General features: G+C 44.3%; 6 protein-coding genes across 11 annotated transcripts in view; 4 read left to right on the top strand and 2 right to left on the bottom strand.

Annotated features, from left to right (window-relative positions):
- The window catches only part of LOC307072329 (phospholipid-transporting ATPase IH-like), a gene marked incomplete at both ends in the record, with an annotated part of 34303 nt that extends 70 nt beyond the window's left edge, over nt 1-34233 (top strand). The window contains 33 exon segments of the mRNA XM_079731586.1: nt 10393-10515; nt 10790-10879; nt 11180-11260; nt 12637-12744; nt 14993-15121; nt 16110-16213; nt 16329-16379; nt 16706-16770; nt 16881-16962; nt 17806-17956; nt 18404-18445; nt 18447-18602; nt 19173-19178; nt 19180-19200; nt 19202-19247; nt 19250-19347; nt 20493-20659; nt 21158-21229; nt 22194-22267; nt 22438-22541; nt 22915-23096; nt 24512-24745; nt 25231-25396; nt 25568-25670; nt 26169-26314; nt 26689-26748; nt 26919-27046; nt 27435-27570; nt 28273-28296; nt 29793-29858; nt 30198-30301; nt 30547-30712; nt 33955-34233. Of these exon segments, the coding sequence (XP_079587712.1) occupies nt 10393-10515; nt 10790-10879; nt 11180-11260; nt 12637-12744; nt 14993-15121; nt 16110-16213; nt 16329-16379; nt 16706-16770; nt 16881-16962; nt 17806-17956; nt 18404-18445; nt 18447-18602; nt 19173-19178; nt 19180-19200; nt 19202-19247; nt 19250-19347; nt 20493-20659; nt 21158-21229; nt 22194-22267; nt 22438-22541; nt 22915-23096; nt 24512-24745; nt 25231-25396; nt 25568-25670; nt 26169-26314; nt 26689-26748; nt 26919-27046; nt 27435-27570; nt 28273-28296; nt 29793-29858; nt 30198-30301; nt 30547-30712; nt 33955-34233 (3564 nt within the window).
- Nucleotides 34234-47046: 12813 nt separating this feature from the next.
- On the top strand, nt 47047-78377 carry mcf2lb (mcf.2 cell line derived transforming sequence-like b; the record flags this gene model as incomplete). The annotated part of the gene is made up of 32 exons (XM_079733197.1): nt 47047-47584; nt 54553-54636; nt 56170-56284; nt 60081-60171; nt 64975-65094; nt 65801-65917; nt 66165-66314; nt 66603-66727; nt 67214-67328; nt 67427-67546; nt 67940-68131; nt 68646-68837; nt 69477-69636; nt 70058-70125; nt 70227-70312; nt 70425-70491; nt 70592-70707; nt 70957-71026; nt 71129-71221; nt 71542-71634; nt 71731-71856; nt 72529-72750; nt 72870-72962; nt 73145-73223; nt 73422-73485; nt 73789-74000; nt 74131-74190; nt 74401-74478; nt 76060-76169; nt 76292-76404; nt 76619-76722; nt 77262-78377. The coding sequence occupies 32 exons, from the start codon at nt 47047-47049 to the stop codon at nt 77312-77314; spliced, it is 4026 nt and encodes a 1341-aa protein (XP_079589323.1). The 3' UTR covers nt 77315-78377.
- Nucleotides 78378-79015: 638 nt separating this feature from the next.
- phf11 (PHD finger protein 11) lies at nt 79016-91440 on the top strand. Of its 3 annotated transcripts, XM_079731288.1 has the most exons (19): nt 79016-79265; nt 79859-79948; nt 80176-80313; nt 81572-81676; nt 82778-82908; nt 83743-83777; nt 83867-83928; nt 85417-85451; nt 87380-87417; nt 87625-87662; nt 87769-87791; nt 88374-88461; nt 88563-88585; nt 88676-88710; nt 88792-88862; nt 88944-89013; nt 89159-90418; nt 90606-90677; nt 91254-91440. In XM_079731288.1, the coding sequence occupies exons 3-19, from the start codon at nt 80191-80193 to the stop codon at nt 91328-91330; spliced, it is 2286 nt and encodes a 761-aa protein (XP_079587414.1). In that variant the 5' UTR covers nt 79016-79265; nt 79859-79948; nt 80176-80190; the 3' UTR covers nt 91331-91440. The 3 variants fall into 3 exon arrangements, with proteins under 3 accessions (XP_079587414.1, XP_079587415.1, XP_079587413.1); XM_079731289.1 differs by having other exon boundaries at nt 79016-79948; nt 89165-90418; XM_079731287.1 differs by lacking the exons at nt 79016-79265; nt 79859-79948 and having other exon boundaries at nt 80105-80313.
- Nucleotides 91441-99135: 7695 nt separating this feature from the next.
- Nucleotides 99136-113437, bottom strand: kpna3 (karyopherin alpha 3 (importin alpha 4)). Of its 2 annotated transcripts, none has more exons than XR_013811738.1 (17): nt 113303-113437; nt 110999-111043; nt 107544-107633; nt 107262-107291; nt 107076-107128; nt 106890-106985; nt 106041-106126; nt 105790-105876; nt 105522-105691; nt 104550-104594; nt 104269-104400; nt 103779-103907; nt 103340-103444; nt 102729-102800; nt 101906-102102; nt 101046-101140; nt 99136-100945 (listed from the first exon to the last, which is right to left on the bottom strand). XR_013811738.1 is itself a non-coding variant. In XM_079733440.1 (17 exons), the coding sequence occupies exons 1-17, from the start codon at nt 113369-113371 to the stop codon at nt 100850-100852; spliced, it is 1563 nt and encodes a 520-aa protein (XP_079589566.1). In that variant the 5' UTR covers nt 113372-113437; the 3' UTR covers nt 99136-100849. The 2 variants fall into 2 exon arrangements, 1 of the variants encoding a protein (XP_079589566.1); XM_079733440.1 differs by having other exon boundaries at nt 101906-102068.
- Nucleotides 113438-113715: 278 nt separating this feature from the next.
- spryd7b (SPRY domain containing 7b) lies at nt 113716-116865 on the bottom strand. The gene is made up of 5 exons (XM_079733899.1): nt 116736-116865; nt 116193-116309; nt 115850-116016; nt 115389-115491; nt 113716-114894 (listed from the first exon to the last, which is right to left on the bottom strand). Exons 1-5 carry the CDS (start codon nt 116839-116841, stop codon nt 114797-114799), a joined length of 591 nt encoding a protein of 196 aa, XP_079590025.1. The 5' UTR covers nt 116842-116865; the 3' UTR covers nt 113716-114796.
- A 728-nt stretch (nt 116866-117593) lies between these two features.
- Nucleotides 117594-119786, top strand: trim13 (tripartite motif containing 13). Of its 3 annotated transcripts, none has more exons than XM_079731181.1 (2): nt 117594-117621; nt 118228-119786. In XM_079731181.1, the coding sequence occupies exon 2, from the start codon at nt 118234-118236 to the stop codon at nt 119437-119439; it is 1206 nt and encodes a 401-aa protein (XP_079587307.1). In that variant the 5' UTR covers nt 117594-117621; nt 118228-118233; the 3' UTR covers nt 119440-119786. The 3 variants fall into 3 exon arrangements, with proteins under 3 accessions (XP_079587307.1, XP_079587309.1, XP_079587308.1); XM_079731183.1 differs by lacking the exon at nt 117594-117621 and adding an exon at nt 117770-118066; XM_079731182.1 differs by lacking the exon at nt 117594-117621 and adding an exon at nt 117770-118127.
- The last annotated feature ends 24393 nt before the right edge of the window (nt 119787-144179 follow it).

Raw genomic sequence — 144179 nt, 5'->3', positions numbered from 1 at the left:
TAATCTGCGTCTTCTTCCAGTCCAACTCATGTCTGTTCATGTCATCATGTTGGTCTTTTGATTGTCCATCTCCGTCCTCTCATTAGATAGAATAATGTTTACAAATCAACATAATCTGTTTTGTTGAAATCCGGCACGACTGAATAGGCCGGTATGAAACGGTCGTTTTATAGATTAGTGTTAATATTTGACAAGCCATTTACCTTTTACATACTGCAAATCCAGATGCAGTCAAGGGTGTTTCATGCATGGACAGACCTCTGCACTTATAAAAACCTGAATTGTTAACGTTAGGTCAAGACCTGTTTTTATATTTTTCCCGAAAAAAACTTATTTAGCCTATCATATACACATTATGTAGGCCAAGTAAACAACATGTGTATATGGCACAGGAACGGAGATAAGCACAAACCATACATGTAGCATTAGCTAGGCAGAACATAGCCCTCACAACATGTTGACATCTTCAATAACTCACTCACTATCAAGATGCATAGGAATCGATCGCACCACCTCCTTTACTCTAATCAATGATCTTGGTTGCGGTAGCCACTAGTTCAGCATCGTTGGTGGTTTGTGTGTGTGTTTGAAAAAAGAATAAAGAAAGAAAGTCTCCCCTTGCCATCAACACAACAGCCTGTGATTGTGAGCCAGGATAGGAGGCAGCTGGCTAGTGGGCGGTTGTAGCACAGAAAATGACCAAGTAGAAAGCGGGCCTGTCTCTCATTGGACCTGCATAGCTCATCAGATGAGACTTGTGGCACTTGTACACATGTACCACGTATACTCTGCAATCTCTGACCTGACCCAAGCCCTGGAGCAGGTGATGTTCAAAATAATTGCTTGTGTGTGTGTGTGTGTGTGTGTGTGTGTGTGTGTGTGTGTGTGTGTATAACACATATACTCATAGGGGAGTATACACACATACATGTGTCTGTAACACTGTGTGTGTGTGTGTGTGTGTTCTTCAGTGTACATGTTTCTGCATGTGCTTGCCCATTTGTATGTATAGCACATTTAATCATAGGGGAGTATTCACACATACACATGTGTGTAACTTAGTGTAGGTCCAATTGGTACAGTTCAGTATGAGAATGTGTGTGCGTATGTGTGTGGGCGTGTGCATGTGTGTTTGTTTAACACATTTACTCAAAGGAAGTATATACACACGTGTGTCCATAACATTGTGTAGGATCTATTTGTATTGTTCAATGTGAGTAAGAGAGAGTGACTATGGAAGTGTGTGTGTGCACGTGCCCCAGTGTATGTGTGTGTGTGTGTGTGTGTGTGTTTGCATGGGAGTTTGTTGGTGCTCGTGTGCCAGTACACACTGTATGTATGTGTTTTTGTGTGCGCACGTGCCCCGTGTTTGTGTGTTTGTGTGTGCGCACGTGCCCCTGTGTGTTTGTGTATGCGCGCATGACTGTGTCTGTGTGTGTGTATGTGTATGTGCGGACGTGACCCTGTGTGTGTGTGTGTGTGTGTGTGTGTGTGTGTGTGTGTGTGCGGACATCTCTCTGTGTGCACCACAAGGCGAGGGGGGGAGGGGGTTCTGGGGCCATGAAGGATGAAGCCACAGTGGCTACTGTCAGGGGAAATCAGACACACTCGTGAGGCGTGGAGGAAGAGGAAGAATGTGAGGAGGAGGAAGAGGGCTGGGGCGGATTGACCTCTTCCCTCACCCGACCATCACCCCAGCCCACCATTGTCACTTTGCATTGGGACCGGCAATAGGCAGACAAGTGCACATTAATAAAATATCGATGAGGAAATTGCAAGACATGGATATGTGTGTTTGTGTTTGCGTTAAGCATTTGACTGGGCTCACAACTTTGCAGTCTCAGACGGCATGCCTGTCCACACGAGCACACACTGCCGATCAATATATTTACTTAGAAAATCTCTAGAGGATATTAGCGTGATGTGTTATAATTAAGCAGCGCTGTTTATAGATTATCTAGTGAGCCTGCGTTCACGGTTCCTTGTTAACAGGTTTTCTTGTCAAATTATAATTTTAATGTGGCAGTGTGATCCTAGCATACGTGATTATGGAATATTATGAACTGCTTTAGTTGTGTATCATATTAGTATAATAGTTGCATGGTTTAATAATAATAGTATATAATTGTAGTAGTTTAGTACTAGCAGTCATTTGGTTGTTTATGTGAGCCTCTGTACTTGGCCATGGACATATGCTTGTGTGTGTGTGTGTGTGTGTGTGTGTGGGTGAGTCAGGGTGTGTAAGGGAGTGTAATTATTTCCGTGACACTGAGTGTTTGTGTGACTGTGTGCGCAAACACACACATGTTCGTGCCGTAAGCTGGCTGTTGAAGTCCTCTGATAATAGGAGTGGTGTGTGATCGCTCGGACTGGCACTTAGCCGGACGTCCAAGGAAAGACGACATGAGGTCATTAGCTCTCCAAGGCGGATTGCTGCACGGATGAATGTGTCCCATATATAACATGCCGGGGACCACTCAACGTTCAACGGTGCACCCTGGTATCTTCAAAGCATAGCATCGACTTTGTTCTTAATGCGGCTGGCATTAAAAACATTTTACCAGGGGACCAAGATTGGACATTTTTTAATTCCAGGCGCCAGCCTCAGTGTTGCGGCCCTGGTTGAAATGTGTAAAGGGTAATAGACTCTGCCCAACGATCTGCCACTGGGAAAGCATTGATTTGATGGAAAGTAACTGGCGATAAAAATAAGTATAATCATAAAGTATATGCTAGCAACCATCACACATGTCAGCAGCCCCAGCTGGTGACAACATTCCAACATAACAAGACATCGTAACAAACACAACATAATGTGGTCCCGGAGTAAACCTCTCTATGTATACACACACACACACACACACACACACACACACACACACACACACACACACACACACACACACACACACACACAGACACAGACACACACACACACCAAAAAAAACACCAAAAGCTTTGGGGGCCGGGATAGTATAGCGGCTAGATTGTGTTCCTCCCAGGGTAAAATCTCAGAGTTCAACACCCCTGAATGACCTACGGTCTTCCTGTAGGAATCGCTGAGACAAATGCCCCCTTACTCTTTATTCATTTTTAAGATAATAAAGCATACAGGGCTAAAAAGTGGGTAGTTGAATGCCCGTAGGTAGGTTCCAACCCTGTTGTTCTGAAGGGAGTTTAGGCTGTTATGAGGGGCTGGCTTCTGGCTGCGTGTGTGAGATCCCTGCGAGCTCTACAGCTTTAAGGGGGCTTGGAATGGGAGCCCTCGGCCTCGCTGGCTTGCTAAAGGCCACATTAGAGTGTGATGCTACCCAAGGCTAAGGTCAGCCTACTGCAGTAGAGGCTATCTCCTTACGTAGGTGTCAAGAACACTCTGGGCTTTGTGTTTGTGTAGAGCTCTGCCCAGCGGCTCGTAGGCTTGTGGTCTGAGGCGAGGCCAGGCTGGGTGTGTATCTGAGAAATGAGCCTGTGTAAATCTGATACTACTGGAATGTGTGTATTTCTGACTACATTTCTGAGCCACACACACACACACACACACACACACACACACACACACACACACACACACACACACACACACACACACACACACACACGTATACAGTTAAGTCAGAAATATACTCTGCAATGTGTGCTGCGTGTGTGTGTATCTGTGTGTGTGTGTGTGTGTTTGGAAAGATGAGAGAGCAGTAATGATGGGGGAAGATTTAATATCAAAACATTTGGATGCCTCTCGATTCAAATTTCAAAGACGTGTCTTTTCATTTATTTATTTATATTCCCAGGAGCAGATTAAGTTAGCGGCAGTAAAAAGAGGAAAGGAGACTGAGGTAGCGCAGCTGGATTATGGACTTATGTAACGGTTAGATCACATCAAGGAGAGTGGTGAAGTGAGGAAATGGGAAGTAAAAGAATGCATATTTCTTTGTGGGGGGGGGGTTTAATCCTCCTGTCTGCCTGACTTTTTTGGTCTATTGCCGGAACAGCAAATTATTTTATATGTGACTTTACAGGTCAAGATAAATCCAAGGAAAACACCACTACTCTTATACCAGTGCTATAATTATCTGTATCTATCTTGGTGAAACTCATTAGGAAATGGACCAATGACCTTTCCTTTTAGTTGTATTGAAAGAAGATTAGATCAATAGTCGCTAGATATCTTTATTGACACACCTTATTTGGTTCGTTTTCCTTTCCTGGTATTGTTGTGTGCTTCGGCTTTCAAGGCTGTCCTTTTGCATGTGTTTTGATGAACATAGTGTCTTTAAATCAGGAGGCCCTGATTGGGATGATGACAACCAGATTTCGCTTTATTCAAAAAGGTAAAAAGAAATGCCACAAAAGGTGCATTAAGTGACAATTTGTATCATTACCCATGCTACATGTTAGCTCCTCTTTCTTGTGCATGTTTCTATATGCTGGTTGCTGCGGTGACTAATGGTGTATGAGTGTCGTTGTGTGTGTGTTTTAGCCCGTGACGATAATCAAGGTCTCTTGGTTTCTTTTTATCCGGAACGCTCAAAGACGGTTACATCCACTGGCTCAATGAACTAGGTGGCTCATCATCTCATTAGTTTTTAATAAATAAGAGACGTGTTAGTGATCAGATGTGTGTGTGTTTGTGTGTGTTGGTGTGTGCATGGAGGCATATCATGACCATAATGTTTCGATATAAAAATGAAATAGCTTTTAAAATTCCAAACATTATGGCTGTGATTTTCTTTGCACTTTGCATAATGTATGTGTGTTTGTGTATGTGTAAGTGTGTTTGTGTGTGTGTGTGTGTGTGTGTGTGTGTGTGTGTGTGTGTGTGTGTGTGTGTGTGTGTGTGTGTGTGTGTGCGTGTGCACTCACAACAGTAGTAATAGTAGTAGTAGTGTAATGTCATCAGATTTAGTCGGTAGCCTTTCAAAATAAAAGCGTCATACCCCAAGGCAGGGATCGGTGCGGCGCCGGTGTGCAACGCGTCATCGGTGCATTGTGTGACTGTGCCCCCTCCCTCCTTCCCTGTTGAGTTAACAAGGGCAGTTCATTAAGGCGCTCGCTCAGTCAGGGGAATTCAATCTGGGACCTAATGAGGGATACCTGCTTAACATGGTCTGTGGCGCCACAGGCCAGCGCTGCGTTGGGAGGAGGAAGGGGAACAGGCGAGGCTGCTGCTTAATCAGGTCACTTAATGGTGGATGCCTTTATTATCCCTGGCTGTGCTTCAGGGGAGGCGGGAGGCTGGTGCTGGTGGAGATGTTGGTGATGGTGGAGGGTTTAAGGGGATGGCAGATTGCTTCATGGTGAATGGATCTTGAAAGAGCAGGGTTTCATTTGGAGATGAAGAGTTTGAGGTTGGTTGGTGATGAGATGCCCTTAAAATGATAGCAGGATGAGAATATGATGTATGATGTATAATTTTTTCTGTCATGCCATCCTTTAAATGTCTAAAGAGGACGATTTAATATAAATTACATACATTTTTCCATATCGCAGCAGACAATATAAATTATGGTGCCTTTTATCAGTTCTGCAGTACATTAAAAGTATTTTTAGATAGTATATGGTGTCCGGGCCATAAAGATTAATTCATGAATCTGTATTGGCACACTGATCCCGAGAGCAGCACTTCCACGGGGGATGAGGAGAGTTTCCTTTAAGCCTGAGAAGATGAACCACTGACTGGTTGCTTAAAATGAAGTGTACTGTGGAGCGTTACTGTGATGAGGAAGCACTCTCTCTAATCCTGGCCAATAAAGTGTCTGACCTCCACACACACACACACACACACACACACACACACACACACACACACACACACACACACACACACACACACACACACACACACACACACACACAGGCATAGACACACACACACGCACATGCATGCACGTGCACACACGCAAGCACGAAGGCACACACACACACACACACACACACACACACACACACACACACACTTTAGATCTTAGATATTATATCCCTTCTGGGATCTAATCAATTCGTCAAAACGTGTCCAGTTGTGGCGAGCGGTCGGTGATCCAATGCTCCCCCTCGATGATGACGATGAAGATGATACTAACAGCCGTGTTATAGCCCTGGGACCGTTTGAACACAAAGGAGCAACAGGACCCTGAACCGGCCAAGCAGAGGGAAGGAGTGGCTGATTATAACAGCGGGCAAGAGGGCTGATACGGATCTAGGCAGATTAATGAATAGATAGATACACATCACAAAACTCTCTCTCTCACCCTCGCTCTATTTCTATCCCCCTGTCTCAATCTATTCCGCCCTCTTGTTCTATGTCTTTATTTCTCTCTCTCTCTCGTTTTAGTTCTCTTTCTTTCTCAGCTTTTTCTATCTCTCATTCTATTTCTCGTTCTATTTCTCTCTCGTTCTATTTCACCCTTTTTCTCTACCTCTGTCTCTCGCTCTCTTGCTCTCTTTTTCTGTGTCCTTCCTTCACGCTTAGACTGGCAGAGTGAGACACTACCTCGTCCAGGAGGTTTAAGCATCCTATAAAAAGATTCCTTTGTTTCTTCCTTCTTCCCTTATCCACTTCCTAATTATCAAAGCAGGTTAACCCTCTGTAATCACGCCCCCTGATTCCTTTTCAGATGAAGTAAGGTAGGCAGAGAAGGACGTAGGAAATTAGAGCAAAGGAGATGAGGCTGTAGGATTAGAAATCGGGCTGCTCGATTATGGAAAATATTTTGAGATTTTGGTCAATATTGAAATCAAGATTATTCAAACGATTATTTTTGAGTTTGAAAACATGATGTATTTATTCAGCATGTCTCTCCCAAAAACACTTTGTAATCGAGAACTTTGAAATTTCGCCTTAAAAAATTACACAAAATAGTCTAAAAGAAAATATTCAAATAAAACAGATATGTATCCAGCTGCACTTTCTATAAAACATAAAAGAAAAAACGGAAAATCGATTATATTAGTTTTTTGATCGTTTGACGCTAAAATCGAAATCGAGAGTGAAATTCGATTATCGCCCAGCCCTAATTAGAAGGTAGTACAGCTAGGTGTGAGTGTGTGAGGTCATATGGTGTCTTGTGTGGATGTGGATGCGGTGAGGCAGGTGGGTAGGAGAAACGGGTTTGATTTGGGAATAGCTTTATGGACCCACACTCGTTTACATTCTCACCATTCAGCCTGCACGCAATGTTTATACACTGCTCGTGAAGCACCCATGAAAGCTCACTCACACACACACACACACACACACACACACACAGGTTGTAGCAGGTGCTTCTCCATTTTGGTCCTACACTTTTCACGATGCATTCACCTCACACAAACCACTCTACAACATTATCCCTCCAACCACTTCTCTTATTTTTATATTAATGTATCTATATATATCTCGCCTGCAACACCGCATTTATTCTTGACTTTTATTATCACACGGGTTAGACTGACCTACTAACCCACCAGGTGCACACACAGCCGTGAACTGTCACACACACACACACACACCCACACACACACACACCCAAACACACACACACACACACACACACACACACACACACATACGCACCCTGGCTTATTGCGTGGTGTACAGAGTTGTTCTGGCAGCGTCGCCCATATCGCCTTTAGGTGAGCCGTGTTGGTGAGCAGATGGATCTCCCTGTCAACATGCCCTCTATTACGGGGACTATGTTTGGAGACCGTTCCCCCCCTGCCCCTCACCCCCCGCTGGGACCAGGCCGCTTGACGTCCCCGGCCTCTTCTGCAGATCCCGGGCTTAACCTTCCCCCAGGGTCTCCGGTTGGCCTAGAAGCCCGACACTTTACTCCTGACTCATTTTCTGCTTGAATGAACTTTTAATCCCTAAATTCATGGCTCAAGTGAGCGCTCATGCTATACCGCTTGCCCTCTGTATTGTTGTTGTTCATCTTTTTTCATCGGCCGAGATGTATTTATTGTTGTTACTTTCCCTTACTCGTTCATTTTCTGCCTCCACACTGCTTTTCTCCTATCTTTCATTTCCCAGTGCATTAATCACTTGCTGGCTCTTGTGTCCTGTCCCCACCCCCCTGCATGGGGCCACAGTAGAGGGCCTGATGACTATTTTTACCTGTCTGTCTTAAGGCCTTTTATCGACCGAACTCTCCCTCTCTGGCAAGACTACCGCTACTTTAGTGAAAATAGGAAAATGATGGTGGTTATGAATTCCACACAGCTTTGCCAGTTTTGCGGGTAGGGGGTTGATATTGTGTGTGCCACTGCCAGTGCTGGGAATCTATGCCACAGATACATAAAGCCGCCAACATCTTTACTTTAATCTTAATGAAAAGTGTTGAGCACAGCTTGAATTGAAAAAAAGAATTAAATTAAAACAGGTTTCTTTTTATATCACATGGTGTTTAACTGGCATGCTATTAAAACCTTTCTGGACCATGTCCCCAAATCGCTTCAAAAACAGATATATTATGAGTTGATATTATGTGGTAATGTCTCTTCCAAACCAAGCACCGAATAAAGGGCTTGGAGTGTCCGCAATAAGCAGCTCACCACTGGCTGTGTAATGATGGACGATGAATGATGTGTGGCTGACCGACAAATGGTGGATTCAGTGGAATGGAAAAAAAAAAAAGCTCCGTAACCAGGAGGCCAAGACCTGGGGCTATAGACCTCACGGAGGTGACGTCAAGCAAAACCCACAAGAAAAAGATATCCGAGACGAGAGTCATCGGAACCTCTCATTTTGCATTTCATATGCATCGCCTCCCTCTCAAGATTGTATTGCCTATGCATTCTCATGGTACATCGCACTATGGTGGACGAGCGGTTATCAGCACGGCGGGGAAGAGCAGTCCCTTTGGATGTGCTAGAAGTGAAAAGAAGTGCTTTGTCAGGGAGCGGGACGCCTGCTGCCAGGGGGTCACTCCAGCGCCGCCCACTCATGCCAATGCATTAAAAACAATGCTCCCGGCTGAATGGAAACCAACCACTGTCCTTTTCTTCCCTTCACCAGCGGTGTCTCTCCCTCGGAGTCCCACACCTGCTATTATGTCTAATGAACAGTGTGTTCTGAATACCGCCCCGTAGTAACCTCCTGGAGAGCACTCTCACCGCACGCACGCACGCACGCACGCACGCACGCACGCACGCACACACGCACGCATACACACAGGCTCATACTCTGGTCGTGCAGCGCTCTGTGGCAGTTTCCCAGTAGCGGGGTTTTAATCACGTTACAATGCGACTGGCCACTGTGAATGATTCGCATACCATGATGCACTGAGCTGCCCTTATCCGGGGGTGGGGGCAAAATAGGCCTACATGTGTTGCTGCATTTGAATTGGGTTAGGTGGTGTACTAGTTGGAAGAAGTAAAACTAGGACTAGTAGGACTCAGGATTCCGGCCTGCCTGCGTGGACTTGTTTCTGTTTGTACCGAGCTGGCTAAGCTAAGCCAGTGGCTAGCTGAGCCAAACGGCTAATGCATGCAGGAAGGCCGTCTTTGGGTATCAATTTAGGCATGAGGATGAGGATGATGTCTTCTATGTTGTCATTGAGCCACAGAGCCGGTGGTGTAATGGTCGTAGGGTCAGGGGACGGACGGAATGGCCCTCCTCCACTTTCTTACCCCCCTTCCTGCACCACTCTTCAACAGAAGGGAGTCAGTGATGCTGTGTCAGGAATGGGGGTTGAACGCCGGTCCCAGAGGATTTCCTTCCTTCAGAATTGACCTTGTTATTATTGCTTTAATTTTGATTGGCAGATTATTGACCAAAAAACGATGTTTGAGATGACTGAGTTATTTGTTCACAATGTACTATATGAGGAAGCTATATATGTCCTTTGTCCATATTTAAATACATAAGGGTTGTATGTGTCCAAGGTCTTGTTTCAGACCATTGGCGTCTAGATGTCAATAAAATGCATGGTCCAATTTAAGTTCCCCCACTTTAAAAAAACAAACACTGGCAACACCTACAGCAGGAAATCATATGAGCCATGCACAAGCAAACAAACCATGCCAGTCACTTTACTCGTCCTGACTCAAAATGTGAAGATACGACTATTCCAGTGACTTCTTGTCATGTCATTAAAATAACAGCTTGGCTTGCTGTCGATAGCTCACATCATCATCATCATCATCATCATCCCTAACGTCATCGTTATGTGTAATGGTAGGGTCTATATATACCTTGAAGATCACTGCTCCAGTAATCGCTTCATACCCGATGGAGGTCATTGCGCAAATCATATTTAATTGGCTAAGAGAAGAATGGAAGGAACACTAACAGCTCTTGAATTCTTGTCGGGTTCTGTGTGTATATATATATATATATATATATATATATATATATATATATATATATATATGTATGTGTATATATATGAAAACATGAATTCTCTTTGTCTCTCTCAGTGTGCGGGGGAGGAGAACTGGTTGGACAGTCGGACGGTGTACATCGGACAGAAAGAGCCCCCACCGGGAGTGGAGGCATACATCCCTCAGCGTTACCCTGACAACCGCATCGTCTCTTCCAAGGTGAGAGAGTTGCACGCTACACCGACAGTTATAAATGCCATTGCCATCACACGTTCGTAGGCTGTATGTTGGGTTTGTTGTGATGTCTCTATGATGACTTACACAAACACGTATCCAGCGTCCAGTCTTATGCTTATTCCTGTCCTGTGTTATGAGCTACAATGTTTAAACGCGTTGACCTCTGTTCCTCGAGAACATTGGCTATTACAGTGTAACAGTTGTTTTACAGTCGACCGTTATTCCCTCTCTCACTCGCTCCCCCTTCTCTCATCAGTACACCTTCTGGAACTTCATTCCCAAGAACCTGTTTGAACAGTTCAGAAGAATCGCAAACTTCTACTTCCTGGTCATCTTCCTGGTCCAGGTGAGAGTTCCATCGCTGTAGAGCAGCACCACCCTTTGGTTTTTATTCATAGTGACATCAAGTACCGTATTTCTGAACAGGATGGGTTTTACATAATTACCAATGACTACAAGAACCAGACTGCATTGCATGGTTTTCCTGCGGAGCACTTCCTCTTGCATCTTCGTGTAGTTTGTCAAAGTGATTGATCCTTATCTCTCCTGTGTGTGATGCTCTCTCTCTCTCTCATGCTGTGTCTCTCGCTCTCTCTCTCTCTTGCTCTCTCCCTCTGTCGCTTGCTCTCTCTCTCCCCATGTGCAGCTTATAATCGACACGCCCACCAGCCCGGTAACCAGCGGCCTGCCGCTCTTCTTCGTCATCACTGTCACCGCCATTAAACAGGTGGGACATGCAGGGCAACACACACACACACACACACACACACACACACACACACACACACACACACACACACACACACACACACACACACACACACACACAAGCACACAGACACACACTAAACTCTGCTATGCTATGCATGACATTAGTGCCTCATGGGGGGGGGGGAAATAAACGTCTATTAAATAGTGTTATGTCAATACCAGCTGCTTTCAGACCCCAAGCTTATAATTACACAAAGACACGCATGAATGCCAAAACATGCGTACACACACACCTGCACACACACACATGCATGCACACACACACACACATACACACACACACACACTGACAAATGCGCGCGGCCATGCAAGGGACCGAAGCGTACCGCCCGTACTCACTGGGAAGGCACGCTATTGAATATGTCTGCCGATGTGAGAACATGATAATGAATGGACTCCTCTGTTAATGGCTCTCGCTGAGTGCCCCCTCTTCCTCGCCCCCCCCCTATCCCACGACCCCCATCACCACTCCACCTCCGCGAGGTAGGCTGTCCCCCCCTCCGCTGTGTCCCGGCACAGAGGGGGTGGGTCGCCAGGGTGTGTGCTGATAGATGGCTCTCTGGATGGTAGACCGAGCGTAGTGGGGGTCTTTATTGGTTGCATAAATTGCTGAAACGTGACGCTCTGGCTCAAACTCCTGGAAAAGGGGTCGCCTTAGCTATGGAAAAACAACACTAATGAATAACCTCCTATGACAGTTTTCTCGCTCTCTCTTTCTCTCGCTCTCACTCTCTCTCTACACACACACACACACATCACGCGTTGCTCCGTCACAAAGCACTGGCCTCGTTTCTCTCTGCACAATAATCTAAATATTCCCCCTCTCCTCCTCCTCCCTCTCCTCTCCTCTCCCTCTCCCTCATCTCCTTTCTCCTTCTTCCCTCTCCCCCTCCTTTTTTCTCTCCGTCCTGTCTTATCCAACTCCTGCAACTCTCCCCATCCACTTCTCTCCTGAATCTCTTCCCTCACTCCTCTCATCCTCCTTCTCCTCACCTGTCCTCTCCTTCCTCTCCTCTCCCACCTCTCCTCTCCTTTCCTCCCTCTCTTCCCTCTAAATCTCCTCTCCTGTCCTCTCTCGCTTCCCTCCCCTCCTCTCCTCTCTTCTCCTGTCCTCTCCTCCCCTCTCCTATCCTGTCCTGTCCTCTCTGCTCCTCTCCTCTACTTTCCTCTCCTCTCCTGCTCTTCCTCGTTCTTCCCATCCTCCCCTGTCCTGTCCTGTCCTGTCCTCCCCTCCCCTCTCCTCTACTCTCCTATCCTGTCCTCCCTTGTCCTGTCCTGTCCTCTCCTCCCCTCCCCTCCTCTCCTGGGTCCCTGTGTCCCTGTGCCTGGTAGGGCTATGAGGACTGGCTCCGGCACAAGGCGGACTGCTCCATCAACGAGTGTCCGGTGGATGTGGTGCAGCAGGGGAAGGCGGCCAGGACGCAGAGTCACAAGCTGCGGGTAAGCATGGCCTCATTAGAGACACACACACACACACACACACACACACACACACACACACACACACACACACACACACACACACACACACACACACACACACACACACACACACACACCGCCACCCATCGCCTCAGGCCACGACTCAGCATTACTGTACAGCTCTCTCTATCGCTCACACTCGCTCTCTCTCTCTCCCTTGCTTTCTATCTATCTCCGTCGCTCTCTCTCTCTCTCCCTTTGACGCTCTCTTGCTCTTTCTCTATCCCCCTCTCTTTATCACAATCTCTCATTACAGTAAGTATGAGAGTGTGTTTTCTTGCATTCCTTCTATTCTGTTCTCCCCCCATCCCCCAACACACACACACCCTCCCACTTGAAGTAGTCCTTTGTAGGGCGATCAAGACCGATGTGTTCCATTAGAGTTCAGCACAAACAGTCAGAGTAGTTGCTGTACCACCCTTCTCCTGGCCACTTCCACCGGCGCATCGCCAGTGTAGAGGCAGCCACCTTCATGCCATTTCTAATCAAGAAAATGAACACAGCATCCCCCTAAGAAAGGCCTACCATTCAACTCCCCTTCCCCCAGGTCATGCCATCCTCTCCGTCAGCTGAGCTACAGCTGCCCTGTAAAGCCCAACATATGTCACTCTGATGTGCAAGGCTCAGTTTTTCTGTGCACAAATTAAAGGTCACATCATACAGGGCTACAGGGATGTTTTGACTCCCGGCCAAAGGTTGTGGGTTTGAAACCTTACAGTCATCACGATAATCCCTGGCGTTTTATGTCATGCTTTTCAATGCACCAAACGTGTTTTATGTCTGTGTGTAGGTGTGTGTGGATGTGCATTAAACCTAGTGCCATGGCAGTGAATGAGGTGTGATACAGGAGTGTTTGCAGCCTATTTGTAGTCACCCTTTCAGGTATAGGATTCTGAACCTTGTCTCTGGTGGTTAATGACATGCATCTAATGAAATAATGTGGATCAAATACAGGCTGCTGAATACCTAAATAAGGAAAAATACTAGGATTGCGAAATACTATTTTCTACACATTCATAGCATCTGATGTGACAAGCGACTATGAGCAGTCGTAGATTTTCATTTACAGCTGTTAATGGTTTATTATAAATTGGGTCAGCCTATCCATTAAAAGGGCACACAGTTATCCCCATTCAGAGTGATCTGCAACAGGTCGCAGGGCAGCGTGAAACAAGGCTTCGGCAGCAACAGCCCAATCCCAAAGGTTAGGGACCATGGCCATTCCCGTTTCCGTAGCAACAACGTGGAACTTCTCTCTCTCTCTCTCTCTCTCTCTCTCTCTCCCGATGAGCCTCTAGTCCCATCTTTATTTACATTTCAATTCCTCTCGTCTTTTAGTATTTTCCTCTCTTTAACTCTCAACGTTTGCGGCAGGTCTCGCACTTCCTCAGATCGAACTGAGGGGATTAGAGCGTGAGCCGTGGGATGGGAATAATAATGATGAATACATTAATCATGGAAAAATCTAGAAGCGCGTTTCTGTTTGCACGTGTGTGATGTGCACGGTCGCCGTGGAGACTGTGGATTTATTGTCAGTTTAATCCTCTCCGCTCGCATAATCCGTTATGCAACCGTTCGGTCCCTCCAGGAGGGGGGGGGGGAGGAGAGAGAGAGAGAGAGAGAGAGAGAGAGAGAGAGAGAGAGAGAGAGAGAGAGAGAGAGAGAGAGAGAGAGAGAGAGAGAGAGAGAGAGAGAGAGAGAGAGAGAGAGAGAGAGAGAGGTGTGGCCTTGAAGCCTCATCTGTGTGTTCCTCCGCCGTCTCACTGCCACTCAGTCATCATTTATCAATGACACTAAAGGTGTGATTACTTGGGAAACATTGAACGCATTGAATCCATCCCGCTACATAGTATTCCCATGGGGGGAACGGGGGGATCCAGTTTCGTTGTCCGGCCTCGTGGCACGTTGCCGTGGAGATGACTCTTGGACTTGAAATCATCAGCATTGACCGGGTACGCCAAACAACGTAACGTGCAAACCAATACATTTGCAGTTACATCCAAAAGGACGGAATGTTTCAGGCAGTTGGGTTTGTGTGCTTTTTTTAAGCTTGTTGTAAGTGAGAACACAACACGAGACCAAGTGAGGTGTCTCACAAGGTGTCTTAACGCGTCCCAAGTGAACACACCTCAAGCAGCAGCCCCTCAAATATCTGTGTGTGTGTGTTTGTGTTGGCTTGCGGTGGTGTGCGTTGCCACGGCGACAGGTGGGCGACGTGGTGGTGGTGAAGGAAGATGAGACATTCCCGTGCGACCTGGTCCTGCTGTCGTCCAGCCGTGAGGACGGCACCTGCTACGTCACCACGGCCAGCCTCGACGGGGAGTCTAGTCACAAGGTGAGGGACACACAGACTCACCATCACAAGCACTCAAACTCACACACACAGACTTACACAAGCACGCACACACGTACGTGTATGTGTGTGTGTGTGTGCGTCACATCATCATCATCATAAGCCTCTATTTTAAGGCGCAAAAACACAGTTGGATTTAAAATTTGTGCCAACTCGTCTGTTTCTCCGTGTGTACAGGTCTGACATGTCCACTTGGGTGAACACACACACACACACACACACACACACACACACACACACACACACACACCTAAAAGAGAGCAGGAGTCAAGCCTGCTCTCTTGGGTGAACACACACACACTCACACACACCTAAAAGAGAGCAGGAGTCATGCCTGTGCCCACATCCTCATAATCCCCATGGGGGTAGGGGGGCCGGGGAATAGTTCCATGAGTCACCCTTCCCTGTCACACCAATCTACCACCAGCATCGCACCGCAGCGCAGCGACTATAACCGCCCTGATTGGCTCGTGTGAGGTGACATTTTTCTTTTGATCTGTACCGTGACTCTCTTGCTTTCGCTCTCTCTATTGCTGTCTCTATATCTCTCTCTGTCTCTATCTCCAAATCTATCGCTCGCTCTCACTCTCTATTTTCAATCTCTCTCCAGTGGCGGTTCTACGTCCAGTTACGCCCCGGGCAAGACTTCCTCCAAGCGGGGGGGGGGGGGGGGGGGTGGGGGGTTGACTTCAGTGGGGGTTTCATTCCGTCTCTGCACGGCACCTTCTCAACGAGCACGTGTGCGCCTGCAGCCAGAGAGGCCGCCAATATACCAATTCCCCACACAATGTTATGTACTTCATAGAAAACCACTTCGCGGCACGTTTTTATTTTTTACTGCTCGTGGCGCCCCCCATGTGATTTGGCGCCCCCCACAAATATGCCGCCCCGGGCGGCTGCCTGGTTCGCCCGTGCCTAAAACCGCCACTGTCTCTCTCCCTCCCTACCTCTCTCTACCGCCCTCTTACAGACCTACTACGCTGTACCGGACACCAATGCCTTCAGAACGGACCGGGAGGTGGAGTCGTTACACGCCACCATCGAATGTGAACAGCCCCAGCCTGACCTCTACAAGTGAGTGCCACACATACGTCCGCGTGTTCAGGTGCGGGTATTGGTAGCATGTTATCGCCTTTGTTCTTCGCTTTCTTCCATTTGATTCGAGCATGTGCCGTTTCTCTGTGAACAGATTTGTGGGACGCATCAACGTCTACAAGGACACAGAAGAGCCTGTGGCTAGGTAGGAGTGATTTTCTCCTTTTTGTCCTTTTATTTTAGTTTTCGCTGACCGTGCAAACTGTTCGTCCTGGATTAATTAAAGGGAGAAGAGGAGGGGAGGAGGGCAATTCCACAGCATGGATTTTGATCTGCCCTGCGTCGAGGACGGGGTGGAAGATGCCCTCTTCCTCTCTGTTTGGCTCACGGTGGGGTTATGAGTGACCCACTGCTGGTCTGGGTCAACGCATGTACTCGAAAATAAGCCCTGATTGCTCTGAAACGCACATTTTATTCAACGCTTTTCCCTCCTCTCTCCTCCTCCCTCTACATCTGTCTTCTCCTCTGCAGACCACTCGGATCGGAGAACCTGCTCCTCAGAGGAGCCACATTGAAGAACACACACCACATATACGGTACTAACACTCTGCCCACCCTCCCTTAAATCTCTTGTGAGTGTTAGTGTTGACGTTGTCATGGTAACTTATTGTCTCTCTCTCTCTCTCTCTCTCTCTTCACCATACAGCTGTCGCCATTTACACTGGCATGGAGACCAAGATGGCGCTCAATTACCAGTCCAAGTCACAGAAGCGCTCAGCTGTGGAAAAGTATGATTATCTCCACATACAGAGCTGTCATTCTGAACCCTGGTAGATTTAGTGCTGCCAATTGTATGGGTAGCCCCTAGTTACCCACAACATGAGCAGTCCTTGGCTTTCATTTTGCCTCATCCAATCTGGATGGTCAGGCAAGAACAACTGTGGACTTATCATCGCCTCATATATGATATTACATGCAAATAATCAATTGGCTTATCAGGGTTTCACACAGCTCTCCATAAACTGTACACAGCGCCTCGCATATAGACACTGATTACAAATTTAAAACACGATTGCGTTACAGTGTAGGCTATAATAAATGGTGTCTCTCGATCTGCCTCATTCTCTCTCTCTCTCTCTCTCTCTCTCTCTCTCTCGCTCTCTCGCTCTCTCGCTCTCTCTCTCTCTCTCCTACCTTTCTTTTTTCTCTCTCCTACCTCTCTCTCTCTTCTACCTATCTCACCTTACTCTTTCTCTCTCCCTCCCTACCTCTCTCTATCTCTCTCTCTCCTACCACTCTCTCCTCCTTCTCTCTCTCTCCTACCACTCCCTCTCCTCCTTCTCTCTCTCTCCCCCCTCCCTCTCTCCTACCTCTCTCTCTCCCCTCTCTCTCTCTCTCCCCTCCCTCTCTCTCTCCCCTCCCTCTCTCTCTCCTACCTCTCTCTCTCCCCTCCCTCTCTCTCTCCTACCTCTCTCTCTCCCCTCCCTCTCTCTCTCCTACCTCTCTCTCTCCCCTCCCTACCTCTCTCCTACCACTCCCTCTCCTTCTTCTCTCTCTCTCTCTCCCCTCCCTCTCTCTCTCCTAACTCTCTCTCCCCTCCCTCTCTCTCTCCTACCTCTCTCTCTCTCCAGGTCGATGAATGCCTTCCTCATAGTGTACCTGTGCATCCTGATCAGCAAGGCGGTCATCAACACGGTTCTAAAGTACGCGTGGCAGTGGTCCCCCGACCGGGACGAGCCCTGGTACAACCACCGCACCGAGAACGAGCGCCAGCGACCCGTGGTACGTCCCTAAAACAACGACAAAATATCCCACCATATTCGCTGTGTTGTTCCCCCAAAATAGTGATAGTAGTGGTTTTTCATAGTGATGCCAAAGTGGGGAATTGATCATTATGCTGTAATTGTGTGTATATTGTGTGTATATAGAAATAAAATACATGTAATATACACAAGACAAGTCAATTTTGTTAATATATACTCAACCACAGTTACAGTCTCAAAGGGCTTCGCATCCAACATTTGATGACGTATCAAGTCGAAAATAGTTACACCTGTCCTATTAAATAAATACTTCACACATTTTACACTCTCTCTCTCTCTCTCTCTCTCTCTCTCTCTCTCTCTCTCTCTCTCTCTCTCTCTCTCTCTCTCTCTCTCTCTCTCTCTCTCTCCCTCTCCCTCTCCTCTCTCTCTCCCCCTCCCCACCTCCCTCCCTCCCTCCCTCCAGGTGATCCGGGCATTCACTGACTTCCTGGCGTTCATGGTGCTCCTTCAACTACATCATACCTGTGTCCATGTACGTCACTGTGGAGATGCAGAAGTTCCTGGGCTCCTACTTCATCACCTGGGACGAGGAGATGTTCGACGAGGAGCTGGGCGAGGGCGCGCAGGTCAACACCTCGGACCTCAACGAGGAGCTGGGACAGGTCCGCACGCACACATGCTCACACGCACCGGCACACACACACACACACACACACACCTTATAATAGGAGGAGTTAAGCCTAACAAGGTCCAAGCCTGCAAAACAGCCCACATAGACACACATCTACACGTACACAATACAGGTACACATACATAAAATACACACACATCTGTACATACATGCATACATCTAAACATACATACATTCATTCATCTAGAAATACACACCTACATCTACACATTTATACAGACAGCTACACATGCATACATACATTTACACGTACATACACACATCTACATACATTTATCCATCTACAAATACATACATACTGCTAGACATACATACATCCATACATTTAAACATACATACAGCTACACATACATACATATACATTTACGAATACAGGAGCAAGACTAACTATGGGTCTATGGGTAGACCCATGAGGGTCTATGGATCTATGGGTCCCCCCACAATAAGTCAATAAATAAAGCAGACCCCCACACATACACATTGTAAACGCTGCTCAACCGCTGCAATCCTTAATCCCCAAATCCCACCACCTCCGCCCCAGGTGGAGGTATGTGTTCACTGACAAGACGGGGCACCCTGACGGAGAACAACATGGAGTTCATCGAGTGCTGCGTGGATGCAACGTCTACGTCCCCCACGCCATCCTGCAATGGCAGATCCTCAGCGCCGCCTCCAGCATCGACATGATTGACTCCTCGCCGGGCGGATACCGGAGGGTCAGTGTGTGTGTGTGTGTGTGTGTGTGTGTGTGTGTGTGTGTGTGTGTGTGTGTCTGTGTGTGTGTGTGTGTGTGTCCTCATGTCTGTGTGCGAGTGCGAGTGTTACCAGCTTGTGTGCATGTGTGTGCGTGAGCGCAAGTGCGAGTGTTATTACGTGTGTGTGTGTGTGTCCACCAGTCTTGTAGTCGGTAGTAGGTTCATTAAGTGCAATTCTAGGTTAATGTGATCATCTCAAGTGGCAGCCATGAACGTCTGTTTGTGAAGCTCAGGTGGAACAGACGAGCCTGTACTCCCTCTCGTGGCCTGTAGGTGGTCTCTGGTGGTTGGATGCAGAGTGACCCGCAAACATTCTAAGCAAAGAGGAATAAAAGCATATAAGCAAATAGCAATTTCTAGGATCTCAGTGGCAAAGTAATTTTCATATTATGTGTTTCCCAAAGTCCTGGTGGAAATTGATATTCTATTAATTTGAATATAAGTGTGTTTTGGCCACAGACTAGTACCAGGCGGCCATCAATTTCGGTCTCTCTGTGCGAAATATTGATCATTTGTGCTGCTGGTTGCAAAAATCTGAAGAAAATGGAAGACAAGTGAAGGCAAATCTATCTCCTTAAAATGTGGGGGTAGTAAACCAAAGGATGATGTCACAGATGCTCCCACCATTTATTTAATCCATCTATGGATCCTTTCTAATTAAGTTTTTCTCTCTTGTGTGTGCTTGTGTGTGTGTGTGTGTGTGTGTGTGTGTGTGTGTGTGTGTGTGTGAGTGTGAGTGTTTGTGCCTGTGTGTGTGTGTGTTTGTATCCTGGTGTGTGTGTGTGTGTGTCCTGGTGTTTATGAGTGTCATGTTGTGTGTGTGTGTGTGTTCTGGTGAGTGTGTCATGGTGTGTGCGTGTCCTGGTGTGTGTGTGTGTGTCCTGGTGTGTATGTGTGTGTGTGTCCTGGTGTGTGTGTCCTGGTGTGTGTCTGTGTGTGTCCTGGTGTGTGTGTGTGTGTGTGTGTGTGTGTTTGTGTGTGTGTGTGTCCTGGTGTGTGTGCCCTTGTGTGTGTGTGTCCTGGTGTGTGTGAGTGTGTCCTGGTGTGTGCGTGTCCTGGTGTGTGTGTGTGTGTGTGTGTGTGTGTGTGTGTCCTGGTGAGTGCAGGAGCATGAGGACCTGTTCTTCCGGGCGCTGTGTCTTTGCCACACGGTGCAGGTGAAGGAGGAGGAGACGGTGGACGGTATCAAGAGGGGCTTCCATCAGGGCCGGCCCACCTCCTTCTACATCTCCTCCTCCCCCGACGAGGTGGCGCTGGTGGAGGGCATGAAGAGGTGACCAGGACACCGCCACCACCCAGACCAACATTTTACCACACAGAAGGCTGTTATTGTTATCTCATCTTTTATACATAACCTTTATTTACATGTCATTGGTTTAAGCCTTTTTAAAGCCTCAATGCGATGGAGATTTACCTTGGCATGAAGCAACATAAAACATTTAACAAGGTTACAACAGAAAACGGACAGAAAACAGAAACACTCATTTAGTCCAGTGATTACTAATGCTCTTGAGCTCCACATCATTCAGGGTTGATACGAGTTGACAACAGGACATGAAGTCAGTAAATTCCAAGGTGCTCTGTAGATTGTTCCAAACAGAAGGGGCTGCAAACCAAAATACATTTTCTCGCCCGATTCTCACTATAAACAAATAGAATATGTATTGTTCTTAGGCAAACTTTTTTGTCTCTTATGTCCAATCTCTCTCTCTCTCTCTCTCTCTCTCTCTCGCTCTTTCTCTTTTTTTTTTCTCTCTCTCTCTCTCTCTAGGTTGGGGTATACCTATTTGCGATTGAAGGACAACTACATGGAGATTCTAAACAAAGACGATGAGATCGAGAGGTGGGGAATGTTGTCTTTGTAGAATTTTTCTCCTACAATGTATTAAAAGGGAAATGACAAAAGTGATGAAGTCGTATTCTACCGATTTTCCTGCTAAGTGCAACCCTATGCATTACACGGTTCAGAGCAATATCGGGTTACTTTTTAAGACGCTACTTCATTACCATATCAAATATTGCAGTCTGAGGAAAGAAAGAAAATGTTGAAAGTGGATGTTGTTTTACTTCATTGTGTATTGAACTTCCCTTGTATTGTCGATCCAAGGGAAGTGACTCAGTAAATACACACACACACACACACACGTTCTAACTCAGTGACATGTCAATGGAAGAGCTATTTTGAGAATCATAAAAGCCAAAGAGGCGTCTGGCAGCCATGACCACAACACGGCTCAGTCAGGCAGGGATACAGTTGCCAATACTACTTTACAGTTGTGTGTGTGTCAGACAAACATGCAGAAGTCTGTGTCAGTGGTGTGCTTGACCTCTATTGCAGTCAAATTAGTAGTTAGGAGATTCTTCAAAACAAACAAAGTACAGAGAAAGTCATTACATCGGGGCCATGAAATCAGAATCAAAGTTTAACATTAGGATGGACTATTTCGCCGAGGGGAAAGCACAATATTAAATGTTCTTCTCAAAGAAGTCAAGCGACAATAGTGACATGAAAAGACTGTGGTTGTGGAATGTGACCATGCTCCCCTTCAAAGGAATAGCATTGAATTGCAATGCATATTTCTATTCAGCGTATCGACTGGTAATGGCTTACCAAGCTCAGACCGCTCTCGCGTTATTTATTTATTAAGTAAGAATCTCTTGGGGCTTGGTCATCAAATGCTTGAGAATGCTCTGAAGGAGTTCTGTTTATGTTTTGAATATATTTGTGTGTCCTCATGACTCAGTGTTTCAGAAGGCAAAGGGTCTTTGGAACCATCTCCAGATTTGTATCTCTCTCTAACCCTCAGGTTTGAGCTCCTCCACGTCCTGAACTTTGATTCTGTCCGGAGGAGAATGAGCGTCATCGTCAAGTCAAGTTCTGGTATGAGAACACAAATACAACCCACCAAAACAATCAGAATATGTATTACTACAGCATACACAAATTGGTACTAAATCTCATGAATCGGGTGATCAAACATATTTCATCGTAATGGTTCCTTGTATACACTGACATTGTTCTGGTGGTTCCCTGGATCTGCGACCCTTCAGGAGAGTACCTGTTATTCTGCAAGGGTGCCGATTCCTCCATCTTCCCCCGAGTGGTGTCGGGGAAAGTGGAGCAGGTGAAAGCCCGCGTGGAGCAGAACGCCGTGGTGAGTGCCAGCACCATGTTCCAGATTAATTTGCATGATGTGACACCCCCTTGCTTTACGTCGGTTGACGGCCGGTGACGTATGAGCTAAGCACGCTTCAGCAAGGGATTCAGTCTCTGATCCTCTGGATATTCAACCAAGATTGGACTTAGCGTACACTCCCTCTCGAGGGGGCTTTGGAAAATGGTAGTCCACATCGATCGTTAAACCTTTCCTGCATGTTCAGACAAAGAAAACATCTGTTTTTGCATCGCGATTTCACAACCGTCTCAATTAGTCCTTTTGAGGAGACTCAATAAGCTGTGTTAAACAAGGCCGTATCCTGTATCTCCGATCCTCGCCAATCCCCATCTGCGTCTCCGCGATAACACAGGAGGGCCTGCGGACGCTGTGCGTGGCCTTCCGGCGGCTCTCACCGGACGACTACCAGGAGGCCTGCCTGCTCCTGACCCAAGCCAAGCTGGCCCTGCAGGACAGGGAGCAGCAGCTGGCCCAGGCCTACGACGCCATTGAGAGGGACTTTGTGCTGCTGGGCGCCACGGCAGTGGAGGACAGGTCTGCTGCCACTGTTGTTGTGATTGTGTTATAGTTGTCTCTGTCTAAACCTCTATTGCACCAAACGTTGTACAAGTCCCACATTGGTTCGGGATCTCTCTTGTAGCAGCTTAAAGTGGGGGCAATATAATTTGTAGATATCATAGTATCTTGATTTGACAGTATAATTGAAACGCTCGTACCGACAGACTGTGGACTCAAATGCACGACTCAATACACAGGGCAGGTAGTATTACAAAGGGTCGTTACTTGAAGCAAGGGGATCACAAGGGAAGAAGTGCCGTGCCACTGGAGACACAGGTACAAAGACGAGCTGGCACAGCGAGCGGGGGAAACAAAGGTTAGACACAGAGGGAGGATGACTGGACACAGGTGGAACTAATTGGGCCGGGGCAGGTGGTCACACGGGAGGAAGTCAACATGAGGGCAGGAAGTGAGGAAGTCAACATGAGGGCAGGAAGTGAGGAAGTCTGAAATGAGACAAGAGGTGAGTAACATAACAAAATAAAACAGGAAATAACACCAAGAACTGGAAAACATAAACAACTCATGTGACAATAATAACAGAATGAGCTTCAATAAATCAAAAGCGGGCAATTCATCCACAATGGAAAACCATCGGGCTACCAAAGGCTGGGCTTCTGCTGTTATTGTTTAAGGCTATTTCTGACATCTCAGACCTTCTACCGTCTGTTGTAGTAGTTGCGTTAAGATGGAGGCCAGTGGGGAGGTAAAAACTGGGATGAAAACACAGGCAACAGCCAACGCCAGCTCTATCTCGTCTAGTGTAACTAGGACATGGACATCAGCAGGTGTTCCCAACAGCAAGGACCGCAATACTCCAGTGAAGGCCCTGGTACGATTGGGAGAGGGAGACGGAGAATGAGAGGGAAAGGGAGAGGGGGGGAAGGGGGGCAGGGAAAGGGGGAAGGGAGAGGAATACGGCATAGCGTCATGGCGACAGATTGCAGGGGGACTAAATGAGTCACACAGCCATGACTAAACGATTGATACGGGATTCGCTCTCAGCTCACGACTCCTCTCCAACATTTGTTCTCTTAAAAATATATATACAATTCCATGTGTCCCTGTGACGCAAACAGTGCAAGCACGGATGACTGATCAAAGTGCGAGCACTTAAATGTTTTCCTAATCACAATGTCCCCTAACTGTTCAATCAAAGGTATCTGAACGCTTCATGTTGCGTCAGTTGGAAGAGGGTCGATGTGGGGTGGGGAGAGAGGGGGGGATATGTATGGATGAGTTATCACCTGGATTGGAAGGTGGGGTTGGTGATAGCCGATTGATTGGTGGATTGATCGTTTCCTTAACCCCGGGTTGACCGGCACCTCCGCTAATTAAGTCCTGTTGATTTGTAACGGACGACGTGACCCAACCTTCCTCGCCCCCACCAGGCTCCAGGAGAAGGCGGCCGACACCATCGAGTCCCTCCACAAGGCGGGCATGAAGGTGTGGGTGCTGACGGGGGACAAGATGGAGACGGCGGCGGCCACGTGCTACGCCAGCAAGCTGTTCCGTCGCAGCACGCAGATCCTGGAGCTCACCAAGAAGCGCACGGAGGAGCAGAGCCTGCACGACGTCATGTTCGAGCTGAGCCACACCGTGCTGCGGCAGCGCTCCATGTCGGGGTGGGTGGAGGTCGTGTGATTGTGTGTGTGTGTGTGTGTGTGTGTGTGTGTGTGTGGGGGGGGGGGGGGGGGGGGGGGGGGGGTTTACATGTGTGTGTGTTTCTGTAAGCACATGTGTGTGTTTATGCACTGGAACCGGCTGCGTTATTAAAGCGCACAATTACATATTTGTGTGGCTCCTGTGCAGATGTTTCATGTTACGTAATGATTTATGACATTGCAATGGTGATGTGACCGGACATTTCAATATGGTGCCCATGTGGTTTGTGTGTGTGTGTGTGTGTGTGTGCGTGTCCTAGTCGTTTACTTGAGTGAAGGCACTGTTTTAAATTTACAGAATAAATCCCACATTTGCATTTGCATCGCAATTGAATACAGATCATCTACATATTGGGATTCCAATACAAGTTTTATACAATTTGTGTGTGTGTGTGTGTGTGTATGTGTGTGTGTATGTGTGTGTGTGCGGACACGTTGGTGTGCAGGTTGTCGGTGGACTGCCTCGACTTCGGCCTCATTATCGACGGGGCCACTCTGACGGCCGTCCTGAAGTCCGGCCCGGAGGGTAACTACCGGGAGGTCTTCCTGGAGGTCTGCCGCAACTGTAGCGCCGTGCTGTGCTGTCGCATGGCCCCCCTGCAGAAAGCACAGGTGAACACAAAACCACTGCGTCATCACAAAGTGGTTGCAGCTTCATCCTAGATAAAAAAAAAGAAACAAGGGAAGGTTAAGGGAGGAGAATGAAAAGCTGCTGTGTTTAACCAGCGATCGTCTTTGCCCACATATTGAGGTGGATATTTTTATACATTTTTCTCTCTGTAGATTGTGAAGCTAATCAAGGCTTCCAAAGAGCATCCCATAACCCTGGCCATCGGCGACGGAGCCAACGATGTCAGCATGATCCTGGAAGCCCATGTGGGCATAGGTGAGCTCATGTCAAGCGTGTTCCGGTATGGAAACTTGTTCCTCTTCCCAATAGGGAATGCCATGACAGCGTGATATCCGTTTCAGATAAATGTGTTCATCTGGGGAGAGAGAGACTTCTGATCGAGGGATGTGTTACTTCCTGCTACGTATTTTGGAAATCGCTTTTGAATTTTTTTTATCAAAGATATTCTCCTTGTCTTTGTTGTTGATGTTCTTCTCATGGTCCTATTCTTCTCACTCCATGGACTGTTACCTGGCGTACACAGCCCATCGGAGGTAAGAGAACGGAAATTGCGTTGCGGTAGGCTGGGATAACTCTACAATTCATGAGCTTCAGTCTAGCCTGGATGCTGAGGTGGAGCATTGGCTGTGTTTTGATTGGGTGAAAAGGTCAAAACAGCAGTATTCATGTTGTGATGGCATACCTCGATGCTATCACAACCACATCACCGTAACATTATTTATAATTGTTTAATGATCCTGATCCCCTCCCTAGGAATCATGGGTAAAGAGGGACGGCAGGCAGCGAGGAACAGCGACTACGCCATCCCCAAGTTCAAGCACCTGAAGAAGATGCTGCTAGTGCACGGCCACTATTACTACATCCGCATTGCCGAGCTGGTGCAGTACTTCTTCTACAAGGTATTCCAACCAAGGGTATCTCGCTGGGAAAACACACTCTACCGTAGTTTTCCCAGCGAGATACTGACTTCCAGCAGCGCCCGGTTTTCAGGAGTTTAAAGCGTTCCCGTAGATTAGTGGATTGGGTCAATCCCTGCCACAACGTTTCTGAAACAGGACTGAGTAGCTTCCGTGTGGGAGGCGACCAGCTAAAACCCTGCCAATGATTCACTCTTCCCTATTCCTGGCCGGCCTGCGCTTCCTGCAGCCCACTTGCTGAGCCGTTTGAGCGCCATCGCGACGTTAACACACATGTGTAGATGGAGGTGATCTTTGGACCTTTCTGAGTCTACAAAGCTCACCGGCTCTCTGCCTCGCTGTGTTTTCCTCCGCAGAACGTATGCTTCATCTTCCCCCAGTTCCTCTTCCAGTTCTTCTGTGGCTTCTCCCAGCAGGTAACTAATCTGAGTGCTGATGCAACCATGTGCTCAGTGTGTGTGTGTGTGTGTGTGTGTGTGTGTGTGTGTGTGTGTGGGGCAGTTTCATTTTCTTATGAAAATTATTTAGAAAATATGAATTTGGAGATTCTGACTTGTTGATCCTCGTCTTGTTTGTCCCTCTGCAGCCTCTGTACGACACGGCGTACCTGACACTGTACAACATCAGCTTCACCTCACTACCAATCCTCCTGTACAGCCTCGTGGAGCAGCACGTCTCCATGGATACGCTCAGGAGGGACCCGTCTTTGTACAAGTGCGTCTGGAGGAGATCATAGTAGCGGGTTTTGATTGTTCTTGTTACATGTTTTACAGCTTTAGCCGTTAGCACACCTTATGCCCAAAATCAGTTCAACGATCTGCTGACCTCTACAGATTCATTTTTCGGCACTTCTTGCACTTTCAAGAATTTGTAACTAGTCCAATCTTCTGCAGATGATTGCATTGAGTTCATGATTTTGATTCTGATTCAAAAATAATACGGTAGGTTCAGAAACCGACACCGCGTTGAGTAACAAGCCGGCCTTCAATGGTTTTCTTCGGTCTCGGTCTGACAAAATAAAATAATATTTTTACGTATACTGCCAATTGTTATACTTGGCGGTTGATTGCAATTCCAAACCTTCTGTTCCCTTCTCTCTCAGAGACATCACGAAGAACTCTCTCCTGCGATGGCCGGTCTTCCTGTACTGGACCTGCCTGGGCGTTTTCGATGCTGTCGTCTTCTTCTTCGGTGCCTACTTCCTGTTCGACAACACCACCTTCACCAGCAACGGCCAGGTGAGCCTGTTATCACCAGCAGGACCTATCGTAGTTCGGGGGGTAGGGCTGTCCGCTGGAGATCAGCTATGTGGTTGGGTGGGCTGTGGTGTGTTTGAGGAACCCCCCCCCACCCCCCTCCCCCAGGGATGTTGTGAGAGGGTGGTTAACACAAACTGACAGATCAAGAAACTCATCCATCTCCATTGGATCTTCTCATGAGGGTGGCGTGAGGTGTATTGAGACCACTTTGTGGTCACGTTGTCTTCATTATGTGCCACAAGAACATTCTGGTTTTGTTTTAATTCCCTTGTGGAGGGGCTCTCTGTAAAAAGATCCACATTGGACTTCCATTCATTTTGACAACGCAGTAGCATCTTTTCTTTCTTCCGTATCGTTACTTTCTTGTGGTCACACCAAATGATTTTGATTGCCGTTTGGTCTTTTTTTTTAAGTTGATACATCCTGAAGTTCATTTTATTTACCCGTTGTCCTGAATCTTTTTCTCTTTCTTCTCCCCCCCCTCCCTCTTTCTTCCTCCTTTCTTTCTCTCTCTCTTTCTCTCTCTCTCTCCCCTATGCTTTCTCTCTCTCTCTCCCCTATGCTCTCTCTCTCTCTCTCTCTCTCTCTCTCTCTCTCTCTCTCTCTCTCCCCTATGCTTTCTCTCTCTCTCTCTCCCCTATGCTTTCCCTCTCTTTGTTTTGCTTCTCTTGTCTTCCTCAGCTCATGACCACCAACACACAGATGGTAAGACTCTCTCTCTCTTCCTCCCCCTCCCAGCTCTCTCTTTTTCTCTCTTTCTCTTTTCACGCTCTTTGAGTTCCTGTCATCCCGTTCTCAATCCTTTACGCTCCACCATCTCATCCCCCCTCCCCCGCACCCCCCCAAACCATTGAAACAATTCCTCACTCCAAGTCATCCTCACCGCCATGCACTGTCATCCCGGTGTGTAGTGTCCTAGACTGTGTAGTGCCTTCTCCAGCCATCCATTGTTCACCGAACCTTTTCCCTTCAAACCCTCTGAGACTGCACAGTCCTCCCCACTGCACTAACACACTGCTATACCTATATATGCTAGTGCTAACCCCACGCCGACCACATCACCACACTGCCTCTGTGCTGTTGTAGTATGTAGTAGCGTAGACCTTAAGTTTGACATCTGTTTTTTGTGTGTGTGTGTGTGTGGGTGTCTGCCTGTGAGTGTGTGTGTCTTTGTGTATGTTTGCGAGCGTGTCTGCGAGTTTGTGTGTGTGTGTGTGTGTGTCTGTGTGTCTTGTGTGCGACTGGTCACAAGTTTTTCTGCACGTGTGTATTGGTATGTGTGTGTGTGTGCGCGTGCGTGTGCGTGTTTCTGTCAGCCTGTATTTGTGGCATGACGTACTGCAAGGTCTTATATTAATCATGCTTTTACCATCTGCAACTGTGGCAGGTAGAATGACATGTCTACCTGCCGTTGGTTGTGACAATGAAACACGCAGAACACAATGGACATGGGAGACCACAGGGAGAGAGAACGAGAGTGGGGTCTGACAGTTAATCAACCGCCAGTAGTCATTGGCATTTTTGCTAGGTCACACACGTGACATTGACGAATCCAACCATTGGAATTCAGCGGTTTGTCAGTAGCCGTCTGTCATTACCAGTGCAGTGTATCTTCTCCTGTGTCTCTTATCCTAACCTATCAATATTGTTCATGGACCGAGTCTGACAAAGAGGAAAGCTCACGCATCGACAGCCAGTAGCTTGCTGTTAAATATATTCCCCCCCGTTTCTCCCCTTGTGTGCACTTTCTATCCATTTATCAATCTGTCTACCTATCTCTCTGTCCTGTATCTATGCCCGCTATTAATTCATTCCGCCTGTTCATCCCTGATTGCCTGTTTTGAGAAAAAAATCTATAATTAGATGATTATGAAAAAAAAATCCCACCATGCGCAGGAAATATATGGATCTTTTATAAAAAAAGAAAAGAAAAAAGCATTTTACAAAGTGAAACAAGAGAAAATTAGTTGTGGGCTTTGTGCAGGTGGTGGGAGGTGATGACCTCCTCTTGTACTTGGAGGTTGTAGTTTAAATGCAGTGGAGGCGGTTTGCCATCCACAGATGGAGGTGTGCGTGTGAGTGCCTGTGCGTGTGTTTGCCCGTGTGTGTGTTAGCCCGTGCGTTTGAGTGCCTGTGCGTGTGTTTGCCCGTGCGTGCCTTTTAGAGTACTGACCATCTGTTCTACTTTGTACCCCATGCAGATGTTTGGCAACTGGACCTTCGGCACCCTCGTCTTCACTGTTCTGGTCTTCACCGTGACAATAAAGGTGTGTGTGTGTGTGTGTGTGTGTGTGTGTGTGTGCGCAACATCCTCAGACCCCTGGCTTGCACAACCCACAAATCTTTTGCGTGAGTGAGTCTGGTTTATTTATGCGTGTGTGTGTGTGTGTATATATGCGTGCATAGCCCTTTTTCATGCACACAGAAGCTCCAAGGCAAAACACGCTAACATGTGTCTGACATAATTGATTGACTGCACCGGCTGCTCAGTTTGCGAGGCTGTGAAGCCCGGAGCCACAGTCACCGAGTCCGTTGACAGGTGGGGGGGTGGGGGGGGGGGGGTTGACGGGGGGGTGTTTACTCTATATGTATCCTTTGTGTTACAGCTTGCCTTGGACACGCACCACTGGACATGGATCAATCACTTTGTCATCTGGGGGTCGCTGCTCTTCTACGTGATCTTCTCGCTGCTATGGGGGGGAATCATTTGGTAGGCCACACACACACCCACACACACACACACACACACACACACCGCCTCCGATTAATTCGTGAATGAATGGCTTAATATGAACTCATGCTCGAATACGCCATCCCATGGTTGGATTGACATGTTACGATGTTGTGCGTCAGCTTCAGTGCTTCTGCGTCGGCGACAGCCGTTAGAATGGATGAATGGACCCCCGCTCACACCATGCTGCTCTACTTCAACCCTCCGTCCCCTTCCTCCTGCAGGCCCTTCCTCAACTACCAGAGGATGTACTACGTGTTCATGCAGATGCTGTCCAGCGGCCCCGCCTGGCTCAGCATCATCCTGCTCATCACCATCAGCCTGCTGCCAGACATCATCAAGAAGGTGCTGTGCCGAGCCATGTGTCCCACGCCCACCGAACGCGCACAGGTAAGACTGCACACACTCACACACATACAGATACACACGCACAGAGACACACACGCATGGAGGCTGCAACCCCTACTAAAATATAATCTCCTAAGAGAAATAATGTACAAAGACCGTTTTTGTTTTGTCACTTTGCCACAGCCATTAACCAACAGGTCTTAACACAGTAAAGAAGCTTATCAGTGTTTCTCGTTTTTATTTGTGGTTTGCTGACTATAAGTTGTAATATTGACGCAACTTTCGACTGAATGTGTAACATTTTTAACGTTGTTTTTACCGTTTTCAATAACAATATTTGCTGGGCAAGCATGTGCTCATATGATGAAATGACTAACTGTTTAGATCCTGGGTCACTTCCTTTCTATTGTCACTTCCTGTGTCCATATTTAGCTTTCTATAATCTGCTTCCTGTGACGAAGGTGGGGAAAACTGTAAGGTCTGACAGATGTTTTTCCTGCTGTTCTTTCTCACTTTCTCCCTCTCTCTCTCCCTCTCCCCCACTGCTGCACCTGAATGGATCCTCACTTTCTCCCTCCACCCCCACCACCTTTGCTCTCTTCTCCTCCTCATGATGGCGACCATCTGTCTTTTTCCTTTCATCTCTCTGCCAACTGCACCCCTCCTCATCCTTTGTTGTGCCACCTTCTACACTTGGTGTGTTTGTGTTTGTGTGTGTTCTGTCTGTGTGTCTTGGTGTGTGTCTTGGTGTGTGTGTGTGTGTGTGTGTCTTGGTGTGTGTCTGTGTGTGTGTGTTGTCTGTGTGTGTCTGTGTTTGTGTGTGTGTGTGTCTTGATACATGCGTGTGTGTTCTGTCTGTGTGTCTTGGTGTGTGTGTGTGTGTGTCTTGGTGTGTGTATTGGTGTGTGTCTGTGTGTGTGTGTTGTCTGTGTGTGTCTGTGTTTGTGTGTGTGTGTGTGTGTGTGTGTGTGTCTTGATACATGTGTGTGTGTGTTCTGTCTGTGTGTCTTGGTGTGTGTGTGTTCTGTCTGTGTGTCTTGGTGTGTGTATTGGTGTGTGTCTGTGTGTGTGTGTTGTCTGTGTGTGTCTGTGTTTGTGTGTGTGTGTGTCTTGATACATGTGTGTGTGTTCTGTCTGTGTGTCTGGTGTGTGTGTGTGTGTGTCTTGGTGTGTGTATTGGTGTGTGTGTGTGTGTGTGTGTCTGTGTGTGTTTGTGTGTGTGTGTGTGTGTGTGTCTTGATACATGTGTGTGTGTTCTGGGGGTTGCAATGGCAGTCGAATCGCCCGTGCCTTACAGTGGAGCCCTCCAGCATCTTCATGCTTTCTCAGTCCTCAAGCAGAATGAGTTTCTGATTTGCCCACAAAGACAAAAGAGAGGAGGAGGCGGAGGAAAAGGACGAGGTGATAAATCTCACATGAGTTTTGTTTTGTGTCCTTCTTTATGCATGGTGTCTTGTGTCGATGAGGCCAACTGGGTAACACCTCACCCCCTTGCGTCACCTCGCTGTCTTCCGCCATGTCATGCTAACCCCCGGTATAGTGCTACCAACAGCATTGTTGCTGGTGTCTGTCACCACTAACCTTATTCAGCATGCATTCATACAGGTCTATTTTTTGCATGATCATATTTTTGCATGTTGTTGTCGTCATTGTTGTGTCACATGTGAGTTGGTGAACCAGGTTCTGTACCACAAAAGAGTATTGAAGAAAACGTTTCATTCCTGGAATATGCACATCAATAATATGAAATTTGTTCTTTGATTGCTTGTAGCTGTGGATTTCCAAGCTTTATTCGAGAATAGAAAGTCAAATGTGTCGTTTTTTTCTCGTCATCAGTATAGTGGTAGACAGTCCCAGATAAACAAGACATGCCCTTTGGAATATAGTGATGCTATAAATCTAAATCATTGTGCGGTTGTGCTCTGAACACTTTTCACCTTCCTGTGTGTTCACTGTTGCCTATCACAGTGGTAAAGCCTCCTCCAGGCAGAGAACCATGACATCTTGCTTACTATTATCCACTGAAGGTAAGGCTGTGGGAGGCCCCAGAGGTCTGCGTGATCCCTGATCCAGCAGGCGGAGAGAGGCTCCCGCCCTGCCATGCAGAGGGAGGGAGGGAGGGAGGCGTTGGTGGTGGTGGTGGTGGTGGTAGAGCTGCGCCCCGCCTCTCTCCTACTTTAACCCCCCCCCCTCTCCCCGCCCCCAGGCAGGATAGCGTCACCATGGTAACAGCCCTCAGGGAAATGGGGTTGAGGGGGGAGGGGTCGTAGCGTCGCTTCCAGCCTGCTCTGCATGGGGTCCGGCTGGCACGCTGGGACCCGGGCCGTTGAGGTGAAGAATGGGGCCGAGCCTCATCTGGCTATACCCCGACATGTCTGGCTTCGGGGCTGGAGACCCCCCGACTCTGGGGAATTGCTTTGCTTGTTATTGCATGTGGCATGCAGGAGTATAACTTTCTGAGCCCCTCAAAAACAAGCCAAAACGTGAGATCCTGAAAACTGAAATTCTGCATTTTAAGGAAAATCGTTATTTAATGTGCTCTAGAAAATATAGAAGCATCTTTTTGCAATGCATTTGCTTAACACTTTTGGTACGCATTTGTACCAAAAGTGCATTTGCTTTACGCTTTTTTTATGCAAGGCTTAAAAATATATTTTCTTTCTCTATATTGAGTATTACTGCACAGTGCACTCTATTAACTGCCATGTAAAGGGGCTTTCAGTACAGGCTTGTCTGAACATACCAGGTGGTGCTTTCATTGTAAGTGCTGTCATTGCAGAATTGTAAATTATGGTCTTTCAGGGCATGCTTTCCTGCTTATCAGGATTACTAGCTGTCCGTTCGCTTCAGAACTGATGCCACAAACCTCGGTAATTTAAATAAAATACAAAGCTGCATTGGTACCAAAATCAATCTCTGGACAAAATATGTAGTTCTTATGCAACACTGACGCCAGCTAGTGTTGGAACAAGGAACGGTAGGGAGGAATCCTGTTATAAGCATGACTCGAGCAAACACAAGTGTAGCTTTCAGATGGTAGGACTTTAAGTTGACTGTTCATGTGAAACCAGGGCTGTAGATTCACCTTCTGAACGTACCTCTCTGTGCATCCAGCCCGTCTTCTCGTCCTATTCATATGCGCCGCCATATGGCGCTTTCCACCATTTTGTTGTTGTACTTTGGTGTTGCTTTGTGTTCCCTTTTGTCACACCCAGAGGTTCACAATAACTTACTCTCTCTCTCTCTTGCTCGCTCTCTCTCTCTCTTTCACTGGACCTCCACAGGGCACTGAGAAGTTGACCCGGGGCCCGGCCGACTCAACCCCGCTCCCCTCTCATTACCGCTTACTGAAGGGCCACGGCACCGACTCCTCCCGAATCCACCTCGGAGTCCCGGAAACGTCGGCGCTGGGAATGTCTGAGCCCCTCCCTCAGAAACTGCTCCTGGGCCAGCGGCCCAAGGGAGGAGGGCCCGACCTCTGCACCGCCGTCGGCCCCTGCGTCCTCCGTCTCTCGGGGGCCGGATTCGCATACTATGCCCCGGGACCCGAGACCTCAGTGTAAATGCAAAAAAAACAAACAATGACGTACACACTCGAATACACACACATATACCGGTGAGACATGGCGTCCATGCGTTCGGACGCAAGCTTCTCATCAACGTCTCTGAGATGTCCGATTTGGGATCCGAGTTTTCAAGGTCTTTTTTTTTATTTTCACCCCAGAGTATAAATAGATATACCCGGAAAACTGCAATACAACACATAAGCCACACTCCGTGCCCGCACATGGAAGGCGAAAAGCACGGAACGTCCCTACCCACATGGAGCTCAACATGTGCATTATCTGGCCAACGTTTGCTTGGCCGTCCCTTTAGAGACGAGGGCCCTGGCCTCCCATTCTCACACACTCACACCATCCGGCAACACCTCCATTTGGGTCCAACCCCTGTTGGTATGTTCCTGTTCCTCGTCCAGCTATCTATTCTACGTGAAGTTACTTGAAAGCAGCTGCTGTTTCGAGAGGACCGAGGGGGAACCATCCAGTGAATATCTGTGGTTCATCCATATCAATGTGTCAACGGCTAGGCCCATGTCTTCTTCCCTTTTACCTCCTTTTCGATTGTCCTGACCCCCTGTCTACTTCACTTTAACCATTTTTGACCATTACAAATATTTACGTCTGTGGTCCGGCCAAGTAGGAGTAGCATCCAGGGGTCTGCCCCGTCGTTGTGTGAGTGTTTGTGGGAGAGAGAGAGAGTGTGTGCGTGTGTGTGTGTGTGTGTGTGTGTGTGTGTGTGTGTGTGTGTGTGTGTGTGTGTGTGTGTGTGTGTGTGTGTGTGTGTGTGTGTGTGTATTTGCAGGTGTCCCTCTGGGTACCTGTATACTGTATGATTGTGCTGTTGTTGACACACCTTTGCCTTACAGTTACCCCACAGCAGCAGGCTAGGTGCCAAAGGAGACAGAGTTGGAGGTGTCAAAGAAGCCTTACATAACCCATCATCAGCTCAGTAGGGAACAAGCTGTGAAGAGAGGGATGTACAAGTTCTCTAACCATCCTGCCTTAACTCAAAGAGGCCCATTTATTTTCAATAGAATTAATATCTACTCTTCTATTCGTTGACCACTTTTGCAAGTCGAGCATCGATGATTGTGTATGCCGATCACCCAGTGATGTATATTCAGCTACGCGATGTCCCTTTTTCTCTTTTTCGTCCATGCTTTTTGTTGTTGTCGTCTCTTATTAAGCCCATCTCTGTTTGCTCACATTATCTGCCTGCGTAGGCTGCTGGATCTGTGTGTTGCATGCGGCTCATCTATTCTTCCCCTCGCTGTTCCCCTGCCTCACGCTTGCAGGCGTCATTCATCACCAACTGTATCACCATGACACCCCCCCCCCCATCTCCCCACCCCCCCTTTCCAATAACAATGAGAACGTATAATGCTCAATGTTGCCTCCCTGTGGCCATTTAGGATTACTGCAGTCGTGTGTTAATGCTCATGGGGCGCATGCTGGAGGGAAGCTCCTTTTGGCCGTTTATGTCAAGGCTGACAGAGTTGCTACGTGGATGTCCGGAATGACTTGAAGTCATTTGTTGCATTGTGCTTAAACCTGTCACTTGGTTGTTTGTGTATGCTTGCTGCTGTATGCTGCAAATGTTGGATGTTGGTTCCCCTAAGAATGCTTATGTCAAGCTCCTCGTATTAGGAGGGGCTTTCTCTATACTGAATTGCTCGTTCCGTTTCTTGTTTCCTTTTTTTCTATACACTGTTATAATAACTGTTATAATAATGTAACGGTTACTGATGATGTCTGGACGTTCCATTATAATATGGAGTAAGGGTGGGAGGGGGGGGTGGATATTGAAGGAGGATGGGAGGCTTGAATCAGCGGCGTCACAATCAACTCTCAGAAGAAGAAGAAGAAGAAAGAATGTGGAACTGATGTGTCCATAGTGTCCTCCAGCCTAAGATTGTAGCTTGTAGACGACGCTCTTTTCTACATTTCTAGCATTAAGAGTCCTTTTCGGCCAAAGCTTGTCTGTCTGTCTCAATGAGTAGAGAGAGAGAGAGAGACAGAATGTCTGACTCTGAACCCTCTCTTTATGTGTGTGTGTGTGTGTGTGTGTGTGTGTGTGTGTGTGTGTGTGTGTGTGTGTGTGTGTGTGTGTGTTTCTCACAACGTTAGCCCCGCAGTCAAGAAACATCAAGCCAGCTGCAAAACCATGTACTTAGATAGATTGTCTGCCGCTCCCATTTTGTTTGTGTTTCCTTTCTGCAAATACTACTGTTCTAGGGTTCAGAGGTCAGGACTCGATTTTCCGTTGGTTTCTGTTTTTCCACTCGACCTGACACAACCTATGACCTCAGAGGTTAGCCAGAGAGAGAGAAAGAGCGAGAGGGAAATTGGTGCTTGTTATGCAGTGTTTCACCTCACTATGGCGTTACGGCCATACCGTACTGTACACCCCTGAGGTGGCATGTCACAGAACAAAAGCCCACTACAACCATGTTGTAAGGTCTATTTTTAATACCGCAGAGCAATGGTGGAACTCAGATCACTCAAAGACCATATAGATCTATCTGTATAGATATTATTTTTCATCGTTATTTTTTTAATCATTGTCCCAACTCACAACACTCTGTCATGTTTTGTCCAAGGCGTAACTGTTGCCTCAATCAGTTCGTCCTCTTGTGTTATTTATGTTGGCCACGGTTGTGAATACTTATTTTGCACACTTCTGTATCCTGGAGATAAGACTATTTTTAACACTATTTATTTAGAATATGTATTTCAAGTTTGTATCCAAAACGAGAACAAAATACATCCAATGAGAATAACTCAATAGTTCTACACGCACTTTGTTTTATGAAATGGATTAGTTTATCCCCTAAAAGTTATATACATATAGATATATAAAAAGAAGGCCTAATGTTCACATATTGGGGTTTATATAAGTGTTCACTTTGTCCTCACAGGTTATTTTTCTAAGAATAGTAGTAGTGGGCTAAAACAAATTTACGTGTGACCAAATTGACTAGGAATGAACTGTCTCGATAGGCGTCAGATATCGTCCAATAGGTTTTAATTGCACCAGCCTTCTTCTGCTTACTGGAATGTCAAACAGCTTTTTTAAGCCCATCAGCGCAACCGCGGCAGGTGCTCGTGACGTCACCTGCTGAGCTCAGCGAGCGCGTTGGATGGCTGTGCTCTCAGTCGCAGCGTAGAGCGAACTGCATCCCATACCTTCAGTACAGCACTGTTTGTATTACTAAACAGGTTTTGACAACTTTTTTTGTATGGAAATTTTAAAATTATGTTAATCTGTTGACTTTTTCCTGTCAGCATATCTGTAGCGAATGAGGGCAAAACACTGTATTGTCATTCTGCCTGTACTAAGGAAGCAAAATAATAAAAATCAATAAAAAAGATAAGTCTTGGGTTCTCTCCATATAATTGTCTCAATTGTAATGGTTCAACAGTTGCCTAATTCAAATTAGATTATATTGTAAATAAAACTGTACTTGTCTTTACGTGTCCAATATGTTGATATTCTCTTTTGTTATTATTTACTGTGGCAAACCGTAGGCTTATTCATGATACAAATTATGTTTTTGGATCATGGGTATGAATAATCAAAATATTTAAATCAGACATTAGTATTTTGCATTGGGTCAATCATTCACTGACATATAACGTAATCTCATTAGTCCTCCCTGTTACATTTTCTTTATTATTTAATGGCTATAATACCATACATTTGTTTACACATTTCTAATCCTAACCAAACAATATCTCCGAAAAATCCTAACCAAACAATATCTCCGAATTTGAACGCGCGAGGCTTCAAATCAATAGTAGCATATTCAAGATGGACGCCTCTGAAGAGACTGGAGCAGAAGGCTCACAACAAGAAGGTGTGTGATCCGAATTACCACAGAAATGATGACCCAACATTCTGGACATGGGTGAACATGAAATGTTGTGTTTATAACATTTTTAACAAAGTTACAATATGCTTAAATTTCACGATGGACTTTTATGCTAGCAACGGTCCAAATAAACTTTTGCTTCGCAAAGAAGTCAGCAATTTAAATCCAAACGGTCCTATATAAAGGAACCACAATTTTAACCAGCCAATTGTCATTCAGTTGCAGTCAATTTTCATTCAGTTTCATTCTGACCATGATAATATTTCCATTTCTACTTGGCGTTTCAAGGATAGTTATGTGGGAGTTCAAACCTCAATCGTCTCTCATGTCTCTGCCTCACTTGTCACCTTTTCTTGAAGGAACATCATCTCAAGCGTTTTCATTTCTGTTAGGCACTAATCGTTGGCCTCGCTATTTTCAGAATAATCAAAGTCTGTTTTTGAGATTTTTTCCTTTGCCATTTTTGGCCCATAATTTTCTGCGTTCTGACTATACTCAATGGAGACATGAGCATTGGGATCAAAATCCTTTATTGAAAAAGCCATTCAACAGTTCAGGCTGGGCACGGCTATCATCCTTTTCTGCTAGAGCTGAACCAATTAATTATTGACCTTGTTCCGCTCTATTTGAGTGCCCATTACCTCTCTCTTTCCAGAAAGTTATTGATAGTCGGTAAAAGAAAGATCATATCTCCCTGTTTGGCAAGTCTTATCCAGTTGATTTGATGCATCCACTCGATTCAATTACCTCCATTGTTGTTCGTCACTATGTTATGTGGAGAACCCATACCTGTGGGTTCCTTAGCTAACAACAACAACAACAACAACAACAACAACAACAACAGCAACAAAGAAGCGCTTTGTGAAAGTCAAAAGGTGTAGAAGCAATGTCAGATGTATCAGAACAGATTACAGACGAATTACATCACACATTGCAATGCACACACGGCATTGATAAAAAAAAATGACAGTGTGAATTTTATGATGTTCCTTTATGGTCTATATAGTTTGGAAGATGCCCAGAAAATTGTAGTCTTTGAATAAATACATCATGAACATCTGAACAACAATTCTGACTGTGTGTTAAAATACAACACAAGGTTTTGAAGTTTGCATTTTTGCTCTCTATTTTACCAACAAACCAAAAATTATCTTGTATGTGTGAAAGGCTTCCCAGGCATCTAAACACTTTCTGATGCTTATCTCCTGATTTCGGAATGTGAGCATCTACTGGACAGGCTATATGTGTCATACCTATTCTCCACACTAGAGGTCACTGTTGGATAAAAGCTGCACTGGCATCGATGCAAAAATAGCTACCTAATGAATTCCCCTCCCTTTCCGTCTCTCTACATGTCTGCATCATCATAGATTCACAGTGGCCGATTGTGCATGTGAATGTGTGCGAGCCGTCAGCGATTTTTGCTCCTCCCTCACCACCCATCCGCACGCTCCCCCCCCCCCGCCCCCTGCTCGCCAGCCGTCTACTGCTCCGCATCCCTCTCTTCAGATGACCCGTCAGCGGCAGCCATAGTTCTCCTCCCCTCGTCTCGTTCGCAGCATCCTTTCCATCCTTCGCATCCCATCATCGCCCTGGCAACACCTCCCCTCAGTAGGACATTCCCACAATCACTGTCTGGAGCCAGCAAGAAGAAACGGCAGGTTCACAGCCTGCTTTCCTCTCATCAACCTGGGGTCGTATACCTAGCAGACCACCCCCTGCTCCCCAGCCTCTTTCTCCAGCTCCGTCACGTCAGTCCACTGTCCCTCTTCTAGAACTCGGTTGCAAGTAAGCAGGCAAGCTGTCTCTTCTTCCCGCTAAGGCATCTGCTGGCTGCTGGACAGCTGGTCTTCCGCTGGCCCTTTGGAGGATGTTCCTATGGATGAACACGGAGGAGATGGCCCTGGGGGAGCTGCTGGAGAGTCTGAGGACCGTCAGCAAGAGCATAGGTGGGTGACGACAATACACTGACTAAGTGTTATTGCTTTAACCTATATTATTCGATTCCGCAGAGAAAATGGGGTATTGCACAGTGATGTCATGCATAGCTGCTGAGTTCAAGCACTCGGATCTGCATGGTGACAGTGACAGGAACACGCATTATATTTCATGCCATGCAAAACATTTCACCATGTTCAGTCAATTCTATGCAGATTATATGCTTTAGCCTTTATTGGGTAAATAAATGACATGTTGGCCATGAGAGAAATTAGTTGTAACATCATTGGCCAGTTGATCTATGATATTCCACAGTCGATTTATTGTTACATTTTATGATTGTATTTTATCAAGTAGGATGTCTTATGCATTGATATCAATGAGATCCACACCTTATTCACTGACAGTGCCATGTTCACACCTCTGTGTCATGTTTGGACCATTGCTGCAATATTTGTTATTTACTGGAGAGAGTACAGCAAATCATTTTAGATACATTTGATCTAGGAATATTTAGGATTTAGGCATTTAGGGTGGGATGCCCATTGCCTACAGAGAAACTTGGCACATTAGGGATTTAACCGTCTGTTTTGGCTAGTTCTGTAGTTTCCCTGGAAGAGATATCACAATGGTGATCTCAAACAGACTGTCAATGGCAGTTTCCTCTGGGTTAAGTGAAAAGATTTTTAACATATTCAGTTAATTGACACATGTTATTTTATGTATTTGTTTCTTATTCTTGGATTAACACATCTTAAATCTGCATTGTGTGATATGTTACTTGGAAATCAAAATCCAAACATGACATGATACTGACTCAGAGCTCTTCCCACAGTTCTTCCACATTGTAGTTTGCTTTTGGTTGACATTCAAGGTTAAACCCTTACGTGTGATACCGTGCCATTTAGTATTTAAAATAACTTTTTATTTTTAATCCCCAATAATCTAATTCCGATACTCAGAATTGCTTTCCCAATTTTTCTCTTATCCACTTATAGAGGAATTCTTTATCCACTTAATACTCACACACAGATGCTGTAGCAGGCTCTCACACACACACGCACACACACACACAAACACACACACACACACACACACACACACACACACACACACACACACACACACACACACACACACACAAACACATATACACACACACAAAAGACTGGCGTACACACACAAACAAAAGTGTTGCCTCGTATGTATTTGAAACTCGTCGATATATAGTGAGGTCAGTGATGCAAATAGGGTTGAGTCAGCGTCGTGTAAAAATAAAAGCTGTTGAATGGCACGCTCTTTCTGAGCTAGAAGTCCAATGTCAAAGACCCCACAGACCCCCTTGCCTTTAGTTCCTATGCTCTTAATCATAATGTTTGGTGTAGCAGCTGTCGCTACACCTGTCAAAATGTTCAACTGGACGTTGAACCTTTCAATTTTCTTGACAAAGTAACAGCAACTAAAAAAAAAAAGAAGCTTCAAAGCTACACTATGTAACTTTTCTAATATGCCTATCTACCCCATTTAAAGATAGCTGAACTACAAAGATGCTTGAGAATAAAATACACGCATCCATCCAGGGATTTTTTCTCCATAATTTTTTGATTTTGTTCCACTGTTGCCTGACAGTGATTCTCGGCTGAAAAACGTTTAGCTATAACTGTAGCTACAACTCAAGCCGCCAGAGACTGCTATTGGGAAAACAGGCTTAGTGTAGGTTTAAAATAATGTTGTCTCTGTAATTCACTCACATTTCAAAGTGCTAAACATACAATGTCACACGTTTGGTTGCACACCATTGTGAAGGTGAGATACAGAGACAAAAATTTGCCTAGGCATTTAAAGGCCACTCCGGAAGGGAAGTTCTGTTCAACGTTGATCCTAGGTGACAAGAAATGTAGCACTACAGGAGAGGGTTGAAAAGAGTGAGGAAGAGAGAGAGAGTTTTGGGGAATTCAGAGCCAGGGAGGTATGCTATAAAGGGATTTAAGATGGTTTAATCTGAAGAACTACATGTACTTCCAACTTTTTTAAACAAGCCTTTTAGGATGAATACTAAAATCAATTAGAAAGCACATGAAACAGGTATACTTTTTTTTGTCATTGATTTTAAATATATATTTTGTATGTTTTAACATTATCTTTGTTGTTATTTTTACATTTCAGATGATATTGCATAATATTGTTTTTCTTTTTTGTATGTGCAGTACTGAAGCATTAAATGGATGCAATCTGCAGGGTAAATGCATTGCATTAGTTTGGCTCTGGTGAACTCTGGTCTCCTTCTGACCTACTTCCTGTCATATCAAAGTGACATGTTCAGTTAGAGAGATCACAGCAGCATGCATGGACTTCTTCATGTGCCCAGCAGAGACCCGCTAGCCAAATTAATAATATTAGTATAACATTATTAAAATTGCCTTGTTCACCAGGAGTCAGATGTCCGCTTTAAGCCTGTGAGCTTTAGCCACAATGACCAGAAGGCCTATGGTAGTCCTTTTATTTGCCTATGGACCCACACGAATGCTATTCCAGCCCATCCCAGCCTCAATAAGAACCAGTTCAGATGTCTCAGGGTGGTTAAGCAGTAAAGCATACGAGTGTTATCTGGTGATGATGGTGAACAGGAAACTGTTTTTTAACCAAGCAGGTGTCCAGATCTATTCTGAGGACATGGCTCGCTATATGGAGAGCATGTGTGAAGCCCGATTGGGTGAAGGTTAGTCTAAGCCCCCAGCCAGTCAGCTGAGGACCAGGACGAATTAAAAGTGTGGTCATTCGAGTGCCTTTTTGCTTTGCTAGCGTTCGAGCTGCATCTTGATGTCATTCTTGTGTCCTTGAATCCGATGCTTCATGGTCTTGTGTCTCATGTTAAGCCTCCATCTCCACCAGCCTATTTGCATCTCCACAACAGGAATGTAATCCAAACCAGTCATTGTTACTGCAGTACTATGATCACAGACCGGTGGTTTTGCTCTGTTTTAAATATGGTTTTATTTGCGCTCTCTATGTACACTCCCAGATGGCAAATGTTGTTCTTCCCAGAATTGTCTGGAATGGGTTATTAGTGGGTTATAAGTGTTTGTATGTGTGTGTGTGTGTGTGTGTGTGTGTGTGTGTGTCTGGTGTGTGTGTGTGTGTGTGTGTGTGTGTGTGTGTGCGCGTGTGTGTGTGTGTGTGTATTTGCGTGTGTGTGCGCACACACGTGGGATCCATACAAGCATGAAGGTGACGATTTGATAAACATCTGTGGACGTAGCTGCCAATGAGGAAGTTGAGAGCTCCTGTCAAGGCAGCGTCATGCTAACATGATTAACCAGTGACGAAGGAAAAGTGGATGGGGAGGAGGGGGAGACCAGGGGGAGGGATAGAGATGGAGACCGCAGTCCCTCATCAGTATGTGAGAGAGAACAGCTCTGCTCTCCGCTCTATTCTAAGCCTGCACCATGCAAGTAGGATATTGGCAGCTCGAACAGCACAACACCGCCACAATGGTCCACACACACATACACAGCACACAGACACAGCGTGGCTAGCAAGCAGCCTCCTGCTTGTGGTTGCTGCTCGGTGCTACATTTAACCTACATTATCTGCAGTATTTTCTTGGTCATTTACCTGCAGCTATCCACAGTCTACAGCCATATAGTGTTGTTGTTTTTGAAGGTTGTTGTCATTATCTTTTGACCTTGCTCTTTAAAATACCCAATGCATTTACTGCCTGTGCAATGGTGAGAGAATAGTAGATGGTCAAAGAAAAGGAAAAAAAGGCAGATTAGTGTGGGCGCATCCCGATATAATTAACCCAAGCAGCAGAAGGGGATTTGCTCAACCCCCTGTTTTACCCCTCCTCCTTCCTCTCTCACACACACCCCCTGTCCTCCCCCCCTCTCGCTTGCTCTCTCTTGCTCTATCTCTCTCTCTCGCTGTCTCTCTCTCTCTCTTGCTCTCTTCCTAGCAGTGCATATGCTGCTCTGGTGTGGCACCAATGCGCAGCAGCATTGAGTAGTGCATGCGGTGGGGAGTGTGTACCACTGTGTCTGCGTCCGTGTCTGCCAGTGCATAGCCAGGACTGCCTCACCTCTAGCTAGCGCAGCGAGCACGTTGTCACCGGGGCTTGTGCTGGAGTGGGGCTCAGGCTTTCTCTCTCTGCGTGATTTCGCTCTGCCTGCAATTGGAACACTGTAGCGTTCTCCTTCCAATGCTTCCTGTGGAGGCATTCACCTCCACCTCCTCCAACCACCAGGCTCATCTAGCCCAGAGACCCTGGCTCGCTGCCCAAGCAGGAGCTACACATGCATGAGGAGGATTCTATGCTGGACTCTGATGAGCCACTACACTTACTCAGGAGCCTCTGACTGTGTGAAGTGGAGTGCTGCAGAACCGGTGGTGGGTGGTCTGGGGACTGAATGAGCCAGAGTATAGCATTTCATTTTCTGTGTTAATTGCGCGCGACCAGGAGACTTCGGGCTGATGTCGCTGAATGACTTTCTTCGCGATGGTGGTGAGGCACCGTACCGGATGATGAACCGGCTTAGCCAGCTGATTCAGAACCTGGACATCACTGGGCTGGCCCCTACGTTTCCTTTCAGCCCGTCCAGCCGAAAGAACTCCTGGAGAGAATGGGAAGGTAAGATTGATGCACTGTGTTGCAGGTGCATTCTCATTTGTGTGTGGGTTGGGGTTTTGGCTAGGTTTTCTTGCTGGAGCTCCTTAGGGCAGTGAGTCAAGATAATCACACACAGACCCTTTCCTGTGGGCACCCCCTGCACTGCTTACTGGGGGAGTGTCTATGTGAACGCACAAATATGTGTGTCGCTTTCTCTCTCATTTCTGTGGGCTTTTGTGCACAAGCACAACTGCACCAATAGAGTGAAGCAGCCTCTGGGGGAGCAGTACAAAACTGGACAGTTTGTTCAGTTACCAGCTAAGTTTCAGACTGAACAGACCGAAACTCTAGAGGTAGACAGACTGTCTATCTCTATAACACAAACATTTCAGCAATCCGTTTTTTTCTCTCCTAGTTTATTTATCTTTCGCTGCATACTGGGATTCCAGCCGTACCAGCAGCAGAAGGGGTGCGGTGGAGGGAGTGATGGTGATTTGTGATAAGAGTCAGACATTTTTGATGTCAAACTGGTACTTTGAAACAGTTTGAGGAGGACCACCAGGCGAATCACTATGTTCTCGAGGAAGCGCAAGAGCATCGCGTCTAAGCGGGAGAGCGTGGCGTTGATGCCCCTCGTGCCGCTGAAGCCCAGTGAGTCTAAACATTCTGAAAACATGTTTCTTTCTACTTGATGTTTGGTTGTCACATTAGCCATTCATCTGTCCTTTGGATTATGTAGGTATGCGTTATTTAATTATAAGTGACCACTTGAGTTTTAGGAGCGTCTGCAGGCTGTGGACATAGCCAGAGAGGGTGATGACTCCCCTCCTACCAACTCTGCTAAAGTCATTAGCCATAAGGTCAATGCATTCAATGTTCAGACTGCTGTTTTGATAGTTTTCTTGTTTTGCGGAGAGTAAGGAAAAACATCAACCTTATTTTTCAGCTTTTTTTGAATTTTTCTTACTTTGGTAAAACTTATCAAGTTTAGAAGCGAACATTTGTTTTATAGCACCTTTTTTCAGCAGGATCTGTCAGTGTTGCTGTACGTAATCAATCCTGCATGCAGGGGTTGCCAACAATGCACACACTTTCTCTAAATCCCCTTTGTCATGATAATCCTGAACCACGGCCTCCATTGGCTCGAAGGAAACTATGAATCAGTGGTTTACATTGAATGGACACTGTACGTCGGTGGACTGTATGCTTTCTAAATCATCCCTCTGTATTTCCTCCATTAGACACTGTGTTAATCAGTGTCCCGCCCCCACACCCCTGTTTTTATGTGAATTTGGGGCGTTCCTTGAGCCAATGGCCGTAGTATTTAGCTTTCAAGGTTTACAACCCTGATAACACCGTGCTCCTGATCCCATAAAACAGTGCACATGCATGCCCCAGCAGGTGTGTTCACTCTGTCACATCTGAACCCAAGTATAGCTATATATAGAGTCACGTGCATGCCTTAGGACACAGACACTACCACACACTTGTCTTGCCTAGTTGGCAACTATTGGACACAACAGTCGCACAACGGAATACACTAAATGTCTTTTATCGGCTTTTATTGGTTTTTATCAATTGAAATTAACTCACAAAAGAACAGTGTCCATCTCATAGGCCAAATCAGAATTAGGTCATTTTAAGAGGATTCCTAAGAATGGAGTCTTTGAGTGGTGTAAACAAGAACAGCAGCTTTGAATTGATGCAGTCCATGAATGGTCAAATGGTGATTCAGAGCGCGAAAAGACAGAATGGGTTCTTTGTTCAGAGCCACCAGATCAGCTGAGATAAGGCCAATTTGGACTCAAGCCTCCGTTGACTTAGGTAAATGAGCGCGGGTAGAATGGACTGCGTTGTTCGCACGCCTACCGAGCTACTGAATCAAAAAACACAGAAAATATAATACCTGAAGCTGCGCAGTGCACAAATACATCCCGAAAATGACGACCGAATCAGCTGGACGCTCAAGTTAAGTGAGGCAGTTACAAAAACAGAATAGAAGGCAACATGCAAAGCTCTTACTGTCAATGACACACCGGGCACTCAAAGAGCTAGATAGGCTTCGAGAGATTAGAGAGTCAAAAGTGGGAGGATGTCCTATTGACTTGGGAGGGTTCAGGTGATCGCTCTCCCGAGAGGGGAAAGGGTATTTGGCCTGACAGGAACAGTGGGTGTGGTCTTGGTCCACAAGCTTTTGTTTATTGGGGAAGGTAACACGGAGTTGTAAGAGGAAGCCCTCAGTCCTAGAGTTGCTACAGGCTATAGCGCACCTGCAGTCAGACACATAGCCTTAGAGACCGACTGGGGGTTAGATCCTGTGTGTGTTGTGGGTGTGTGTGTTAATGGGCAGATGAGGTGAAAGATCGAGGCAGAATGCCTCGGAGATAGTTCAGGAACTGCATGGATCAGATCTTCACGGAGACGAGCAGCGGAACAGACAGGGCTTTGGAAGGCAGTGGAAGTAGGGTAGTGAGCGGGATGGGAGGGGAGGAGATGAGAGGTTCTTCAGGTGAGTCGACTGAGGAGGAGGAGGAGGAGGTGGAGGAGGTAGTGGCCTTGGATCAGAGGGGCTCTGAGCTGGGCTTTAGGTTGTACATGAGGGACGAAGTGGAGAGGAGTTCAGAAGCAAACGTAGAGTCCGACCCACGGCTGGGCAGAAGGGCAATGACCCTTCCAGCGGGGCCACGCAGGAAACCGCCGCAAACGCTCGGCGAGGAACAGATAGAGCAAAAACTTTGGGGGGGAGGCCAGGCAGAGGAAGAGGAAGGTGAGAGGACGGGGACGAAGGAGGGCGCAGTAGTGAGGCAAGGGGAGACAACAGAGAGAGCGCTGGAGGTGTGCTTGAGTCCCATCGAGAAAAGCAAAGGCTATGTGCGAATCTCTCTGGATGAGGTCGAAAGATACTACAGGTTTTCCCGCTGCTGCCATTGGCTGAACCGTAAGTGTCTCATATCCATCTAACATGAGTTAGTTTAGCGTTGAAGACATTCTGTTTTGGTCATGTCTCTATGTGTGTACATCATTATATCACCTCACGTGCACACACCGACCTTAATCCGTATGATGTCACACCTGCGCCATGTTATTCATTGGCAACTGATTATTGTTATCTTTACCCATTTGGCTCCATGCCTACTGCAGGACACATCCAGTCTTGCTTTTCTGCTGCTAATCTGAAGGACAGTATTAACATACTGCTTCTGGAACCTACTGAATCTATCCCTATCAGTGTAGTTGAAAGGCCAGATATTTAACTGCATAGAGGCTCAAACCTGATGCCAAAAAAGATTTGGCAAAATATTGTATTTGTTTTGGATATATGATTATACAAGGTTGAAGATATCAACCTTGCCTGTGAAGTATTTAACGTTGCTGTGTGGGGTCTATGAAATGAGCAGGACGGAATTGGTGAGTGGGATTTCTATTGAATTAAACCACCTCCCACTCCCTCCTTACCTTTAATCCATCCTTATTCTGTTATTCACAGAGCCCATCCTCAGTAATTTACCTAATCTCCCCCCATCGGTTTTTTTAAATTATGGTTCATCTCCTTATTTCCCTCCATGTTTCTCCTTTAAAGGATTTCCTTGCCAAAGGACCTTCATGGGAGACTTATTACCATCCTCACATCTGACCTTAAACTGGTTACTGCACATTGCCCTCTTTGAACCTCATCTGAAGCCCTGCCACCCCCTGTCTTCTCATCTGATATTTATGTAAAGGGTTGACCACCCACGGCCCAGCACTCTGCATCATCCTCCGTACTCTTCCTCTGGCTGTGGGACACACACACACACACACACACACACACACACACACACACACACACACACACACACACACACACACACACATACACACACACACACAAACATAGGCCCCGAGGTCACTGTTTCATTCTGTCTCCATCTGTAATTTAGTGTCAGCCGGTTATTTTGGGGGTCGAATGCAACATCCCGCGCCAAAGCGAGATTTTGCTCCTAATCTGTGTCACTAGAAGCATCGGTCTGCGTGTGTGTGTGTATGTGTGTGTGTGTGTGTGTGTGTGTGGGTGAGTGACCAACTAACGTTTGACTCCTTACCTACAAATGTTTGCGTAGGTGGCCGCTAATTCCTGTGAAGCTCTTTAAAGCCAATTAGTGCACGATCAACCAGGTGGTACATGTTTACCTCAGCATATTATTACAAGCGTGGTTTTTCTTGTGTTTCTTGTGTACGAAATTCCAAATCAGTCCTCTGCTAAATATTTTTTTATTTTATTCACCCACTCGCACACTCTCACACACATACACACAGTAGATAATAGTGACAACAGTGATACTTGGCATCCAGGAAACTGAGAAACTGGGTGAAGGAAGTCGAGTTTCGCTGTCTGTCTTTTTGTTTCGCAGACGACAAGCGACACTTTAGTCCACTCCTAGTCGGAGGGCCAGAGCCCGGGGGCAGAAATGTAAAAGTATAACACTGTGTGAAACTGGGCAGAGGAGGGGGAAAACAACAGAACAAGTGCGGCGCAGTTCTAAGTATAGATGAGTAGAGAGTGGGAAACGTTGAAACGAATGATGCCATTGAAAGTGGGCAACTTGTTGTTCAGCATTGTAACAAGGGCTTCCCTCTGGGTAATTCCCAGTTCATGTAACCTCAGAAGCTGAAGCAGGAGGTGGGGATGAGTGATTGGGGGAGTGGGGGTTTGGCGGTTGGCGGGTTTGGATGTGATATGTGTGGGAGTAGCTGGGGGATAAGGTGAGGCTGTTTGAGGCTGGGCGGGGCAGTGGGAACCGTTAAGTGTTCCTCTGTGTGTGTGTACGTGTGTGTGTGTGTGTGTGTGTGTGTGTGTGTGAGAAGACTTGAGGCCTAATGGAGAGCGTGTGAGAGCCTGGGAGCGCTGCACGAGCGACCGAGAGGTTTGGACCATTGAGTCCAGCTGAAGGAAACAGTCGGCCTTTACTGACACAGCCTTAACAACAGCGACAGACACGTCCATTTATCCAGCGTGAGTTCTACACGCTTTCCTTCTGTTGAAGGGGGGTTGACGGTTTGACCCCAACAAATGCCCATGATCCTTTTCTATTTTGGGGGGTCTTTCTTCATGTTTGAAAACAATGATACAATATAAGAGAGAAACTGAGTCTCAAATAACAGGAGTGATCGGTCAGTTTTCTGTTTCTAATCACTGTGTGGTAGGTGCAGCTGTTGCTGGCCACTGTTGAGTATCATATACCAGAGCTTTACAGAAAACAAACCCTAGCTGTGCTATTCTTCATACTGTCAACTCTATGTGTTTTTGATTTTCAGGTTGAAACAATTGCACATACATCATATTGCGTTGCAGTAGTTATACTGTAGCATTCAGAGGAGTGTTTTAGACTGCGCCTGTTCTTTTTTCTAGTACTTGACTTAAACCCACTGGGACCTTGTGCCATGTGGATAAAGTTCCTGATGGAGTAATAGCGTTGTTTAAGGTTGAGGTTGAAGTAATACGAAACAAAGAAGTGGAGTGAGCTGCGTGGTCCTGACTGGTGGTGATCTGTTGATTTCAGGGTTGATTGGCATTGCCATCGCACCTCGGTATCAAGGTTGGTTGGTGCAGCCGTGTGTCCGTGGGCGTGTGTGTGTGTGTGCGCGAGTGGTCAGGGTGGATTAGGTTAATCCATGCCATGCGTTCAGAGGTCTCCTGCTGTCACGCTAGGATTTCCACCACCTGCTGCTGCTAGCAGAAACATATGTGTGTCTGTGTCTGGGTGTTATAAACTTAGCACAGGCATGTGTTTTCAATTATTAGTGATGATGACATAGCACTCATTTTAGCCTAGGGCCCAGTGTTTTCTAACTTATTGGATGGAGGGCCAGAACATAAGTAGAGGCAGAAGCTCAAATGGTAGTTTGGCAGTTTGGTCACACCTGAATTCTGAAGATTTGTTCCTGTTCAGTGGGGAAAGTTGCTACTTCGTTGCATTTTTCATTTGGCGTGTCGGTTGACGTTTACACAGGACTTTGTCAAGCAGACCAAACAATGTCAACACAAGTCAGGCTGTTGAACTTTTGTCATTTGTAAACAGAATCCAAAGTAAACTCAAAACGCTTCCTTGTCAAGGGCAATATTAATGGAGCAACCACAACTTTGCGGCCTTGGGTTTTCTCCCTACAAGTTCAAATTTATAAGCAAACAAACAGTATGAGCACCTGACAAAAGAGCACGTTGTTGAGTGTGTGATTGCACTACCTGATTGCAAGACTTTTTAAAGACTTGTGAGCAGGCTTTTATTAAGTGTGTGGGTGGGTTGTTGTGTGGTGATGAAAACGACAATGGTATTATGATTCATTTACTTTGACAATTGTTTTGCTTTGAATGAATATGATGAACTTATTAATTATTCAGTACCTGAATATTTTCAAACATATTTAGACTAGCCTACTCGAATAAAACATAAACCAAACAAAAGCAGACCAGGAACAAGAGAGAGAGAGAGAGAGAACTACTAAACTTTTAGTAGTTTAAGTGCCCTGGGGCTGTCATCTGATAAGCTTGTCAAACAAAGAGGCCTTGAGGTTTGTTTGAACTGCAAAGAGGAGAGGAGGGCTGAACAGGTGAAACCAACCCGGGAAAAGGTTCCCTTCTCCAGATGGAACGCTCAGCGCACTCAAATGACTCCAATACTTAGCCTGATGAGATAGATGATTTGGATGAGAAGAAGTATTGGTAGAGATTCACCGTAAGGATACCGGAGGAAGGGTGGCCGGGGGCTGGTGCTGACGGGAATGAAGCCAACCCTGACAGACTTGACTCGTGTGAATTTACTCAGAATACAAAGCCTACTACACAAGGCCTGGAGTCCCTGCGCCGTACAGGTACCTGCTAGACTATGGGTAAAACTCTTCTGAGAACATGGAATATTTCATGTTTCAATCTGTATTTCATTCATTGTTACATTTCAGTTTGACAGTATTATGAGATATATTATTTTCACAATTTGCAGACATGATTGTAGTGTACAGCTTGATTAAGGTTTTGTTGTTTGTAGATTAACACCTTTTCTTAAAGTCTATGGACCCAGGCTTTAGAGCAGGGGTTGGCAACCCTTGGCACGTGTGCCACCACTGGCACGTGGCAGCATAATCATTGGCACACTTGAGGAAATTTTTTTTTTTTTTTTTTTTTTTATTGTCAAAAAATGTCACCGCACAATGCGGCAGCATAATCATTACTACCGTCTTTTTCTGCACTTTATTCTGTTTTGGGCATTTTCTCCCAGTGCAAATATGTTTAAGTGAGTTACTGAAAGCTGTGTTCTGAAATGGGATCAATTAATAGTATGTAGCCTAAACCTATGTTGTGAGTAATAGAGAAGAAAATATTTTAAACATTGTTGCAAGTGGCCTGTATGCATCACCTTCACATGATTTTTGCAAAGCTGTACATGTCTTAAAGATATGATGTGGATGGTTCCAACATTCTCATATATTCTCGTTTTTTACGTTTCTCACATTGCAAATATGTTTTTGAATGAGTTTCTGAAAGTGGTGTTTTAAGATAGGACATATGTAATAATAATTTGTAATCCCATGTTGCAAATATATCAACAAAGAAAATATTATACAACTCCAGGTCTTCTGGAAATGTTTTTGGTCGCTGTGTCATAATTAAGCTTAATATTTAATATATTGTTGCTTAAGGCACACTCATAACGAAAAAATTTCAAACTGGCACTGCATGTTGAAAAGGTTGCTGACCCCTGCTTTAGAGTATGGATCCAGTGGAAAGGGACTCTTATGAGTTAGACAGACTCTGAACTGTCTGAATTGACGCAGCTGTTTAGGTTCCAGACTAGCATCCGCCATATGTGTGTGTTGACTCAGTGTTAACACACTCACAAAGCTCTGAAATGTCCACATTTTCCGCCAGACCAGGAACCCACAATACATCGCCGTTTGACATTAAGGTGGTATTAGTTGATCCGCAGCAATGGTGCCCATGTCCTGAATTACCAGCCATTGCCTTATTTGTCTAACGCCAGTGAGAAATGACACTGCAGTTTGTTGATGCGAGTGGCTGTGACTCAGCTTTTTTCTGCTTTCACACGCCACTGTGTCACTCACAGCTCTCTAGCTCAAGAGATGCCGACCTTGGACCGAACCAAGCAAACTGAAACCTGAAAATAGTAAGAAGTAGTCACTGCTTAAGGTCGTACACTGTCTTTAGGACCGAGAAGTGGCCCTAATATGTAAGTAATTCCTTAATGTAGGCCTATCCGTATTATAATATTAGTGTAACACAAAAGTATATCTTGAAAATACGTCATAGACGATATCATAGAGCTGAAGTGTAGTACAAGGGTTTGAGGACTCAAAAATATACACAAAGCTTCATACATCAGAGATCTTACGATGTAATGCTGTTCTGTGTGTGGCTTCATCCTGGGTCTGATTCAAGGCGATTTTGTTGTCTTTCTGTTAGGGCATCCATTGCACTCCTAACCATCCCTGGAAGAAGGGATCTCTCCCTATGTGTTTCTTACCTAGGTTTCTTCCTTGAGTTGTCCTTGGTCTTTAGAGGGATGGCTAAGGTTAGGGGAGTGGCAGTCCCTTTGAGACTATAAATGTGATTACTAAGGGCTTTACAAATACAATGGACTTTGACTTCACGTCATGGTGTGGGGAGAAAAATGTTGAAACCTTGAGAAGGAACAGTTATGGGGATCCCTCTTCCAGCATGGAGTGCAATATGTGGCTGTGTGGCAGACATTATGAACGATGTATGAGGCAGAGGGTAATTTGATAGCTACTACACAACCCCACTATGTCTACAGAAGTGCTGCATCGATCTGTTTATGCTGCTCTGGTGTTTGCTTCCCCAGTTGTGGACTTTGGCCCGTCGTTGTGCTGTATCATGTTAAATTGGTTTTATATTGCCCTCCATATAAATTTAAATACCCTGAAACAATGTATTGCCGTCGCACTCTGTGGTGAAACGCCTCTTAATCTTGATCAGAAGACTGAGGGAACATAAGTATGAATTCTAAGCTGATTGGTTTGTAATGCAAGGATTTGTCGCGTGCATCAGTATAATTATTGTCTATTCTAATGTTTGAGGCTGTAAGTATATTACAACAGATCCATTAGACAAATAATTCTGTTGAGTAGCATAAACCATATGCAAACAAATAACACTCCCTTCTTCTGTACCGGCTCATCTCTACTTTTCATTCCTTACTCGCCTCGGGGATGGGACCTCCGATTATTTTAATCTGTTTAACACAGAGTGGGGTATGGAAAATCGCTGGGCCTGGTTGCCAGGGTTTATGTAGCCCGCAACAGCCAACGTCCCAAATGCCAGTGTATGCGGTTGCTACGTGCTGGCAGGGGCAAAGGGGGCATTCAACACTATGGGCAGTGGTATCAAAGCAACACCATTAAAAACTATATGGTGCAAAGGTATTTAGCAACAGCTAATTATGATACAATAAATGAGTTAAAACACTTTGGTCCATTGGTATCCAAGCAACACTGTTAAAATACTATGTACCAGTGGTATCCAAGCAACACTGTTAAAATACTATGGACCAGTGGTATCCAAGCAACACTGTTAAAATACTATGGTATCCAAGCAACAATGTTAAAACACTATGGACCGGTGGTAACCAAGTAACAGTGTTAAAACCTATGGGCTGGTGGTAACCAAGCAACTGGTTCCCTCTGGACCAGTGGTATTGAACACTGGTACAACACTATGGGCCATCGGTATACAAGCAACACAGTATCAACCAGGAGTATCCAAGGGAGAAAGGGAAAGATCACTGTGATATTGATTTGAGTAAAGGAACCAGTACGTCTAGGATGTCTAACGACACAAATGTCCTTGAACATCCAGTGGAAATGTTAACGTGTGTTTCTATTGCTCTGTTCCAGATGAGATCATGCAGCAGGAGTGCAGCCCTCTCGGTGCTGCTGACATCACCCCTGACCTCAGGAAGCAGTTTGCCTTCCTTTCAGGTGACACTTCCTGTCCTGTCCGCCTTTGTCTTGTTATCTGCCCTGTAAGCCTTTCTCCTCTCTGCTTGTCTTTCTTGTCTGACTGTTTGATTATTCTCTGTTTTTGTGTGTGTGTGTGTGTGTGTGTGTGTGTGTGTGTGTGTGTGTGTATGTGTGTGTGTGTGTGTTAAGTTATAGTTTGGCATTCAAATCTTCCATTGTCCCATTTCCATCTAAAATGGAGTGCATCCTGTTCATCCCCGTAGGCCTATTTGTGGTGTATGTCTAGAGAATACAGTTGCTTCTCCGTTTTTGATCTACCTGCTTGAAAATCTACTGTTCATCTACTGTTCTACCAGTTTATCTCACTTTACTGGCAGTGAATAATAATTTTTCTTCTTAAAAGAATGAAGCATTTAATTGCCCACTATGTGTAGAATTAGATTTACATATACCTTTAGGGAATTCCCAGACACTTTTATCCAAAGCGACTTACAATGAGTCAATTTCTCAGAAGAAAGAGAAACACTATATCGCTGTCTCTGTAAAGATATTTATAGAAACAAGTGCCAAGCACTTACAATTGCTAGGTTAACCCATTCCCTGTAAACAACAAAGATAGCAAGGATAAGACGAAGGATATATGTCCTACCAGGATACAAAGCATATATTTATAGCATTAACCCATTTAACCCGATGGTGATTAAGGACAAACAATTCTATATCTAAATTAAACTGGAAATATTTCCATGGCAAGCCTTTCATGCCTGTGTTTCACTTTCACTCAATATTTTCATACTCAGTTTAATGCTCAAAATGTCAGCAAACTGAAACAAATATGTATGGAGAAGCAATGAAAGCACGTTAATCCCAGACAAGTCTGCAGAGAGAGCTCTAAGCAGATGATCAAACCATGACCGTGCACTTGCTGTTGCTATAGCGATGAGAGGGAAGAAAAAGAAATGCGGATTGATATTCCAATCGCATGGGCTGACGGAGCAGCTGCTCGATCTCTGAGGATCGAGACTGTGTGTGTGTTTGTGTGTGTACACATTGTATGTAAGTTATAAAAAGCAAGAGGAAAGGGAAAAGCTATCAAGCGAGGAAATATTGCAGGGTTTGATGGGTCAGCTCTCTTTAATGTTTAAACCACCACTGCAGACATTCTCTCTCTCTCTCTCTCTCTCTCTCTCTCTCTCTCTCTCTCTCTCTCTCTCTCCCTCTCTCTCTCTCCTATTTTTATAGAGCTGGTACTAAAAACACCAGTGCCCCCATGTGATGTACTGTGTAAATAGCAGTTTGGGTGTCACTTGTAATGACTGTGTCCTGTTAATAAAGAGTAGAGAGAGGAAAATGGCTAAAAAATATCTTTTATAACACGGAATGTAATCTCTAAATCCAGAGATTAGCAACCTTTGGAATATTAGTACAAGGTTTTACAGGGCGATAGCACTCAAATTTTTTGTATCATCACCATCATACATTTTCTAAACCACTTTTATTTTGATATGTAAACCTTATAATTCTCCTTCCTTTCCAACATCCAATTCAAAGGGGGCAGAGGACAAAATGGCAGCCCCATCATCGTGTTCCCAGAATTCCCTGCTTTCGGAGAGATCTTGGAAACAGAGTTTCACAATGTGCTTACCTACTTGACCAGTGTACCCAGGTAAGATCATCCACAAGACACACACACACACACACACACACACACACACACACACACACACACACACACACACACACACACACACACACACACACACACACACACACACACACAAACTTGCTTCATCAGCAAAACATTCTATAATAATTTCAATACCAGCTGCTTTCAAGTCCCACGGTATTTATTCTGCACACACACACACACGCACGCACGCACGCACGCACGCACGCACGCACGCACGCACACACACACAGACAGTTGCAGGGTTGAGAGTATTTCCAAAGAACCGACTTACTATTGACTAAGCACATTTTAATCAAATGCGTATTTGCGGTACTGCAGTGACAGTGTGAGGGGCTGGCCAATAGGTGGCAGTACTATCATACAGTGCTTTGGTATCGCTGAGCCCATACATTTAGGTTCACACAGTTCAAACGGAGAGATTGAACTATCAATTCATTACATAGAGACCCCCCCTCCCCCACCCTACGGACACCAGAGAGAGTGCTGGGCGACAAGAGGAGGGGGGGCAGGGACTCCGGAGAGGACTTTTTTAATTAACAGTCCTCCCCCCCTGACTGTTATCATACTCCTGCAGACGGCCTCTGCAGACAGACTAGACCAGGCGTTGGAGGAAGGGAAAGGACACACACAATGCACACACTTCCCAATCGCCCTCACACCTTAGTTCCTACCTCCTCCATCCACTTCATGTTTTTGTTACTGAGCCAGCCAGCTACTCCCCCTCCCCTCCGGCCCCTTGTTTCCGTACCGTGTCTGCAGCTGCAAACACTGTTCAAAAATAGAAAGCGCTGCGTTTCGGACTGTTTCGGCCTCAATAATGCATGCAGACGGTTCTGCTGCTCACTGCTTATTTGAATGTGCGTGTGTGTGAGTGTGTGCTTTAGGAAGTAAGAAGGATAGGAGAGGAAGGGAGAGAGAGAGCATCTTTGCGTTGAATGGGTTAGCTCAGTGTCCTCTTTGTTCATAGGTTTAAATGTTTCTATTTATACACATGCAAGTCAAATTTCCTTATTGAAGAGAATCCCCCATTTGGGATCACGTTGAAAATATTTTAGTTTTCCTGTTTCATGTTTCTACTGTCCGCTGGGAAAGAAGAAATGAATGAAAAGCTAAATGGTGCGCCGTTTTAATTCCAACAGAGGAAGGAGATATTCCGTGCATCCAAGCAGAAAACAGCTTTCCACAGTAGAACAACCTTGCAATAATCACCCCCCAAGCCCTTAATAATGGGTTATGATCCCCCCCTTGATGAGGCTACAGCGAAAACGTCCCCTCCCGCTGAAGTCCCGTTGTGGGCCCACAGCAGTGGGGTGGCTGTGAGGCTGACCGGCTCATACGGAAGGTGACCCTCCCAGCAGGTGTCTGACCCTTTGTTGGCCCAGCTGGGGGCCACTCACCAACAGATGCTCACTGATACCTGAGGGAGCCCCAACCCTGGCACAATTTCCAACATCTGTGTGATATGACCTTCAGGCTCAAAGCACAGGCAAACGTGAAGAAAATAAAGAAAATACTGGGACTTGATAAGAATAGATGACATCCATGGACACAACCCCATATTAACATGGTATTGTGCCTATGATTGAATTTACTGGTGGCTTTTTAATTGATTTTTTTTATCCTGAGCAGCATCATGTTAGCAGAGGAGGGGTTTGTGTGTGAGTGTGTGTGTACGTGCGTGTGTGTGTTTGCGTGCATGTATGTGTACTTGTGTGTCACGCCACCAGTACTTCTGCATATGCATTCATGCAGCAAATATCCTTCATCCCTACTTTGCCATTAGGCAAATCCCTGCCCACAGCCAGCAGGGCATCCACACTGTACGCCCAGAAATCCAATTATTTAGACGACCCTCCAAGCGGCCGCTCCTCCCAAAACCAACCGAGGGGAATATCCAATGAATATTAAAATGGATGTTATTAGACATGTACCTCCTTATTTAGCCATTCACCCATGATAAAAGTGATCCACGCTAATGAGAACCAGACCTAGAAACTCCCACTGTCACAGGGTCTTTGTGTCTTCGTGGGTCCTCGTGGGACAATATCTGATATATTCGGGTGGGTTTGGTATGATTATTCAATTATTTGTTTTGAATACATTTACAGTGGAGCCTTTTCCCACTCTAAAAACATGGCATGCTCACGTCAGCTCATCCATTATTCAGCAGCAGGCACGTGGGATGCACGTCTTTGTCATGTGGGCATCAGCAGTGGTTAACTCAGATGGACATATGGAGGTCTTACACTCAACCTCAGACTCGTTTGTTGTCATGAGACCACCCCCCAGCCCACCCCCACCCCTCCTTATTTTAGTGGGTGTATTAGGGAGATTGGCTCTTGTCCCCTTCATCCTCTCCTCCCTCCTCTGTGTCCAACACAACACACACCCAAAGCCCTGCAGTGCATTTCCTCTGAATGCATGCGACTGGACGGCGAGACCAGGGGAGGGACAACGATGACAGGGAAGGGAGGGAACGAACAGAAACGTAGAATGGTGTGCAGTGAAATGAAACCAGTGGTACTGTTGACATTAGAGACAGTGAGCGGGGCGGTGCGTCCAAAAGAAACGCAGTCCTCCTCATAAAGAAGAGCCATCTTCCTCAGAGCCACTGCCGTTTTCCTTTTTATTCCCCTTTTTTTTGTGCCTGTCTCCTCCCTCTTCCCGCCTCCCTCCCGGTCTACAAGATGTGCTGATTGGCCAACAGGGCTGCAAAACCCCCCCTCCCCCCCAGCAGCTATAGCCAGTGTCTGGCTGGTGGCATAGCACCTTCTGGCGCCTCATTGGCTTGCTGCTGCCTACAGTGCAGCAGAGGAGGGGAGCTGGTTCAAGGCGCTAGGCTCCCTCTCGTCAGCGGGGTACAACACGCTGAGATTTCATCCGGGCTGCCTGTGTTTATCATTTTTCCCCTTTTTCTCCATTGTTGTCTCAACCACCGGACCGTTCTCCTTCCACGTATTTTTTCCCCTCTGGCGTTTTTGCCTGGTGCCCCCCTGCTATGAGTGCACCTCCTGCTTGGAATAACCGCGTCGCCCCTCGGCTCATCTGAGGGAACACACAGACGTCAAGGATTACGATCTGCGTCTTTTCTGCGCGGAGGCTTTTCTGTGTTGTTGCGCCGCTGAGGTGAGACGCTGGTGTATGGCGGCGTGTCCGCGGGGAGCCATCATGTTTTAATGTATGAGGAGTGGGTCCATAGAGGAGGGAGAAGAGGAACGACATGTGGGACAGTATTGACTAACACCCCCCCAGACCTCCAACCTGCTGTTTGTCACCGGGAAGGGGGGGGAGTGGGATGGGTTGGTGGTTGTGGGGGCGCTGGTGTGTGTGTGTGTGTATGCGGTGGGGGGCTGGTCTCTGCTTGTCAAGGAGGCTTGTCTAGGAGCAGACAAGCCCCATCTTAATTGTGTCAGTTTTACACCACAGCATTTGTAATGAGTACCTAATTAACGTGTACCACTAGACTAAAGGTGGGCATGTCCGGTTTAATGTGTAACCATTTGGTTGACCTTTACATTTGCACAGAAACGGCTCATGCATGTACTGTTTTTTTTTTCATGTCGCATTCTGTATTTTGCTCTTTTGGTTGCCCAAGCAGGGACCGACATTTCATTTTTTTATATGACCTGTAAAAAAAACTGCCGACCATGCAATACTTTTTATATGTAACCCTGAATTATCTTCAATAAAATGGATCTTCCATCTACACCTGGTGGCAGGTGTTGATGCCGGACTCTGTGCCCCAGTGTAAACCTGCCCCTCTCTCTTCCAGTCTCTCGGCCACAGGGGTGGGCTTCGTTCTGGTCATCGACCGCCGGCAGGACCGATGGGCGGCCGTCAAGGGGACCCTGCTTCGGATCGCAGTGAGTTTCATCTTGTGGTGTTTTATGTTGCTGGACATGTTTGTTTGTCCCCCCCCCCCCCCCCCCCCCCGGTCCTTGTATGGACTGCAGGCTTTATGGTTTATGTGTACGCAGCCTATATGCAGGATGTCAAATCAATCATTCAAATCAAATGTGTTGACAGAGCACATTTATAAATAACCTGCGTCGACCTCATGCCGTACACGTTTATGCTAGCAGATTGCAGCAAACAAACAAACAAACACAGAATACACATACAAAGGCAGAGCACACCGTTTAAATGCTATTGTCTTTGAGACAAGTTTTAATTATGTGGATTGAAGGACATTCCTGGCTCACTCTGGGCCTTTGTGCGTTGACGATGCACGACAGTAAGTATGATCGTCCTGTGTACAGAAAAGGCAATGACTCTGTGTGACCTTATTTGACAGTGTTACCATTTGATAAACAAAAAAATAGATTATGCTCGATTCAATGAAACCCCATTCACAAAACTGGTTGAAAAAACACCTTAATTACAACGTAGGAAGGACCAGTGAGTTGACTTGATGGTGTAGGAGCTGTACATAAATTCCAACCCCATTGTTTGGGATTTGGGGTCTTTCTTTACGTTTCTCTCTGTTTATGTTGTGGTGGGTGACAGAGAAACATCTTTCAAGTGCTGAAAGAGGTTGGATGGATTCTGCGAGCAGCAGAAGGGCTTGTTAGTATTAATGGTGTGACCGGCCCCCTCCCTACACCCCCCACCCATTCATGTACACCTCCCTTCCACCCAAGCCCGCCATGTGTTTCCATCACCCGGGGGGGAGAAATAAAGCAGTGGCTGCCAGGAATACAGGGGAGGGGACTGTGCTTTGCTCTGGCATGGCTCGTGCATTGTGTGCAAGGCCCCATGAATGTGACAAGGAGACGCCTTGGATGTGATTGCTTGATTCATGACTTCATCGTCATTATCATCATTGTTAACATGTTGTCACCACGACGACAAGGAATTGAAAAAAGATGGCTACTTGCAAAACATGGGTGCGTACAAGAGAAAAAAATGGCGTGAGAGAAGGGGAGAGAGAGTTAGTAAGAAACAGATAGAGAATGATGCAGCAAGATGGAGAGACACTAAGAGATAGAGTAGGGCTTAGCATCTCAGAAAAAAGGAAAGATAAAATGTGTGTTTACTTCTGATGCATTAAGGGAAGGAAAGACAAAAAGACAGACAGAAGGAGTGTGTGTGTGTGTGTGTGTGTGTGTGTGTGTGTGTGTGTGTGTGTGTGTGTGTGTGTGTGTGTGTGTGTGTGTGTGTGTGTGTGTGTGTGTGTGTGTGTACAATACATATCTAAGGATGTAAATATTGCTGGCCATAAGGGGTGTGCCTGTCCTCCTGTCGTTGTGTAATGCTGTGTCTTGCCTAGTAACCTACTTTGAGCAGCAGAGCAATTCATACTCTCATCATTCAGTAATCAGCTGTGGAAGCCAGGGGCTCACTTCAAGCAGCACACACACACACACACACACACACACACACACACACACAAAGTATGTAGAGGTAAACCCCTATCTCCCTCCTTCCCTCCTCTACCGCCATCCGCACTCCATCTCCTATGCTCCTTTTAGTGGGATTCACGCGTTGGTGTTCGTCTTTAAATGCACCATCATCAGCCCGCTTTCCCCCTTCCAATTCACCTCTGTATCTCCTTTGAGTTTCTGAAAAAGAAATGGGTGGCAAGGAAGATTCACTGTAATTGACTTACCCTCATTGTCTCTCTCTCCCCCCCCCCCATCTCTCTTTCTCTTTCTCTCTCTCTCTCTAATATACACCTGCTTGTTCTTGCTTACCCCCCTCCCAGCTGGCTGTGTGCCAACAGGCTTATCTGATTGAATGGGGGAGGGCTGAAAAGGGGGTGGGTGGGTGAGCTCGGGGTCTCCCCCTCAACGCACCAGAGGTTTGCACAGCATATTGCGCTTTTGCGCTAAGGCACTAAACAATATTAGTTCATTATATTGTCCCCATTAGAAGGTTGTGATATTGCTATGCAGACATTGCTATGCATCCTTCAAGCCACATAAACATTCAATTTACACGCACACACACACACGCACGCACGCACGCACACACACACACACACACACACACACACACACACACACACACTCAGCGTTTCTTCATTCAGCAGCACGTCTGCTCTGTTTTGATGACTACACCATGGTAACGTGTTGTAAGTGTGGTGCCTACCAGTGTGTTGTTTTTTTCTTCATTTCACAACACAACAAAAACAGATAAACAATAAACTAGAGTTCCCATGGTTTTCCCTAGCCGCCAGTATGGATGGGTTGGTTTACGTTTTACACCAATGGTGAGCCAATGGTGACCAATGGTTTTAAACCATTGGTCAAGAGGTATATTGGTGAGGTGTAGGGGGTCTGAAGTGGATCTGCTGTTTTACTGTCTGTAGATCAGCAGACGCATCCTGACTGCGCACGATAACCCTCCAGTGTTTACATTACAAAGTGCATGCGTGGGTAAGCAGACACCAAAGCGATATGTTGGAAACACTAAATTGTTCGATTGTAAAAGCAGTGCATACATACATACATATGTGTATGAAAAAAACACCCATCAAAATACTAATATAAAACAAGAAAAAACATACACACACATACACAAAAACACAGATATTATCCACTACAGCTATAGTGGAGAAAAGGAACAAAAGAAGAACCGTTTGAAGCTTCAAAGAGGGGAGAGGGAGAGGTGACCCCCGAACCCCCAGGGGACAAGGGGAGGCCCCGTGCCCCTCTTTCAGTTGAATGGAGCTTTATTAATCCCACAGAGCCCTGCCGGTGGTTTCATCCACACCGATGACTGGGGGCTAGTGAACGCCGGCACGTGTTGAGCATCAGCACCCATCTGGGCTCGGAAAACCATTGTGGTCAGCCAATAGGATGATAGATGACCACTCAGGAGGTCAGCCCATAGTCAGGGAAAGCAATACGCAGTGCACACACTTTTACAAGTGTGAATCCATACTTGTGTGTGTGTGTCTGTGTATATATGTAAACAAGTGTGAATGCATGCTTATGTGCGTGTGTGTAAATAATAACAGATTGATGTGCAATGACGATTGTTCCCTGCAAGCTGTGGCTCTTGTGCCGTCTGATGTGAGAGATTAACCGATTCAGTCTGATTGCGAGGGCTAGTTTTAAGGTAAGAAGGGGACGGCCCCGTGGGTCGGTTTGGTGGTGGTAGCATCTCTTTGACAGACAGCGGATGGGGAGGGTCCTCATTAAAGGCCTGTAGCGTTAGCGTCAGTCAGGCAGTCCCCAGATACTCTCACCGCACATTATACAGCCCACTCCCCCTCCAGTCCGTCTGAGGGTGTGTGTGTGTGTGCGTGCACGTGGTGTGTATGAGGGTGTGTGCGTCTTCTGTTCATCCATCAAGGGCTTTGTGATGATGATAAAAAAGACAGTTCTGGGTGTGTGTGTGTGTGTGTGTTTGCATGCGTGTGTGTGTTAAAAAAGGGTGTGGGAGTTAAAAAGAGAGAGAGACAGAGAGCGAGAAAAGAACTGTGTCTGAGAGCGGTTCACAGTGTCTCCTGTTATCAAAGAACAAAGCCTGGGTGAAGCGTGACCGCTGAAGCCCACCGGCGGTCCACACATCCACGGCTGAGTGGCTTGGGGCCCCGGGCCCTCTCGTCCACATCCGTCCGTGGTGGTTAACCGTCAGCAAAAAAAACATTCCACAACATTCAGTTCAACTTCGCTTTCATTTCGATACTTGTAACTTCCTACAATTAAACCAGCTAGATGTTTTCGCCGCGTTCAATAGACCTCATAAAATATCATTATTATCTCCAATACCAGTGGTGCAGAAAGGTTTAGTTTTATCATCCGTTCAGCAGTGGAAACGTTGAATTGATCCCTTAAGTTCCCTTAATAGCCCCATATCCCGAGTGGTGGCCTGCTCGTTAATGAGGTGCTCATGTCTTTTCTGCCGAGGACGGCATTCCTCAACTGCCTAGGTGGGGGGGAGGGATGTAATCAGCACAGGTCATTAGCTAATTATGCCAGCATTAACAACAACTGCAGTGCTCCAGCATAGCGTATCCCTTGTGACCTACGTCCTAGCAAATTCCTAGCCATCAACGTCTTATACTTTAAACTGTTATACTTATTATTCTTATATGCATCCATCCATTGCAGTTGTTCTGTTCAATATCAAAGTCAATCTATATAAGGTTTCCTGTTAGCAGCCTCTAGTGGCTTGGGTTGTAGCTACAGTTAAAGCCATATCATTTTGAGATGGCAGTAACTGTTTTCTAAGGGGGCGGGGTCAGGCAAAAATGAACCAGAATAAAATGATAGATGAAGAGAAAAGTTACACTGTGCAGGTTTAAGGCTGAGATCAAAGCATGCGGCCGGTTTAATGGTTTCATGTCTTGTAGTTTTGAGACGCATGTCAATTGATTTGATAGCGTGTTCAACCGCCGATCCTACAAAACAAACCTCAAGGCTGGGGCCCATCTAAGTGGTATAAGTGCCAGCTGTGCACGATGAAGACTGATGTTGTGATTCTGCTCCTTGTAAAGGCGTCTTGGGAGGGCAGGGCGGCTGATGCAGTCATCATTTTTCATTTGCTTGACAGAATCGCATCTCAGATCAGAATTAAGAGAATGTCACAGCCCAAGGACACGTCGTGATGGGGGATGAGAGAGAGAGAGAGAGAGAGAGCGCTCCTAGGACATTCTCTGCCTCTGCTGGTGTTTGCGATGCAGTGTGCCTCCTCTGACCTTCATCTCTCCTGCCCAGGGCTCCTTCCCAGGGAACCTCCAGCTGGTTCTGGTTCTGAGGCCCACCACTCTGCTGCAGCGCACGCTCTCCGACATCCTCTTCAAGTTCAACAAGGATGAGTTCAAGATGAAGGTGCCGGTAGGTGGAGAGCTACGTCCCAGAAGCAGCAGTAGTTCTGCTACTCATGTTTACTATTAGTAATTTAGCAGATGCTTTTACCCAAAGCAACTCACGGTGAATTCAGATACCTGCCATTAAGGAGCGGGTAGGGGTTGAGTGTCTTGCTCAGGGATGGGGATCAAACCCAGAACCTCTAGGCTGGGAGTCGAACCCCCTACCCACTATACTATCTTACCCCCTCCAGTAGTTATAAATAGGGCTGGGCGTTTAATCGAATTTTGATCGCGATTTCGATTTTAGCGTCAAACGATCACAAAATTCACATAATGTTTTATAGAAAGGGCAGAACAGCTGGATACATATGTGTTTATCATTTTAGATTGGAACATTTTCTTTTTGACCATTTTGTGTATTTTTTTAAGGCGAAATTTCAAAGTTCTCAGTTACAAAAAAAGAATTCGGAGAGACATGCTGAATAAATACAACATGTTTTTAAGCTCAAAAAGAATTGTTTGAATAATCGTGATTTCAATATTGACCGAAATAATCGTGATTAGGATTTTTCCCATAATCGAGCAGCCCTAGTTATAACTGCAGCAGTAGTAATAACTGTAGCAGTAGTTATAGTATCATGAGAAGTAGAAGCACTTGTAGTAGCAGTAACCGCAGCAGAAAGGATTGGATGTGTGTGTTTATATGTTGCGTGTGTCGTGCTCCTCTGCAGGTGATCATGCTGAGCTCTGTGACGGAGCTCCACTCCTACATAGAGCGCAGTCAGCTGACCCAGGAGCTGGGGGGAACCCAGGAGTACTGCCACGAGAAGTGGATCTCTCACCGCACCGTGAGTCCAACCTCTCTGCATATGTCCAACTTGTTTAAGTCATTTGAAAAAACCGCCTGGTAGTACATTTTACATTCAGGACATCAGAACCAGCTAGCATGCCAATGGTACGTCACCATACGTGTGTATTTAATGTCATTTGCCATTTTGTGTGTGTGTGTGTGTGTGTGTGTGTGTGTGTGTGTGTGTGTGTGTGTTTGTGTGTGTGTGCGTGCGGTGTGTGTGTGTGTCGCCGTCACCGCATCAGGCCATCGAGGGCTTTGCGCTGATGGTGAAGAAGACGGCTCAGAGCCTGCAGGTGTTTGGCACGGAGCTGGCTGAGACGGAGCTCCCGGGCGACATCCAGGCCACTGCCAGCCTGCTGGGGACCCACACCAGCAAGAAGGACCACATGAAGGTGACCATACCCTGCCCTCTCTGTCTCCCTCTCGCTGCCGCTCACTCACCCATGTACCTTCAACAGACTTGGCTGTGTTCGCATAGGCTGTTGAAACTGGGTCATTTCGACAGAGTGCAATATAGCAACTGAGATGTGTGAGAAGTTACTTTAATGTCACAAGGAGCTCCATACCATTGCCAATTAGTTCGTAACGCACACACACAAGAAAGGGTGTTTTTGACGTGTGTGTGTGTGTGTGTGTGTGTGTGTGTGTGTGTGTGTGTGTGTGTGTGTGTGCGCGCTCAGGGGGATATGCTGGTGGCACTGGCCCAGGGCAGCAGGCTGCTGGAGAGCATCAATGAGCCAGTGGTCCGAGACCCGGACCACAACATGAACCAGGACGAACTAGAGAACCTCGCTACTGTGCAGAGGTCAGCTCGCAAGCCCAACACTGCAGCCAATATGCACACAGAGTGCGAATTTTGTTTCATAATTGTAGTGTGACCCAACAATATTTAGATTGCTTGAATTTCATATTTTTCTCGATTTATTCATACATTTTTACATGTTAGTTAATATTTACTCCAAACTCTAATGTTGATACTAATGAATATCACACAGTTGCCTCCTTATATCCAATAATTCATTTTTAAAGATTTACATTTCGTACATTTGTGACAGTTATTGATCGGCATTCATTGGCATTCAACCGGGTCCTACCATCTCGGTTAAATGGAATGGAAATGGAATCGCATGTTCATGTCAGACTGAAGTTACTAGACCAATTTTTTTGCCTCATCGGTTTTGTACCCCATTACTGCTGCCTTCTGGTTCCTCTCTCCCTCTCCCCCCAAGCATCCTCTGTATCCCTCCCTTGTTGTTGTGTTCATCTCTCTCCATCTCTCGGCTCTTGTCAGGCTGCTATCACAGTTGGACGAGACCGAGCGGGCGTTCGATCAGTTTTGGGCGCGGCACCAAACAAAACTGACCCAATGTCTTCAGCTGCGCCACTTTGAGCACGATTACAAAGAGGTTAGTCTGAGGCCGTGGACCGCTCTGTAGACAGTGAGACCTCTTCTGTAGACTCTCATTCAACCCTCACACTACTGATGTTGTTGTTGTCTGTTTAGGTGATGGCCCAGATCGACCAGGTGTCTGAGAAGCTGGGAACGTTCTCCGAAGTGGGCATCAGCCCTGCGCACGCCGACCACATCTTCCGTGACCTGACAAACTATGAGGGAAAAGTCTGTGTGAGTGATACAGACCACTACATTTAATATAGTGGCACGCTGGCGCAGTGGTCAGCACCGCTGCCTCACTGCAAACAGGTCCTGGGTTCAAACTCCGCTGTATAGTGTTTGTATGTTCTCTCCGTGTTCATGTGACTTCCACTTGGGGCTCCAGTTTCGCCTATCACTAAAAGAAGTACACACACGTCTACAAGACCTGGGTTAAAAGTAGAAGACTAATTTCGCCCAATGGGGACAGTAAAATGTATATTCTATGCTAGGCATTACATGATACAGGGACACACCCCAGGGTCTATTAGTTTCCCAGGATATACAACCCTGCCCCAATGACCTCCCTAGCCTTCGGGCCTCCTACATAATGGACTACTTAACCCTCCCCCTCTCCCTCAACAGGAGTTGCTGGACCGAACCGCGGCTCTGGCCCAGGAGGGTGACTCGCTGATCCAGAACTCGCACTACGCGGAGGACTCCCTCCAGAGCAGCTGCAGCGAGCTGCGAGCCCTGAGCTCCGAGCTGAGCAGCTCCCTGAGGGCAAAGAAGGACTTCCTCCTCCAGGCCATGGAGCTCCACCACAGCCTGGAGAGGGTGAGGGAGCCACACACACACACACACACACACACACACACACACACACACACACACACACACACACACAAATAAACATACACATTCCTACTCCTCCATCTCCACCTTAAAGTTGCTTTAGTTCTGATTATTTGAGATTGAGAGAGAACATTTCGAAACTAAACAGTCAATACCAAGTCGACGCTCCCTACGTTTCTCCACCAATGAGAAGGGCTGCATACAACTTTGATCGACAGACCAAATGGATATCCCAAACCAATCAGGGAAGAGATGCTTTGATTGGTCAGAAAGGAGTTGGGCGCGGTGTAAATTTGATCTTAACTGTCTCACACAGAGGCAAATGCAGTCACCTCAAAACAGATATTCTCACAGTGTATTCCACTTAACGGACAGCCGACCGATAGCTACCCGATTTCTACGCAATGACACAATGTCTCTTAATTCGTAAGGCACCTCTAAATAGCCCTCCTGCCTTCCCCCGTCTCCTGCCTTCCCTCCTGCCTTCCCTCGTCAGGCGGCCAAGTGGTGCGACGACGGCATCTACCTGCTGGCCTCGCAGCCCGTTGACCGCTGCCAGTCCCACGAGGGGGCGGAGGCGGCGCTGCAGGAGCTGGAGCGCTACCTGGAGGCCGCGGGCCAGAACCTGCTGACCGACCGGGCCACCGTCTGCACCCAGTACGAGGCCGTGCTCAACCAGGAGTTCATGGTACAGAGTCCCAGTAGAGTCCCTGATGCGACGCATGCTAACAGCGCTGCAACATTCACTGCGTTGAAGTTGCAATCACGACCTTTGCCCTCTGGCCTTAAAAACCGAAATGAAATGGATTTTCAAATGACAAACCGTTGCAACTCAGCAATTTCTTAATGATTATTTTTGAATGGATAATCTGTTAGTCTTAATGAATAATCACAATATTGAGCAAAATTATCTTTTGTCATAATCGTACAGCCCTATATACAATTATGACCTAACTTGCTACTACTCATATTGTTTATATACAATATGAGTACATTTTATGTACACATAATGTGTACATTTTATGTACACGTTATTACTCTTCTTTACATTTTTCATCTTTTTAATTTTTACTTATGTCCTGTACGCTCTGCTGTGACACACACATTTCCTGTCTGGGATAAATAAAGTAGCATCGTATGATACTTTATTTATCATCTCATTTTGACTCAATTGTGACTGAACCTGATAGAGCTGGTTCTGCAGGGTCACACACACACCAGGGTGAGGGGTTCTAACATGAACCATGCTTCCAACGTATGCTCTGAAAGCGTCCACCAAACGGCCCTCCACAAATCGTTACTAACCCTGTCCTCTCCCGCGGACCAGGACCAAGTGGAGAAGGTGCTCCAGAAGCAGACTTCCATGCAGGAGATGTTTGAGAAGAGGAGGATCAGCCTGAAGAAGCTAGCGGCCAAACAGACCAGACCCGTGCAGCCGGTGGCCCCGAGGCCAGAGGCCATTATCAAGTCCCCTCTCAACTCACCAGGTCTGTGCCTCACAAACAACAACCGGAAATAAACGGCACACCCATGTTAATGCTTTAAGGGATGAATAATGAAAAAAGGCCCACATTATTGCATTATTAAAAATGTCAAAGCACAGTATGCAACAAAAATGCACGCTCACAAAAATGAGACAGACAGGTTCATTATTATATTGTAAAATGGATCAGGTCCCGGCATGCCAAGCATTCCCTCGCAATGTCAGTGTGCCCGGTCACTCTGGCGGGGAACCGTTGATCTATGACCCATTCTGCTTCAGCCTCATGGTTGAGCTCCACCTTGCCCTATGGCTCGGCTGTGGACCAGCCTGACCTTGGACTGCTGCTCTTAACCCTACCCTGCTCTTCCTGCTACGTCTTAAGTGCACGTCAATGTGCTTGATTGTTTTCTCCGTCCCTATGTCAGCACACAGAGCACAACAGGAGAAGAACCTCCTAGAAGGAGACTCTGGGAATGACGTCAGTTGTAAAAAGGTATGTGGTAAACTCAGTGGGCATAAAGCATGGTGTCACACAGCCAATGATCATGAGGTCACATGGTGTGTGTGTGTGTACATATGCGTGTGTGTTTCCAGGACGACGGTCAGCAGCAGAACGGAGGCATCCACAGCCGACAAGCTTCTCAGTCGGAGCAGGAGGAGAACCTGGCTGTGTTGAGACGGTGAGCCAGCGGACCATAAATCAATCACAATCACTCACAGCCTACCCTCCCATCCGGGGCTTCCATGTATGCCCTAGTCTGTTGAATACATTGTGTTCTCCCCCCTCTCCAGACATGTCATGAATGAGCTCCTGGAGACAGAGAGAGCCTACGCAGAGGAGCTCCTCTGTGTTCTTCAGGTAGCCCCCACGCTCATATCCCAAACACATGTCAAATGTTAGAAGGAAAACTAAAGAGCAAGTGTGCCTTATCGTTGACTTTTTCACTGCTATATCGCAGGGCTATGCAGCAGAGATGGACAACCCAGCGATGGCTCATCTGATGCCCGCAGCACTGCAGAACAAAAAGGACGTCCTGTTTGGCAACATGCTAGAGATCTACCACTTCCACAAGAGGTGACGCTCATTTCAAATGAAGACTTATATCTGATGCAAATGTCTCCATGTATTTCTATTTTTTTTTTTTTGTAATTCTCTAAAAATTGTTCTGAATGTTCTTATTTCTTTTGAATGATTTACTGTCCTGTATTACTGCTGCTGTCACACCCTGACTCAATCAGTTTGCCTTTATCTTTAACATTATCTTTGACTATATCTTTGGCTTTAACCTAATCCCAACCCTTAACTTTAACTTGTTTGTTTCAGGACGTTTCTGAGGGAGCTGGAAGAGTACACAGACGTCCCTGAGTTGGTGGGAAGATGCTTCCTGGAGCGGGTGCGTGATGACTGCTCTCTGTGTTGTTATTGAAAGTGGGTGTGTGCACCGTAATGCCGGTTTCTGCTGCTCACACGCCCACTGTGTGTGTGTCTGGTTAAGATGACGGAGCTGCAGATCTATGAGAAGTACTGTCAGAACAAGCCCCGCTCCGAGAGCCTGTGGAGGCAGTGCTCCGACTGCGCCTTCTTCCAGGTAGGCCACGCTTGGACAGCTCACACACACACACACATACGTACACGTAGACACACGCATAATGTGACACACATATACATACATACACAAACACGGAGACAAATACACACGCAGACAAACACGCACGCACACACACACACACAAACACACAAACGCACACGCACACAGAGACACACACGTAGACACACACACATACAGGCAGACGCACACAAGCACGGACGCACAAAGACATATAAATGCATACACAAAAACATATACTTACACACACAGACACACACCACATATTTAATTATTTATATATTATATTTATTTTGCGTCAGGAATGCCAAAAGAAGTTGGAGCATAAGCTGGGCTTGGATTCCTACCTTCTGAAGCCTGTTCAAAGGATCACCAAGTATCAGCTCCTACTGAAGGTACAGCTATCTGTCTTTGGGCCGTGACAGAGGTTTTTTTCGCCAATGGGTTGTCTGCGAGGCTCCCAAGTGCTCATTGTGCGCGTCTTTCTACAGGAAATGCTCAAGTACAGCAAGGGCTGTGAGGGGACCGATGACCTCCAGGAGGCGCTGTCGTCCATCCTGGGCATCCTGAAGGCCGTCAACGACTCAATGCACCTCATCGCCATCACTGGCTACGAGGTGGGCCGCAGGAAGACCCCCGCCAGTCTCATGACCGCATCACCTTTGCTGCTTAAGAATCCATAGAGTAGAGCAAAGTAGAACGACCCAATCTTTATCAGCTAGATCTAAGGATCTCGCCCTCGCTTATTTATTTTATGGAAGAGATGAGAGAAATAACTATTTAACAAATTGTCATTTTTAACTACGTGCATCCAAATGTACTACTGTAATAGCAATTAGCATCTCCCTCACTCTCTTCTTTTAAACATGTCTTGAATTCTGCCTCAATGTTGGACTTTCATGTGAATTTAAATTGAGAAATGTGTGCATCGCACTCATAGATAGTATTCATATTTGGAAGTTGAGCGTAGCATGAGATCGGAGAGGAACCCTTGCATTCCTATCAAAACGCAGAGGTCCTGGCCAGGAGACAAACCATTACGAGAGCAGAGGAGACGCTACTGAGTGGACATAGAGCTTGTTCTCTGTGGGAGAGAGATGGGATTTGATGTTGGGTTTAAAGGAGAACCAAACCCCAACACCACTTGTGGATTGGTTTACATTAGAGGACTCCCTCTGTTGGTCAAACACCAGTACTGCATGCATAACCTGTTAATGCAGGCGAATGAGGGAAACCTATCCCAGTCGGTTCTTCATCCCCATGTCTCCCCGGTGCGTTCCCCCCGGCAGGGTAATCTGACGGAGTTGGGCCGGCTGCTCATGCAGGGCTCGTTCAGCGTGTGGACGGAGCACAAGAAGGGCCACGCCAAGGTGAAGGACCTGGCGCGCTTCAAGCCCATGCAGCGCCACCTCTTCCTGCACGAGAAGGCGCTGCTGTTCTGCAAGCGCCGGGAGGAGAACGGCGAAGGCTACGAGAAGGCCCCCTCCTACAGCTTCAAGCAGTCCCTCAGCGTGAGTCCCCTGCCCGCTCCCACTGGAGCTCAGAGCACTCGGGGCTCTGCTAGAGGGTACGCTAACGGACGCTAACGCTCATTTAGGCTAACGTTGGTCTACACCTGTTTTCCGTACAGATGAGTGCGGTCGGTATTACTGAGAACGCAAAGGGCGACAACAAGAAGTTTGAAATTTGGTGCAACTCCCGGGAGGAGGTGTACATTGTTCAGGTATGCTGAAACGTCCAGGTTTATAAGTAAATATTGGTTTAGCACACACACAAAACACAAATATATTAGAGAACACAGAACACATAATAGTTATACGTGATATTGTTGTTGTTAAATAATTATTCAGTAATTACAATTGATTCAATATGATTGCTATTTAAATAGTTATTTAATTGTTTCAGGCACCAAGTGCTGACGTAAAAACCACCTGGGTGAACGAGATCCGGAAGGTTCTGACCACCCAGCTGGAGGCGTACAGAGGTACCGTCAAAAACAATGCCATGATTACATATCCTGTAAATCCAACATTTAGTTCCATTATCCACTCTCAGTATAACCCAGACAACAACATGAAAAATTCCATGTCACTTTGACACGTTCTGTTAGTTAATGTGTTTGCACTTTATGTTTCCGCTTTCAATAGTGGTTAGTTTAATAGTTTTTCCTTTGCTTCTGTAGCTAGCCAGCAGAGGGTGCCAGACCAGGTGTTCCAGTTTCCCCCTGGGGCCGGTGGACCTGTCAGGTAGGCCGGCTTTCATTGTGCAAATGATAAGAAAATAAAAAGGATAGAGTACAATATCAATGCCTTTCTCTATGTATTTTCTAACCCTAACTCTTTTTAACAGTTGCATAGGCATACATGGAACAGCAATTTGATGTCAACCCTTACACTTAAAAATAACCAATGACTTATTTACAAGTGAAATTAGAAAATTTGATTTAAAGAAATATGTTCTAATTATACACATATGCAATAAAACGTAACATTGACTGATGTCTGAACCGGGTTGATGACGGGTTGACGGCCTTGTGCTCGATACAACAGTCCATTGAAGAGCCAGAGAAGTCTGAAGAAGGGCGAGGAGAAGAGAGCTGAGTCGAGCCCCGATGCCATCTCCTGCTCCCTTAAGCCTGCTGTGAAAGGTAGTTTGGGTCCAGGGCCGGACGAGATCGCCACCAGCCCTACCTCAGACAGAGCTGCCGTGGCTAAGAAGCGCTTCACCTTGCAGGGCTTCAGTAACCTAAAACCACAGAAAGGTACGTGTCACATGTTTTAATGCCAGACCTCACCGTTTCCTCAATGCAAATAGATCCTTAGGTCCATTCTCAACTCAGCTTGAAGTAGTTTGAGGTCACCGGTCCAACACGGCATGCTTCCCCTCCACAGAGCCCTCAACCACTGATGATAAGAGCCTCACGTTACCGATGATGCTCCTGCCCGCCCCAGGTACCTCGCACCTCAAGTGGTTCTGTGAAGCCGCAAATTATGCTCTTTGCACGACCTCGGAACTCTAAGCTACAACCGTTGTGCTGTGCCAACGCTAGTGTAGAATATCTCTGTGATGTTTGGCCATTTCATCTCATCTTTTTGTAGTCCGACCGTGTTCCTCTGCTCTGCACTCTTCTGACTCGTGCCTCTGGTTTCTCCTCCTGACAGTAAGCTCTCCCACGAGCCCCGACCACAAGACCAAGCGGCATGAGATCAAGAGTGACCCCACGCCCTTCGGCTTCAAAGGTGGCTACAGTCCGTTAACCCTCTAGGTTCCCCTCTAAGACGGGGCTCAGACATGAAACCAGGATCGAACATTAAAGGTTGTATCGGCGATGTTGGGTGACGTCACTTCTGTTGGTATTTGAAGCGAGATCCCAAACAAACAGCCAGCTCATCCCTCCCTTCCGTGTTTTGTGCATCCAGAAAAAGATATCAGCATTGGGCATCCGATTTAAAATCCTTTAGTTATTTTAGTACTTTCCATAGCCTTTCCAATACTTATTCTTGTCTTGGAGAATACACATTGATATTCCCTCGCCCTCCTTCTCTTCCTCTTGGGGATCGATTCAGCCATTCTATCTCCTGATAATGTCAGACGCTGGCCTCCTTCAGCTCCCACTTCGCGTGCATGAGCGCAAAACCCCACAACACACACCCCTTGTCGTTGATTGGTTGGAATAATATTTATTCTAGTTTTGAGTGGTTGGTAGTACCACTTGTTTTTGTGTATGATCTCGGAGCATAGGCTGCCTACAGTGACACGTTTTTTTGACGGCCTGCTTATGGGGCGGGCAGCTAGCGGATCGTGAGGATAGATAAGATGAATGGAATTTGTATGTCCCTGTCCTTTATGTTTTGGCCTAGCATCGCTGATACAACACCTGCCACCAGCCAAATGACATAGCTCCGACCATTTGGCAGGGCAAGAAATTCAGGGTTACATATCAAGTACATCGAACAACTCCTTGGCCGGTAGATTGTTCCACACTTAAAGTTAAAAAGACACAATTCTAAAAGTTCTTTATGGATCCTCCGTTTAACGTTATGGGTTTGAGGAAAACAGTGATTTGGGTTCAGACTGCAATACATTCCATTGGCCCATGGCTAAGCCTGATTGTCCATTGGTTTGTCCAACGTCTCTGTGAGCGAGCAGCTAGTGCTGCCCCCGAGCGGCACCATGGTTTCATGAGGGGGCGTGGGCTAACCCTCCCTCCCGTTCCCCAGATCAAGGCCCGCCCCCGCTCCACCTGAGCAGGGTCAGGTGGTTCAGCACCACTGCTCTCTTACAGGCCAAGCGGAGAGGTATGCTGGCTCCACCCGGCTTGCACTCAACAGCCTGCAGATGTCTGCCCTTCTATTGATGGAGTCCCTCACTAGCCACCTGCTTGCCTGCCCCTTGTTTTCACACCCACCTCAGTCGATAAGACACTGTTGTTCAGAATCACTAACCCCCCCCTTCCCCAACACACACACACACACACACACACACACACACACACACACACACACACACACACACACACACACACACACACACACAAACACACCGCCTTGCCTGGTAGTATGCAGGTTGAGAATATAGTGTGTTGCATGTTCTTCTCTCTTGATCTCACTCACATTTGCTAACTAGCTCTTACTCAAAAGTTGTGTGTTGGTCGTGTTTCACCGTTGGCTCCGATGTCACTCACATTGTTCGTGATCAAGAGAGATCTGTTGGCTCCCTCTACCTCTCTCACTCCAAAACAGCTGAGGTCACGCTTTTTTCGGTTACTGCCAACAAACCGCCTGCCATATTATGCCAACTCTCTGTCCCTCACCCAACAGGCTGGACCAAGGCCTCGATGTCGCTGGACGCCTCGGGGGAGAACGACGGCTACTCCAGCGCAGAGGAGCCGCTCAACTCAGACCCTGAGGAGGAGGCCCCCAAGAGACTGGTGGGTAGACGGCCCCCCTCGACAACCCAGATCCCGAATGAGCGTGTTGTCTGCCTGCTTTCTTCTTCAGCGCTGACTTCAGCTTGATCTAATATCGAACGCTTCTGTCCCGCCCTACGCAGAGCGCTGGGAAGTACACGGTGGTGGCCGACTGCGAGAGGCCCGGGGCCCAGGAGCTGTCGGTGGCGAGCGGGGACACGGTGCAGCTGGTGAAGGAAGGAGAAGACGGACAGTGGTGAGTCCATCTGCAGTCGTGTGCGGGACGCTTGCTGAAGTGCTGTCACAGGGCCGTCGTTCGTATGGCCCGGGTCATCGCTTGGGTGCCAAATGGAAACCGTTGAGACGGGGTTGATCGCAATATCTTGTACAGCCAGTAGTTTGGGCGGTGATGCAATTGCAACTTTGCAGGCAGAGGCTTGAAGGCTGTTCTTTTCCCTGTGTTCCGTTAGGTTTGTACAAAACCTGAAGACGAGTAAAGAAGGGTGGGTCGCTGCTGCTAATCTGCTCACCCTGATTGGACCGTCCCAGTCTTGTCAATCACTCACCAGCTCAGGTACTTCCTCCTTTATTACCATTACTGGTATGTGTTAGATACAAACAGATGATTGTGCTGGATTATGAGCTATGCCTCTTTATTCTCCCTGTGTTATAGTATTTGTAGTATTATACTGAAACCCCTTTCTCAGAAGACTAAAAAAACACGTATGGCTCATTCAAACCAAATCAGGCATTGCAGCGATTACCGCAGATTGCTGCGATGTGGGAGTGCCACTTCCTGGCCCATTTGTGTGATGTCATGTTGTGAAACTCAGCCACTCACCCATTGGAGCGTTGTGCAGCTTGGTTTTGAACGTGGCATCCCAGAAAAACTACAGAAAGGCCCACTCGTCTACTGGCAATGGGAATGGAGTCAATCCACTGTTTTTGCGTGTTTTTTGCGTTAAAGAAACCTCTGTATAGGCACTTATTGTGGTGGAAGAGGTTGGAGTATATATGAATACAAATGTTTATATTGAATCAAACCTGTGTCTTCCTGTGTGTGTGTGTGTGTGTGTGTGTGTGTGGGCGTGTGTGTGCGTGTCCTCTCCACAGAGGGAAGTGGCTCGGGGAGCCTCAGCACCTCATCGAGCTGCAGTGAGACCTAAATCAGCTTCTCCGACATCGAACCCTGAACCCCTTCCGTCCCCCATCACAGAGCAACGAGCACAGCAAGCTACAACACAACCTTTGCACTGCACCCTCTGATGAAGGCTGTATCACTACACATTTCCTGTAAACAACCTGGTTCTCCAGAGAATATATCCAGCAAATTTATCAAACCAAACCATAGCACGGAAGGGGATTTCAGAATTCCCTCAAGTGACATCAAATTGTTGTCGCTCAGCCATTGGTGTCATTTAAACTGTGTGTGTGTGTGTGTGTGTGTGTGTGTGTGTGTGTGTGTGTGTGTGTGTGCGTGTGTGTGTGTGTGTGTATGTGTGTGTGTGTGTGTGTATGTGTGTGTGTGTGTGCGTGCGTGCGTGTGCGTTTGCGAGAGTGTTTGCGTGGAAAGGGTCAAGAGAATTGTAATAGATGTATATGTGGACCAGCAGGACTGATCTGTTAGTGCATCTCTAGGTATTCACGTTAAAGTGGGGCGAGCTTAGCTTGCATACAGAGGCTTCTCTTGGGCTTAAAACTGTATGTCCATCTGCAAAAACACCACGTATTTGCGAGAGTGGCATGGGCAATTCTGTAACTACAAGAATGAAATGACGAGGAAGAGCAGTTAACTGTTGGTAAATGTTGCTGTCAATGAATTATTTTCAATTCCCCTTTTTCCAAAGTTAGTTATATTTAGATGTACTGCGTTCTGAGAGGAAACACAAAACACTGCATAGTTTAATATCCCTTTAATCCTTTCAGCTGTCCCTGCCGGTCTCCCTCTTTATTGTCATGCTTTTGTTATGTTTGTCTTGTGTCTATGTCTTCCCAAGCACACACTGCATCCATTAGGCTTTTTCCTGTAGGTTTTATGGTCCTATTCATTGTTGGGCCTACATGTGGGCCCATGATACAATTCAAAATGTGAATAATCAGACGTTGACGTATAGAGCTAACTTATTCCCTCGGAGGGATCATGTTCCGAATGTAGATATTGTTCATTTCTGTCTGTCATAAAATGTTCTGAAATAATATATTGTACATTGAGTATGGTAATGCCACAGATTGGTGACTTGTCTATTGCTTTTCTATATAAATAAATGACGTGATCATACACTTATTGTTTCCATATTTTTCCGTGTTTGTCTGCGTTCAAGCTGCGTGGCAGGCATACAAGCATGAAAATATATGCACACCAGAAGGCAGTTGTATAACAAATAATTCAATATATATAATTGAATGTAGAATAGAATAAAATGTATTGTGGCGACTCCTACGGGGGTCGCGCCGGGGATTCTGGGGATCCGTGATGCCGGTTGGGGGAAAGGGTTTTCATTGTCTTGTGTTGGGGTTAACGGGTGTTACGAGTGTTTACTTGTTATGTGTAGTGTTACCGCCACCGTTACCGAGAATAACATGTATGTTGGTTGGGTGTGCTGTGCGCTGTGTGTTGTGTGTTAAAATAAAGGCGACTCTCGGAGTCGTGCACGAGAGTTGCGTGACCGCTTGACCTGGGCTGCGCACCCGGAGAGGAACTTGAGCTTCGCGGTCGAGCCCATGGAGAACGACGCACCCTGCGCTATGGGAGCGCAACGCCCCCGTGTGGCCACGACCGGAAGGGCCGGAGAACCAGCAGCTGCCCACCGCCCCCTAGTGGCAAGGACAGCAGTTAGGCTGCCGAAGTTCTCCGGGGTAACGCAGCTGGAACCATACCTGGCCCAGTTCCGGCTTGCTGAGTGGCACAACGGCTGGGGTGCCGAGGAGGCGGTTGTCCACCTTGCTCTTGCGTTGGAGGGGACGGCAGCACGGGTGCTGCTCGACCTGGACCAAGCAGACCAGCGAGACCTTCAGGCCCTGATCGGAGCACTGGAGAGGCGGTTCGGTGAGCGGGTCTTCAGCGACCAGAGCCGGCAGTTGCTGGCTTCTCACCGCCGCAGGGAGGAAGAAAGCCTAGTGTGTTTTATTGTCTTTTTTGTGTTGGGGTTAACGGGTTTGGGGTGTGTGGTCGGTAGGGTGTAGTTTTGTGTTGTGGAGTGTTGACTTGTTGTGTGTAGTGTTGCCGCCACCGTTACCGAGAATTACATGTATGTTGGTTGGTTGTGCTGTGCGCTGAGTGTTTGGGCAACTCCGGAGTCGTGCGGTGTATGGGGCACGAGAGTTGCGTAACCGCTTGACCTGGGCTCCCGTCTCGTCCTTCCCGCGCTGCTCGCCATAGTATTCTATTCTAAAAGGTCAAACACTTTTTCTCAGTTTTCTGGTCCCAGGTTTTATATGCCCCGGATTACACATATGTTTGTGGATTTAAATGATCATTTTTCATGTCAAGAGTATGACCGTTTATTGTGCAACTATTCAATTAAAGGCTGTAGAGAAAACACAATGAGAGACTAAACGTCTCGTATGTGACGTCACGCTCCCTGCGACTGGCGTGGACAAGACCGACAATCTCCCCATCGGCATAACTGAAACTCTCGACATGCCCTGACTTATAATGGTTTTCACCTCTTTTGATGCTTTTATCCTCCCCTTGGAAAAAATCGGTGAAGTGGAGCAGAGAGATCGCCATGTCTGTACCGGAGTTCCAAGTGCCGTCTCGTTATCACCAGGACCACGCCCCTTTCAAATCCAAACGAGTGGTAGTCCTTTTTTTTTAAATTAATAGACTGGAATTGAATCCATTCAATTTAACAGTATGTGTAATATTAAAGATATTTTTTATTGCCCAAGAATTCGTTATTTTGACGGGGGGGGGGGGGGGGTAACCTGCCAACCATTACTGTCATGTCGTTTTAACTTTCGTTTTCCAAATAGTCGCTGATGGACTGCGCCATGTTATAACCTTTGTATAATTGGATCCGTCCAGCAATAATCGCTTAGCATGGAGAGTCCTGAGGTCCGTAAATGGAAAGTACAGTGCTTACTTTGTAAAAGAGCCGAAGAGACGCTTCAGACAGGACCTCTCTCGACCATGAACTACGTGACTGCACATCAAAACTGCCTGGTATGAGAATATGATTTCGACTTCGATTCACTTATGTTAGCTACTAGGTTTCTGGTATGATTATAGATATACTACTGAAGTTAACGATCTGATATGATCCGTTTGCTTCGTAAAAAGGGCAACTGTTTATTTAAACTCTGGCGCTTTGACCCTGGATGATGCTAAATAATATTGTTTACTTTGCGTTAGGCCTACATTCTTTCGTACGTTATGCGTTCACTTCAGAAAATATTCGGCTCTTGTTTTTATGAATGAAGAGGTTATTACTCGATTCAATTGTTTTTCTGAGATAATGAGATACCTCAAAACATTCATTCACATTCATTCATTTGAGAGCTCGATTTCAAAGAAGCGAAAGTCCAGCCTGTTGAGTTTAATAAAGTTTTATTTTGTATTATGTTTGAGACTTTGGGAGATACTCGTGTTCTTGATTAGTATTGATGGTATGGTTACTTACTATCTTGTCCACGGCGTATTTGTGGGGGGCGCCAAATCAGGTGGGTACCATAACATTGTGTGGAGAATTGGCATATTGGCGCCCCCTCTGGCTGCAGGCGCACCTGCTCATTGAGAAGGTAAGACAGATGGACTGAAACCCCCACTGAAGTCCATCCGTCTGTCCTGCTTGGAGGAAGTCTTGCCCGGGGCGTAACTGGACATAGAACCGCCACTGCATTTACATGTTAACTAATACCTTACATACCTTATATCGATCCCGTACTTGAAATCACCTTTGGAGGGTGAGGCTGATTAGCAGTAGGCTATCAACCGTAGTCCAAGCAGGGGGAGTTTCTCGCATGATTTTGAGGGCATCTCATTCATATAAGGAAAAAAGGGTAGAATTATTATTTAGATAAAAACTAAATTATCTCAGAATTCTGAGATAATTATGCAAATGGTTTGTTAACAAGTGAAACAACAAAAGACGAACAATACATTGGGTCAAAAATGACAGTTAACGTCTGAATCACAAGTACACTTGAGCAAACTGCTCAACACTTAATAATACTTGCTCTCCCCTACAATCGTTTTTTTCATTTGGGAATTGCAAACACACCAAATATTGGTCTATAACGACGACAAACTACTATTTGGACCTTAGAGCTATTTTCTTTATTTTGTGGGAACTTTGTGGGAAAAATACTGCCTGGTGGGATTGTTCTTGAGGTAGATTTGAAGAACAGAATAAATATAAGGCTTTCTGTAATAATATTTCTATTTTGTCCTTTCTCTTTTGTCCACCATGTTGGATGTGTAGCTGTACTCCTCTGGGATTTACTGTGAGAACACCCCAGAGCATGATGATCTGTTTGGGTTTTCTGTGGAGCACGTGCAGGAGGAGGCAAAGCGCGGGTGCAAACTGGTTGGTAGTCACATTATAACATCGTCACCCTCTTAAAGTAATGGCCTAAGTCACCTTTTTGCCAAAATGATTTTCTTGCCTAAATCAGCTCTTTGTGATGCTAGCCACCTCTGGTAAAATCCCCAACATCCTCAGTTGAACAGATCATGTGATCCTACCCGTTTAGTGTAATGGCCTGTGTCAAGAGTGTGAATTAGGCCAATTTATTTTGCCTAAGTCACTAGACAAGAGTGACTTAGGCAATTTTATGAGCGTTTCAAGATGGTGGCCACTGTTTTGCCTCACTTATTCCAGAATTAATTCGGCCCAAGTCAGGTTCAAAATTTAGTAAATCACAAAGGCATGTTCATAAATTGGCCTAAGTCATCTTATCCTCTTATGTTACACAATTGACTGACATCATTATTTGTATATCAATAGTAATCTATTGTCATAACCTTTGTGTTTGAAATGATTCATAAATATCATATACTCTATATATGGTTCAGTTTTTTCTGTTTTCTGAACAACTTGAAAATATGACTTAGGCCATTACTTTAAGAGGGTGACGACATATAACTTTATAACCTTCAGCTGATGACAGAGTGGGGGTTGATACAGTGTAGAGGCTTGCTTGTTTGACCCCCGGTAGAAAGGTACCGGGTTTGATCCCTGACCACTTCGATCAAGTACCAAGTGGAGCTGAGAGGGGAGCAGGCAGGGATCCTGTTTAATTAAGATGCTTCTCAATGTTGTTGGTCAATTATTGATTGCAAATGTATTATTTAAACATGATGTGCCCACGTTGTAATGATAGTACCAATAGATATGTTGAGCTAAGGAGGAGTTATATTCCTTAATGATAAGGAATGGGGCAGGTCAACTTGTATTTAGGGTGAGAAACTAGTTTAGTTTGCTGATGGTTTGTTCTCTTCGCTACTCACTACCATCCCACTACTAAGGCCTAACAGCCTGCCCTACACTGCTCCTTAATAAACTGTTCATAGATTCAAGTAGTATGCTCAACGAGTCATTGGTAACATTTATGAAGAAATTGATTCAAATATAGGAATATTGCTACATGGCTGGTCACATATGATTGTTCTTCCTGTCTCTCATTAGAGATGTCACGGCTGTAAGAGGTTTGGAGCCACCGCTGGCTGTGAGGTAAAGCGATGCACCAAGTCTTTCCACTTCCCGTGTGCTATCGAGGCCGGAGCTCAAACTGTGGATAGCAAAATGGGGACATACGTGTAAGTACAAGGTCTATGCTACCGATCGATGTGGTTCACGCCATCAACCTGTTCAGTGCAGAACATAGCGTTTAACTACAAGCCAGGGATGACAGGATGCTGTTATGTTGTGGAGAATTCTTATCTGTATACTAGAACTAACCTTCACTGTTATTCATTAATGTCGATATATGCTCAATATGAAACAAAAAATAATACAAATCTATCATACATCATCACAATTATAGTGTTTGGTTTAAATGTAGAGGGTCTTGAATTCAATTTGCACTTTCGCTGGTCATAAACCATACTACTACTTTAATCTGTATTGTTATTAAATGTGTGCTGGATGGTAGATTAGAGTTGTTAAAGATTATTTCTTACTAAATGATGTAGCGATCACTGTTTGCTCTGCGTGCGTGTACAACCTGGCATTACATTGGAGCGCCAAACACTACTTGTGTATTACATATACAGGTATGAACGTGCCCCAAGGCGGTATCATTTGTCATTAGAAAATAGCGATTCTTTAGGTCAGGACATCAAATGTCCTTTCTCTGTTCCTATGAATACCCTATAAATTCAGTCCAAACACGAAAGAATCCAAGTAAAGATACAAGCACACATTTTATGCTTTTTATGTAATCATGTATTTCAAAGATGTTTTTTATTTTGTTGCTTTGATGAATGTGAGTTTGAGGTTACTTTTATCTACATAGCTCACTATTGATGCCAAGTGAGCTATGTTGGAACAAAAACAAAAGTTTTTTCTCTATTTATAGTTTTTGGAAATGTGGTACACTAGTATAAAGTAACTGAATAGCAATTCATGTTGAATATTTATTGTATCCTCAGGTTGTATTGCAAAAGCCACAGTTCACAAAATGAAGGTGAGTGGATATCTTAGACAATGTAAAGTTTCCATCTACCAACATGTCCTTTTTTGGACACAAATTGTAAACCTTTGTTTTGTTTTTAGGAGGGGCCAATGGAGTCGCCTCAGCAGATTCCCCTGACTCCTCCACACGGCACTCATCAAAGGTTAGCTCACTAGGGCCGAGCCCAAATGTTTGATATTTGTTTGTTAGGAAGGTATTCGATTAAAATCTCAATTCATATTGTCAATTCATATCGGAAATTTGTTTAGTTTGTTTTTATGAAAAAACCTTACAAAATTTATAAAGTTCTATGCATATTTGGGGTCTGCGTGGTTACATTTTGTCTGAATATCCCTGTGATCAACGCTTCCGTTGAGGTAATGGCAGCTGTCATCAGAATGGTCAAATATGGGATGCCTGAATTATCATTAGTTCGTTTTGGATATATAAAAATTATTCAAATATTCTGGTATCACTTTGGACACTGCTGTCCAGTGTGAGGACACACAAGCCAATAACCCCATGGCCATCTGGGCTTTTGTCGTTTTAGAAGGGTTTTTACAATGAACTTAATCAGCAGCTTTTTCAACTGCAAACAAGTCCAAAAAACACAATCAAATCAACCGACTAATAGTAACATCTTGTGCATTTAATAACCTGATAAGAGCAGGTAGCAATGTTTTTCCTTTTATGGTGCCCCGTCCCTCACAATTGCGCCTGTGTGATTTATTACCAGGTAAATAGCACTAGCCCTGCTGTGAAATCTATTGTAAACATTGCACAATGTTCAGACCACCTATTTGCTTTGTGATAATTGGAACTAGGCGTACTCTCATACTTGGGAAACCTTTGGGCTGTATTAAAGCTCTGCTGTAACCAAGTCTAACTCAGACTGAGTGGATTCGAAACCCACTGACATGATATTGTTGTTTTGATATTTTGTCATTAACATACATTTCTAAAGTGTTAACATACTTAAGAAGGCAATCAGTTGATATAAATTTTATTCTGCATTATTGGTCTCCGCCTGCTACGATTACAGGCTAGAAGATTCACAGTATAAATGGATTTTTTGATTATTTTTTTCTTAGTGAATTTCCAGATATTTGTTTGGAAACCTAACAATATCCGAAGCTTACAATTATGTGTTCGGGCCAGCCCTATTGCTCACAAATGTATTAATTTAATAAAATGAGAAGGTCAAAGGTGCTGTAGTTAAGATGTAAGAGCTGGATGCGTGAATTACAACGCTTTTCTGTGGTGGCAAAACGTAGGGAGGGTATGTGTTGTGTTGTTAGGTTTCCAAATCTTGCTCTCTTCTGCTGTTTTACACTCTTTCCTTACTTACAAATCTTACCAACAACCCTTTACTATTCACACTACATACACAGAATGAAATCAAACAGCCGTGGGTATTAACCCTGCTATTTATGAAGTTTATTATTTATTTTTATGGTAGGACTATGGCCATCTGTATTGACAACTTGTTGAAGAACTCTATTTTTGTCATTTATTCTGTTTATTCTGTATCTTCTCTGTCATATGAATTGATATGCGTTTATTGTACTAGTGATACATCAAAGTCCCACTGATATGACGGTAGTTCTCCAATAATGAACTCATACCTATTTATTCTTTTTATAATTATCAGGTGTCTCGTCGTCTCTGTGAAAGGAACAGAGGAACGTGAGTAGTGTTACATTTTGCGTACTCCATATTTATCTCTCCCTCTCTGCTTAGTGGCTTATCTTCATTCAATGTGCAGCATTACCTTGGGCTGTAATTACTTGAGCTGCTGGAAGCGAGCTACAACTGTTCCCTGGCATACTTGTTATTATTCCCTATCCAACACTTTCCCAGTCACTGGCTACAGTCACTGTTAGGACAGGCCATTTGTTTTTACAAGGATTTTTTGTCATAAACAAACATTTAAAACTTAGATGACAGCCACACAGGTTTTGCACTCATTGGAATCCTAATCAAAAGTGCATAAATATGTACAGATACAGTAATGACTAAGTAATACCTAAACGCATTTGAAGCAAACTGATACACATTAATAAAAATACATAAACAAACATATACCCATACAGTACATTCATACACATATGAATACATACGTATACCATATTTTTCGAAAATATGCAGCGGCTTTAATAAAGATTTTGCAACATTTACAGCTAGGTGCGGCTTATTCCCGGCTTTTGAAACATAATTAGAAAAAAAGAATATTGAGAAGAAGAAACACATTGTAGCAGGTCAAGATTCAGTTCTAAGTCTTTCGACATCGCTTAAGAATATCCACGTCTGGTCGTTAATTTAATATTCCCTGACTACTATTGCAAACAAAAAACAAACCTTTTTTCAAGAACATAAGCCACAGGTGATACTGAACAGTGAAGCTACTTGCTTCTCCTGGGCTCCTAGAGGGTACTAAAGGCACTCTGTGTGACCATCAAACATTATCCCAATATCATTTTAACATGTGGTGCTTATTACAACCTTATTTGTGTGTAACAGCTTCGAGATTAGTCATAGTCTCATGGGTCGTAACTCCAACACTCTTAAAGAGTTAGAGTTTGTGACGGCTGTCAAAGAATTATTCACGGAAAACTAGCAGGCCTACTACTTGAGGTTCTATCGAGAGCGTTCTGCTGTTAACAATCAAAATTCTTTACAAGAATGCAACACAGATAATAAAAAACATTATAGTGTTTTGCATCTGACCACTAGGTGTCAGTAGTAACACTTAAATGTCACTGGGGTAAATCAAATCAAAGAATCTAAAGAAGAAACAAATTCTTGAAGAGAATTTAGGGGATCGTATTCTGAGTATTCTCAGTCAACCTTTTACCATCCGCACTTTCAGACATGACCTCAACACGTGGATAATCGAATCAACTATAACATTTATACTCAATTTCTACATTTCTTCTACTTTGGTCAAAAAATGTTCCCGCCAAGTGCTGAAGCGAAAAGTCAGAGACGGTCGTACGCAAATGCCTTAAAACTGTCTTAAAACTGTCTTTATTGGATACCGCTTGGAATATGGGCGACAGAGTAGCCAGCAGAGACCATGGCGAAGTTGAAAGTTGGCCTCGCCAACCTTCATGGGTAACGGCACACCTTGATGCTTATCTTGCAGTCACTAGTGTCAACATACGTTTGAGTAAGCGGTACGGCTAAGAAAGTTTGGATCGAGGGTTAGGAACCGATTTATGCGCCGAAACTATCTCTCAATCGAGGTTGTTCTACTGAAGTAGGGTTCTTCTCAATAATTGTGTTGTTAGTCACACATGCCTATGTATTGCCCTTTCCTTTCAAAATGTTGTCTTCAGAAATTGCAGATTATACTTTTACCTTTACATAAAGTAGTATTCGTCAACTCTTTAGTCAAACTTTGTAAGATAGTATGCTTTTTTTGGTTCTTCATTATTGTCCACTGTGCATTTTTTATGCAGTTTTATTTTGGAAAAATACGGTAGCCGACACACGCACACAAAAAAATCTAGCACAAGCGCAAATACTTCAGACATTGTAGGTTCACTATACTGTACTTGCCTTTATTTACATTTTTGTTACTTACTTGTTTTATTTCCTTGTATTTGGTATAGTGAAAACCATGAAACCCCTCGCCGCAGACCCTTCGATGGTAAGACTCTATCTATCAAGATAGAATCGCCAAGGATTTTATATGGCGATTAAAGGTTTACATCTACATCAACATTTCAATAGATGGGTTCTATTGGTGTCGTATTCGGTTCATTATTGCCTTGTTGGCTAGGTGACATTGATGGAAAAAGTTGTGGATGTATTCAAAAAAGTTTATATCTGACAGGTGATTCTGATTCAATTCCAGGACCGTCTACCAGTTCAGACAGTCGCAGATCTTTGAAGGTAAAAGATGTCCGTCATTTCACAACTTCTGTTCTGAACAAATATTGTTCCTTCTTGGTTCATTTGATATATTTTTTTAATTGATATGTATTTGCTCCCCAAACAGAGACGATTGAGTTGCAATGAAAGGTAAGCGTGTGTGTGTTTGGTGTGTGTGTGTGTGTGTGTGTGTGTGTGTGTGTGTGTGTGTGTGTGTGTGTGTGTGTGTGTGTGTTGACCTGCTTTCTGAGATCTGCTAAATACTAATAGACATTGAGAAGCAAAGCTGTTGGTTTCATGCAAGCATGTGTGTTGGATGCTTTTTTCTCATTTTCTCCATGTTCCTACCCCTAGCTTGTAATGTAGTGCTGTGTTAGTGCGACAAAGCAAAATTGGGTTATTGTCACAAAACAATAACGAAAGACTTGATGGATGACTCGTGAAGCTGTATAGGAACGTGGGAGTTGTTGTCTTCACCACGATAACGGGTGAAAATCTATCTGTCTCGGGCAGAGTCACATTGCGGGTAGGGGGCACGGGAGAGGGGGTTGATAATATTTTTTATTCAATTGATTTGAATCTATCCATTCTAAGCGGCGATTGGGCCAATTATCATTGTGATCATTTCTGCTTGTATGTAGTCATTAGTTCCTACACATACTGCAATTAAGGATTAACAATGCTTGAACACATAGGGCTACATGTTGTTCGTGCTCTTGTACTCCAAAACAGATCTGTGGCACCCCCCAAAAGGTGTGCCCCTATAGAGTCGGACTCGGAGGACGATGAGGACAGCAGCCAAACAAACCAAAGACCAGAAGTGAGTGCCACCTGGGATGGCCTTAGTGGGAAGTTGGTGGAACAGTTGAGATTGCCATCCCCTTATTCTCTTTCTCCCCTGTCTTCTATCCTTTATCTTAGGATTTGAGTCTGCAGTTGAACAGGTACCATCATAATCTGGTTTCATTCTTGTCAAAGGAAAATTGACTCTCACAAATATTTATTTAATGCATTTCTTTGTTTATCTTTGACAGAAATGGCATGGAAACAGCTACTGCTTCCGTATCAGGTAGTAGCATGCTAATCAATTGGACATAAGAAGCATTTAACTTGGTAACTACATAATAAGTGCTTTTCTCTTGTGTCTTAGATCCGGCGACAATTGAAGTCGGTTCTAAGGAGGAAGATGGAACATTGATCGATTCAACGAGGATAGACTCGGTGAGTTCAAACTGCACTTGGGCCAACATTTGGGTCTCTCTGGCACAACATAATGGTTATTTGTTTATGTTCTCCCTTTAGGTAGCAGAGTCGATGCGCTTTGTGGTGCCTGTGATCCTCTGTAACTTGTCATACAGTTCTGAGACCACAGGTACTATTACACGGTTGTTCAGTTACGGATATAGAGAATCTACTTTGACCCTGGCAACTCGCAACAAAATATACGTATTCATGAAATACGTCTCTTTTATCCCCCCATCTTTCTTTTCCATATCGCTCTCTCTCTGTCCTTGGAGTGTCAGAGGAGGATCCTGATACTCATACATACCTCTCCTTCGACCAACACCAAGCTGAGCCTTCTGGACCTGCTGCCCCTGGCCCCGCCCCCCGCTCCCCTATGCCACCAGGATCCCCTGTTACACCTGGATCCCCTTCTTTACCTGATCCCTGTTTTGGACCAACCTCCCTTATGGTAACAGATTCCCCCGTCGTACCAGATTCCCCCGTCGTACCAGGTTCCCCCGTCGTACCAGATTCCCCCGTCGAACCAGGTTCCCCCGTCATATATGATTCCCCCGTCGTATATGATTCCCCCGTCGTATATGATTCCCCCGTCGTATATGATTCCCCCGTCGTACCAGGTTCCCCCGTCGTACCAGGTTCCCCCGTCGTACCAGATTCCCCCGTCGTACCAGATTGCCCCGTCGTACCAGGTTCCCCCGTCGCACATGATTCCCCCGTCGTACCAGATTCCCCCGTCGTACCAGGTTCCCCCGTCGTACCAGGTTCCCCCGTCGTACCGGGTTCCCCCCATATACAATGTTCCATCATTTCAAGAGATGCAGCAGGTGTTCCTCGAAGCGGCCATGCAACAGAAGCATTGTCGTCTCCACACCCCACTACCCTCCCCTCCAGACCAGCTTCCAGGGGCGAGATTCCTCCTCTTAGAATAGGGCTCACCTCCGCCCCAAGGCCCTCCTCCGCCCCAGGGCTCACCTCCGCCCCAGGGCCCTCCTCCGCCCCAGGGCCCTCCTCCGCCCCAGGGCCCTCCTCCGCCCCAGAGCTCACCTCCGTCCCAGGGCCCTCCTCAGTCCCAGGGCTCACCTCCGCCCCAGGGACCTCCTCCGTCCCAGGGCTCACCTCCGCCCCAGGGACCTCCTCCACCCCAGGGCTCACCTCCGCCCCAGGGCCCTCCTCCCCCCCAGGGCCCCCCTTCCCCCCAGGGCCCTCCTCCACCCCAGGGCTCACCTTCCCCCCAGGGCCCTCCTCCACCCCAGGGCTCACCTCCGCCCCAGGGACCTCCTCCGTCCCAGGGCCCTTCTCCTCCCCAGGGCCCTCCTCCTCCCCAGGGCCCCCCTTCCCCCCAGGGCTCTCCTCCGCCCCAGGGCCCTCCTCCGCCCCAGGGCCCTCCTCCGCCCCAGGGCCTAGCCGTGACGCTGTGCTTTTCTGGAGGAACTGCAACGAGGCTGGGTACACGCATGCCATCTTCTCACACTTGAATGCCCAAATGGAGAGCATTGCCTCCAGGATCCAGTCTGACCAGGCCAGTGTGGTGGGTGAGTGTTGACCGTTATCGTTATCATATCTCATCAAATCGCACCCCCTAATATATATATATATTTTGTTTTGGCTAAGTTGACTTAACTCATAGGACAGGAACTTTTTCGGTCATGGTCAAGTTGCAGTTCTGAAATTGTACAATATTGTATTTACTATTTATTTGTACACTTCCTCTTTTGGTAGATTGTGAGGTTGCACTGCAAGTGATGGAGGTCTCTGGACAGCTCACACATTTACTGGAGGTCGAGGAAGCAGGTAATCACAAACAAATGGTTTCCACTATGTACATAGCGGATTACTACCCCACTATTCAATATGCTGCATTAAGGTGCCTTAGTCATTCTTTCTGTTTTCACGTTTTTGCTTTAAATCCAATGGAATGTAAATGACTAAATGCCTATAGAATGAATCCACAGATCGACGAAGGCAATCATGCAGAGCGGAAAACAATAGCATTTTTTTGTTGAATTGGTATCTCAACAAAGACAAAAGATCTAACTATAACTTGGCTTGAAGACATCGTTGCTACTTGCTTTGTTTAGTTACTTGTCAGTCAGCCAAAGCTCTCTGGAGCCAGCTCTGGCCATTAGAGGCCACTAGTGTGCAAAGCTTTGATACATTACTTAATTAATGATGATATAAGATGTGCTCCGCTTCAGAATTTTGCTGCAAATTTCAGTCGGGAGAACATGATGAAATGCATTCTGAGATGAAATGAGGGACAAAATGTTTACGATGTTTGAAGTTAAAGGGGTTAAAGTGGTGGCTATGGTTTTGTTGATCATTGTGATGAATTGCTACAACCAGCCCTTGTATTTCTCTTTTACTTAGAATTACAGGCGAAAATATGTCAACTGCAAAGAACAGCTTACGCCATGAGGAGAGCCATCTCAGCTCTGAGGAGATAGAACCTTTTCCTTTGAACTTTTACTCTGACCCTTTTCATTCTCTTACCATGGATTTTACACACTTGCTTCAATTACTTTTTACAAAATAAAAAGTGGGTTATGTTATGTGACATTAAGTAAGTTAATGTTATGCTAGTTCTGTGTCCCGTGTTGTATTTACTTCCTTTACTGACTTATAATATTGATTATTTTCATTAGTAATAGCAAAAGCTGTGGATAATTTCTGACTCCAGACCTAACTTGGATCTCTTCCTAAAGGGAGTAGCCTAACGATACTGTTATCTTAAAATCCACTCCCCTGATTTCGACACTTTCAAGGAGTGTTACGAGCACGTTTACAATTGAAGGCTTTTACTGAAACAAAAAATAAATGAAAAATATGTATTTTATTAATGGCCAAAAGGTGGCACTGTTCTGTTCCTTTAGGTATCTTAAATCTTGTTTTAGGTTCGACACTAATGTTGTGCGCTAGAGATAACGGTTATAAACGTTTCACTCTTTTTACAAAAATGTATTATTTCTTGTATTCTCAATGAACACAAATTGATCTAATACTAGACCAAACTTTGTACATACCTCATGTTCTGTTTGATTTAAGTTTTTTTTAATGTTTTTATAGTAGCTTGTGTCCCAGTTAAAGCGTTAAATGTAATACCCTGAGTACAGGTAGTATCTAGCTGGTATCAAGGGTGTGGATTCGGCTTTAGCTTTGGAGGTGGACGGTGCAGGAAGTGCGTGAGCCCCACATTTTGCAAAACAAACCAATGTTTTTAACTGTTTTAAGTCCCCTTTTTCATTAGACACTACTGATGCTACCGTGGTGAAGTTAGTTTGATGTTGGATATTCAACAGATATTCGGATATTCATTTCCTATGGAAAATTGCTTTTTGCTCAATAGCTTCCGAGTTATGGGACCCAGACACCCCAGACCAATGCAGACCTGTCCTGCTATGTGGTACTAATAAGACACACCTCACTGAAAATTCATATTTTGCACCTCCTATTTTATTTACATTTTTTAAAAATCCCATTAATTTCCTATGGAAAACAGCTTTTTGCTCAATAGCTTCCGAGTTATGGGACCCAGACACCTCAAACCAATGGAGATCTGTCCTGCTATATGGTACTAACAAGACACACCTCACAAAAAAATATTATTTTGCACCTCCTATTTTATTTGAATTTTTTAGGAATCCCATTCATTTCATTTCCACCTCCTATTTTATTAAAATATTTTAAGAATCCCATTCATTTCCTATGGAAAATGGGTTTTTGCTCAATAGCTTCCATGTTATGGGACCCTTACACCCCAGACCAATGCAGAACTATTCTGCTATGATATACTAATCAAACACACCTTAATATATGTTTTCCCACTTAAATTGTATTCATTTTCTAAAGAAAAATGCAGAGCCTTTCTGGTATGTGTATTTTTGGTTAATTTATTCATTAATTGTACTCTTTTGCACCTATTTCATTTGCAATATTTAATTAGCACCCTTCTTCAAGATATCAGAAAACAGATTTTTGCTTTACCTTCCACCAGGGGCACCAGCAGGAACATTGGAATGGAACAAAGTATTGTTTCATTCAGCATTTTGTTGCGGTTTTTCATTGACCTTTTCATTATGTGAACTTACCCAACATTTACACAATGCAAAAGAAATAGGTACTATGAAAACATTAAAGTAATATAGGAGGTGCAAAACCAGTTGCCTTACCAGTTGGGGGGGGGGGGGGGTCAATGGTAGACTACATACTTCATGTAATATTGACATCCCACACCATTGGAAAGCTGTGAGGCTCAGGATTCCAAAGGTACTCAGCATTCCATGTCAAACTGTATGGTGTGAGTTACAATGACTGATTTATGCTGATATGCCCCCCCCCACACACACACACACACACACACACTGTGCTCCTCCACCTACCAGTCCTTGTACATACCTTTAGGAACATGCTGATACAGAATGTTGGGTATTGAAATGTCAGTAAGAGTCCATATGAAACATTAATGAAATATGAATGAAGAGGGCAACAATTTGCAAATAGTATTATAACATAAAACACTTTGTTTGAGATGGTTGGGTTATGAAAATCCTAAAAAAGAATACAGAAATTACAGAAAGAAATACATATTTGTATGGTTGCATCTGTTTTCTATAGCAGAACTTCTGACATGCAATCAAAGTAATTGTCAGGAATCGACAGATTACTACCATTCATTTAAGACCTAACTTGTGCTTGTACTCAAAGGGGTTCTTATTTGGTTACAGTATGGATTGTAGGTGAACGGGTATTTTCTCTCTATCTTCAAAAATACACTGAGAAAAATGGACGTACTTTTACATTTACAGGTGCCAAAATTTCATTTATCATTGCTTATTGATCTACTTTGACATAGACATATGGGGCTAGGGGTCAGTTGTGCTTCTAAGATCACAACTATCCTATATTACCCATATGACCAACATTTTGTAAATGCCAGGAAGAGAAGAACACCATTCATGCCTCTGTCACTCAGTTACTGTACTAGACACAGTTATTGTGTCTGTTATATGCTGATCTACAGAGTCTCAGCTTTCCAAAGAGCCCATGCACTTAATTATGAGTATGTGAGGACAGTGCAATACAATGCTCACAAAATAAAAGAGAAAATATATATAGAAGATAATAAAAAAAACATATATGAAAGTGATAATAAGTGAATGAATAGAATAGTGTCATAGAAAAAGATTTAAAAAAAAATGAAAAACAAATAAGAATTTATGTCAAAAAGAATAATGATGGTCTGAATATGATTATTGACTGGGTGAAAATACTAATACTAGGCAAACAAAGACAATGTGGGGTGGGGGTGGGGTAGGTAGGAGGTGAATGAATAATGCTGATGAAGAAAATAAAATAAAATAAACAACCAAATGGAAATTAAAGAATGTTAAAGGCCAGGGAAAAAAGGTAGCTCTTTCAATTAGACTTAAAACTACTGATAGTGGAGGAGGATTTTATATATATAGGGAGGTTATTCCAGAGGCGGGGGCAGCAAAGAAAGCTCTATCAGCTTTGGTTTTTAGGCAAGAGTTTGGGACAGATAGCCTAGTAGTTGCTGAGAGGAAGATCTAAGAGGCCTAGAATGACAGTAAGGACTTAGTAGGTCGCTTAAATAATGGGGTGCCAACCCATTAAGGACTTTAAAAACTAAAAGCAAAACTTGAAAATCCATTTCAAATTTGATAGGTTACCAGTGAAGTTGGGCCAAGACAGGAGTTATGTGCAACTGATAAGGACAGTGGGCGCATTGCAATTTGGGGAAAATGGCCTGCAAGACATATAGTGTGGTGTGTCTTATTAGTGCTACTTAGCAGAACAGATTTACATTGGTCTGGAGTGTCTGGGTCCCAGAACTCGGAAGCTATTGAGCAAAAAACTTTTTTCCATAGGAAATGAAGGGGATTCTTAAAAAAATTAAATAATATAGGAGGTGCAAAATTTGAATTTCTAGTGAGGTATGTCTTATTAGTACTACTTAGCAGAACATATTTACATTGTTCTGGGGTGTCTAGGTCCCAGAACTCGGAAGCTATTGATCAAAAAGCAATTTTCCATAGGAAATAAATGGGATTCTTAAAAAAATTCAAATAAAATAGGAGGTGCAAAATATGATTTTTTTAGTAAGGTGTGTCTTATTAGTACCACATAGCATGACAGGTCTGCATTGGTCTGGGGTGTCTGGGTCCCATAGCTCGGAAGCTATTGCGCTAAAAGCAATTTTCCATAGGAAAGGAATATCCGAATATCTGTTGAATATCCAACATCAAACTAACTACACCACGGTACTGATGCTGACATAAGTGACCTAAGTGACTTAATAAGACCGTCCATTAACTAAGTAAGGGATAATGTTCAGCAAGCCGGTCCTAATTACAAACTTTCCCGACAGGATGATGCAGAGTTCGATGTCCTTGACAAAACATTCAACCAAATAGTTCAAACGAATGGTGATTACATAATTGCAATATCAGGATAGCATATAGATAGGCATGTTTAGATTTGACACAATGAACTCTGGATTAACATGTAATGTCTAAATCTCAAATACCCATACAATTAACTTCCATAAGAAAGCTACAGCTTGGACCTTGGTGAATAAACACATAAACACAATTTCACCAGACAGGGTGTGCAACCCTTGAACGTCTTTAATCGCATCCCTCCCGGTCCATGCATGACCTGCGCGGAAGGGGCAGAGCCGGTAGCTCTGGCTGCCAGCGCCGGGCTCTCCATATGTGTGGGCACCCCATGCGTAGAGCAGGCGTTCATCTGTAAGTGCCAAGGATTCAGCACCATCCAGAGACAACCCGGGCAGGGAAACCACCCATATGGGGAGATAAAGCCCACTCCTTGTAGGTCCGTAGCTTCTCGGGGTTTAGACTGCAATTAAAGTAAACGGTAGTCTCCCTAAACAATCCGCTGTTTGCGAGATCGGATGGTACTTATTACTTGGTAGCCTACAGTATGGTTGTTGGCCACAAGCTTGTCTTCGATTTTAACTTTGTTGGTCTTTTCTGACTGCTAATAATACAATGCTGGTATACAATAATATACATAAGACACGAGTATATGTGAAGAGTAGCCTACAATACAACAATACATTGCCTACTTGTAACTACGTATGATAATTGGAGCCTTCGACCTCGAAAATATATATTTTTTCAGCCATTAATTTGAAACCACTTACCAAGTTACCACAGGGAACAGTTCCTGTTTTTTTTCCCCAACACAAAGCTGCCTGCTTCTATTGCAGCCCCAGCAGTAGGCTACCCCTGCAGAGAGAGAAGTAGGGTTCAGCACATACACTGGGGGGGTCCCCCTCCTCCTCTGCAGCAGCGGCCAGCCTCTGGTTACAGACCATGCCGGAGCCCACCCGACCACAGCTGCTGAAGCCCAATCCTGTAAACCCCCGATTCATGTAAACCCCTGATTATAACAATGTTAGAGAGAGGTGACGTGCAGAGGAGACAGGGGAGGGGAAAGAGGGAGCAAGTTGTAATGCCAAAGCCTCTATATTTGATGGGAGCTTAGCAAGGCTACCGAGGCTGTTGCTATTCATGACCTCTGAACTACGCCGGCTGGGGATTTTTACCTATTGTGTCCTGCAAAACATGACAAGGCTGCCTGCATGCAGATTAACAATGGGAGCCATTGTAGCCACGGCTTTGTGGCATTTTTTCCGGGGTTCCAGTATGTGGGGATAAAGCGGGAGGGGGGGCTCAGGGTAAGGCCCCCTTCAGTGGCCCGCGTGGCAGTGCTGCGCCCGTGCCACAGAACAGATCCATAGGGCTTAAATCAAAGCTGGATCGCCTGCTTCAGTAAGGGAGTGTTTCTAAATGCACTGAAACTATAACAAGAGAGGGGGACGACGACATGTTTTTATTGCAGCTGTTGGGTAAACCGCCCACACAGCCACATCTACCTAACCTACCTCCCCTAACAACCTAAAACACATTATGATTGTACTGAAGGGAACCAGGTCCGGCTCAGTTTAGATTAAATAGATGAAGTCCTCTGGAAGATCCTTTAATTGACCTTTACCTTGACATCTCACCTCCACTATCTGCTTTTTGTGAGAACCTTGTTCCAGACACAGAATTTCCTTACGTCGGAGAGCAACCGTGGGCTCGTCAGACCAAAGAGAGGCTGTAGGCAATAATTCAGCCCTTTAGTCTTCACTTGGCGAAGGCGTTGGGAGTCGGGACCTCAGACCCATCCAGGTCTGTGGGGAGGGGTATGGCTGGGAAATCAGGTGCAGTGGGTCTTGAAGCCTGGACGTTGTTGTCCGAAGTACATTAAATAAAGCATGAATATTAAAGTTCACATGCATTGGCATGTTTGTGCACATCAACACACATGAGATAATGTATGGTTAAAGTCGATTTCGGGTAATCAGATTGCGAAAGATACATTTTTTGCTCAGATAAAACATTTTGTGAATGTCCTTACACTTAGACAAAACTTACTGTTTTTGCATGTTTCCCTGGTTAAAAAAAAAAAATCTGTTCAAACTGCATCTTGGCCCATTAAAAATAATCTCTTGTTTCTACAATGTAGCACTTAAAGCAGTTTGCTTATTTGTTTAATTGTGTGTATTTGCATGATTCTTGCACTTTTGGGGAGTGTCTTCATTGACAAACTGACTTCTTGTAAAGTCCCCTTGGACAAAAGCGTCAGCTAAATAAATGATATGTAATGTTAATACAAAATAGAGTCCAGAAAACAATAATTAAGTCAGAATCCCACATGACCATGTCATGTATCGTAGTCAACAGCAGAAAAGTTACATTTTCAGAACAAAGCACTGGAAATACATGTTTTTAGGGATGCCTTAATAAATAAATAATTGGCTCTAGGTACAGCGCAGCACTCCAGTCCTTTACCACTCATGTTTGGCATGTCGGTGAATTGACTGAAAAAACAAAAGCTTTTCCACACATTGACTAATTATGGGAATCACAACACTTGCAGCGGGAGGTATCCAACAGCTAAACAGCACGTTTATTTGAGTTAGGATCAGTAACATAGATCATGTCCTGAGGGCGAGATGAGAGGAAATGATATCAAAATCCCGCTGATTGAAATAGTATGGCAATGATGGCTTGTGAAGTGAATGGGTGGAAGGAAATGTGGGTTCACAATGAATAACAATGCTAAAGTGAGACGGCAGTAGAACGAAGACCCTCCACAGCAGAGAGCAGCACTGCAAAATTCCATGGCAACGCCAAATATGCGGAGACCATCTGAGGTGCACGTTTTGCCAATTTCTTAAAAGCACCGCAGAGCTCCTGAATGTATTCATCTTCAAGAGAAAACACTTTTTAGAGGAAATGAAAAACAAAAGGCACAATGAATTTCAACTCATTCTCATCTTTAATATGCACAGGAGTTGAAAGCATTAATGAGCCACCTTAAAGAGAATAATTCAATCTAAAATTTATAAAAAGATATAAACAAGCAGAGGCCAAAACGCTGTCTGTTGCTTTTTTTTCTTCTTCGATCATCTTATTTAAACAACTTTTCATTAGCAAGTAAAAATCTTGCAACCAACATAAGCTTGTGTCCGTTTCCGACACAAGGTAATGAAATTGTAAATCTTTAAAGTGGCTCGGTCTAGTCGTCTAGCGTCCTGCCTGTACAGCCTCCTCCCTAGTCCTCAGTGATAAACGGCTAGTCCCCAAAACCAGCCAGGGCTGCTCTTTACACCCCTCCCCATATTTAAACACCCACCCTACCCTACCCAACCACCCACCCCTACCCCCCCGACCTGGGGTGCAAGACACCCCCCTCAGTAGTTAGCAGCCAAACAAGAGGATTCTTAAGTCTTCAAGACCAGGGCCCTAGGGTGCAGCTCACAGTTTATACACCTATTAGCCCCCAACGCCCCCCCGGAAACCCCCTTGGTACGGCGCGCTTAGACAGCCCGCCGCCGCAGCTAGACAAACCAAAGAACACAGGGTAGACGTCAAATAAAGAGAGCCTGTTCATCAGCATGTTATCACAATACATACACATGTTTAAAAAAGAAAAAAAAGAAAATATTGCTTTGAAACGAACGAAGAAACCTTCCTCTCCAGCCATCTTTGCCAGTAAGAAGGTTGTGGTCCTGCAGAGGCCATCCAATAGGGCCGCAGCAGCTTTGCACAGGCTTTGTAGGTAAATATATATATATATATATATATATATATATATATATATATATATATATATATATATATATATATATATATATATATATATATATATATATATATATATCTATATACATATATTCATATATATCTATATACTCGTTAAACAGCAAAAGAAAGATACACGTCACATTTTTTTCCTCTTCTCTTTTTTGTACAGTTACTCGGATCGGTGGCGACAGGTGACCCCCTCTTTAAGAGTGGTGAGGCACCGCGGGGCTCGACAAAACAGTGCTGCCCAGCGTAGGTTTAGTCTTCACTGAGTACGGGCCCCTCTGGCCCCTGCAGCCAGTGGGCACCTCTATACCTCTGACATGTGCATAAGACTGAAGAAAAAGATTTTCCAACAGGGAGGAAAAAAATAATAGTGCCAAAAAATAAAAACACTAAACCTGGAAGCTCCTTAGAAGAAGCCAAATTTCTCTCAAAATGTAAATGCAAATGTTGAAAGGGCAAGTTTGAATTTTAAATAAGCAAAATAAAAAATAAACTATCTTCAGGGATTCAGGTGAGCAGGTTGAGGGGTGTTTTTTGTGTTTCTTTTTGTTTCCACAGAGGGTGAGTGAGGGATGGATACAGGAGGGCCCTTGGGCAGAACATATTCCTCCAGCACAAACGCCTGCTCCCTCTTCCTTAAAGTCGCTGTGGCTCAACCCAGCGACGCTCCCCCATACACGGCACACCTCAACACGGCCCCCAAATCAAACGCTGGTCCCCGCTCGCACACGAGCGCGAGACCACGGTTGAATTGGAAATAAAAAACAAAAAATAAAATGAACAATATGGCGTTTCTATTCACATTTTTGTTGATCTTTTTCTCTCTGTTCAAAACTTAAATGTCTTTGAGCATGATGATTTTTTTCGACAAGAGGTCACACAAAAAGGAGTGACGTCATTGAGTCAGAAGTCCGCCTGCCACGGAATCCTCGAGGCTGTAGGAACGCTGCAGCCCCGCCCACCTATCCCAGGATGCACCTGGTCGGCCGGCGGGGCTCTGTGGTAGTTCATGGCTTAGCTCTGGGGTCCGCTCTATAATCTGGAGGAGAGTGAGGGTCATTGGGATACCTGGCCAACGGGTTTCTACGTGACTAAGTGCGTGTCTGTGATTGTGTGTGTCGGTGTGTGTGTGTGCATGTGACATAACACCCAAGTCAATCCAGGGAAGGTAAAACACAACAAAAAAAACATGAACAAAGAGCAATATTTCTTTCCCCAAAATAGTGATGTATCCGCTTCTACCAGAAGTGTGCACACAAATTCTAGCCGTGTGTGTGTGTGTGTGTGTGTGTGTGTGTTAGTGTGTGTGTGTGTGTGTGTGTGTGTGTGTGTGTGTGTGTGTGTGTGTGTGTGTGTCAAACGTGTGCTCGTGTTTGCCTTGGTGAGAACAGTGTGGTTTTTGGCAACAAAACAAAAAAACTTTCTGATTTCCGAGCTCCGATGGATTATTTAGAAGCACAGGCAGAGGAAAAGCCAGCCATCCTCCCAAAGCCGTTGACCAGACATATGTTGCGATGCTCACACATAACCAAGACTCCTGTGTGCCGGGCCGTAATGCTCAGTGAAGAAAGATGTCATGTGTTTCTTTAAATAAAAAGGACACCACAAAGCAGTGCGCCCCTCAGTGCCAGAGATGGGGAGGGGCCAATCCTTCAAAAGTGGGATTCCTCGCGGCCCCACGTCGAATCCTTCTGTACCAGGTGGGAGAGGAGATGGATGAATGTCTGGGGTGATGAGGGAGTACCCGTGCAGCTGGCTGAAACAACCACCGTCTGGTGTCTAGAAGTTGAACTCCTTAGTTTGCATGTTGTTGGCCGGGTCGAAGCTGAAGCCCATCGGATTGGCCCCCGGGATCAAACTCAGATCTTCGTCGATCTGTGGGAAGGCAAGAGAAAGAAAAAAAAAGGTCCAGAATGAAATGGTGTTGGAAGTGCACGACAGTGGAGAACACTGCCTTATCGAAGGGGCTACTTACATCATCCCCGGCAAAGTACTGGTCAATAATCTCAAAGGCTAGTTTGTAGATGTCTTCATTCTCATGCTGCTGCAGATGTTCTATCTTCTCCAGACCTGCAGAGAGTCAGAAATGTTCAGTTAAAAACACACCCGACGTCATTGAGTCTGCCATCTGTCATTTGAGTATCGCGATCTAGAGGTGTGAAAAGGGACAGATTTGATTTTGGAAGTTTTTGCCATCTTAAATAAAACCTTTTATTTATTTAGTAATCAAGTTGCTACTTCGTTTTTTTTCTCTTGGTCCAATTTGAGATCACACTGACAAAGGGGACCATGTTCAGATGGCAGACATCAATGAGGTAATAAAAAAAAAAAAGGATCTGGGGATCCCGTATTATGCTTTGGCTCTCCTACGACATGACAGTTAGGGAAACAGAACATATGAGTCAGGACTACCAGCAGTACATCTATGTACGAGTATGTAACAGTGAGGTGTACATTACCCCTTTGGCTTGTTTTTTTATACACACATGAGTGACTTTCAGGCAGAGCAATATTATTCAACACATTGTTTCAAAAAGATCAATTGAGAGGACATCAATAATGGATAACTGAGGGCTACATTTTAAAGCCCTTTTTTAAATAGATGAAGATCCCATTGCAGTAATCCATTCACTGCACTTGAACAGCCTTCTGATTGATCATTTTAGCAACCTAATCATTTTAGGCAACACAAACATTCCTTTGAATTGATGGGATGGGAATGGGATAACGGGATCAATCGATCATCCCCAAAATGAATAAAGGCACTCCGAATTATTGACTGGTTCACTTGATCCCTCGAAGACAGGAGGAGAACAGACAAAAGGCCCTTCCCACCTCCACACTCCTCGATGATCTCCGTGATGGTGCTGGCCTCGTCCCCGGCCATGATGAGCACGTTCTTCAGGCCATCCAGCACCACCTGCAGCACCTGGGAGTCTTTGACGGACAGAAGGCTGCAGAAGGGAGGGATGACGTTCTCCTCCACCAGGAACTCCACCTACACGAACCCACACATACACACCACAGCCATACTTGATTACAACATGCGCACGTGGTTACAAATACAGAAGGTTGGCTTAATGTCACATCACAGCACACGCATGATTTAAATTCAGAATTCTTGAAGTACGAATATAAAAAACACAATTGAGAAAGGTTTGCGCTGTATTTGAATCGTATGGCGTATGGCGTTCCTATTATTTCCAATACTGATAAACATGACCGCTATGCAATATATTCAAAGAATTGAACGCATGTTAATCAAATACAAACTATACAAGTATTGATCATGTCACAAGGGTTTTATTACATTAATATTTAGGCCCATCGTCTTAAACTTTTTTCAGTAACACCTTCCAGGGTTACATTTACATTTTTACATTTAGGGCATTTAGCTAAAGCAACTTACAATGAGTGCATTTGTCAGAAGAAAGAAATAATATATCGCTGTCGGTACAGTAAAGATATTCATAGAAACAAGTGCCAAGCACTTACAATTGCTAGGCTAACCCATTCCCGCTATACAACATAGATAGCTACGATAATAGGGTTTCCTGTAGGTATCAGACCTCGGCCCGCATGCCTATCCCCCCACTGTAAGTGATGAATGAGAGGGGCCAGATTGCTGCCCCGAGGTCTTTTCCAGAGCCCAGCTCACCTGGTCTTTCCTCCCGCTGATGGTAAGGTTGCTGATGGCCCAGGCTGCCTCCTTCTGAGTGCCAAAGTCCCCCTGCAGAGAGACAGGCTGTCAGTAAAGGGCGAAGCGGGTCGCCAACAAACCACAAGGCAAAGTTCATCCCCATCCGTTTTAGCTCTGCTGAACCAAGCGACTGCCATGACCGCCTGTTTGTCAAGCCCTGGCCGAAGTGAGGAGTGTGTCATTCCTCTAACGGCCCATAGGGGGCTCACGGTGGTCGGATGTAAAGAGAACCACCGTTCTTAGTCAATGAGGAAAATGGGATTTTAGTTTTACAATACATACATTTTTTTTGTACACACTCAATAGGGCACATTTTTTATACTTTTTCTTTCGCTGCTGGTTCTCAAGCAAGGTAGGAACCCGTAATGTGGCTTTTAATTCGTCTGCAAACGAATGGCCGATGCCACAGACATATCTGATTTGCTGAACATGAGATCTGTCAGCACATAAAACTGCAGTGCGTCTCATGAGAGTACGCCTCGCTCCTTGAAGAGAAAACATGCTAGTAACATGGGGGGCCAATTATATATAGCCCTCCCTCTCTCCCAGCAGGCAGGATGGAGGCGAACCTTGGCCAGTTGGTGGATGATCATGGGGATGAGTCCAGCATCGATTACAGCCTGGACCTGCTGTTGGTTCCCTGCTGTGATGTTGGACAGGAACCACACGGCTTCCTGCAGAACAAACCAATCACATGCCGTTAAACCCCATTCAAGACCAGAATGACTAAAGACCAAAATGTGATTTCAGACAACAAGATCGTATGAGCCCATACAATGATAGTAAATTATTACAGAAGTCTCCCGTATATTTTGTTCCGTCATCATGTGTCAATTGATTTACTGCTGTACCAAGCACACCCAAACCCAGTTCAGGTTCATTTGAATATTTCCGTCTTGAGTAAATAGTCTCATAGTTGCAGCATACTCTTCAGAATAATCAGGAAAACTCCAAAAGCAAATGTTTAATCCCTGTAATAATGAGCGGCGTGTTGTGAAAAGGAGACACCTTGTTGATCTTCTCCTTGGGGTGTGTGAGCAGGTTGGGGAAGTGCGAGAGCACGTCACAGTTGAGCACCACCTGCGTCTGCTCGTCTGTCCCAGTCACGATGTTCCCCACGGCCCTCAGGGCGGCCGTCTGCAGGGCCCACAGGGACAACATTACAAAGGCCCCAGTCCATTGACAAGTGGTGCGTTTTACTTTGTGGAAGTGCAGCAATGCGTAACATGCACTTGTCCATAGTGTAATGAATGATACAAAGAGAGAAAAAATTGGACAACGACTGCAAACACCAGGAGTTCAAATTATGCAAAAGGACAGTCAAAACATTTTGAAGTAGTTTGTTTTCACTTTTAGGACGGAAAGCCTTCATATGCTTGCCTAGCCTGCACTTCTCAGTTGAATAGATGATGCAAAGTAAGAGAACAAAAACGGACTGCAAAGGCTAACAGTTAGGATCACAAGACTATTTACCAAAGGTAATCAAAGTGATCCTTACCTGAACTTTGACCTCCTGGTGGCTGAGCAGCGGGACGAGAAAGGGAACCACACCCGAATCTATCACCATCTGGATCTGCTCATTGCCGCCGTCGGTCAGGTATGATAACGCCCACACCGTGTCTACAAGAATCTGAACACGAACTGTTGTTAGCACCGCGCCACCACATCCCATGGGCAATGCGTTCACCAAGCCACCAATCATTAGGTGGCGTGGACATTTGAAAACAACGCCCATTCACTCACAATATACAGCAAATGCTTGATTGTACTGATACTCACATTTAGGTCGGTGTGGTATATAAGCACACAGAGGGCCGGCAGAATCTGTAAGAAAAGAGGCATGGGAGAGTTGGGTTTAGTTAGGATAAACTGAGTCAGATGGTGTGGGAGGCAGGGGGCTCTGGGGAACGAAAGTGGGTCGTTCAAGTTGACAACCAGGCATCAGCAAAACTGAAAATATGGTTGCCATTTTTTGTCACCTTATATTTTCAGTAATCAGTTTAATAATGAAAATGTGAAATAAAACAATGTTTAAAAACTATTTAAGCGGTTCTTAAATTACGGCCTGAGGTAGAGAATTGTTTTTTTAAATCTTGGTTATAGAAGAAATGAACACTTAAATATAGTAAATACCTGCATATTTCTACCTGAAACAAAAAACGAAATACCTTTTCTTGTCTGAATGGTTGCTCGGAAGTAGATAGGACCTCGTACCAGAACTCATAATAATAATGAAATAACATACCAGGACTCATAACATTGAACATAACCATATAACAGCGGTGCTGCCCCTAAAACTGTCGGTGATGGTCAGTAAAGTCAGCTAAACCCCCGGACTGTGGTACAACCACCTCTACTGCAGTCCACTGTGGCTGACTCGTCGTCTGACAGCGCTGTCAGCGTTCTGGCAGGAGAGACTCTGTGGTGCACTGGTTCTTTAGAACTGACAACATGACCAGGACGCACACTTTGACTTCATCTGACTTTGTTTGACCATTTGCATAATCTGTGATCGGGTGACTCCGAAAAGCAAGAATGAAGACGGGCGGTGCTTTCCTGAAGCGTTGAGCTGTTTTTAACCTGACCTAGTGTCCAGCTCTGGGAGTCAGTATGGGAGTTTGGCAGAGCCGGAGCTACACCAAACGGACTAGGAGGGGATGGCAAACCTTTGCAGTATTCAATCAATGGGGGGGGGGGGGAGATTAAGACTGCAAACCGAGGCCATCAGTCTCTCACACACACCGTGCCCACCTCTTGTACGGTCTCCATGGGGGGCGGCGGGTCCTTGTTGCGGCACAGGTTGACGATAACCCAGGTGACGTTGCGGAGGAAGCTGATGGGGATGGAGGGGTTGACGAATGAGAGCAGGGGGCCCACCACGCCCAGGGAGATGACGTAGTCCCTGCACTGGGGCCCGTCACCTGGGCACGGCGGGGAGGACCAGGACGTCAGCCGTGACTTCTGCTGAAAGTGTATTAATGTTGCTTGACACACAGAGAGCGATGAGAGAAACACTCACCGATGATGTTGCCCAGAGCCCAGACTGCCTGTTCGCACACATTCTGGTGGGAGGAGCGGAGCAGTCGCAGGAACAAAGGAACGGCGTCTAGACAACAGGGAAACACCTCCCTTAATGTCACAGCACAACAGGTGGGCTCCTCCTCTATGAAATAAACCCCATGAGGAACATCGGCTGAAAAGTCATTCCTGAGTCAAGCCTTTTCCATGGCCACACACATTTGTCTTTTGTGGACGTTGGGTTGGACTTACTGGATTTAACCACAGCCTGAGTCTGTGCCGAAGTCCCTGAGGCAATGTTGGTCAGGGCCCAGGCTGCCTCGAACTGGAGCGAGGGGCTGGGAACAACAAACATAATTTAGGAGGATTTTTAAAAAGAAGAAGATAATAAAGTCAGAAAGCGGCACGGCAGATGGGAACCAGAGAAGAACACAGGAGGAAAGTCCTTCACAGCATTCCTTCACTGGGGCAGGCTCTGTGACATGCCTCATCTTCAACACACAACACTAGTTAAATGTTCTCATTGGAAAGGAGGAAGAAAATCAGAACTTTGCAGGGTTAATTCGGGGAGGAACCTATTTAAATACTTGTTGAAAACAGTGGAATCCATGTAGATATCGTTTTGGCAGCATTTTTCGCCGCAAAGAATGTCACAGTTCACACTCGATGTGCTGAACGAGTGAAACTAATAAAGTAAATTCTTCTTTTTGCAATGTTGACAGTTGACCAATTCAACAACATCACATCTGTCACGATGTCATGACATCCCCCCCGCCCACAATTCCTCCCTCACTGAACACAAGGTCCTGGGAATGGAGGGACAGGAATGTCGTTTTATTTGGATTGGCCCGGGCCAGAAGGAGAACCAGCCAACTGTCATGTGCACCCCTCCCCCCCCCACTCTCGAGTCTGAAATATGTGTGTCAACGCAGGGGTCAAGAAAGGCATTCACACACATACACAACAAGCCTGCTTGTTGACAACAGCCACCAGCCCCCGCCCCATAGACAGACTATTTGAGACCGTATAATGGAGTCCTCTAAAAGCACATAGTGAGGGAGGAGCAGTCCTCAGTAGCCATTTGAGCAGAGAAGAACTCACTTGTCATCCCTCTCCAAACATTTGACTAGGATGGGCAGAATACCAGACTTTATCAAGTCGTCGATCGGGGGGTTTCTGTCACTGGAGAGGAGTTTTCTGAACAAACATGGAAAACAAGAAAGACATCAGAACCATGAACGTGCGAACTGTGTGAATTGAGTGAGTTTGCGCATTTACAGCCTTTACCTAGCAGCCTGCACAGCACTGAGCTGAACCACGGCGTTGTCACTTGTGGCGTTCTGCAGAGAAGAGGAGAGTGTTACTACGGCTACCATAAGCTAAAAAAGAGGTGGAATAACCAACTGCCAGATGTGCTCAAGCTTAAACACAAAAAGGTTTTCAGTGGATGAGTAAGTTAAACTTTTGTTTCACCTGTAAAATGACATCAAGTGTGACATTTTGCTGCAGAGAGAAAAGGAAAGTTTCATTATTACAGTATGTACAGTACAACACCAAACTGGAGAGCTTGAAAAAGGAGCAGACTATATGCTGAATAAAAACAATTGCTGTGTGGGTATGTGTGTCCATCTGCTTTTACGATTGACTGAATCTTCATGGTCCAACAAGACCTGTCATCCAAGCCGTGGCGACAGTTCCATGCCTCCCTCTTTCTCACAAATACGCCAACACACACCCACCCACAAACACACTTACTGCTTTGAAGTCGGAGTCGACATCAGAGTCTTCCAGATTCTCCTCCAGTGGGACGTTCCTCTTCTTCAGTAGGTGCTCGTCTCGTTTGTTCTGAGAGCGGACAGACAAAGGGACAAAAGAGATCAGACAGAATTTGAGCAGAGACATGAACTGTGGGGGGGAAGCCAAGCCTATGATCGCTGCTATTCTACAGAGGCCACAAATAATTCAGTCAATTTGGGAATGCAGAGAAATTGTAAATTAGTAGTATTATCATTTGGAGCTGAATATATCTGCCACAATATTGAATTGGCCACACACACACACACACACACACACACACACACACACACACACACTCTCTGAGAGTAGGAGATTCCCTTGGCCTACATTCCTGTGCAGTGCGCAGTTGTGCGTCAGCGATGACTCAGAAGATAGACTAAAGCTAAACTTTCATGGCTTCACTGTGCTCTGTCTGAACCGCATGGAATGTGCTGGACTAGGACACCCGGTTCACCCCGATTGCTAAAAAGCATTGATGCACGCTTGACACAAACCAAACCTCTGACCGGGATTTGGATACAGTGCCTATCTAGTAATAACCATGAATGTTATCAGATAGCCTATAAAAACAATGTATATGTTCCGATATTTGGACACGAAGTCCCAATACCTGACATATTAATGAGGATTTCCATTTTGGACAGTAGAAGACCTTCTGTCTCTTGTCTTTTGGCTTGGTTCTAGCCCTACTGTTGATACGGAGAACCGAGCGAAAAGACTACAACCAGCCCCCCTTTCCGTTTCCGGTTCGGTTTCCGATTCATTTGCAAAATGCCAAATAAAAACACGACAGAAACTGTATTACGCTCCGATACTTGATTAGGAACATCAACAAACACCACTAACCACTCGATGAGTTTCCCATTTCTGAAAATGAACGTTTAGGGGTGTTTTTGAATGCACATAGCCAGCCATTGTGAAGCAGGCAGGGGCGATTCACATTAGCCAAATACAGGACCAATATTCAAATTTCGTTGTTAACCACTCTATTTCATCCAAGACATACCAGAAAGGGGGCTCAATGTTCAAAATACCAAAGCACAAATTGTCCTTTAATATCAAAACTGATAGCTCAAATCTAGGTGAACAGGACATGTTGCTGGAGGTGAGAATCTGTAAGTTCACAAGTGGCGAACACAATGTAACAGTAGTTAATTGTAAAAATAATATCTGTAAAACTGTAGGATTACATTTATTCAAAACGCCCTTCTGAAAGCTTAATCCCCTTGGGCAAAATTATCTTATCTTCAGTAGAATATCTCCGTAACAAACCAGGAAACAAGGGATAACTCCGCCCTTTGCCGCCCTTTGGTCTCCTGCCCAGAGGCTCTGCTCTAACATAAGACTGACGGATCCAAGATTCTGTTGGAGGTACCACCTTGAAAGTCTGGAGCTAGCCCGACATTTAAAAAAGACTGGTATGCTGGGCTTCCTGACTATCTAGCTTCTCTAGACCTTCTGATGCTTGCGCGTATGCAGACACCCGTGACCGGGTATGCGCACTAAAGTTCAACGCAGGAAAGATGTTACAATTGAGTTACAAAACAAAAAAAGCAACTGCTGCCCAGTACTGTCAATGAGGGAAATAAATGAGAGGGGGCTCTATGGTGGATCTTTTCAGTGTTTTTTTTTTTTCATATCTGACCCAGATATGGAATTTACATTACCAGTCAAGCCAGCGGGTACTGTCAGCATCATGGAAGAGAATGTCAGATCAACCCCGGAGCAGCACATAACCACCTAAGACTACAGTCCAATATATAACAGTTGTTTTTCAATAAATGACCAAACAGTGCTTACTCAACTTACTCCATTACTGTACAATGTATATTGTACAGTAATTAGTATATTGTAAAATTGTAAATTTTTGTATTGTAAAAAAAAACGATTTTCAAACTGCAATTAGTCTGGAACCATTCAGTACATTTTCAATTTCCAGGGGGCATCACCACGGGCACTGACCGAAAATGCCTCTGGACACAATTGGAAAGGCCAACAACTAATCAAAGCAATGAAACGGGTTACGCACGTCTGGGCTCAGCAAAAGCTTTAAGTGCAGTCCTTTGTTCTTCTCATAGAGAAAATATACAGTTTGTTGAATACTGCCTCGATAGCGGAATCAACAGACTGTTCTATATCAGCGGCAGCCATCTTTGTTGTTGTTGTTGTTGAAAAGGCCTCTACAGCGTTCTTCTGCACCGCCGTCGTATAAATTCTGCCTCAAATTAGATAAATGGTTGTGGTTGGTTGTCGGTCTATCTTGCACCGGGCAAAAATCTTTTTTTATGGAAGGGGAGTCATACCTTATGTGCAGAAAAAATGCAACATGAGCTCGTGAGATTTGCCCGGTTCCCAGGGTAATTATGAGTATTTTGTCAGAGCAATCATTAAGCTTATTGGAGGGTGCAATTCGACTTTCTCGTCTTCCAATATCACATTTTACAAATTAATGTTAATATTATTTGAACCGGTCATATACCAAATACTATATATATGTATGTATACACTCACACCAAAACCGAAATACCAGATGGACTGGAATTTTAACAAGCTCAATGTGTGCAGTGTTTCCCACAGACAGAAAGCAATGTGGGGGAGGGGGGGGGGGGGGGGGGGGGAAGTAGACGAGGAATCATGATGGGGGGGGGGTTCTTGTATTTAACTTTTTTGGTAAAAGAAAATCAATTGTATAATGTAACAATATAAATAAAATAATAATAGTCCTTCAACCAATCAGACCAACGATCGCTTCGATCGCAACAATCATCGTTTTGTTAAACCATCCTATAGCGCGCCAGGGGAAAAAACAGCTTGGTGATTGGCTTCAGTAAAAGTATATAACCGCATTTCATATTAATCGCATTGTTTGCTGCGTTACCAACGTTATCTATACTGACTTACGGTGCGGGATGTTCAATTATATCAATAACGTTGAGTTCATAAGGGCTAAGATTGTCTTTTCTGAGTGAACAATAATTTTGGGCAGGTGTTTTTGAGCACAGTATATCATACTAAACTTTATCATACTAAACCGACCGTTTTCTCTGTGCCAAATATCCCGCTGCTTCGGGTTTCCCTTTGATAGGCGCGTTGAGAGGAGGAGCGGGCGAATCAGCTGTTTATAAGTGTAGCCTACTCGCGCACCACTGGCACCACTGCCACTCGCGCTTGTCTTGGTGTGTGCTTGTTCGTGTTCCTGTCCGTATGCGTGTGTGAACGACAATGTCAGGGAGAAAGAGTGCTAGGAGGAGATGAATAGACGGAATGATATTTACACTTAAAAATCACAAAAAAAAAGTAAACAAGAAGCGGAATCAATTCGTGGCGCTCTGTGTTGATTCTGTGGCGCTGCGCCACACATTGGTCTATGTATGGGAAACACTGGTGTTTTTCGTGTGCGTGTGCGTGTTTACCTTTCTCAGCTCAACTGTCACTTCATTTCGATGCCTCCTCATAGTCTGAAAAAAAGAAACACAGAGTTGGCCACCACGTGATGCCACAAATAAACACATGTTATCATCCAGATATGCATCAATTAAAGTTAAAACCCACATCCATCATGATTTTTGTTTAGTTGTGCAACGTGTACAATTTGCCAAAATGTCAACTCAGTGCAGAGTCCCTCAAAAGAAGTCTTGGTGGATTTTTATAGTATGTTTTAAACAATACAACATCATCCAGAGCCATCATTAGCACCAAATGTCATCAACAGCACACTTAAATACCTGAGCCTTTAACAACACGAGTAAACTTTTGTCATGTATAAGAAATGTGTTTTAACATAACAATTACTAATGGCTAAATAAAATGACGATATTATGCCACTTTATAGTCTGGTTGGTGGGTATACGTGTTTGCTGGATTCCCCAACTGTCCAGAACTGTATGAGGGGGTCCTGGATCTTGTGACAGTTTTCAACGGTTCATATTGCCTTCCTAAATAGCCTGTTACGTAATCTGGCCCAGTCATAACCCAACTCTGGAAGCTGAGGAGCACAGAGTTATCTCCTGGTCGCTGAAGCTGAGCATGACTCATTCCAGCTAACTGACCGCTGGTAGAATGACCAAAGGTTCTGCGCTCCAATGGCAGGACAACCTTATACCTTGCAAACTGCCTCATCAAGGACTAACACAAATCACTAGCACAGCTTAAAGAGCTTACCTCACCAATGCCACAACATACATATTTAATTATTGCTGTACTGGGTCACTAAAAGGACAAAAGTGGCAAAAGCATAAAGCCCATAGCATAAAAAGGGAAATATCTATTTTCAGGAAGGCCCAACTACAAGAGTATCTACAAAGAGTGTTGGACATGTGACAGTTGAGTAAAAAAAACTTGATCTGCATGTTAAACAGAACATATAGTTGATGTTTTTTTGTTCTCAAAATATTAAGCACACCAACCAACTTCTAAACATGCCAAAAAACAAGCAAGATTGGGCCATTGCTTAAAGCTAATCAGCGGGAAATCAATCTGTGGTTGTTATTCTGAGGACCCAAATCAGGCATCAAAAGAAGGCTGAACTGCCCTCTAGAATGCGTCTGCTATGATGAAGCTGGGCACCTGCCTTTCCTTGACAGTAGTAGCCATGTGCTTACATGCTCTCAATTTACTCAAGTTGTTGTTGATATTACTACTGATTACATTGCATCTGTAGGGGCATGCCATTTCTGAGGATTGATCCTGTTAAAGCACAACGACACAATAATGAGTAAGGTTTTACCTAGGTAAAACCGATTGAAGTATGCTTTACCTAGGTATGACAGGAGTATTCGGAGAGCCAATCGGATGACGCATTTAGCAGATGAACGAACAGATGAACACATGATAAATGGGACATGTACATCTCCAATTATACTTGTTATAACACGTATATATAATACTCATGAAGTGTATAGTCCGTTTGGGAATCTATAATCAATTACAAAACCAGTATTTTTGGTACGCGGCTGGGCCTGGCCCCAGGGAGATTAGAGATACCCTTTGAACGTCTGGCAAATTGCTGCGACAATATCGACCCAACTGTTACAGCACGTAATATCTTCGTGTTGTTATTAATCTCTGGCAGTGAAGTATGGCAACAACTGTACGCGACAAGACAGTAGCAGGGGCATGGGTCGCTAGATTCAGGTCCAAGCATCGGCGCCTGTCACCTGGTGACTAGCTAAACTAACATTAGCGAGCCCAGCGCTCTGCTAGCTCACCAGGAGGGGCTAGGTCTGGACACCCGACTGCTCCTCCTCGGTAGAGCTGGAACCAAACGTCACGTAGGTCACGATGACTAAATAACGAATAAAGGGTATAAGATGGATACATGGCCGTTCACGTAGACAATGGTGAGTGATCATTTCCACGGGCCCTGTTGTCGACCGGCCCACTGCTGCCAACATCTGACGTTACCTCACAAGTTAGCCTAATGTGACAGCCAGCACCAGACAGCCTCTATTACGACGATGGTGTCACATGATAATAGCCCCGACATCGTTTAACCCACGGAGTGACAATTGGCACTATGATATAGCAAACGATTTGCCAATGTCAGAGGCAAAAACATTGTGTTAGTAATCTGCGACTTGAAGCCGTAAAGCTAACGCCTAGCTAACGTCAGATGCTAGACAGCTGCAGCCGGGGCTAAGCGAGGCCCGTTAAGACTATTTTTATTATCAAACCAACGACACTCGTCCATTTCATTTCTTTATTAGATGCCAGCCTACCTCGACATCACGTCCCTTGTTTTTAAAGCTTTTGATGCGGTGGTTTTCCAAGCCGGCGTTTTCTGCCATGGCTGTACAGGATTGAGCTATTCCTCCGGCTTTCGGGATATCCGTGAACGACGAGGCAGCGTAGCTTCTCTACTGATGGGTCGGGGAACGGTAGAGGACAGACGTAACAGGACGCAAGGGGAAGGAGGAGTTATTATGCGTGCCTTCTCTCGGATATGGACTAATGTCCTTAGATCACAGAAAATATTGATAAATATTTGAGACATAAAAGGATTGATTCTGGATTTCTTCCCTCAAAAAATGCCAAATCGACTCAGGCGAACTTGACACACACACACACACACACACACACACACACACACACACATACACACACAGCCTCCAGAGACATCGTTTAATGAATCGACAATATTTGGATCGATAGTTTGTACAATCACGCTATTAGTGCAACAAAGACAAGCCTTTAAAAACAATAAATACTTCAACAAATGGATATGCAATGCAGACATAATTAAACTGACAGCAGGATAGGCACCATGATCGCAACGTACACATAGATACTAATGTTGTACCAATAGACCATAACGATAAGGTATTCCAAAGTAACATTTAGATGCTAACTTCCACATAGTCTAAGTTAAAGCAATGTTTCACTTTGGCAATTTATTTTCTTTATTTCTCTACTTGTTGAAACATTGTTACATTGCTTATTAACCAGTGCCTGGAATGTGAATACACTCCTGGATGCAGTTATGCAAAATGACAAATTTCTGTTTAGGGTTTAACATATTTTGAATCTGTCACAATTTGACAGTAGTTAAAGGTGTAGATAATCAAATGGTCAATGACTAGGGTGGTTAAGCCTTCGCTGAAAAAGCCTAGTCCACGGAGAGTAATGAAAAATGACACTCAAATAAATACATACTGTCCTGGTGATATTACATCACATGATAGCATACATATGTAGCAATTACCCTCAACATAACTTTCTGCAATTTACAACATTGGAAGCAGGTAGTCAGTGAGCAACGTCAAAGCACTTTTGGGGCAATCATAAAAACAAAAATACGGATGAAACAAAATCACGGCGGATAGTCTAACCAATAGTTAGTGTTTATGTTAATGAGGATTTTTAAGAAGACACAAAGATAAGTAAAACACCATAAGTTTTCATTCTCCGTAAAATGAAACAAAATGTCCAGCAAGGCCAACCAACAACAACAAATACACCCTCAATGCGTTTAACTAAAAAATGACAACATTTAAAAACCCTTCTGGAAAGGGCAGATTAGCTCAATGGATAATTCTGAGATTAGCAGCAACACGGATCCCATAATCAACATAAAAACTTCAGGGTTTGTTTATGACAGAAATTAAAACATGGTCTACTCAATGCTAAGAGGGTGCTATGTGATAATCTGCTGTGTTGGATACATTTGTGGATGTTGGAGGGAGGGGGTCAGTGCAGCTTGAGGTGGACGCTGCCTAGAAGATCTGTTGTTCAAAGAGGATTTTCTCAAAGCCATGGGGAAGTGTGTGGTAGAAGTCGCTAAACTGGCAGTCCAAGATGGCACTGTCATCCACTAGAAAGATGGAAGGATAAAGATATAACAGTTAAAACAAAAGCAACTGAAAACATTTCATACTTTGTATTGGGTAAATTCATATTGTTTTCATATATTTTAGAGATTTTAATCCCATCACTTTTAAAGATTAAAATCTCCCAGCACATTATTTAGTTTCAAAATGGTCCCTAAATTCTCTTTAAAAGGAAGCCAGACTAAAGTATCACACAAAAGAAAAAATAATAAAGGCTTCATAAGGGGACAACTAATTTCTATGGAAAAACCTAAAGGCAAAAATTGACCATAAAAATCATATTTTGGCCACGATGCAGTGGAAGGTCAATGTGTAAAAACATGGCCCTCTAGTGGATAAATATGAGTAAAAAAAAAATATAGAATACAATTCAAAGTAAGTTGTTGGAGTTTAGCTACACAACATAAGTCTGATTGATCCAAATTAATGCAATAAAGTAAAAAACATAATATATTGAGTATATTACAAATGGAATTACCATAAACAACAGGATACACTGTGCCTCGGATACCGGAAGCAGGACAATGCATGTTCTTCCCATTCAGATACAAGTTCAACTCCACGTGATCATAGGTGATGCCCTGGTAGATACACAAAAGTTGTTCAGGAGGACATGTTACGTAAAGAACACTCACATCAAAAACATCTCAAAACATAATGCTACTATAACTGAACCACAGTTTTTTGGTAACACTCAGAATAATACAGTTAAATGGATTGTGTACAAGTATTTTGAAATTGGTGTAGTGGATTTGGTAGAGCATGGCATTATCGCTCTGGTCTGTGACCATCCATGCCAATAATATATGCACTCAGATTAAAGCATTCAGCCATTCATTCATTATGATTAAATATAAAATAACCAAAGGCTGCATATTTTTCATAAATTGTATTATACAGAGACCTTATGGGGAGGGCCCGGTATTTAATTTGACTCACCACAATGTCACCCTCTTGAGGAAGGCTATTCGCAGGTAGACGGTTCTTCTCTTCATTATTGTGATACACAGATCCATCATGCCTGAGAACTAGGCTGTTTGTGTCTCTGCCCAATGGTACTTGATTAAGATTGACTTTCTGTGTGGCAACGCCTATCCCCCACACACCTGGAGAAACATAGAAGTTATTGCAAATTTATTTATCAAGCCCTTTATCTCTGCCGCTGCAATAACGTTGTACAGCATCTATACAGCCTATTAAGTGAGTTACCAAAACTAAAGTGACATTACTCCGTCTTGTCATTACATATGACAAGACGGAGGCTGCTGAGACGACAACTTACCGGTAGACTGTATCTTGAACTCAAAATAGCTCTTGTTCTGATGCAATGGTGCGTTAGCAAGGCAGCCACCTGTGCCACATATCCTCCGTCCACTCTTGACAATCACAACATCTGTGCCTAGATTGGACAAAAACAATCATTTCATATCTAGAGAACTATTGTTCATATGCGCGCAGTATCATATGATCTGGAAAACCCTTCAACATTATGCTATACCCTTTATAAACAACTTATCATAAGAAAGGTTTATCCTGCTGATAAAAGAAAACCGAGTAAAAAAGGAGGAAACAGAATTGTTGCTTTGTTTCCATTTGTGTAAAAGTCTTTCAATTTTCCTATCTAGGCATGTCAGACCACATCAAACCACAACACATACAGCTACTAAGGGCTGCCATCTACCAGGGGTTTGACAGATACATAAGGGGTTGGATAGCTAACGCTAGGCTACCAGAAGAGACCATCCTACCACATACACGTCATCTGGACAACGGAGGCTCGCTACTAAACACGTTTGTAAATAACTGCATGTCAGTTGCAACCTACCCATGTGGTGTGTGTCTAACTGGACGGTGGGCATTTCTTTTAGAGGAATATGCCCCGATCCTCCATCGCCGCAACAATTAAGACAGCACGTAAACATAGCAGCCATTATTGTGTTGACGCCGACGGTGACATCCGGAAACCCTGACTAAACAATTTGAGTCAAAGAGTGCCGTCGTAAAAAGCGCTTGTCTAAACAGCGACACCATGCGGTTTGAACTGGATTTGCCTAAACGCTTCTAACCAGTGCACCCAATCACATTGCTTGGTAAGATGGGCATTTTTTTCCTGATGGCATGGAAACAAGGGAAGAAAATCAAGGTCAACATGTGTACACGTGACTAAGTAACTATTGGATATCGATGTGTAATGTTACGTAAACACGAGCCACTCACTGGCACTGGATCTAGTAATAATGAAAAAGGTGTTTTTTCAACCGCTGGACCCATGAGAAAAGGCAAACAGATTTATTTGTAATGTTTATTTCGATTGTTGTTAAGTGAGAGTTGCATAAAGTGGGGTGATACAATCAGTCATGACATATTGGGATTAAGCCTAGTTGACGCTCTTTCACGCTGTAATGTTTTGCATAGCAACAGCCCCTCCCCCAGATACCCACAGGGACGCTCTGCCATTTCCATCCCATGATAAAAAACGTAGACATTCAATGAACATATTATAACGCCTAATATCATCAGTCTCTACACTCTGAGATGTTTGCTTGGCATCTCTCAGGGTTGGTCTTCCCGAAAAGAAGAACATCCGTTTGTCAAATTAATGTATAAACCTTAGCTGTGGCAGTGAAATAGTTAAACATTCTCCCGGAAAGGGCGAAGTCTGCACAGCAACAAGCGCCATGATTGCGTTGCTCTGTGCTCTTCAGCAGCTGGTGAGTGATTTTTGTGGTCCAGTAGTTGCATGTTACTATGCGCTTGCAAAATCTGTCCTATCCTTCCTCTATACCTTGCCAACAGGACCGACTCTCACGCAAACCCGATCTGTCGGTTATTCGTTAGCTAGTATCAGATCAACTACAATTGGCCGAGTATAGCGAGCTAGCTTCTTGCATTCCAGTGCAATTCCTAGCTTAATGTAATAGGGAGTAACGTTAGATAGTGAACGGCTTGACGCATTAATATATTAACAATAGTCAGCAAGAGGCGCTATACATCAAATATGTCAATCAGAGATGGCGGTAAATGTTTCTCGCTAAGAAGGAATATGTATTTCCTATGCTCACTTCACAGCTACTGTATTCCCATTTTTTTCTTAAATCGCGCACCTAGCGACGAATGTCATATTTATGACGGGGATGGCTGAACGACGATAAACACGTAGGGACCGCATCATTGATGTATGATACTTTAACGCTTAATGTTCATGTTTTCAGATAAGGTAACATTGCGTCGTGCGTATTTATATTAAGATGCACTGATGTTGCTGCTCGCCTTTCTCATGACAAACCTCTGAGTTCACGTTTGAATGTGTTTTACAGGACACCATGGAGCTTTTGGAAGAGGACCTCACTTGTCCAATATGCTGCAGTCTTTTCGACGATCCCCGGGTCCTGCCGTGCTCCCATAGCTTTTGTAAGAAGTGTTTGGAAGGGATGCTTGAAGGTAACCGGAGCCCAGTTTGGAGACCACCTTTCAAATGCCCCACCTGCCGCAAAGAGACTCCTCAGAATGGCATTAACAGTTTGCAGATAAACTATTCTTTGCGTGGAATAGTGGAAAAGTATAACAGGATTCGCGTTTTACCGAGGATGTCCCTTTGTAAACAACACGACGGCCAGCCACTCAATATATTTTGCGCCACGGACTTAAAACTCATTTGTGGATTTTGTGCAACAACTGGAAATCATAAGGGACATACATTCTGTGCATTGGATGAAGCATATCAACAGGAGAAAGCGGCATTCGAACAACTGTCCGAGGGAATGGAGAGCTGGCAGAATGCCGATATACTTTCCTGCTTAGAGACTCTGCAAATCAGTAAGAAAAAGGCGCTCCAGTTGGTCTCCATAGACGCAGAAAAGGTAACAAATTATTTCGAGAATTTAGTCGGCGCCCTTGAGCACAAGAAACGTGAAATTCTCTCCGATTTCGAGACCTTAAAATTGGTGGTGATGCAAGCCCATGATCCCGAGATCAACAAACTGAGCGAAGCTCTGGACGAGCAGACCCGGGCGCTCAGCATCGCCGAGTCATTCAGGAATGTGTCCGACCCTCTCTGTTTCCTCCAGCAGATGCAAGAGTTTCGGGAGAAGCTGCGAGTCGTACGTGAAACACCTCTGCCCTCTCTGAAGGAAATTGACGTGGGCCCTCATGTACGCAATTTCGACGTCCGAAATTGGGACATGCTGAGAATCAAAGACGTGGATAAAATCTCCGTCCCGCACGAACATGGATCTCACCGCGCAACCAGCTCGCGACTCCGAGTCTCCAAGATGTTCTTTATATTCATGAGCATCATACTGCCAGCCGTTTTCCTCTTGCACCCAGATACCTTATCCGCGACCTCGGTCCATTTATCCGCACAAAGTGAGGCATTTCTATATGTACTTTCCCCGCATCTCAAAGATGCAGAGCTGTATTGGCAGAAGGGGCTCGGTGCATGCACCTGTTTATTGGGCGCATGTCAACATTACGCACTGGACTTCTTGGACACCGCTGTTGATTATATAGGCAGCTGTAAACTGTTCTAACCATTTTCCTTTTTATATTTTTGTATGTTTCTAGTTTCGTCTATCAGGACAGGCGAAAGCCCTTTCAATAGCCTACTTTAGACTTCTATAATTAAGGGCGGCCACACATTAAGATCTGTAATATGGTCATATGGTGTATTGCCTATTATAATTTGTTACTTACCTGGGCTTCCATCCTAACACAGGACTGCCAAACCAAATATGACCTACTAATCTCAACCCTCCGTGTATTTTTAAACGTGCTTTCTACCTGATATTGATTCAGTTACTAAATGATTATTTTTGTTTTACTTGTTGCCACACTACAACGTTTGACTGTTTGAACTTTGCCTAATGTATCCGCCTAATAAAATGCCCAAAATAGGTATACACTCTCGGTCATTCATCTATTCAATATAGTCAATCTGACATTGCCGTAGCCTTTCAATAGGTGGACACACGTCCCGTCCCCCCCCCCCCCCCCCCCCGCGCGCGCGCGTCACCCGGGCCGCAAAAACCCATCCCAAGGTTAGACGCGTTAGATAACAAGGCCCGAGCGCCATCTTCATCAGACTGCAAACGTTAAACATTGGGGGGACATTTGGACTTGTTTAGCCGACATCAAGGGCCCACATCGAAGGACCTAGCGCTGTTTTAATCAGATCATTCCTTTGCATGGCAGGCTGGCCACGTTCAATTAAATGGGGATTATGTAAAAGCATTTGTTGTGGTATAGAGTTAAATATGAAATAAAAATAATTAAAGAAATAGTTACTAGAGGGGCTGTGGTCGATGTAATTGACATAGAGCAAATATCGGTAATCCCTGTCAGAAGTCAACTGTACATCTTGACGAATTGAAAAGACACAAAGGGGATATTCGGAAATGTATTATGAGCATTGTTTTGTCAAGATAGTGAAGAAATGAAAAATCACCAACCATAATGCCAAGTAGGCTAATCCCATAACGTCCGCACTGACCAGAATACAAAAGGCACGTCACGCCACGTGGGCCTGTACATGTACAGGCCTATATATAGCCGACTGTTGCGAGGCAAATCCGGTGCATAGGCTTTAAAATTTACATTGCCCATGAATCTTTAATTTCCAGGGATACATGCCACAATACATCTCAAAGTAAATTCTCACATTTGCCCGAATCCAATCTCAAATATTGACCTGTTCTACTGTCTCGTAGTCTTTATTATACGAGATAAGGCGGACACTTGCTTTCGTCATTTAGGATGGGTAGCATTGAAACCTTTAAAAAATATATATAACTAGGGGGGAATCCGAAAAATATTTACATTATATTAAGTCTAACAATACATTACGAATATTACGCATGACTTGTACTTTTCCTTTGGTGTCTGTTGCGTGGGACCACAAAATGCCTTCTCATTTCTCATTTTTCTTCAAGAAAGCCGGTGCCCATGCCTACACAATTGTGCAAATCCTAGACGGATTGTGCAAGTGAAATAATTTCAATGCATAGAGCAAAAATAAACACCAAAAAAATACTATATAACAAACATGCAACGAGGCTTAATAACTGAGAAAATTAATGGGGCTCTAATTATTTATTTATTTAAAAGCCATGAAAGCCTTGATTTTTTTTTGCTTGGTCTACTGCCAAATGATATAAGCCTAGTATTTAATATAAAATTTACCTAATTTGGGGTAGCCTTTTTTAAATCAATAACTCATTCTCAGTGTAAGCCTAAATGCAAGCCGTTTCAATGTTTATAAGACAAATACAAAAACGGGCAGTGCCTTATGCGTATAGGCTATGCATTTTTTTTAAAGCAAATCAAAAATATCCCCATATTGAAAAATAAAAGTAAATGCGTGGAAAATAAACTGGCTTATGAAAAGGCCTAAAAACATCTAATTAAAGGCGAGGGAGAACAAATAAGAGGTGCATTCTGCAACGTGTGGAAGCAGAATATTTTGTTACTATGTAACTCACTTGTAGGCTCACAGTCTACGATGGAGGATGGATGGCCATTTATCAACCAAGCTGAAGGATTTAATTTAGGCACGATGCGTTCAGAAATGCAGCTGACTCACCTCATCATTTTTTATTATAAAATTAATTTAGGCCCAATGATTTAAATAATGATGTAGGTTTATGAACCTTACATATTCTTCAAAGACTAAAAGCTAAGGGAGAAGGCTAAATTATAACGTACAGCTTAACGTATAAGCTTGCCTAACCCTCCGTCCATTTTCAGCGCGACAGGACTCGATGTCGTAACCTGTGCTTTTAATGTAAATGTCTCCTATAGGTTCAGATAACCTGGCCTATAGGTCGCTCTTTCGTCTGCGAGGACTTAATGAAGGTCATTTAGAGCAGCCAAAAGCGTAAAGCATTTGCCCTTATAACTGTGCGAGGTATTGGAAATTCAACATTTCCAATACAGGCCTATTCCTCACATCTGGAGTTTCAAGTCTCGCAGTTTAAAGCGGAGATGCATTAGCAATGTCTTAAACGGTTAGAAGCCATTTATTCTCAGTTTAATGAATGCATAATCGAATTAACTCGGTATGATGGCTCACTCTATGATGGGCAAAGACATGGGTTAAGAGAAATTACAAACTGGCCGTCCCGTCCCAGTGTTTTATCAAATCTTAAATCCAACTGTGAAGTGACCCTATCACCGAAAGAAGTAGGCTAATCGGAATTGCTATAACACTGAATGACAAAACAAAACAGCTTTCATTTTAATATTTTTTATTTCATATATATTATACAAATGACAACTGGAGCACGAAAAAATAAAACTTAAAAAAAATAACAGATGCAAGTTGTTTCAGGTGTGGATGGGTTTTTATATGAACAGACCCCATCCCAAATTACTAATAAATCAACCCATGATGAATGCAACTAGGAATATATATTTTAATAAACTTCTCTTCAGTGTATAGCAAGAGTTTAGAAACTAGTTTCAGTGGTTAGCTTTAAGGTTGGTAAGTGGTCAGTTTTGCTTCAGCAGCACGATCAATACTGGAGGCATATGCGACAGTGTAAACTCCAATATTTACGTGCTGCTACAGCAAGGCCACCAATAGCGTCACCCATATCAGATCAGCTCATTAGGTCCATGTATGATATATATATAGTATATATATCTATATAGATATAGATATATATATGTTCAACCCTTAGATTAAAGGTAGATTAATGGGTTGTGTCCAAAGAGGCCTGGCATGTACTGTTCTAACATTTTGCCGTGATGCACTTTGTTCCGGCTTTACTGCTGCAGCACAGTACGGCCTGTATCTCAGTGTAACCACAAACCATTCTGTGCTGCTACAATACTGCCAGAAATGATGGGCTTCCCTTCGTCTTTCACCCTCCTCTTCCCAGTCGTTCCACTGGTGCTTTCTACTTAAACTTTGTTCATGGGTGCACCCCTATTTACAGACTTATGATGCAACATTCATGTGTCCTGGGAGGGCAGGAGATAATCACCATCGGTATCCTCTAGCTCCTCTTGAACACACCACTCCATCTGAAACACATGGAAAAGGAATCGTTAGGTCCTGTTCTGTGTAGCTTTTTTCAGCATTAGTTCTTCTATTGAGTTTAATGAAATCAGTAAAGTTTAGTTTGATTGATAAGATCAAAGAAAATAAGGTTCTGTAACACAAGTGATCACCCAAAACAACATGTATCAACTTGTAAACCAACACATTGGACATCCTCCATCTTGAATTTTCAGAACTTTTCTTTCAGACAACAATCATGAACTACTATTCTTTAATTGGTGCATTTGTTTCAATTGAACTGCATTTTATTTTGTCCGGAGCCCACGGGATGTCTACTTCTAGCCATGCGTGTAATCGTCACATTCAGTACTATGCCGATTATCAAATTTCCATACGAACCAAATTTCGAGATTGAAAATAAGAATTGTTGACTGACATAGATCCATACTACAGCAGTATCAAAACAGCTTTCAAATATTCTCTTCTCACCTTGGTCACCCCTTTTGATGCAATTCCTTATATAATCAATGATTCAATCAAGCATTAATACATTAATATAATAAAATAGTTAATAGATTTGCCTTAAATTGCTAGATCAACGCCAATGGCTAAAGCTGGTATTCCCTTGGGTTTGAATAGGTGGTTGTTTGTCAGTTAAAGACATCGTCATCTCTCTCAGTTGTTGAGCACGCTTTGGTTACAATACAATGCAACTTTATTGTTGTCTGCCAAGGCTTCAGAGAATGGTATAACGACCAGTGTGCCGGACTTAAGCAGGACAGATCATACAAGGCGTGCATTAGCGTGTATGCGCAAGCATAGCCATACACAGACAGGGTTGACATTTAGTTCTAGGGTCAATAGTAGTTGCAGCTTCAATAGTGTATATTACGTTTTTAAGTTGGACCATGAGAATAGTCATACTTTCAATAAAAAAAAAAAAACATTAATAGTGTGCTTTTTGGATTGAATTATTCAGCGGTTTCAGCATCTTTAGCAGTTGACATAGCACAGAAGTTGCTGTAAACACATTTCTTGACAGGTTTAGGAAATAATACTGTTGCCACTAGAGGTCTCAATGGGCTAACATGACCCTGGTCCGAACTGGCCGAGGTAGGCCCAGAGACCTGAGTTCATGAGTATTTAACCATTTCAGTTATCTGACGGCTTGTAGGGACCTTCTCACACTCCATATACATAGAGCAGAAAATTAGACAAGAAAAACAGAAGTCTGAAAGTAATAAAATGATATCAACAATGTCAGTCATCTTCAAAGCCCACCCAAGCATTCTCTCATTCAATAGGACAGGTCATTGAGGTCATAATAAATAAAAAATATGTCAGAAAATTTGACCAAATACATACAGAATTGAATCTGTTTTAGAAACCGACAACAGTATATTGACATGCACAAAATCGTTACACTCCTTTTTACAAATATTGCTACTTAATATGGTTTGCGTTCCCTTTATATAGAATTTATATATATATTTTATATTCTAATAAGCACAGGTGTGTACAGAACGTATCAAAGTGATCAGTCCACCGTTTGACATGGTGTGGCAAAAATGTATTTTTTCTCAACACAAGACCAGTTAATCCTGTACACTGACTTTTGGTTTCCACTATAGGTAAAAAGTCATTGCCAAGAGCAAAGGTGGCGAACTACACACAAACCTGCTCACTAATAGGAACAAGCAAGCTGGAGGTGCAGGAAAGTCTCTTTGCACTTCTGCAATGTAATGCAGTTTATTGGAAGGGGAATTTGGATTTTGTACTGATGCTTTCAACTTCCTCTTTCTACAGCGATTTGATAGTTTCACTACATGAGTACTCAACTACAAATGAATAAGACCAGTAGTTGCATTTTCGGTTCAATTTTCAAACATTCACATAAATGCTGGATATGGGGTTTCAGTATGTAAATATTATAATAAAAGAATAGAGATGATGCAATTTTGCCCGCAGATTGCCATTTTTGATGCACAGCTTTTTATTGTTTTTAGTCATGTTGAAAGAATGGTATTTTCTTCCATCTTCCATAATGATTTGAATTTCTGGGCTAAGCCTCTGTGTAATTAGCACGTAGGTTATTACATTGAATACAGCACAAATTTCACATTGCATTACTATTAATATTTGGCATTATGACAAATTAACCCAGATTTGAAATGTGGCATACTGGATATTATAATTAAGAATAAGGGTACCACTGTTATTTTTTATAGCGGTCTGCATGAAACAAAAAAGGTCAACATATTTCATAGGGCCAATGGACTTTAGAAACATGACAATTGAAATTAGGTTAAACTTTTGGAATCCTCACCCACAGTATCCCTGAGTCAAATGTGTAATAACCTACAATAACATATTATATGTGACTTAAGGTTAAGGTGCAGGACATCTGTATAACATTAATCTGGCTGGTCAGTTTGTAAAATAGTGTGATAAGTTACATAAAAAGGATCAGATATACTCACATTTTGAGAGGAAAATGATTGTTAAATACACCTACTAAATTCCACCCTCAAAAAAACCTGCATTCAAACCACACCTCATGGTCAGCTTTGTTATACATGTATGGTAGACAATGTTTCCCTAAAAGCACACGTTTCAATAATTCAATAATTGCTGACTATTGGACTGATATTCTCATTAGCTTATATCAGTTCTTCACAGAAGTAATTGAAGAACCGCTTCAAAGTAATTGCTCTAGCACTTTTCTCTTGTTCTCTCTGTTTGAGGGAATCATGTCCTGACATGTCCCCTACCCTGGGCAGCCTTTTGAACCATTTTCTGCAATACTTGCACCTCAAACAATGGCCTTAAAGAGTCACCTGACCCTTGGGGCAAAGGTCAAGTAACCCCCACCACCCTTAACAGGCGCAGTGGCTTGGGCATGACAACCAGCCCCCTCCCAGCGTCAAGTGGGCTGTCTGGTCTCAGCTGGTCCATGTGATGTAAATGTTTGCAGAGCACCGACTGAATCCCTAACAACAAATATGTGTTAAATACACAAAAAATATAAAATATATCTGAACAGCCATTAGATTACGTCACAAGCAAAGCTAATTGTACCATTTAAATATGGGAGGGTATTCACCTATTCATGCCTCATTCAAGATTCAGAAGGCTGCCTACATGCCAGCCAAGCCAGGCTACTTTTAAATTACATGGAGGTAAAATCTCTTAAAAATAAAAACTGAAAGAATAGTCAACAAACAAATCCCTCACTTTACAAATATGAATGAACATTATTTGTATCAGGTACTTTCAATCATTACTGCATTGGAAAAAAATATTGAGTTAAAAAACGAATACGATGACAAGAGAAATGTACTTAATTTAATTGCTACCACTTCAGGTGTAATCATATTTGTTTAACTGTAATAAATTTAAATGTTTACAAATAGCAAAAAAGGTCACCATAATTCAACCATGATCACCGGGTATCAGTTTCTGTAAATTATCCATCATGACCTTTAGAGCCCAAAATAAAACGGTTGACAGAATGCTGTGTAAACATAATCTAGTTGCACACAGCTGTATAGAAAGGAAACGGGCTCAACCGGGGGTAACTGAATGTTATTGTGATTGACATTAGGCCGGTTATCTATAAATATGGAATAATTTGCGACATGGAGGAATCTTTCTAATAGTAGACCCTGCCACACACACACACACACTCACTCTCACACACACATCACAACATGTCCAGGATCCCAGGGGGAGGTATGGGTTAGGTTCCCTTTGCAATGCAGCTAGACATACAAAAACACTATATATCTATTTATTTGTATCCTTTTTTTTTTATATAGACCCTTGATTAAACAGGGCACATGGCGAGTTTGAAGGACTGCATTCACATAGATGTGCGAGTGACCTCTGAGTCATCCTGCTCTCCACAGCATTACACTTTCCTCTCAGCATAGTGGGAACCATTTCCATTGACCCTCAGGTGTGAGTGACCAAACAATCACAACAATATCCATGCCACTGAAAAACCAAAATGTTTTTTTAGAGCCGTCATTGTGAAATTAAATATAAATATTTCCAAATGGTACATACAAATGTTTAGCCAGAACTACCATTTAAAATGCAATAATTATGTACGTTTCAGGTTATAGACTACATCAGCCACAAAACAAATATTTTTTAGACACATTTTCTAGAATATCGTGATTAGACTTTTTATCTAAATTGTAATCACAGTTAAACTATATTTTATAATGTCAAAACCCAAGACACCAAGCACACCCATGCCCTGACTGAAATACACCCTGGCCCACACAAGGTCCTTCAATGCAAATACATAAACAAATATAAATAAATCATTTTTAGAAGTAGAGTGACAATGACTAATATAGTGTATTTGATCTTGAAACTTAAATCAAACGGCCAGCATAATTCAAATGCACACACCAGACAGACCAAAAAGCTGCTGTTTTTCACCCCCATCATTGTGACCCGAGATTAGTATACACTTGATCCGGAGCAAGAAAAGTAAAGCACTAACAGGTTAATCAGCTCTCTTACCATCCCTCATAAGCCACCACACTCGGTGGAGTTTTGTTTACAAAGAGTCACCATAAAAGAGATAGAACCAGCCGTAAGAGATTAGGATCCCAGCTAGTGTGTGTGTGTGTGTGTGTGTGTGTGTGTGTGTGTGTAAGCAAAAGAGGAAATTATAGCTGCTGGGAAGATGACTGACACACTACTATACTGTGCATAGTGTATCCATAGCAAATACCCATACAGACTAGCCCCAAATAATAATAACAGCATTTTTTGGCATTCATACACAAAAGCATAAGTGGCTAAGCTTTCACACATGCCTTTTTGAATTCAAATTCCATCATCTCAGACCAGCCGGCTGGGGGCATTGGCTTGTCTGCATCATAAAACATTAATTTTATCCATCGTCTTAAAGACCTGAGGATGTCTGGCAGTCTGTTTCCCTAGAGTGATTTAAACAATACAACAACAAAAAAAATCCTTGCACAATTGAAATGGGGATTATATTTTAAATATTATCCAGAACAGTTTCACATCATATACACACACACACACACACCTACTTACAACAATATAGGATGCTAGATATTAGTGTAGCATTGTGAAGACGATAAAGTAGGAAAATAGGAATACATTTATCTCAGTTTGAGAAGACTGCAGAGAATGAGGGAGCAGCTATGTGTGATCACACCGCAAGTAAAAATCTGGCCTCTGCTGTTAAACTCAATTTAGTTAACCGAAAAAGTTTGTTCATTATATTATCTAATTATTGGTATGCAGTAAAACACAATAATATAATATTTTATGTGCTTTAGAAAATATAACTAAATACGAGTATACAATTAGTGGAGGAGTGCTACTCCTACATGAAAAAAAAAGGTAAAACACACGTGTGAAGATTTGATTAAATTGTATTTTTATGTTACAACCTAAAACTTAATTTGCAGTCAATCACAATAAATACTCAGCCTTGAATACTCATTGTCATTCATGGGAATCCATTATGCTGTTAGTGTACAATAAAATATCTATTGCAAACTATAAAAGTATATAGAGCTTTTTCACTGGATTCCACCTTTTCAGTTCACAGTCCAATTATTCAACACATGTACTTAAGTAGTATCATAAAAAAAAAAATCCACTCGAGACACAGGTCTTGAATGTTAATATGTAATCTTTCATAAGCCTACTATGGGAGATAAGACTACTGCAGACTCACACCACAAAAACACAAACAAACACTTGATACCTGGACACACCAGAGCAGGACCTATGGTAAATTAATCTGCTTTAATGCAAAGTACAAGCTTTTGGGACACATTATCATGGAAAAAAATGCTCTGCTATGTAAATGCATAAAATGTTCTCCAACAATCCAAGAATTTCCATGCATTATATTTTTTACTTTCAATGCAAGATGTACTTTGCAAACCACACACACACGATTTTAGTAAGTGAATAACACAAATTACACTACTGAACTTAAATATTTGTGTGGGGTTTAAAAAAAATCGATCCCTATAATATCACACCAATTCTGCTCAGAGTGAACTGAAACTGAGAGATGCCCTTTACAAATTACCAACCAAACTTGTGAAAACATGTCATCAGTGTGAATTTGAATACTACAAAGTTTGTGCTGAACAGTGCAGGGGAAAAAAAAGAAAGGGTACGAGAGAGGGTGCATTACACCCAGGCTAACACACACACACACACACACACACACAGTACAGCAGGAGGGAAGGCACCGCTTCACCAGGAAATGGGTCTGGGAGCCTATTCTGCTGAAGGGGGTCTAAGAATACAGAATGATGAGTCACAGAATGTCATAATTACGTAGTGCAGCCGCACAAAAGCTGATCTGAATGCAACAAGGTCAAAGAGACACCTGGGGACGAGAGGTCAGACCATGGGCAATGCACATCAACCTAAACCAATCACATGGGGGATGGATTTGAGATGTGCAGAGAAAAGACTTAAAAATAAAATAAAATGCAACATCAGTGTCCTGATATTGTCGTTTCACTTTCCAGAAAATTTTAATTCCACATCCTGCCTTTTACAGGATATCTGACAAACTATAGCCTCTAAAAGGCTAACCCTAACACTTTTTAAATCTAAGGACTTATGCTTTGATTGTTCTCAGTCTCGGTTCACGAATAGGTTGTTTTGGATAAAAGTGGCTCGGATGCTAAATTACTTAATGTAAAGGGTCCAACTAAATATTTTCACTGACTATAATGAGCTCATGCAGTCCAGGTCTTGGACAGACACTGCTGATGTGTTCAATTCAAGGCTACAAATACTAGGGGAAGAAATCTCGTTGGAAAACACGTTCCTCTTATTTATTTTTATGGATTTTTGAACTTTCAATGGAAATATGAACTCACTAATAATTGCTTCGGTTTGTCCGATGAGTATATTAGCAGGTGTCAAAGAATGGACTGGGTTTTTTTTTACACGCCGAAAACATATTTTTGGTCGGACACACTACCCTGTGTCATGATGGACCCAATCCAGAAAAATATCCGATGTGTCATACCAAGCATAACTATATTGCGTATGGTTACCTATATGTGTGAAGTGATACAACTCCTTCTTTATAAGCCTCCATCATCCTTGACACATCACCATTCAGTGTTATTTTATGGGAGGTAACAGAAAATAACTTGTATCATTGTATATTTAAGTAGAAAAGGATGTGTTTTCAATATGCACGTCAGGTCATGTACCTGAGGTGCATGTGCAATTATGCTATTGCTATTCACAATATATGCAAATAATGTATGCAAACGGTAGGCTTCATGGTATTGCCCCAGGACCACTATTTATTCGTGTATGATGCCACAACACTTTTTTATAATCTGCACAATGTTAAGGTACTCTTCCTACACATCCATATGTGTGGTAAATAATGTGATTACTCGTGTCTTATCAAATGTAAATCTTCTTTAAAATGGCAGTTTCTTATTTTTTGCAATTCATTTGATAGGAAATTATGCATAAGGGTAGCAAACCAACATACCGAATGGGAATACATGTTGGTGAAAGAAGGTTGAGGGCAAAACATAAATAAATCCAATACAGTGATTCTGTTGCCTAACAAAAAGACCAAAAGCAAGCCCTGTTATACTATCAGCATGCTCCATTGCCTTCTACATGACTGACCACAAGATGACTAGCACAAGTGGAATATTTTTTTTTCTTTTCCGTCAAACAAACTGCCTAGGCCTGACCAAAGGTGTCTACCAGTGTCTTATGATCTCATCGCAGTTAATCTTATTTTGACATAAGAAACAGTTTTGACTTAAGAGGAAATATCAAAGAGCCAAAAAATATTATTCGGGCACGTGTCAATAATCTACTTTCATATGATCATAAGCCGTCACATTAAATAGAACGGTCCAACCATCTCTACTTATAAGGAAGTAGAAGGGGCGGGTTTAGGCGCACGATCGCAGTTACCCATTTTCCTCAGTTTAGTTTAATAAGATACACGTTCAGAAATTGCCAGCGTTAAACAAGCCTCTGCGGACTAAACTCCGGATTTAAACCAACCAATCCTTGCATAAAAACTTTCAGTCTGTGCTGGATTTGCCAACATCAAAACGGCGTTGCGTAGAGAAATCGTATCAAAACCAAAAGCCTACTGTATCGAGCAACGCTGAACCAGCCAACTCTTAAGATATCTCAACTAAAGGTCTCATATAAATGTCGTATCGTAAGTGTTACTGCAACCAGTAAACTTAAATTAACATTTGGTTCGCCTTGAAAACCGATACGTTAAAACGGATTATTGTCGATCACAATTTTGATCTCATGCTAGATGCATCTGCAGGGTTGAACCAGTAAGTTGCGACCCAGGGTTACATACAGGGTATAGGCGCGCCACAATCACCATTTGACAACTGGGTACTAGTTAAAACGACAGATAGAATATAATGGAATAGTTTATAAATGATAAAATTATACAAAGCCACCAACTAAAGCAGGCATTGTGTTGACCAGAGGTCGTCAGAAAGACAGCGTTTGTGAAAGAAAATGTCGAATAAATATCAAAACCATTAGGGAGTATTAAGCAATAGACTGCGTTTACTTCAAAGTCGAATGGCGCTGTATTGATACACTTACCTAGTCTTCTAACGTTAAGTTATATAATAATCCGTAGATTGCTTATGATACAAATAAAACCAACCAAGTAATTTTCCAGTCGAAAAAAGTATTTGGTAAACGAAAATATTTCAGTGTCTCGTTGAAAATACGATAAGTCGGGATTCTCAATTTAAAAAAAAATCCCTCCCAATCGGATCGAGGCGCCGTGTGAATGTGTTGACACTGCCGAGCAGCCGAGGTCCGCACCGACTGTGCCTCTGTCGCGTTTACACCTCCCGCTCAAAAAAAAAGGCTCTCAATAAGGGAAAAAATGTAAAAAATAGTCCAACTACAGTAATCATCTCCTACATGCATCTTCAAATGAATCAAACCTAACAGTATCAGTACGTTTCCGGATATTTCCCATGCACTTTTGTGTTATATTGGCAGTTTTACCGTGGAAAAAAAAAAAATGATTATACTGCCTCAACGCAGTGAACTCCTAAATCCCTTCTTTGATTTGATCGAGCTAACGAGCTAGCCGCTAGTCAGGCTAGTAGAACAAGCTGGCCAACTGGCTAACGTCTCCTCTCTGCAGTTGCTCTCTTCTCCCTCACATATCGCTCACTCGCTCCGCTCTTGTTCTTGGGCAAAAACCAAAAAAATCGCGCGTACTTTTTGTTGTGTTCTCTTTCAAGCAGTCATATGTTAGTGAAATGCCGCCATGCCCAATAATATCGTTAGAAAAACATGTATAGTTACATCTCCTGCACTCGATTCGCCCTTACCGAAAGCCTTCTCTTCACAGCATCCTCTCCCCGGAGCTGCTGAAGCAATAGCAGTTCACTCGAAAATGGCGCCGAAAGATACAGTCCTCATTCAAATTCGTTAGAGCCACCCATTCTCCCCATTGGGTGTCTCCGGAGCGCGCTCTGCTGCGCGGATTGGCGGAGGAAAATGCACTCTCGAATGATCTCGCAGCCCACGCAACGTTTAACGGAGGGGGGAATTAACTATTTAACCCCCGCAACTAAAAATAAAAAAAGTAAAAGGAACGACAAAGAATGATGACAGAACAACTACCTCGCTATATACAGGTAGCTATATTTTCAATTTGCAATTTATAAACAATGATGTTGACAAGCCACCCAGATATAGTAGTGTTTAATAACCAACGTATTTCTTTGAGAGTTTAACTGATTATAATGGGTTATTATGGACGTAGGCAGGTGCCTTTGAAGACTATATTTCCATGTGGGTTGAACTTACTTATCAAGAAATGATAACTAAATAGTTATGATCGCAATACAAGTCACTACCAATGTATAAACGATCTAATACTTGCCAAATGCCATATATATGTATACATGGCATTTGGCAAGTATTAGATCGTATATATATATATATATATATATATATATATGTGTGTTGTTCAGATGCTACAGTGAACCTCAATCAGCAGTGAAGAAAATGCCATTCAGTCCCAATTGGTATGTGGTTAGGTCAGTCCCCCTTGCTAGCCTATGTGGCTACTACCTACATACACTAAACTGCTTGCACTGTCATCTTTATTTTCTGCTACTACACCACATGCACTCCTATTCCTGTTATGTGTCATTATCAGGCCTCTTACTGTTTATTTTCCCCTTCTCTATATTTTTTGCTTTATGCTTTTTGTGTTTAAAGAATAGCTACTACTTTATATAGACTGAAACAGCTTTTCTCAACGACATCTATTAAAGAATGGTTGAAACACACTTATGTAGATTAAAAAGCCTGAGCAAAGAAGATGGGTTGGGCTTGCAACTCCACCACAATAGCCTCTCTGTTATCATATCTAGTTTAGTGTACATTGGGCAAGATAAACAGAGACAGTCATTTCATCCCATTGCACACATCATAACATGACATTCACCTGTTATGTCAGTGGTAGTCTCTTCTAGAGCATTTACACTATGAAGCATTGAAGCAGTATTTAAAAGTTGTGGATTTGTCCACACAGTTTAGAGCTAATAAAGTAAACAGGTGTGTGAGCGGATAACTGTGTACAGTTTGTACTGTTGGGCCTCTTACCCTTTTGAATTTGAGTACAGATTACCTTTCCTCCCTTTGCCTTTCAAAACTAACATTCAAATCAGAAGAATGTTTTTGTTCTGCTCTACTCCTACTTATCAAGTATCGTGGCTAGATATGTATTTATTTAATTATCATTTTGCAGCACATATATTGGAACATTATAACACCTTTAAAACCCATTAAGGACATTGCAAAAAACATATTCTGACAAAACTACAGCTATATTCGGATCATGTATGTTAATCTAAGTATTACACTGTGCCACATTTTAAAGCCAAGTTTTAATGTAACCTCATGTAATTCTACTCAATGTGCCCTCACAGGATAATAAGGACTTTGAATTTGGTTCAATAAAAAGGAGTGAGACTTAACTTCATGGAGTACAAAAGCACACTATGACAGAGAGGGCGTCCATTGTGTATGCCTGCTGGTGTAGTGTGGACAATGGGGCGGAGAGGAAAAAAAACACACTTGTTTACAGATAAACTGGTTTGGACAGGAAGCCAGTAAGGAGGAGCATAGTGTTGTTAAACAGGCATGTGGAGCGGCAGAGATGAGCCAGCAGAAACGGCGGCGTGGCCATAGGGAACACTACGATGCAGTATAAAAAGGCACAAGTGGCAGTCTCCCACACGCAAACACAGCGCCTGTCTGCACGCACTCACACACATACACGCACACACACAAACACGTTCCTGGAGCCACCATAGCACAGTGATTAGTCTGGTCTTGATGGACAACAAACTTAGGGTTTGCTTAGATCCTCTCACAGCACAAATGCAAACTAAAACGGCCTTCTTGCATCTCTGGTAGGAAGAGGCCCACAGTAGCCCAGCCTGAATACTACACAGTTCAACCAGCATTGTGTCACTGTCACATGAGCACACACTGCCTTCCATTAAGGAGGAGATTCGTATGACTCACAAAAACACAAGTCACATGTCATTACACAAATGAACCATGCAACTCTCACACTATAGCGTATCGCCTGCGACTCACTTATTTTTTCTTGGTGGAAGGGGGGATTGTAAATAAAAATCCCTTTATAATGTATCACTTCATTAGGTTGGCTATTGTGGAGCAAGGCCTCGGGAGTGGACAGTGAGACGGGGGGGGGGGGGGGGGGGGGGTAGTACTCAAGGGCCTCACTGTCAGACCAAGGGGTTGGGACTACCGCTGCTGCTTCAAACTTGCCACGCTGGGGCAGATTTGGACCAATTTAATTTGATTTCATGTGAGATGACTTGCGTGCATGGCTGGCTGTTACACTCAGCTGCTTTTCATTCAAGGAGGAGTTTTATGGGATTTTTTTTCCCCCTCTCACTCTTTCTCTCTCTTTCCCCTCTCCTCTCCCATGTGACTCAAAAGATGGCCCTTCACACCAGCTACAGACATGGCTGCATCACATAACAGGATGTTCGCAACACTGCAGCTTGCAATATGCTCTGACGCGATGCAGTTCCTCCACTCTCTCTCGTTCTCTTGGCTAGTTCCATAGTGTGCTGATGGGGCACTGACTTGACTAACTCATTCCAGGTAGGCTATGGCAGTGAGAGAGAGGAGTTTTGAAAGTTATTAGAAAATAACTTAAAGGGAACAATTGCAAAAAAAAGAACATTGCTCACCATGGTACATCTTTTGAATCATCTTAAAAGCTTTTAGACTCAAACAGTCACTCCATCGTCAGACACGCAAAAGAGTCTGAATAACGGCAGCGACGGCCAGACAAAGAACAAAAGCATAAGCAACAGTGGAGCGTAAGAGACTGCGTGGTCCTACTCCATGAACGCCGTCCGTTCCCTCGTCTCGTCTTGGTCCTGAGGGAACACAATGGGCGCTACTGAGAACTCTATACTAGAGAGACTTTCCATTGATGTCTCCTCGCTGCCCCTCCCCCCCTCCCTCCAAGAGACATCTGTAGCAGCTGCCCCCTTGTGCTCCTGTCAGCAGGGCCATGTGCGTGTGTATGTGTGTGTGCGTGTATGTGTGCCTGTGTGTTTGTATAGATGAGGGGGGTGAGGGGTTAGATTGGGGCGTGTTGTGACACCTCCCACTTTGGAGTGGGCTAACCCGCACACTTGTGGGACATCACATTCATCAATGGCTAATAGTGGCTAGCAGGTCACCCTGAAAACACAACAAACACCTCTGACCCCTTTGCAGCAGGAAGGGTGTGTGCTGGTCACATTAGACCTGGAGAACTATTGAACATGCACACACGTGCATGTGCACGTGCACACATTTGCATATACACACACAAACACGTCTATATTTTTTCTCCATCATTAGGCATAAACAAATGGTTTCACATACAACGAAACACACGGTTGTATTCGATTATTGATAATCACATGTAAGAGATTTAAACTCTTACATTGCTTTCTGTGGCCTTGAAGCATTACAATGTGTCGTAAACAATTGTCATATTTGAGAGGCCACCAATCTATTAAAGTTAGCTTCGGAGGTTTTTGAATTTCTCAGAAGACTGGCCTTTACGTATGAGCCTTGCGGCAAAAGCACTTGCCCTCTCGGTCCATTATAGAATGAGTTATTGTTGTTACGCTTTTTAGAAGTTGTTTGTTTAATTGATAATTGATCATTAGCAATACCACATCAAAACACATATCTATGAGAAATATGCTTGGATGTGTTTGGCATTTCAAATGTTTGTATCCTGAAGGACAATATATAAAATTTGTAGAAGATAGACTATAATTAAAGGAATGAGTAACACAAAGAGGCTTCCGTTAAATGATATCCGTATAATTGCCTATATTGAAAACTTTTCAGTTTTCACATCAACTTAAATATTCCAAATGCAACCTCATTAAATAATACCCAGAATGACTCGCTGGCATAAGGGCCTTAAATGCATAGTCTTTAGTGGTACACCGTCGGGGTATTCGGGGCTCCAGAGATGCTTCGAAAATAAAATAATAAATAGGCCTATATACCGCCAAAGCTTATTCTGTCAGGACTACAAATTGAGAACTACTGCGGAAGTCCCACCTACCATAGGCTACAGTTGTACTGCGATGATGTAACCGCTTTCCAAATATAGCGTGTTGCTGATGGTTGAGCGGCTTTACCACTGGACGAGGTTGCTGTCAGTCAGGTGACGTCACTGAATCATGTTATTATTGTAAACAGCCCGCCTGCTTTCTACCGACTCTCCACCGAGCCGACTACGCTGTCCAATCCTTTGTTCAAACAGTGCAAACACCGATTTGACAAAGCAGCGTCGTCGTCCGCACAATTTTCAAATAAACCAAATGGAAAAGTTCTCGGGGACATAACACGTCGACGCGTGTGCTTGAAATAAACATACATTTCCTCTTTTCAGTTGTTTGTAACCGGGAAATTAACGCAGCCGGCGCTGACAGTGCTTCATTATGGATCATAACAATACACAACTTAAATGTGATGATTCTAGAGAGTAGTGGTAGACCAAACACATTTCCATTCTGACGGGATTCTCATATTGTCCGTAACAGACAGATCTCGCTGATGCACACACGCACACACACAGACGACGAGACAATAATTTAAACGGGAATGAATGCGGCTGTCAACGTGTTACACATTTTGACAAAACTTGTCCGTGCACATTAAACGGTGTTGCTGTTCACGATTGACATTGTAATAACTTGACATTTCTATAGCATTCCCGCATTACGATCGTACCACCATGGGCTACTTCGTGCGTAATGGCACAGTTCTTCAGCACTAACCCATGTCCCTTCGACAGTCACAGCAGTCGTCTGATATTAAAACTACTCTATGAGGTCCTCGGGCATAAGTTGAAAGTATCCCCTTGAATGGATGATAACAGGCTTCTACTTACGTGATGGCCATGGTGCGTAATAATGAGGAGTGGACGGGATCGCCTCTCGCCAGCCAGCCAGCAGCACAACCTGCTCAGGTTCTCACTTAGATATTTCCACCACGGCAAGTTCACGCCAATGATCCATTCGCCGACTGAGTGCAGTTTCATTAAGCTTCAAGGAAGTTGTTCCTTTTGTTCCAGTGTTTTTTCGTTGCGTCAATGTTGCGAAAGGGGGAGTGGGGGCGGAGCGGGTGGCTATAGAGCGAGAGAGAAAAACATTGAGCGCACCATAGCTTTACTTCACACGCCTAGCTATTAACGCACAGTACGCCCCCCGCCCCCCTTCCCCGTTCCACCACCACCCTTTATTCAAATCGCCGACAATATCATCTCATCAGTTCAGGTCACATGTCTGCAACGGCCAGCATCCTTCCCAACTCGGGCTGCACAACACAATTTACCCATCGTCACCTCTCCAAGTTTGCCCTACTGCTGCCATGCTATATGTGCTCCTTATGCGCCTCGTCCGACCACGTTGAAAGAGAGAGAGAGAGAGAGAGAGAGAGAGAGAGAGAGAGAGAGAGAGAGAGAGAGACACACAGAGAGACACAGAGAGAGAGAGACAGAGACAGAGAAACAGAGACAGAGAAACAGAGAGACCGAGATAGAGCAAGCGAGAGAAGAGATGTTTTTCTTCATGAATCCGGCTTAGTGACCGGTGGATATCAGCACAGACAAGAGTAAAGAAGCCAGGGATAGAGTCTATAGACTACAACCGCGCACGTCTGTGGCTTGAATCCCTGAACAACTTTACTGGTTGGATTCTGTCTTTGAAGAAAACATTGCGAACGCCTATATCTTTGGTTTGAACGTGTTTGTTATTGGACACAATGGAGTGATATAGGCGGCTTGCAATTCAAAACAAAAAGAAGCATTCGTTGACCGGAGAAAGGTGAGCTGCCTTCTCCCTGTCGCGGTTACAACAGCGTTGCGTCAGGACTCAGGAGCTATAGTGCATGTGAGTGAAGTCACCGTCAAGAGCCCGCTCTTCCATTGTGATGAAAAGCTGGAGGCTATAGTGGCGGACCCTCGGACAAAGCAAAAGTCTAGATAGACGATTTAACATTTACACTCGAAATCAAATTATGCAAAATAATAATGCAATTTTATTTGCCTACAATGTCGAAATTGTCATCGTAACCCAAATGTCCTGTTATAATACATATTCTCGATTCTATGTGTGTGTGTGTGTGTGTGTGTGTGTGTGTGTGTGTGTGTGTGTGTGTGTGTGTGTGTGTGTGTGTGTGTGTGTGTGTGTGTGTGTGTGTGTGTGTGTGTGTGTGTGAGCCAACCAGTATGTTTGAGTTGAAAGTTGGAAAGTGTGTGATCAGTTAGATCGAAAGCACGTCGCCATATAGGCCGATGTTAATCAATGCATGGGGTGGACTCAGACCAGTATGGCTTCAATACAACTGATCATAGTGCAATAGGGCATGCAATGGGATTCCAAAAATGATTTAATAAGTTCTATAGAAAACACAAATTCTCTCGTCTTTACAAAAAAAAAGGGGCTTCTTCCCGGGACTTGCATTGGGATTTCTTGGTTGCAGACGTAAGCCTATTAGCCTGACAAAACACGGAGCGTAAACGGTGTCACAGCCTAAGACCATTTCGCTGCAGAATTAAAGGCTTTCAATGCGTTACACGTCAGAATGCAGAATTCGCAGCGTCCTACGACGCACAGGTTGTCTTATTAAAATAATAAAAGGCCACCTTTGTTGTGTGACACAGCTACTTACCGTTGTTGAGAACACACGCATAACTTAAAGCTGTGACAGAGAAAAAATACAGCTTTTCACTGTTTTCACCACTGAGGTGAGCTGTATTTTCCAACAATTATGCCGATAAGTGTGCATGTTCCCTTACTAAGTCTATCGAGAAAACACACTCAGGACAACTTTGGAGACAGGGTATGGCCTCGAGCCGATTCGTAATTTGTCAGGGTTAGGGTGAATTCACAAAACAATAGGAAGATAATCTCCAAACGTCTCCAAAGCCTGCAGGCTGAATTGGTCATAGACGCATAGGGCCTCCAACAGGTTATGGTTTTAAACATGCAAAATATACTTATTGCTCCGACATCGTTGTTGCATGGCGACCAGTAAACTTAAGGGTTTCATTTAACGACATGTTTCATCGTGCAACTAACTCCGTAGACGCTCAACCAATATGATCATTCGAGAATCACCAGGATACGCCGAAGCACAATTAATACTGCCTTATTCTCTGCCACAATTCAAATATATAACTCCATCAATCAGAAAGAGTGAAGTTAAACCCATCTTAGAAAATAAACGATCAAATTTGTAAAGCATAAAATGGACAGTCTTCCTCATGCTGACAGGCTGCTAAGGCTCGGACCAATAATGAGATGATGTTGTATTAATTAGAGAACTGAGGATATCTAGTTTCTGAAACATGCGTTTACACTTTCATTTATTGTTGTCAAGATTTTAGTAAAAAAAAAGAATCCTCGGGTTATAGTAAAGCAAAACCAAAGTCCCCGTGATGCGGATGAGTCTGTCAATAACGCCGACTGAGTTGTTTTAATTGAACACCCAAAAGGCCCATAAGTGTTTTTCGAAACCAGCTGCCATGTGCATATAGGTAAACCTGTGACGTATAGCTTTTAAATAATTTCAAATCATGCAGTAAAGATCACAACTCAGATCCGAATAATACAATTAAACATGGACAATGGACACGATAGAATCGGTTTGAAAGGTTAAAGAGGAAGGCACGTAAGCTATGTTGAAAGTGAAATTGAGTCACTTTTTGTTGTGTGTGTAGAGCTATGGCGAAGGCCCTACGTGGCGACCACAGCCGTGCCTACGTGTTTAGAGGACTGTTGTCTTCAGAGGAGCCGTCACGCAACATGAGTTTTCGCATCATAGGCCATTGATTAACCTCTAGTGGCGCAGCTAAGATACGAACGCCCACACACACACACACACACACACACACACGCACACACACACACACACGCACACACACACACACACACACACACACACACACACACACACACACACACACAAAGAGCAGTGTAAATTAGAGAGATCACATTATTATTGTAGATTAAGCTTATAAAGACGCAACAGAGGCCCGTGAGTTTTCGCATCATAGACAATTGATTAACCTCTAGTGGCGCAGCTAAGACAGCACGCCCACACACACACTCACACGCACACGCATTTACACACACACGCACACACACACACACACACACACACACACACACACACACACACACACACACACAAGTAGAGCATTGTAAATTAGGTAGGTCACATTATTATTGTAGCTACAACTTAAAAATAAGAGTACAGAAATACGAAAATGATGACAATCAAAAGTAGGCATACGAGTGAAATTAATTTAATACAGTGAAACATTATCAAGCCTATACATGTTTGATGAATATTGTGTTAGAATTTAAGCACTCTCTTGAATGTGAACACGTCATATCTTAAACAATAGTGAAACAAGTGCAAAGGGATAGACCTAATGCTAGACTAACTTAATTTCAGTAGAAATTTAGAATATGAGGAACAAGTGAGAAAGGTCATACTGTGTGGGTGGTATATATGACTCATAATGAGAAACACAGACTGTTTGTGCAGCGTTTGTGTGTGTGTGTGTGTGTTTGACTTTGTCAATAGAGATACTTGACTCACATTGATACCAAGACATCTCTGCTATCAACGTCTCTATTGAATGATACATTTGGAATTCGGTCATTTGTAAAACAAAATGACAATCGTCTTTTTTTTATTTATTCCTCTTCCTCTGTCTCTTTCTCTCTCTCCATCCTTCTTTCTTTCTCTTTTATCTTTCTTACTTCCTCTCTCTCTCTCTCTCTCTCTCTCTCTCTTGCTCTAAACTAAACCCACTAATCAGAATATAGATAGCGCTCCCGCCCTAATGCTGCCTAGCTCAGGAGGCCGGCGGAGGAGCGCTGCGGTGTTTCTTCACAGCCTCAGTGTGCTCGACGGTCACGTCGGGGTAGATAATCCACTGGCCGCCTGTGTATGTAAACAATGCTCTGTCAATGTTTTCTGTGTGAGCGTGTAAGACTCCAGCAAGATGCACTCACCGAGTCAACCCAGGGGCCTCAGTGGCTTCATCCCCTGCCTTTGTGTTGGCTGCACTGTGTTGCGCATCAGGGAGTGTACGTGTGTGTGTTTGTGTGTGTGTGTGTGTATGTGTGTGTATGTGGTCCTGACAGTATGGCACCCAGTGTCCGGATAGTGGGTGAGGCTGGGTCTATAAGGCACCCTGTGTCCGGACCAGAAGTAGGTCAACAGAGACGGCTGTTGAGTTGGAACGGTGCTGTTCTCTCTCTCTCTCTCTCTCTCTCTCTCTCTCTCTCTCTCTCTCTCTCTCTCTCTCTGTCTCTGTGACACACACACACACACACACACACACACACACACACACACACACACACACACACACACACACACACACGCACACACACACACACACATTAACGGGCAGAAGAAAAAACAAAAAGAAAGAAAAATAAACTCCTAGTCTGTAATTCAGGGGTAATTAGAGGCCTATTTGACCTATTTGTCCTCTTAAATAAACGCTTGATTAGTCGTGAGTGGAGTTTTTGAGACCGCTGTTGGAGTGTTTCGCTGGACCCCTACTCTTAGATTTAATGATGGTGCCTTCTTCTCACATTCTCCATCTGATATGAGAAGTCTGCTCTTCACATTGTTGTGTTCAAACTTGTATTCAAAACTTCCCAGATACGATATATAGATTTACTCATGCTTGGGGTTTGAGGAAGAGCTAATTTCTAAACATGCCATGTTTCAGGATCATAACAACAAGAGGAGCTGTCTCCGACATTGAGAAAATTAATGTATGTCAAAAATGTAGTTATATATATATATGTATGCATTTACGTGTGTATATTATGTATTCGTTTTTATCCTGTTTGTTATCTGTTAAAATTAGTTCATCAGATGACACACTCACACCCATGCACCCAACCGTACACACACACACACACACACACACACACACACACACACACACACACACACACACACACACACACACCAAATATGTCCTACAGCTATCCATCTCCCGGCCCCGTGTCCAGAGGGACCTCCCATGTTACAGAGCTAACTTCTCTCCTGTCTCCATCACAATGGCAATCAACAGGTTATATAGCAACCCGAGCCCAGCTCCTTCTCCCAGCATTGTGTCCACACAATGGCAATAGGAGTAAAACCTCTATATGTACGGACTCTTGTTCCTTTCACGCTAAGAGCCATCCTCCAGCACCACTGTGCTTCAAACACAATGATAACCGGCTCAGAGAAAGCCACCCAGCTCAGTCAAGAGAATAGTTTTTGCGTGTGTGTGCACGGGCGTGGGCATGTACATGATACAGGCCTGTGAAGAATAGGCACAGAAGTGAGGCCTACAGGTTCAGCTTGTGCCGTGTGAGCAAGGCCTATGACTAAGATCCAAGGCGAGTGGGAGTGCACCTTTTTTTGTTTTTGCACCAAATCGGAACCCTTAAACACACTGGTTGCTTAATAGGATGCATTTTTAAGCCCATTCTGTCAAATGGCATTTGTCTGTTACCGTGTGTAAATATAAGGATACAAATGCATCCTTCTTTTAGAAACCTGTTCCTTCCTGTTCTTTAAAATACTTTGTTTGTACTGTTTTATTAATGTAGAATAGATTGAGGAAGAGCTGTGTGAGAATGTGTTGATGTAAAAAATAATATCCATATTCAAATCATTTTTCACATCAGTGTTTCCGATTGGCTTCTTTCAAAAGTTTGTTAGCCACAAATTTCAGCCGCCATTGTGTGGGCACTCACACACACACACACACACACACACACACACACACACACACACACACACACACACACACACACACAAGAACACACACACACACACATTACGACTCTATATCCAAATTTCTCACACGCACACACACACACACACGCACACACACACACACACACACACACACACACACACACACACACACACACACACACACACACACACACACATTACGACTCTATCCTCCACATTCCCCCCCAAGCACACACAAACACATGCAGGAGCGCACAGGCACAAACACACACACACACACACACACATTACGACTCTTCCTTCCATATTCCCCCCCCCCCCCACACACGCACACACACTCACACACACAAGCACACATGCACACACACACACACACACACACACACACACACACACGCAAACATGCAAACACATCACGACTCCATCCCTCCACACCCCCTCATCCCGTGTCCGACCTGTGTTGGCTCCACGGTTTCTGGTCCCACACTTGCATGCGTGTCTATTTATAATGTTTAGTCAGTTGGCCGTTGACTGTGGCGGCCGATAAAAAGGATTGAATCATCCCTGTAACACGAAGAACAACTCGTGCACAAAACATGACACTGTGGTGGAAGGAAGCCCTGGGTGTGTGGTCGAGAAAGTGGGCCGGTTGGGTGCTCTCTGTGTGTCTCCAGGGGGCCTCCACACGTAGGCCCCCATTGGCCAAGAATCCTGCGTGGCCGGAGCTTCCTGTCAGAGCCTCGATGACTCTCCCTCTTCCTCCCACTCTCTCTCTCTCTCTCCCTCTCTCTTTCCCTCTCTCTCTCTTTCCCTCATCCTCTCCCACTCCCTCTCTCTCCCCCCTCT

Source organism: Pollachius pollachius, assembly GCF_949987615.1.
Source record: "Pollachius pollachius genome assembly, chromosome: 3".
NCBI lineage: Eukaryota > Metazoa > Chordata > Actinopteri > Gadiformes > Gadidae > Pollachius > Pollachius pollachius.
The sequence above is the reverse complement of the archived record's forward strand: the minus strand, read 5'-3'. Positions and strand labels throughout refer to the sequence as shown.

Bases quoted from the DNA above. Each gene is read 5' to 3' on its own strand.
- trim13 (XM_079731182.1), top strand. From the start codon at position 118,107: ATGTTCATGTTTTCAGATAAG. The intron at 118,128-118,227 runs GTAACATTGCGT...TGTGTTTTACAG, and splicing joins TGTTCATGTTTTCAGATAAG to GACACCATGGAGCTTTTGGA.
- kpna3 (XM_079733440.1), bottom strand. From the start codon at position 113,371: ATGGCAGAAAACGCCGGCTTGGAAAACCACCGCATCAAAAGCTTTAAA. The intron at 105,692-105,789 runs GTGAGTGTTTCT...CGCCGTGCCCAG, and splicing joins GGCTCTGGGCAACATCATCG to GTGACGGGCCCCAGTGCAGG. The intron at 102,069-102,728 runs GTGAGCTGGGCT...GGGTTCGTGTAG, and splicing joins TCAGCGGGAGGAAAGACCAG to GTGGAGTTCCTGGTGGAGGA.
- phf11 (XM_079731288.1), top strand. From the start codon at position 80,191: ATGGAGAGTCCTGAGGTCCGTAAATGGAAAGTACAGTGCTTACTTTGT. The intron at 85,452-87,379 runs GTGAGTAGTGTT...TATTTGGTATAG, and splicing joins TGTGAAAGGAACAGAGGAAC to TGAAAACCATGAAACCCCTC. The intron at 90,419-90,605 runs GTGAGTGTTGAC...CTCTTTTGGTAG, and splicing joins TGACCAGGCCAGTGTGGTGG to ATTGTGAGGTTGCACTGCAA.
- spryd7b (XM_079733899.1), bottom strand. From the start codon at position 116,841: ATGGCTGCTATGTTTACGTGCTGTCTTAATTGTTGCGGCGATGGAGGA. The intron at 116,310-116,735 runs GTAGGTTGCAAC...TGTCCAATCTAG, and splicing joins GTTAGACACACACCACATGG to GCACAGATGTTGTGATTGTC. The intron at 114,895-115,388 runs GTAATTCCATTT...CCATCTTTCTAG, and splicing joins AGTGTATCCTGTTGTTTATG to TGGATGACAGTGCCATCTTG.